The following is a 144,179-nucleotide window of genomic DNA, read 5'->3' as shown; positions in this document are numbered from 1 at the left end:
GGTATGCATTCATTAACATTCAGAGTGCATATTCAAACACTGCAAGGGGTGTGCTATATAGTGCAAAATGCAGCAGTTGTGAGTGAGCAGAGACGAAAGGAACTGAGCCGATAGAAGGTGAGGAGATAATGACAGTTGGGAAATATGTACCTTAATGAGGGCAGGCCATACCAGCAGCAGCACCCTGTAAACAAAACAAAAATGTGTCAGCCTCCCTCTACGCGCCCCTGTAATTGGGGAGCGAAACAAAAATGTGGCCACTCTCCCTCCACGGGTGCCCCTGGTGATGGGGGACCAAAACAAAAATGTGGCTCCCTCCCTACACGTGCCCCTGGTGATGGGAGGGGGTTGCACCACATTTTTCAATAGGCCCTGGTGAGAAAGCGTCAGCGAGCTATTGTTATGAAATGTCTCCCGCAGGCTGCGCGCATTTAATTTCAAAAGGGTGCCTGCCGTGCCTCCTCCCACAACGCCAGCTCAGGTGAGACCTTGAAAGACCCTGGCCTTAATCCTTATTAAGTTCATGATTTCAATACTGCATTATGCTCAGCTGCGGGTTTTGGGGCTCTATAGCTGACATTCATGTAGCATATCACATGTATAGTTTGAAAGAATCCATACAACATGGTACTATTGATTTGCCTCGCCAGAGTTGAACCACTGTCGATCGCACTGAAAGAAATTAAGGTGGTACGGGAATTACAATAGCATCTAAGGGATGCGCTCATTGAGTTACTGTCTTGTTTAAATACTTCTTGATGGAGACACCTATACATGACATTTGTCTTCATGTAATCATCGGGTCCAAGCAGAAACAAGAGTAATATTGATTAACTGCAATTTATCTTCTCACAGGAGTTATTTTTTTTTCCTGTCTGAGAAGATTAATTGGAATTAATGGCACGTGTACTGCTAATTAAAGTCACTCTTTCTGGAGTGAATCAATTCCTTTAATCAGGGATGTGTCAATGCCCGGCTACTTGTCTGTCTGTATAGAGCTTGCTGCCTGACTACTAAATCCATCCAGATACCTATAGTTAGAACTATGCTAACAAATAGGCATTAGGTGATTACCTGTTACAGATCTGCGACACCATTACGTGAATTGAATCACCATGAGCACATGGAACACTGGGACATTTGTCCAGCAGGGATCTCAATTTCGTTTAACTTAAGGATGTGAAAGCCCCGAAGCAATTGGCGAGCATTGCAGAGCGGGCCCACATTTCAAAAGCAGTTTCCAATGCGAAAATACCATTGAAAACGGCTTTGTAAATAGGGCCCAGATTGTACAGTGCCCTCTATGTGTTTAGCATTACCAGAAGATTTACCTGAGGAAAATGGGCTGCCACGCAGTTGCACTATGAGGAAGGCAGCACATATACACTGTGCACCCCCAGGGTTCACTTTGCAACATGGATATGAGAGTTCCAGATATTCTCGGAGGGCCAATTTTTGGGGACTGTAGTTAAAGACTGCACCCTCATCAATTCCACACTAATTCTAATGCAAAATCTGCCAGCGTTGGAGGAGTCCCATCGTAGGGCCCGATTCATGGAATATTTGCCCAGTTCAAAGTGAATTTACACTGCTGAAAAGTGACTTTTTTGTCGTGCTAAGTCTGGGCAAAGTACGATGACTTTGCCCAGACTTTGAACTCCAAAAATACACTTTGCACGGTTCCATAAATCAGGGTTTGTGTCGGCAGTGCAAAGTAACTTTTCAGCAGTAAAAATTTATTTTTAAGTGAAAAATATTCCATGAATCGGGTCCTTAGTGTGAGCAGAGACATCTTTATTGAAGAGCAAAAGGGGCTTGTGCACAGGGCACCCACCCTGAGGCCCCCACACTTGTTTTCCTGTTTCAGAGGTCAGTGTCCATTGTTTACAAATCATGCCAGGATGTTTTATGATGCTCTGCTAATGCTCTTAAGATCCTGCCTCAATGTTGTTCACAACTACATTCTGTTCTGTTCAATTAATCCTGTAAAATATATTGCGTTCACTGTAGAACACACATGCCCTTTCAAATGCGCAAAATGAAAGACCTTCCTTTGCACCTGTCTGGACTAGGTGCAGGTGAAGGCCCAACACAAAAAAGTTTAATTTCTGAACCTTTTGTGTATTTTTCACCAAAGTCGGAGAGCACCAGTGTTAACAAGTGTCTCACTTGCGTTTGTATCGTTCAAACAAGGCTAGAAATGCGTTTTTTTACATACATTTCAGAATACATCTAGGGATAGGAATAAAAGAAAAGTATACAATTTGATGGAGGTGCAGTAAGTTACACCATAGTGACTGCCTGATTGGCATTCATTGCAGAAGATTTTTGAGAATGTGGTTCCGGAACTTCACAATACTAGCTTGAGGGTCATACACTCATTGAATTTTTGCTCAGGGCCTCAGTAGCCTGACGAGATAATTCCCTGAATACTGCCTCATGAGCAAAAATCCCAGCAGTTCCCATTAGTCACAACACCCGAGCAAGATACATTGAGGATTCATATGGGGGCAAACAACATCATACTAGGTAGTTGAACTGAGAATCGTTGGTTTTCATATCCCAGTAGCTCTATATTTGAACTAAATTCTATGCCTATTAGAACTCTTAAAACTCTGGTAATGGAAGGGCTTTGCAACTTTTGGCTCACCAGATGCCTTGCACTACAATTCCTATGAAGTCTAGCCAGCCTGCTCAAAGGTGAGGGGTTATAGGAGCGTAGTCCAAAATATTTGTAGAGCCAAAGATTCCAACCCCCGTAAGTCACGGTAATGAGTGGGTTCCCATTGCAAATCTCCCTTCATCTGCTATTCCCCATTCCACAGTCTACTGTTTAACCATGTGAGATAGAGAAAGAAAGACAGAAATAAAGGTACAGACAAGGACATATTGAGAGAACGAGCAAGAGAGAGAGAGAGGGGGGAAGAGAGAGAGTGTCAGAGTGGCAAAGCACGAACATGAAAATTTGAGCTTTCTTTGAGGGCAGTGATGAGATGTTGGGGTGGGTAAAATGCTCTCCTTTGCTATGCCTTGTGTTGGTATGCTTGTTGATGATTTCTCTTGTTTAATTAAGCCATGGTATGACATGTTACGCCATCATACATGTGGATTATTATTGTTTTCGGCCCTCTCCCATCTGTTCCCTATTCCACATACCACCTTATGCTAAACACATTGTCTAGACACTCTCCACCACACCCCTTCACATTATCACCAATGACCTCTCCCACCTGCCTGTCACTAACATACTACAAGAAACCCTCCACCCATCTTAACTTACATGGCAGACTCCATTAGTAGTCAACTGAGATGAAAGCCTAAACCTGGGGCTCAATCCTGAAACATTTACCAAACGTATTCAATGTTTCTGCTTTCTCATCCTTAATATATTCTAATATTCCTATACATCTTTCACGCCATTCCTCCTCTCATCATCATACCTGTTCATGGCAAGGTTCAAATCTAATGTATCCTTCTGTCTTCCTCCATCCTCCCTCCCCAATTTCCATTGGAATCTGGAATGGCAGATAAGTATGCAAAACATCTCACTCGACCCTTGATCTGTTCTGACAGCTTAACCTTCCATTTATCTGCCTTACAGAATCCTGGATCTATCCTGCATCTCTTTCCTCCTCTAATTCCAACGTCTTTCACACACCCCGTCCGTCCTACTGGTTGTGGTGGCAGTGTAAGCATGCTCTCTCATTGGTTCTGGTCTCATCATTCCCCTCTTCTGTCCCTCCGCTCATTTCCCTCTTTTTAATACCACTTCTATTCTTTTCTAAGACCTTTCCAATCTCTTTCCTGATCATTTACATCCCCATGGCACACCCACATCATTCCTATCTTCTATTTTGCCCTCCACCCCCCTCTCTTTGTACTTGGTGATTTTAACTTGCATGTTGATTACACTCCAACTTCCAATTGTCTCACTCTAATTGATTCTTATTATCGTTTCCCTCTAGACTGCCCCACCACATACCTTGGGACCCTCTTTAGATCTTATTTCCTTTCCAGTCTCCTGCAATGCCATTGTTTCGGCCTTTCCCATGTATTTGTCAGATAATGTTCTTCTCTTCTTTGCTTGCTTCATTACCCACCTCCATACATGACCCCACTTCAAATTCTTTTCTACCTTGTAATCTTCACACCTTCGATATTATCACTTTTGTATCCTCCCACTTCCCAGTTATTCTCCCGACTATCTGCCAATGCTGCAATCATCTCCCTTCAATAGTCTCTCACTTCTAGTTTGGACTCTCTCTTTAACTTTATCCCCTCTCGTAAACCACCTCAACCTATTCTCACCCCTTCTCTCATTGCCCTACAATTCTCTGTTTGGAAACTTGACCAATGCTGGAAAAAGCCTAATTATTTCCTTGATCTGGAACTGCTCTCCTCCATGCACTCTTCCTATGATTCTCTTATTCCTGCCACTAAAAATCTATACTTTCCGCAAACACACTATCCTTGACTCCTCACCCACGCAGTATTTTCCAACTTCTTAATAATATTCTCTCTCCACACCTGCTCCTCTATCTGCTGTTCACCTTGCAGATAATTTTACTACCAAGGTGTGTAATCGTCATCCTACTTTCATTTCTTCATTTCTGTTCCCCATCTCACGCTTTCGCTCCCCCTGCCTCCTTCCCTACTTTCTCTGTCTTTACCCCCTTACTGACTCTGATACCGCTCATTTTCTTTACCGTGACCATCCCACTGCTTCTCCAACTGACCCTATAACTGCTACAATTGTCCTTTTGGTCTATCCTCAGATCCTCCCCTACCTAACTACACTTGTTACCCTCTATCTTTTACTTGACCTCTCACACTGTGGATCACCCTACTTTAATCTCCAATCTTTTACCTTTGGGCATATCTGGCTCTCCTTTCACCTGGTTCTGTTCACTCGTACTCTGTGTCATGGGTTGGTCTTTTCTCTCCTTCTCTTCCCCTTCTACACAGTGTCCCCCAAGGCTCTGTTGTTGGCTCTTGTCGGTTTTCACAAAATAAACTATTCCTCTTTCCTCGCTTATCTTGTCTTTTAATCTTTCATGTCATTTTTACGCCGATGATTCACATACTTTTTATTCTTTATCTGTGTTTTCTGATATACTTCACTCTCAACTTTCTGCCTGTCTTTTTTGCATCCAATTCTGAATGCTCTACAACATCATTTGCCTTAACCCATTTAAATGGATAATCTGTACTTTCCCATTCTCTCAATCCTCTTCCCCGTCTTCCATTACTTTCCTTCCATCTTTCTCAGCACTCCTTTTCTTCTTCTGCCCAGACTCTAACTGTCCTCTTCGACTCCTCTTATTTCTTCTTCTTTCATATCTCTCTTACAGTGTGCAATTGTTGTTTTCTTCTCTTTAACCTCCATCATGCTCACCCTTTCCTCTCATTCCGTGCCTCTAAACTTCTCATCTCTGGCCTAACCTTCTTCTATATCGACTATTGTTTCTCCCATCTGATTGGACTCCTTGAGTTCTGTCTTACCCCCATTTGCTCCATTTATAACTTAGCAATTCATCTTCTCTTAGGTCTCTCTCCCCATGCCTCAATCTCCTCCTCAATTCTGTTTGCCTCAATCCTACCTTTTGAATGTCGTCTTTGTTCTACTTCCTCTCTATTGTCTTCAAATGTCTGCATGGTCTTGCCCTCGCCCCACTATCTTGCATTATTAGTCTCTTCCTACTCCCCCACTTGCGATCTTCACTCCAAGTCTGCCTATTGTCTTGTTGTTCCCAAGCCCCCTTGTGTTTCTTCTAGCTTTCCCTCTTTCTCTCTTCTTTTTCAGCTTTAATGGAATTCTGTCCTTCTTTCTATCCACTGTTCCTCTACTTTTCACATTTTCCACACCGCTTAAAGGCTCATCTTCTGTCTTCTCTGCCCAGATGATAAACTGTTGATTTGTGTTGCTAACTTTGCATTGTGTATTATGTACCATTCTCTTCTTTGCAAGGTGCTTTGGCATAAGTGATGTATATATTCAAATAAATTCAAACACAAATAAGGAACTAGACACTGTCCTTCTACCCCCTTCTGGCATCAAATCGTCCTCTTTTGAATATGCCACTATTCAACTCCGCCCTCCTACCCCTCTCACTGTTCTGTCTCTCTATCGACCACCTGGTCTTCTCGACTCCTTCTTCCCTGATCTAATCCTTCTCCTTGAGTCACTTCCTAACAACATCCCCATTGACATGCTGCTGGTGGACTTTAGCTTTTACCAAGTCTTCTGCAGCTACCTGTCTTTAACTAAAATCCATAGGACCCCTCCATCCATGAAAATCTCACCGCTCTGGTGGTAACTCTCTTGACCATGTCTTTCTTTATAATTCACTCTCATCTTCAGACCTCCCCATTGATCCCTCTCCCTTTGATCACTCCATTGTTCACTTTAACACCTCATCCTCTCCACCATCTACCCATCATATCGCCTCCTCAATGACTAAGAGGAAATTCAGGCAGGACTCGCTTGCCCCTTATTGTGATGATGTGAGGACCTCTCTCCTGCCTGCTTTCCCTATTCATGCCTCTTGCATTGACTGTGCTCTCTCTGATTTTCATTATGCACTTATGACTCCATTTGATCAAAACTATCCGGCTCACACATTCGTGCATTCCCATCCCTATCCTCAGCCTCGGATCACAACTGAAATTCAGACCCTCAAAACAAATATGCGCCATGGCCTAATATGCTGGCACAAATTATGGACACCTACTCTACTCCTAGTCTGCAAGCATTCCCTTGCTACACTAATGATTGCACTGGACTATGCCAAATCCTCCTACTTCACAAACCTAATTTCTTCTCTTTACAATCACCACTGCAAATGTTTATCTACTCTCTAACACTTGCTCACATGTCGCAAGGCATTATCCATTACCTCCTCCCTTTCTGCAAATTACTTTGCTCAGTAATTTTCCTAAAAATCTTTAAAATGTGTGACTCTCACAGCCTGCATCTCTTCCACTCCCCACACCTTTCTTCTGTCTATCAGCTCTCCTCACTACATCTTCAACGTCCCCCTATTAGCACCCATCCTTCACAGAGCCAATATTTCTTATAATCATCACATCTTTTGCTGCCCAAATGGTCAACAACTTAATCTCCATAACTTGCCTACATCTCTCTGAGCTCTTTAGCCTGCCTCTCTCTCTCTCTCTCTCTCTCTCTCTCTCTCTCTCTCTCTCTCTCTCTCTCTCTCTCTCTCTCTCTCTCTCTCTCTCTCTCCCTCTTACAAAACAAAGGGTTATATCACACAGTAGAAAAGCAGCGCTAAGCAGCCATCTTTGGCATTAATGTATGTTCTCTGTGGCAGTTTCATCATGTTTATAAGCAGAATGGGGAGGGTGTCAGATTCTGCAGGAATCTGACTGTTTCTTACACCTGCTAAAAGGAAGCAGATTCCAAAAGTATGTCATTGTAAATAACTCTTGAAAGCACCTAGATTCTTTCACTGATTTAAAGACACGGCACACTCCATACCAGGACTCTTTCCACTGGCCAGGGACGTGGTGCACAATAAAAATGCTTTCAAGTTTATTAATTTTAGGGTCTGCTTTGAGAAGGCAGCCAACCCGTGTCACCCCCGCCCCCTCTTGACGTTCACGCCGTGTCGCAATGGACCATGAACCAGGCCGGTGTGTAATTATGAAATATTTATTTATTTTTAATTCAAATGAAAATTAAACAGGTTCAAGATAGGGCGGAAATCACCAGAGTGGTGATAATTACACAGCAAAATGATAGGATAACCTTAATTTAACTTTCTAACATCAGACACATCAATGCAAAAATGAATGAAAGCAAGATTACTGTTTGGTAATACTTTTTTAAATGGCACAACTGTTATGCAAAAATTAGCAAAATGGCACTCGGAATTCACTCAACAGTTATTTTACATGTGCGGTTGAATGGATAAGACAGGAATTATGGTGGCTGGACTAAAGGAGCTAGGAAGCTTACAAGCTACAAGGCAAGGTACTAAACAACAAGCATACAAGTGGGAAAATCAATTTTGGGAAGGAAACAGTGCAGCAAAAATCACACATGGCAGAATTGCAATTTCTTAGTTTTCACAGGTTTAAAACATGCAAACAGCTTAGAAAATGAGCTAGACAGTCAACATCGGAAATCGTTTTTACTGAAGAGGTACAAAGACACATAACATGTATGAGACTGAAGTGAAAGGGTGACTCTTTATGGGTGACAGTATGGGATTCTTTATAGGAAAGGAATATTGATTTTAAAAGGGAAACAATTTCACAGGCAAACTCAGTTTTGTTAGCAAAATGATTTGTTCTACTGCAACTATATTTGAATGGCTAGATTATTTAAGAAAGGCGCGGTATGCAAGGAGGTTAATTTGCAAGGTTAACCTATTCACGCCGCGTTCATCTCTTTGGGAAATTAATTAATTTATTCAAAATAGTACTAAGGTCTTACACAAAGGGCTGACATGATTTGAGAAGAATTACACTAACACATGGTGACTAACACAGATTCTTCTAAGGACAAGATACACAGAGGATTCTGACAGTTTAAGAGTTTACTAGGGTACTTATAAGATTTTTATAGGGTTGGACAGAATGCAAGGTAACTGAACAGTGTATTTATTCTGCTGTTTTCAAACACATATTTTTTTCCTTTCTTTCACAGAAACCGTGTCTTTTTTAAAATATAATATACACTTAAACCACCAGTTCCACACATAAAATACTGTTTCTGTGTGAGTATCTGGGATGATTTCATATTTTAGCTTTCAAAGTGTCATTTCACTGCTTTTGCAAAAAAACGAATTTGCACGTGTTCATTTTATATGGGGATTTCACAAGATGCGTTTTCTTTGGCGTACATTTTCTGAAAGGTCTTGACAGATCAGATCAGTTTCAGAGCAAAGAAAGATACTGGAAATAGTTTTCTTTGTAATTGACGCATTGCCAGGGAGAAAGAGCTTTCTTTTGCAGTGCTCTGCATGGGTTAATTTGTTGCAAAAGTGAACGCTGGCCGTGGGAACTGAAATTAATTTCTCTGCTGTGCTCTTCACAGATTTTACTTGATAAACAATGCCGTTCTGGGCAGGAAAGCCTTATTTGATGATGTTAAATTGAAATATATGGACAAAGGCTGTGTTGAATTAGAACAAAACTGTGTGAGGTTTGCAATGTAAGTAGCACAAGTGCATTGTCATTTTAAATGCAGATCATTTCTGGGCGCCGGCTTGGGTTTTGAAATGACAGAAGTAGTGCAGAGCCATTCTGCATTTAATTTATTTTCTTTGGATTGGCATGAAGAAACCAAATACAGCCATTCTTGGAAGCTATGTTCAATCTCGCCCCATATGTGCACGGCATACACAGCACAGCCATTATTCTTGTAACTGCTGAAAATGCAGTTTTGTGATGCAGGGGAGCTCTGCTCAGCAGACACAGCACAGCCATTATTATTGTAACTGCTAAAATGCAGTTTTGTGATGCAGGGTATTTCTGCTGGGCTGGTAAATGTACCCCACAATTCAGAGTGAATCAGAATCATATTCTGGATGTACTTATCTTCAGAAACAAATGTTCCATGAAATAAATACAAATATTGCCACCCAAATATGTCACACTAATTTGTGAACCTTGACCAATAGAAAAGCACAATGTCCCCATTTTGCAAGTCCCTCCATGCAATAATAATTGTTCACTCTACAAAGTGCAAACAAGCATTTCTTGTGCAAGCCGTCATACATTTCTTTTGCCATGTATGTGCAGTGTTTGGCTTTCATGTTGATTCCCACCAAATCATCCTGCTTTGAGCAGGTTAAAAAAACAGGGGTTTCCTTAGGAAATTACTCAAATCTATGGTCGAATGTAAATTGGTTGACATTGTTTTTACCATCTCTTTTAGCACAAGCAGGTAGATGGTGGTCTGCGAGAGACTGCTCGCACACAAAGTGACCTTGCATTACTGCATATAGCGTGCCACTGTAGTAAACCAATGGCTTGTGTCCCATGGATGTCTTTTGGGTCAACACAGCTGTCATAAGAGTTCCTTTGCAGTGGGAAAACAGGTAAAATTCGCACTCATAGTCTGGGTTGGCGAGTACTGGAGCACTTGAAATTAACTGTTTCAGTGACGCAAAGGAGTCACTCATTTCTTTTGACCATTTTATTTCTCTGTTCTTCCGCTGGGCCTCTTTGAGTGCTTGTAGTAAGGGCCTGGTGTATTCTGCGTAATCTAGTATCTATGCTCTGCAATAGTTGCACAATCCTAGAAATGTTTGCATTTCTTTTACCGGTTTTGGCTCTCTTACTGCTGTGATCGCTTCTACTCTGTCAGGTATTATCTTTTTGCCATCCTTTGATATCAGCTGTCCCAGGTATAATACTTCTGGTTGACAGTATTGTAGTCTCCCTCTGTCCACTTTGTATCCTTTGTGGGCCAGCAGTGTTAGGAGGGTAACTGAGTCCTTCCTGCACTCTTCCTCATTCTGTGCGCAAATGAGCAGGTCATCTACGTACTGAATGATGGTGCTTTCAGCTGTCAGGTTTCCCAAGTCTTCTTGGAAGATGCGATTGAATATGCTGGGACTCTCACAGTATCCCTGTGGCAACCTGCAATGTTCATATCTTTTCCCCCCTAGTGTGAATGCTGTCAAGTATCTGCTTTCTTTTGCCAAAGGAATGGAGAAAAATGCATTTTTCAAATGAACTACTGTGAAATGTGATGCGTTCTTTGGGATACTGCAAAGTATAGATGCAGGGTTCGGGACTAGAGGAAACTCCTTTTGTATGACGTCATTTAGTGGGCGTAGATCCTGGATCATCCTCCATGCCCCTCCCTTTGCTTTCTTGATCGGGTAAATGCGAGTATTACATGGGGAATTTGAGGGTTTTATTATTCCCTGGGCCAATAAGGCACTTATCGTTTCCTTTATCCCTTCCTCAGCTTCACGGGACAATGGGTATTGTTTGACTCGGGCCAGGATTGCTCCTGGTTTAAGCTTTATTGTGACTGGGGTAACTCTGTGTAACAAACCTACATCATGGGGACCCGTAGTTCACCAGTTGCTTGGCACTAATTTCATGTCATCATCAAAAAAGGAAGGTGGTGCTCCTACAACTGCCATCAATTGTACGGGCACTTGTCTTATTTGTATCAAGATATCACATTGAATTGCTATTTCCATTACTATCTCTCCGTCACTTTCTGAGTCAGAAAAGAGATCCTCATCTGATAGATCACGTAAGGCAATGTCAGCATTGATGCACAACACAGTGCGCCATTCACATCCATCTATGTCCATACCAATTACTGCAATTCTTTTGGCTGATATCTGTACCGCATGCAAATCTAGAGATATCACTGAACCAGGTGCAATGTCTGGGCATACTATTGGGCGGAAGATGAATTCTGTTGGCACCCGCCATTCTAACTTTTTTAGCTCAGGTACTACTCGGGCTAGTGTTTTCAATCCTTCAATGAACACATTTGGGTCTACCGGCATGCCACGTGTCTCTGGTGCTGTTGCTTGCGCATGTACCACCAGCATTACACGCAACGGCATATTCCTGGGATGGAGCAAACTATTCCTCTTTCTGTGAATAATATAGTCATATTGAGCTTGCTGAGAAGGTCCCTTCCGAGCAAGTTTATCGGTGACTGTTCATAATAAAGTAGGGGTGTCCTCACTGTTTTACCCCCCACTGTCACATCCAAATCTTCTGTGTAAGGAACTTCAACGACAGCCCCAGAGAACCCCTGTGTCTACAACCTACAGTTAGATAGCGGAAACCGGCCTTCACATATGCATGATTTTTCGGCTCCCGAAAGCACCATAAATATGAATTGCTTGTCTCCTATCTGTGCCCCTACTAATAGTTCCTCTGCTGCATTGTAGGTGGTAGGTAGAACGCGACACGCAAGTGTTCCCTGTGGGCTGTGCTATGCTGGCTGACTCATGGCTCCCCCTTGACTAAAGACATTGCCTGACACTACTGCCACACCGCTGTAGGGGGCTGGGGCAGGTGCCCCATTCGCAACTGTTGCGAAAGGGTTTCCTGGTGTGCATTGCATAGGTTTGTTGTTCTGTGGGTGGCCCTGTGCTCTATTGTGTTGAGCTGGTCTTTGGTCTACAAACCCTTGCTCATGTTGCCTCTGCAGTCTTCCCATTGGAAGGCTGTATGGGCTCCCTGGGTGGGGGTTACCGTATTGCTCCATATCCTGAAATCCGTTGTTTGGTCTGTTCCTACATTCTCGTGAGAAGTGCCCCCACCTCCCGCAGTTCCAGCAGCTCCCTTGTGCACCTCTGGGACCTTGCCGCCAATATCCTCCATTACCACCGTACCCCTGCCCACCTCCTCTGCGACCCCTGTACCCACCTCGTCCCCCTTGAGGGGCACAATCTTGCCACTGCGGACCTCCGTATGGCACTTGTCTGTTCCACTGTTGTTGCCCTCTCCTGCCCAAATCACTGCCATCCTCCCCTGTATTGCTACCAGCCCCTCCTCCTGCTTTTCTCCCTTCCTGTTATGTGGGAGCACCGCTACTGCTGCAGCGACCTTCACCAGTTTTGTTTGTACTAACTTGGCCTCATCTGCCAATCTTTTTTGTGCTATATCTTTTTCACGCTCTTTTATTCTTTTGCAGTGGTGGACTATTATACTCTGTATTTCGGGCCACCCCTTCGCCTCAATTCCTGCAATTTTATCAAGTGCTTTTTGTACCTCTTTAGGCAGCCCTCTCTTTATTATGAAGTAAAATAATGATGTTGACTGATACCAGGGCGTGCCCGTTTCCGCTCTCCACATCTCCTGCACCTGAAAAATGTAATCCATAGCATCTTCCCCCTCATTTATCGTACATTGCATAACCGACTGTAAGTCTGGTGTGTCTGGAAATGTTTCTCTTAATGCGTCCCTCACTCGTGCTCGCACTGTGTTGAATGAGGCACCATCATGGCGGTCACAGGCTAGTGTTATCCTCGGGAAACCAGCTTTTACCCACACTCTATCTGCTTGGTCCCCAACTGCTGTTACTAGCAGACTTTTCACATCACCTACCGCCAAGGGGACTCCAGCTGTGTGCTTCTCGAATGCATATATCCACTTACTTGCCCCTCCTGACAGCGGTGGTAACAGCTTTAACAAATTGGCCTCATCCATCTGAGCCCAGGGTATGTAATTTGGTCTCCCTCCTCCCCTGTGTATCAATGGGAGTTGTAACTTCCCCTTTGTCACTTTGCTTGTACTCACCTTCGTTCCCTTCTTTCCTAGTGGAGCCATTCTCCCCAATCTATTCCTTAATCGTCCTGTCCATTCCTCATCCATTGTTCTCCCTAAAGATGCACCATCCATCTTCCCACTCTCTCCTCCCATTGCCGCAGTTAATCTCCCACCTTCTTCTTCATCGTCCTCCACATCACACCACAAGTCCCATCTTCCCCTGTGACCATTATTTCATCATCCGCATGTTCACTCGCCTCATCTAGTTCATTATTCGCGTGGGCTCTTCTTGTATTCTGAACAATATTTCCACCTTCTTCCACCCCTCCTCAATTGTCCTGTCATGGCTCTGTGCCCTTGGTGCTTGCTCTGACCGGGCAACTTTAGTCCCACTTTGCTCACAAATGTTTTTAATTCTTGATAATTCTTCTCTTGCTAATGAGAACCTGGAATCTAAATCCTCTGTTTGCTTTTCTATGTCTACTGTAGGTGTACTTATCTGTCCACGCTGTCTATGGCTTTCATACGGCGGGGGTGCAGTCGGGCCATGGGTTGTTGTAACTGGAGTTGGGGGCACATATGTGGGGTCACCATACCCCTCTGCGGGCACCGGTTTATTAAGTATAGGGTACAACCGTGTTATTTCACCTGGTTTTCCTTCCTCTGTCATCGCTTTATCATCTTTGGGTATCAGTAATGGGTTATCGGAGGTGGATGGCAAAATGGTTCTTGACTTCTTCTTTTTGAGAGGGGGCACTTCTTCAAACAATCTCCAGAGATCTAATATCTCCTTCCTATTGTGGTACTGCTTCCCCTTATATTTCATAAAAATGCAGGTAGCCACCATATCTAGAACATTTTTGTTGAACAATCCTCCTTCTGGCCATATTTGAGGCAGACCTTCTCCCTTTAACTCTGTGACCCACTGATCGTGGTATTTTCAGATGAGTTAAGCATACCCAGGTAAACTCTCACAAATATGGGCCAGGGGTGTTTCTGCCCCCATTGTATGCGCTTGGCTTATATATCACTATATATATATGTATGTTTTTTAAAACCTTGTGCGTTTTCAACACCTGGGCAATAAGGGAGTGGGTGTGTGTAGCTTATACTTTAAATAGCTTAGGGGGCACATACAAGAGCAAACCACCTTTTGCACACCACCAATATTTCCAGCACAAATATTCAAAAGAACCAGCTCAATTCATTGGGCTTACCACCTTAGAATGTCTCCTGGTCACACTTACCATGACCACACCATAATCATACACATTTTGGCAATTGCTAAAATCGCCATAGCATGACTACGTTTTAACACATTTAATGCATATAAAATGATAGTCAGCACTCTTATTAACAGTTACCCTTTTAATCTTTTTCCTCCCTCGTTGGCCCCTTCTTTCTTTGTTTGATATGAGGTCCCCCTTTTGCTCGAATCTCTTTTTTTTTGCTCAGTATTAACCTATTTTTATTCATATACCCAGAAAGAATGAAAGAATAGCGATTACTAATATATTCACTGTGTCTCCCTTTTCTACCAGACACCTTTATCTTATTCTCCACTTGTTCATATATTCCCAGTACTAGTCAAGATAGCACCATGCGGTGCCGCCTTCTACCCCCTTGCAGAGCTAGGTTCCCGTCTCTTTATCTCTTTTCACCTTTGATCCTAATGGCCATATGCAAAGAAAAAGTAAAGAAAATGTAGGATAGCTTTTAGTGGTCCCAAAAATGACCTCGTTTTTTTATCCTTCTCCCTTCCCCTACTCCCTTTATGATCACTTGCATTTAATACTCACGTGCCTGTCTTGAACTGAGAGTCTCCGAATTGGGTTCGTCCAGGCGGCGCTGCCACACGCTCAACGGCCAGCCCCAGCTCTGGCGAGCGGTACTCAAAGGGGATTTTTTTGAAACGGGATTCCGTATCCTTTTTCTATTGTAAACGCACTTCTAAGCGTACCAGTTGCCGTAGGCGGGTAGCTTTCCGGAGCAGGCGTACTGTCCGTCTCCCCTTTCGACCGGAGATTTTCGTGCCAGAGGGGATGGAAGGGATATATTGGGAGATGTAATCACGCAATCGGGGTCACCACTGAAGGCGAGCGTCCCCAAATAGCACAACCCTCCCCGCAATGAGAGGCAATAATGGACTCTCCCAAAACGGGAATAAGGCTAGGACCAAGTGCGGGTGAGCTTAATGGAAGTTTTATCTAAGTCAAATAGGGCATGCAAAGAACTCTGCAAACTCCGAGAGCGCTCTGCCTGACACTCGCAAAGACAGGCGTTTATATTTACAAAAAGTGTCATAAGAACCTACACACTATAGGGGGCACATGTTCATGGGGATTGGGTGGCGTCGACTAACTAAATGTGCAGCTGTGATGCGTCGCTTCGTGGTTGGTGGACACCGCCGGGTGCCAACGTGGGGTGGGCAGGTCAGCTAGGCTCATCCGGGAGGTGCTGTCAGGCCATGCGTGGTCAGTGTCATTGATGGACGTCTTTCTTGGCTTTCTGCCCTAATGGCCAGGCACACCCCATTCATTCGATGCTGCAATGTCAGTTGTCCTGTAAATCCTACAATACGTTATTCTACAGGTTAATACAACACAGGAGGAATGCACATTAGGTGGAATACTTTGATGATACATCAATACATGGTTACTGTTCTCCTATTGACTAGGTATCATGGGTCATGGGGTCGGGTCTCAGGGCACGGGGTGAGCTGTCCGAGTTTTAGGTCTCGTTAGAAGTAATGACAGATGCTTTTACTCAATGATGGTGCAATATTAGGTGTCTTATTTTACAAGCACCATTAATCTGGGGTGAACTGGTGGGTCGTGGGACCTATGAGGGGGCACCTCTGGCCTTTGGTTATGGCCGGGTTTTACTGCTGGGCTGTAAATAATTCAGGTGGCTGGTCATGGCCATGTGAGCTGCGGCGGAACATGAATGCTTGAAGCGGCTCCAGCCGAATTGGGGGAGGTGAGGCGATGTAGCTCGGGCCTTTGCTTTCTCTGGCAGGCTTCAATGGGAAGGGAGGAGAAGTGACCTTGGATATGCCCACGATGATACTCTTCTCGTATGCTGCAAATTATATTGAAAAAAAAGGGATTCGTATAATGTATAATGCTTATTGATTTTCTAAAGGGTTACACATCTATATTCTTTGCACCGTTACATAGTCATTTCAAACATGTTAACTATACCAACATTTCTATTAATCACTACAGGGTGAGTATTTGCAAAAATAGCAGCTCTTGCATTATATGGTAAACACGATACGTGAGGTAGCATTAGGGTTGGTGGAGCACCAGGAGCAACAGACCAATATGGTTGACAGCAGTAATAAACGTTAAACTCGTACATTCACATTTGATGGAATTCTATGTATCTCTATAAACAATTTACATGAGCTCACAATACTGTCGCGCTTGTGTTCCTTTGCACTCTAGCAGCATCAGGGTAGTCATGGCATAAGGACTTGGTATCACTCTCTTTACATTACCCCTAGAGAAGCACATAGTAGGAGGCCAGGGGCACTGAGTGTTTGCACATAACTGAGGAGGTTTGAGTATCGTGACCATTTTGTCACACAATAACACATTCTTCTATTCTATTCTTACAGTGTTTGTAGATTTTTGACAAGGGGGTCGTGCAGAAGGAATATCATTGTGGTACTATATATATATATATATATATAAACAGTTTCTTGGTATAGGATTGAGGCTTGTTTCATCAAGGACGATTTACAGTTATTTTCCAAGCCAGCCCCGCTACCTGGGTCACGCTGAGGATAATGATGCACTGCAGAAGGTGAATGATACAGTGTTTGCTCTAACACTACCTCACTAGGAATCATGTCCCAAGATGGAGTTCTGCTTTTCAAAATGGTTTCCAGGACCTAGTCTAAAACAGTACGTTTGGTCAATGTGTCGGCCTGTGGTCCACCCACCACCTGGGCCCTGGTGGCAGGGGGTCCCCTGACGAGTCATGGACGTCACAAGGAGGGGACTGCAGGTGAGGGGGGGTCTCTTGAACCTGTCCTCCCAGTGTATATACGTGTTTGTTGTTTGTGCGCCCTTTTATACTGCACATGGGCGCTTCTGCCTGCCTTCATGTGGAGGACGCGTTTAGGGCTGTGCGTGTCTTTTGGCCTGCGCATGTTTCCCCTATTTCATTCCATGATACGTGTAGTTCATTTGCGTGTGGGCGTTCCGTGTATTTTCCAGCAGTACTTCCCCAGTTACACCCTTATTTTCACGTGTTGTTCCCCATTCAGCAGTGTGTGCTAATGTTGTGCGCACAGTGTTCAGGATGTTGCAGTGACTTGTGCGCCTGTGTGCCCCATGCCGGGATGTGGCGCACATCCCGGGAGGAACAAGCGCAGGGCCTTGCATGAATCGCACATGTGCGATTCGCACGCATGCGCCAGCTTTTTCACGCTTGCGCCAGCTTGAGCCAGTAATTTTGGCGCACATTTATTGCATGAATTACCCCCATTAGTCACATTTTTATTATCATCATAGTTCGTTAGTGCTGTTAGTTTTCTTCGTAGGCTGATGGGAGTTTTGTCAAGAATGACTAAGTTGTCGGCATATAACAGCCATGAAATTGCATTTGAACGTATTTTGGGTGTGAAAGAACGAACTGAATTAAAAGCTATGTTTGTATCATTTATATCAAAGTTAAATAAAATCGATGCTAAAATACAACCTTGTTTTAAGCCTAAGGAAGTTAAGACATCTTTTGAAATTAGAGTAGATTATTAGATGTCAACTATGCTGATAGGTCACGTAGTAGTAGCCCGGTAAAGATGTTGCCCAGGACGTCAGTGAGAGCTATCGGTCTGCAATTGTTCGGGCTGTTTCAATCACCTTTTTTAAATATTGAGATAACTATGGCTTTTTGCCATGACGGGGGGAATTATCACTGACTGTATGATTTTTGGGAAGATAGTGTTTAGGACGTCTGGCCATTGTGTGGGATGGGCTTTGAGCATCATGTTAGACAAATTTTCTGGGCCTGGAGCTAGAGATGAGTTTAGGGTCTTAATTAATAGTATAATATCTAGTATATCAAACGTTATTTTTCTTATTTTGGGGTTATAAATGACTTTTGTTGGTTGCGAATTAGTTTGCTCATTTAGTAGGCGTTTGAAATGCCTTGTCCAGCTTTCCTTATAGATTGTATTTAGTTCTGTCTAGAGAGTTCAGCATTACATTTATGATAATTGATTATGTTCCATATCTGCAATGTGGCTTTTCGGTATCGCTCTTATCACTGTTTCCGCTTCAACCTGCTTCTTAGAGGCTAATATTTGTTAGATGCGATTTCTATATAAGGTTTTCAGTTTTGATCTTTTGGCAACATCGGCAACAGGAGAGAGTAGTCTAATAGACTGTTGCAATTTTTTATTTAGATTTATAATGATCATGTCAAACTTCTACTTATGTGTAAAGTGTGGCCGAGCTGACTCCTGATTTGTCTGAATGATGATCTGTATGTGATCATTATGGAAGAGTGATGTTTCTAGATCATTACTAATGTAAGATCTAGTCACTTTGGGGGTCATTACGAGGTTGGAGGTAATGGAAAAATGATGCCGGTAAAGGATTACCGGCACCGCATACCACTCCGGGCCATTCCGACTCAAGAACCCAGTCGTAGCGACGCAGCTAATACCGTTGTCGCTAATAGTGGTATGGGCAAGGTCACGTGGCCCTTTGGGCCAACAATACCGGGATGCCGCTAACAGGAGGAGATCATAAGTCAGGCGTATATGCAAATACCGGCATCATGAAGGCACTAATACGGGATACCGGCATGCCGGCAATACCGGCATCATAAACCACCCGTTAACAGCTATGTGCCGTGTTCCCAACTGCCACAGGTGCACACAATCAGCACAGGTGGAGGCAATGGAGCCTGGCCCAGCACAAAAGGAGCACACCCACACACCACACCCCTTTCCACACCAAAATGATTCCACTAGTAGTAGCAATACTTGGGCTGGAGGACATGCTTGCATTGCCACACCAGCAACAACAACAATAACAACAAAAGCAGGCACCACAGAGGAGACACAGGAGGAGAAGGAGGGTGAGACAGGCCCAGCAAGCCCCACCAGTGCAGCCAGTGGTACCAGGCAGGCCGCCCCCAATCCCTCGCATCAGAGCCAGTCCATTCAACCTAACCCCTGAGTAGAGCCACACCCTGTACCATCTGGACCGGGACACCATTGTGGACATGATACACAATAACATTGTCAGCCCTATTGAGATACGCACCACCATCCCCCCTCTACTGAAGGTAGTGTCGATGCTCCACTTCCTGGCCACAGGCACCTACCAGCACACACTGGGGCACATGCATGGCATATCCCAACCTTTATTTTCTCGAATGCAGAACCAAGTGCTGGATGCCCTCCTGAAGCACACAATGGACTACATATCCCTACCACAGACTCCCCAGGAGATATTTGACACAAAAGTTGGCTTCCATGCACTGGCAGTCATGCCAAATTGTATTGGTGCACTTGACTGCACCCATGTGGAATTGGAGGTACCGCATGCAACAGAGCCGGTGTACCGCAATCATAAGCAATATCCCTCAATCAATGTACAGATGGTATGTGACTCCAGCAAGATCATCACACATTGTTGTGCCTAATTTCCCGGATCAACTCATGACTCAATGGTCCTGCGCAACTCCACGCTACCACGCTACATGGAGCGACATGCAGGGCGATGTGCCTGGCTGCTTGGTAAGTTGCATGACTGACACATGGCAGTGAAATGGGGGGATAGATGCACACACCACCATGGTGTCATTGTTGTGGTGACAGCACAATGTGCACATCCCAAAAAAGTGTGCCCCAAAGCATCACAAACTAAACATGACAACCTATTTCCAGAGCAATGAAGTAAGCTGAACACCTATCACAACATGCCAAACTGAAAACCACCCCACATCCCACAACATGTGCACCACCCATCATCCTCACCCTCTGTAACACAATCCAGCAACATGCTGTGAGTATTCACTAGGTAAATGTCTGCAGCAAATCACCACACAGGTCAAGCATCCATGAGAGTGCACTGAAAAAAACCACCAATGGAATCCACTGCTTGTCACAGGGCCACCACCACAGACGTGCAGCATGTCACCATGGGAATAATCAGCGCTGAATGCCAAATAATGCAGAGACTACACAGCAGTATACATCCACAATGCATGAGTAACATCAAGGCAGTGTACAGAGTTTTTTTTTAAAACATTTTTTAAATTTTTTTATATGGTTTATTACAAACCTTTAAAAAAGAGAACTACAGATAATCCATAAAATTGTGTCAACGGTAAATCAATAACTCCTGAAATCAACACACGCTTATAAAAAAGACCGAACTGGCATCCTGTAAACGGCAAAGAGGATAACAACCAAATGGAACTTAAACGTAAACACTAACAATAATGCAAAAACATATGCTGGTCCTTCGTTGAACAGCTCACATCATTATAGTGTAAATCAACAAAAAACTAAAAGGATGAAAATAGCTTATAACAATTCCTCATTTACAGAACGAAATTGTCGCAATATATCTTCCAAAAAAAATTAATGTTAATCGTCATTGCCCTGTCTGTCTCATCAAACATTCATTGCCACCAGTCTAGAGCGGTTAGTATTGCACAGTTTCCAATGAATCTTCCCAGATGTTTTGTTCTTTCCTGCCTGAGTGAAGGGCTGAACAGCGTTAAATGTTTCAGGGTTTCCTCTGTAGCTTTGCAAAGCCTGCATTGATCACATTGATTATTTAAGCCTGCCCATAAATTTGTTTTTTCTCTTGTTTTGAACAGATTTAAACGAAATTGCATATACAACTTTCTTCGATGAGGATCCGGAAATAATTTTCAGAAGTTTTGAATTTCGTTAAATGCTCTTTTCTAATATGGAGCATTTTTCATTATTCAATGTTTTCTTTTTTGATCGCAATGTGAGCACCAATCACGTCTCCATAAAAAAATGTTTGCGTGTTCTGGATTTGTTTGTAAAGTCTCCAGCTTGATATCAAGATCTAACGTTATATCGCTGCATAGTTGCATCCATAAGGCAAAGACTGAGTTCTCATTATAGTGAATAGATGCTTGCAAAATCTTAAACTTAATTGGAGAATCTGTCAACGTGATTTTCCTGTATAAGGAGAGCATGTTCCAACAGACTCTAGTTTGTATAGATATCAGGCTGAGTTCGTGTCGGATGCAAGCGGTGGGAGTTCCCTTAGGCAGGCTCAAAACTCTGGACCAAAAGACGTTCTCCAGATAGCTCCAAAGTTCTTCTGGGCAGCCGAATGCACATTCTGCACCAAAGATTAATGCAGGGACTGCTTTTTGTTTATAGAAGTCCAAAGCTGGTAGCAAAGAGTATTTCCCATATTTTCGATTTAGGACAGTAGCTTGAACTGCAAAAATATGGCATTTCTTTTTTGTTGTTTCAACCCACGGGGAGTCATTGATGTTTGAATTGATTTGCATTACCAAATATCGCGCATTCATTGTGATGTTCAACACGATTTTTTCCATATGCCATTGAAAATTTGGGTGAAGTTTCTTCGTTTGGCAACTTAAATTCTCAAGAACAAATATTTCCGATTTTGACGCATTGATAGACAACCCATTGTTTCTTACATATTGGTTCAATGCATTCAATTTTCTTTGGAGGCCAATAGGTGTTAAGTCTAATAATATCAAGTCATCTGCCTAAAGGAGGTGACTTATAGGCACTCCATTTATTTTTGGTGAAAATGATCTAGGACTCTCAATGTCCTGATCAATATCAGAGATAAATAAATTGAAAATAATCGCAGCCAAAGGACATCCTTGCTTGACTCTGCATTAAGTTTGAATGGGCGCAGATAGCTTGCCTAAGCGATCCAAACAAATTCTTATCACTGTGTTCGTATGTAGGTCCTTTATTGCCAACAACAAGCTCGGAGTGCAATTCCAATTATACGTTTTTTACCATAGTTTCTCACAATCTATACTGTCAAATGCGTGAGATAGATCAATTATGGCTAGGTAGATCTTAGTGCTAGTTCTTATTGAATCCATCTTCAGTATGTTGATAATTAGGAGGTTCAAGCTACAGCCCACTCCTTTAACAAACCCTGTTTGCCTCTGGTCAATATGCTTACTAGCTATAGCCCAGGCTAGAAGTTTGCATTGTAGGAGTGTGGCATAAATCTTGCTTAGCACATCCAATAGGGCAATGGGGCAGTAGTCAGTTGGATTTGCTCGATTGCTCTTCTTAAACACAGGTATGATTAACGCACTTTTCCAGGATGTTGGGGTTGCGCACATACGTGTTATATCTTCAAATAAATGACAACAAAAATCTGCCCAGGCTTCCGGATTTTCTTTCATTGTGAAGTTGGTTAACACATCCGGGCCTGGCGCACGCAATGTACTTATTCTGTTGATAGTTTCAAGAATATCAGAACCTTCAAATTGCAGATCCCACCTAGCCAGATCTGGCAGTTCCAGGTCAACGGAATCTCCTTTCTTTTTATAGAGATGTTCATAGTGTCTTATCCAATCATTTTCCGTGACCATGCTTGATTGTAGTGCAGTCTACGAGCCCTCGTGCTCATTAATTAGGGCCCAAAACTGACAAGTGTTTTTTGTTTGTATTTTTGCAAGCATCAGTTCTGCATCTTGCTGGAGCTTGATGCCTCGATGTGATTTAAACCAATTTTTATAAGACTGTTTAGCCTTTTTGATGTTAACCAAGATCTCAGCGGTATACAGTTTCTCGTATGCTCTAATTTTGCTTCTTAATTGCCTTTTTTGTTTCATGATTTCAAGATCAAAGGCATGTTTATTTATGAATGTTTGTTTCTTCACACCTTGTGTTTCAGTGAAGATAGATAGAAGATGTCGATAGTCCACACAGCCGTCTTCTTCTTGATAGGCATGGTTAATCATTCTCACGTTCTGTTCTTTAATTCTAAGTGTGGAGCGGCTTGGCTCTACTGCTATTTCATGTTCCCATAATGATGACTGCTTTGCTGTAAACAATGGAAGCTGAAAAGAACTAAGTTGTGATCGCTTTCAGTCTTGGGCACCACACAAAGTTCTTTGACGTGAATTTGTGAAGCTTCTGAGGCAAAATAATAGTCCATTATTGATTCTTGTTACTGTCTCTTCCAGGTTGGTTTTGGTGGAATGTCACCTGGTGTGTTGCCATTCAGAAGATGTAGGTTTCTCATATCCATTTCAGCACACCATTGTGCTGCTTAAGGTGAACTTTCAGCATTTCTAGATCGTTTTTTATAGGAGAGATCTAAGCAGTTGATGTTCAAGTCTCCACAGATTAGAATTTTCGGTGCCTCTTCCTGCTCGTAAATTTCATCTACAGAGTGTGTAATTTGGTCTATGAAGATGGCTGAGTCACTGGAGCTGTGTTGCCAGTAGACGTTATATAGGTGTAAGTAATTTTGATCATTCTCAGCGTATCCTTCTAAAATCACCACTACTTTCTGAATGTAGAGTGATCTGTTAAGCACTTCCAGAATGTTATGACCAGACTTCCTTTGCACAAATGTCAATAATCCAGACGATGGACGACCCAATTTCTTTTTGATAGCTGGATTTAGAACCACTTCATAACCGTCTACAGTAGGGCACTCAGCCAACCATGTTTCCTGCAGACATGCTATATTCAAATTTCCCAGCCAATTGGTTTGGAACAGGTGAGCAAAGCCACAAGTGTTCCAGCATCCAATGGTGAACTCCCTGGAAGATCCCAAGGCCTGGCATTAGCTGCGATTTTGATAAGCCAAGGCTGACGCGATCCAACTCCAATCCGTAACTTCACTACAAGGTTGAATTGTGCAGGGCGTGCTGTTTTCTCCTCCGGATAGTGAAGCTTTATGCACAAAGGTTATTTTGATGGGTTCTCTCATTTCTGCTACTTGCGAGATTCCTTCTTGGCACTGTGGCGTCTTCTTTACAGTCAATGTTTGGTAATTGTGTAGATTAATTCCAGACTCTTTCTGTCTTATATCATTCAGTATATAACCTTGATTTACCATTCTGTCACTTTTAAGGTCAGCATCAGATGTTGATTGTTTACCTTCCGGATTCAGCTTTATTTGCGGTTCTGTAATATCAAAGCCCATTGATTTTAAAATGGGCGCGGCATCCAAAATGATATTACAAATTATGCGGGAATCGATATGAAGTTTTACTGCATCTTTTTGATTTTCTTAGAAAAATGTGACTATTTTTATGTCATTTCAATTGATCATACGCAGGCTCGGTACGTAGTGCAACAACTGTAGGACATTGTTACGGTTCAAGGACAAGTCATCTTCAATGTCCTCTATGCGTTCCAATCACAGACAGTACTTTGCACTTAAATGGTTCTTTGCGATTTGCCTCTCATAATTTCTTTCCCCAGCTGTTGTCTTATGGCCATTGGGGCTTCCGTTCAGAGGAGGTCTTCTCATCTGTGAATTGACTTTCTGATTAACATTTCTCACTCTTTCCTCAACATTTCTTTTAACGATAAGCCCTTTATCCTCCCCAATGCCTAGATTGGGACCTTTGTTTATTGTTATGGACTCTTGAGACACATTACGCTGAGGGCCGGTGAGTTTGTCCTATTTTTGAAAGAGCGTCACAAAAGGCGGGCTATGTGGTTTTTCGGGCTCTGATGACGTTAGCGGATCTGCGCAGATGGGTGGCACTATCGTGCATACTCTTGCCGTTTTATCCTTTCTGGGATGTGGCTTCACAGGAGGTTCACTCAATTCATGAACAACACCCTCGGCCTCTTTGAGCTCTTGAACTTGTTCGACATCATCCAAATCAACATCCTCATAAACAGATAAATCCAGGAGGTCAGATGGAATATCACCATTATCTGCATCACTATTATTTGTTTCATCTTGAACCACGTGACTTAACTTCACGTTTTGAGGAGCTATAGGAGTTGCCTGTGTGCACATGGCATTTGAGTTGATGGTAAAGCTTACAGCTTTTATATTTCTAAGGAATTTTCTCAAGTTGTTACCTCTCCGAGCTCTAGTCCCTTTTTGATGTTTAGGTTTTTTACTTGGAGGTGGTTTTAGTTGTGCAGCTTTGGTAACTTCTTTTTGCGGCCCTTTAAAGATCGAAAACAAATCTTCAGTGGTGTTTATGGTTGAATGAGGATGCAACACAGGGCTCACAAGATCTATGGTGCGGCCATTAAGATCAGCCGATGTCGAAGGCATCTGGGAGTCACCATTTGCATTGTTTCCTGTGCTTTGAGCACTTTCCACTGGTATGGCAAAGGATGCAATTTCAACACACGGCTCTGTTGCTCTTTCGAGCAGAGTTTACCCCAAATGATCATTCTCACCATTCTGGGGGGTAGGTGTAAGTAACTTTGCTTCACGGGAAGCTTCTCCAAGTTCAGCGTTTTTTATTAGTTGCTCTTCTAATACAACTGATGTGTCCGTTGTTGTTTGACTTGCTCTCGACTTCAGGCCTGTTAGTTTGAATGCAGTTAGGGTCTCTGTAGGCGTTACAGTTGGTACTTCATTAATCACTGCCTCTTTGTTTGAATCCTTGAGTACTATGCGTACTGCAGAGGATTCACCATCATGGTCCGCTCTAGGTTGAGGACTGGGCCCCTCATGAGCATGATGTCTTTGTTGCCTTAATAAGCTAAGAGCTTCTTTGGCCACTCCAGCTAGAAGCTTCTTGTCATCACTGTTTGTTTGCTTTTGGTCTACTAGGGTCACCAAGGAACTGTCAATTTAATCTGTTGATTCGTAGTACATTTGCTGGAATAAGTTGTTATCATATTCCAAGTTAACCACTTTGGACTTCATCAAGGCGACTAACGTAGTTAGATCATTCAGGCTGTTCTTCACTTGCTCACACAACTTAATGAACGGACTCAAAGACAATGTCAGTGTGGATATTAGAATTGGCTGCAAGTCTCGGATGATTTTTGTGAGCAGTTCTTCTTGGTTTACGAGCACTTATGTTGTGTGCATCTTGGGACGACAATGTACTCTACGAATGTTTGGATACTCTCGTTCTATGAACAAAGAGTCGGTAGAGGAATCATCAGAACTGGACTCTTTTTCACTAGTTGAACTGCTCATCTTTATGTTTAAAGTTGCAGGTTTCTGAACCAACTCTTCACTATTTTGAGTAGGTGCTTTTGTATTTTGCATCTTCTGTACTCTTATTTGTGAGCATATAATGCCGGAGGAATCGTTATCTTCGATCCTTCTGCGCTTTGACGGAACAGAGCGTGCCATTATGTCTTTTGCACTTATTATTTTGTGTTGATCAGAGCCAAATTCTAGCACAACTTTATTACTACATTCTTTTGTTGGCTCGTGTAATTTTGATGCAGTACGCGCCAGATTTATTTTCGTTAGATCCTGTAAAAGCTTGTTGACTACCTCAAGTGAGTTTATGCTAGATGTCACATTAGCAGCATTGTTAGGAAGTTTGTTAGGATCTGCTGAGGAGGTAGTATTCATGTCATGCCACACTTCAGGCATTATTTGCACCGAACTTGTCTTATCAATAGATAGATCCAACCCCAAAGTTATTCCGCTAACCGCATGCACCTCCAGATTCTTGCCGCAATATGCATCGTGCATACTGTTTGCAACTGGAGCCACTTGTTCAAGCTCCCTTATTTTAGCCTCTACTTGCTCTCTATACAAGGGGTTAGCATTAGGCTCAAGAATTTTAGGTCCATAAAGTTCCCATTCTTTTGGCATTGCAGTGTGCAATAAATGTGAATACGTTCCATTATTCTGACCAGAATGAGGGGTTAATGAAGCAACATCCAGAAATTTAAAATGTATTTCAGAAGTAAACACCCTAATTTCAGTGGCGTTAGAAAGTACTTCTGAATTGAATGCTTTGCGCTCTTCCGAAAAGTCTGTGGGCATTTCAGATGCAGAGAAGTATGGAGTCGCATATGTATTGTGCTGCACTTCTCTGCCCATTATCGCTCGTTTAGAGCAACACAGCCGTCGCTGTCATGCAGACCATGCATGCACGGCCAAGGCAGCCAGGGCAGACACGGCCCGCTCCACAGTCACCATCCGGAGCCCAGTCCACGGATCCCCCCCAGGAGAAACCCCCCCGGTGGCCACACCCAAGACCCCGCCGAGGACAGCCCCCAAGGGCGCCGCAGTGCGCACCTCCACGGGCACCCCCCGCGCCACTCCAGGCGCCGTGTCTGTCCCAAAGCTGACCTCTGCCTGAAGGGACAGGACCGCAGGGCCCCAGTGCACATGGAGCCAAGACACAGCAAGGACGCAGGGCCGCTCGGCACCACGCACTCGCACGGTAAGCTGTAGAGCGGGGGGTGAATGGATCCTCTGGCCATGGAGATAATGGTATTCTGGGGGGATGTTGACTCAGCGGTGAATGCCGAAACGGTTTTATTGATGGGGCAAACAAAACAGAGTCATTAAGTGCAACACTGGGCGGCAACTGCATGTTTCCAGAATATATATGTTTTTGGGAGTGTAATGGCACGAAAAGAGGATCGTACTGTTCAGCCATATGTGCCACTTTTAATGCTTTAACCTCACTATATGGAGAGATATGTCTGTTCAAGGCAGTGGTAGATGGCAACCGACTTTTAGGTGTACTCCCCCCCTTGCAACTGGTAGGCAAGTAGGTAATATCATTTCATGTTCTTACTTGATTGTCCTTCACTGCTTCCAGTTTAAGTAGAGCTCCAGTACCCCGGCGTAGCTGCAATTGCGTCAAAGGGTGTTGATTCCCACGACCTCGTCCCTTTGGACCCAGCAAGGGCTAAGCATCCCCCATTGGGCCTCGCCACACCACCACACCTCCAAAGACCTCCAAACACTCTCAAGACTCAGCTGACTCTGCGTCCGCTCCGGGGAGAGTCTTGGGTCTTATGGCCCAGATAACAATAGGCTCCGTCTCCAGACAACAGCAATAGAAGAGTTCCTCGGTCTGCAGAGCAACAGGGAAATCAGGCAAGACTCTCAAGACTCAGCTGACTCCGGGTACACTGTATCATCTTGAAGATGCAATCCACACCATAAGTCCATGGCACAGAACACATTGATGGAAGGAAAAATGTGTGCATACAACCAGGAACATGTGCATGTGACCAACAAATATCTTCAGGCATGTGTGACAAGTACAGCTGTCCATCATGAATTGACTAACACACACCTTTTTTTCCTCACACGCCGGTGATAGCGGCTATCCCTTGAAGCCGTGGCTCCTCACCCCTGTCTGAAACCCGCAGAACAGGCAGGAGGAGGACTACAATCGTTCCCATACCCATACCCGTGTGGTCATCGAGCAGACCTTTGGCCTGTTGAAGGCACGGTTTTGCTGCCTTAGCCGGTTGGGTGGGGCACTCCAATACAGGCATGAGAAGGTGGCCAAGATCATCATGGCATATGCGATGCTGCACAACATGTGTATCCGACGGAATGTGCGCCTGCCCCCTGATATTGAACTGCAACCACCAGGTGATGATGAAGGGGATGAAGAAGATGTGGGCGCACATCATCGTGGTGCAGATGCACAGGAGGGGCGTGTTGTGCGTCAGTCAGTGACTGCACAATATTTTTAACACACATGGGTGCAGAGGGCGACATGAAAGTGGGACAGAGGGCACTGGGTGTGGGAGGACATGTACACTATGCACTGTATATCAATAAATTACACATATGCAATAAGTAATGTCCACTCAAGTATTTGTTCTGCTACACAACGGGTGTATTTAACTGTTCAATACTACAGAGTACTCAAACCCTTCACCTCACACACCCCCTCCCCCCACAACTCTGCCACACACCCTCTCCCCCCTCCCACCACAACTCCCCAACACACCCTCTCCCCCTCCCCCTCCTCCCACAACTCCCACGCACATGGTGTCCAAGGAAATGCAAAAGGTGTCTGCGTCTTTTGTCTTAATCAGGCTGCCCCATCTACATCCGTCCACTTCCTGCACCTGATGGCAGCATGTCAGATCTCTGCAAGGTGCGCGCTGACCTGCGAAGGGGGCTGGTTTGAGTGGAGTTGGATGATGATGGGGTGCCAGCTTGCTCCAGTCTGGGGGCTGGACGCTCAGCTGCCAAGGAATCTGCTATGCGGGAGAGGACCTGCCTCAGAGCAGACACATCCTCGCATATCCTCGTAGTGTTGGCCTCAATGGCCTGCCTCAGGGATGCAGTGTTGTCGCACCCCTCCTGCCTTGCCTGGGCACTGTCTGACACAAACTGCCTAACTAGGGAAGTCAGCTTTTCCTAGCGCTGCACTGTATGTTCAATCTGCTGCACCCGTGCCCGAACACCAGTGGAGGTGGATGGTGCATGTGTCACATCCCCAGATCCATGTGGCTCCTCTGTGGGGCTCATGCTCCCTTGAACTGTCTCCCCTCCAGACTGCTGCGGTGTGGTGTCATGGTAGGAGTACATAGGTGTGACCTGGGGTGATGGTGTGGGACTGGGTGTGGCAGGTAAGTCTGAGGAGTCATCCTCCACGGGGATACACAGCTCACCCTAGCTCTGCACGTCCTTGTCTGGGGTGCCGTAGCTGCCACCTCCCCAACAGAGCTGGTTGCAGCTGAAAGGGCCCCATCGGCCACTGTCTCCTGTGCAGGGGACACAGGTGTTGTGGGGACAGTAGCAGAAGCCCTTAGCGGCACCAGTGCCGTGGCTTCCGGTGGTGTTTGCCCCTTCTGTGACGGTCATGGCTTGGCTGGCCCTTTCGAAGTTGAAGGCATGTTGCCTTCTTCCCTGGCCCTCTTCCGGGGAGTTGTTGCCTGTGGAACTGAGTCCCGGGCCTCGCTGTCAGGGTCTGAGCCTGTGGGGGACTGAGAGAGGGACGGCATCAGTGATGGTTCGAATGCATCATGCATACATTGGCATTATTGCTGTTCTACACATTAAAGGGGATTAGGTACTAGAGTTTTGACAATCATGTTGCTTGCGATATGGGTGGAGCATGCAGGCATTCCTCAGGGTCACTCATGTAGGAGCTGGTGTATGCTGTGTGACATGCGTTTCTTTTGTGGACTGCATGCAGTGTGACTTATGCCATTTTCAAATTTGTGTGGTGTGTGTCAGGTATGGCATTGCCATGCTGCATGCATGTGGATGTGTCTGTGCTGCGGACGGGATCTAGGCAGCGATGTGTCAATGTGTATGTAATGGGCCATGTTTTCTTAGGACACTCACCTCCATCCGCCGATGATGTGGCGCCAAGTTCCATCTCGCCCCCACACCTTCTATTGCCACAATGCCAATAGTGCTGGTGCAGATTTCCTCCCACCGGCTTAGCTTGAAGGGTGAGCTAGGACCACTGCCAGTAGCCATGGCCTGGCTCCGGTTTGCCGACATTATGTTCCTGACTCTCAGGCGCAGGTTGTTCCATCGCTTGCGCACCTCCTTGATTGTGCGTTGGGTGTTCCCTACTGCACTAACTTTTTGGGCAACAAGTTGCCAGATCTCCTTCTTCTTAATCTGTGACTCTCTCTTGAGGTTGTTAGCAAAGACAACCTCTGCATTATCTGCCAGTGTCTCTGCCAGCATAGTGAGCTCGTCCTCACTAAAGTGCTCTTTGCGCTGCTGGGATGTGCCTTTTTTGACAGCCTTAGGCATGATGCTGGTGGTGAAGGTTGATTTCTGCAGTCAGAAATAGGCTCCAGGTCCTGTGTGGTGAGGATGGCAATGGATTGTGTTTTTCAAGATGGCCACCGTGCTCTTTCCCATTCCTGTGCGATGATGCTACTTCCGGGTCTGCTTATTAGCTAGCTAATGCTGCATCCATTGATGCCGGTCATGTTATTTGGAGGAGAGCGGCGATGGTAGTGCTATCTGTGCTTTCCATGATGCCGCTAAGGGGCATTTTTGGGACTTTAGCAGCATGCCGGTACTGTCGTTACTGGCATGCCGCTAAGCTTGTGCACACAAACTCGTAATAGCCCACTGTTAGCGGGCTCTTTCCTACACGGACACAGTATTTGCTCCATGCCGGAAAGGACTGTTTCTTACCTCCAACCTCGTAATGACCCCCTGTGTGTGTTAATAGTGCCAGGGGATTAAGGTTCCACTGATGCCGGTTACATCCAGCATTTATTCTTAGTGGGTGAGTATAATGCTGAGCAGTTTGCATAATATGAGGAGCCGATTTAGTCTCTAGTAGGTTATGATAACTTGCTTTGGTTGTAATTATCTTGAAGGACACAATTTTCTTGTTAGCCTGGCAGATATGAAAATGTAATCTAATATAGTGGCAGCTGGTCCTCTGGTCCAGGTTGTGGCTGGTGGTATATCATCAGGATTTGAGCCATTCAGCATGATAAACTCTCTACCTTCTGTAAGTGCAGGCCAAGTGATTGCTCTCGGTTTGAGCCTGTCTAATTTTGTTGGAAACCAGTTTAGATTAAAATATCCAGCTACAATGTTGTCTTGATCATGGGATCTAGAAGAATTAAGTCTAATAATTGCTCTATCTTGTCGATAAAGAGCTGTTCGTTGGATGCTAGAGGGTTCCAGTATATATTAATTAGGGAAGTTATCGGATAAAAGATAAAAGGGGTGGTAGGGATTAGTAGATGAGAGTTTGACTGCTTGGATTCCTGGGTCTGGGTTTTCCCATTGCTCTATATATATTTGAGCACTGAGTTTGGTGGCTATAAGAAGGCCAGCAGCTGGTCGTCCTCTAGAGGCTTTAGTTGCCGGCACCCAGACTATTTGATGATTAGGCCACATGGGTTTAGAGATTATCCAGGTTTCCTGTAACAGGACCACATCGTACCAGTTTAGAAAGTCACTGTTGGACGACAAGAGATGTGTGATTCCCCTAGTATTCCAGGTTGCCAATTTGCATGAATGCAAGGGGCGCACTTCTTTATGCTAGATTGTAGTCGGTTTATTCTTGTCCAGTATAGTTTTAGTGACCCTGTCCATCTGGATACTGGCTGTATAGGGTGGAGGGTGCATTTTGACATTTGCAACAGGTAGACTCTAGTGGTCATGCAAGCTCTGATGCACAATCTCAATTACAGGCAAAGATGACTTAGAGTAGAGAAGTTCAACATTTCATTGTTATTAATATAATTTTCAAGTTGTTTCTGATTAGGGTTGAGTATACAATCTGCAGTATTCTCAATAGAAGCATGTTCATCATATGCAGCAATCTCACCTTGAGACGATGCCGAGAGTCTTGAAGGGTAGACATCAGCAGCTGGTGGTGCTGTTGGTTGGTCGTTAGAAGATTCATTTGTTTGGCATGATTAGAGTCTTCTGGGGTAACCGGATTACCCTTATTTGTCAAATTTTGAAAGAATTTTTGGGTTTTGGATTTGGAGAAATTATGTTTCTTCGATTAAGCCACTTTTTTTGATTTGTTTGTGTGCATTGTCCTCTAACATAGAGCTGCCTTTTTTGTTTTCTTTTTGTTATTTCTTTTGTTCCTTTTATGTTGTCTAGATCTGAACATATCATATACTTGGGAATTATTTTGGTTGTTATCTGCCACAATAGAATCTTCTGAATGTATATAAGGTAGAGCCATTTGGGGAGACTTTTCTCTACTTATGTCGTTCTCCATAGCGCCTTCCGACATCATCTCAGGCCAGGGTATAGGACTCCATCCAGGTGTGGTCATGCCTACATTCACACTTTATCCATATGCGGCGCAGGCTAGAGTTTAGAGATCCTTCCAGGTTTGGGCATGCTGGTGTTCACAACTCTAAGTGTTGCACATGCAGGCATTCACGTTTTTCTAGGTGCGGGCATGTTATCCTTCAGTCAATCCTATCCAGATGTGACGCAGGACAACGTCTATCTAGGTGCGTCTGCCGGTCTGGATATGTTCGTCCGGTACGTACGAGTACCCAAAACGTTTTCAAGACGCAGATGAAAACAAGATGGTTTTCTTCAGGCAAGGTAATAGAAGGACAGGCAGTCGCAGTCAGCCACTCTCCAGGCACTCTTTGCATGGTTATACAATATGAATCTGAGAGCATTCACTCAATACCCAGCCCAAGTGCCAAAGCACTACACTTGACTGTGACCTATGCTTAAAATACCGAAAAATAGATCCCACATGGCACAGCGTTATCGAACACTACTTCTCACAATTAATAATTACTTATCATGCTCTGACTTCAGGACAGTCATCCGATCCTCGGTATGGTCACACCTGGATGGATGAACGCACCCCTCTCGGACACCTTAGCCACAGTGCGTTTAGTCACAGTACACCTCCAACATTATGCTGCCGACTCCACCAATGATCGTTATGTATATTCTCCTGGTGTTGTACAGCACCCTGTTCCTTGCTAGCTTGCTTTGATATTTATAAACACCATCATGGCATATATACCTACACTGCAGTATAGTAGATACTATGGAATGTTGAGGATGGCTGAAACGTTGTGTTTGGGCAGTGCAGTATGTGCCTAGCATGGATCCATGGAGAGAGTGGACTGTTGCACCTAGTCTACTGTAGGTGTGATGGCACAAATAAATGAATGCGTGGTAAGTGGGTCACTGAGAATAAGGTTATTGTATCATGGAAATGACAAATGCCAATGACAGGCCCTCTTTTAGACTATTCTTTTCTAAAGCCATCATTGAAATCATCACATGCATCTGGGAGAACACATTCAATGCATTCTGTATTACCTTCTGTAAGAGATCTATTTTAAAAGAATGACATCATATTTTTCTTCTCACAAAAAGTCAAAATTGATGGTTACTTTATGCAATAACTCATTTGTGTCGCTGTTACAGAAGAGAATTAGACATTGTATTTCCAAAATGGCCCAGAATAAAACATACAAACGATTAATAATTTAATTCAAAAAATGTCCATTTGTGCATGCCATAATCATGTTGTTAGTGGTTGTGGTGAGTCCTGACGTCACATGTGACATAGCAGCATCCATATTTATTTTTATATGTTTACATGATTTGAATTATTTATACTTAGGAATATGCATATTTGTAATCGATGAAATTCTAGGTGATAGAAAAATGTATTAGGACTGATGCCTTTTTTTAATATCACTTCCCTATTGTTAACAACATAAATGCCACTGGTTGTAAACAAATGTCTGGAATTTGGCCATTTTCTTTAAGAAAGTTGACTTTGTCACTTCTCCACCAGAGTTGTTCTGCATGAAACACAAACTGCCAACTTCCCTGTACACTCTCTTAAGATTAGTTGAGCATTCACTTATAAAAATACACAGTTCCCTTTCCTTTCTTCACCATCTTATTTTTACCTAACTTAACCTCCCCCTAGCAAAAGCCAGAAAAGCCTTTGTGTTCTGCTTGGAAGCGACCTTAACCTTCACACTTCATTACTTCATCCTTGACTGCAGTCACGGCGAACCTGCGGAGTATCAGGAAAATCACCACTTTCCTCACATATAACTCTACCGAATCCCCCAAGACCTCCGTACTCAGCCTGGAGTGCTGTGCCAGAATTCTTCTTGCAATCTTCACTTGACAAAGTACTCAGTTTTGCCACACAGAACCATTACAATCTTTCCCTATTTTCTTCCACATTGAAACAATGTTTCCATGCCGTCTGTATTGCCATGAACCAGCTTGTGAAGCGCCTAGCGCTTTAACTCCCTCCCTCTTCATGTCATGCACACCCCTGCTATCCACTCATCTAATATTCACTAAAGATACACCTTCTTAACCTAGGGGAGCGCCATCCACGTAATAACACAGTTCTCCCCCTCACTGACTACTTTGAAAATAAATCCGCTGTACATTGTACCATGTATCAATCGAGGACATTTGGACTAATATCACCAGCCTGTCATGTCCTGCATCCGGTTTATGTTCCAAGTATTCTCACACCATCATCCGGTCAGTTGATCAGTACCTCTGTCATTTATGCATGCCACCAGAGTCAGCTTTGTCCCTTCAACTGTTTTCTGTTTTGTAATTGTGTCAGAACGATTTTGAGGCCGGCGGCTGTGAGGACGCCTTGTACTGAATGTTTGGGGAGGGCTAGAAATGGTGAGATGATTAATGAAGACGTAACCCTCAGCAGAAACTCTGTCTTTTGGAATCAGAAAGTCTGTTGTATTTGAATTACACAGTGATGGCATGAAAAGCATAATCAAAAAGGTTTTATTGACCCCAGTTGGCAACTCAAAACAGAGAATTGATGTGATTTCTTAGGCGTAGTTTGAAGATTTAATTTCTAAATTAAATCAAGTTCCCTGTCCTGAAGAAGGCCTGTGAAAACACTTGAGGTAGAAAACTAATAGATGGGCACTGGAAAAAGTGCCAAAACACGGGGCCTCATTACACGGAACGTGGTAAAATACTGCCCTTACCGGCATGGCGCTATTAACGTGTCCGCCTTGGCAAGAGGCCGCTAATTGCATGCCATTACGAGTACACGGACACAAGCACAGCGCCATGCCGGTAATGACCCTACCGCCATGCCACTAAAGACCCCAAAAAGACCGTTAGTGGCACCGACGATAGCGCTGATAGCACTTCCGACCTCCAGCAACACGCAAATAGCGGTCACCGCTATTAGCGGTCACCGTAAAATTGCAGAAACGGAAATAGCGTCATCGCACAGGAACGCGAAAGAGGACGGTGGCCATCTTTAAAAACACAATCCATTGCCATCCTCTGCCCCCAGGACCTGTTTCCACACCAGTGCCATACCAAAGCATCACGGATCCCCTCACAATGCCCAAGGCAATCAAGAAAACCGCAGATCGACAGCACAAGGAGAAATTCACAAATGAGGAGCTGATCATGCTGACCGAGACCTTTGTTGCAAACGCGGATGTTGTCTTCGCGATTGACATGCGGCGTGAGTCCCTGATTAAAAAAAAGGCCATCTGGGCAGAGGTGGCTCAGAATGTCAGTGCGGCGGGCACCACCACCCGCACCGTTAAAGACTGCAGGAAGCGGTGGGGCGATCTCCGCCTCCGGGTCTGCAGCATACTGTCTGTAAATCATAAGCTGGCCATGGCCACAGGAGGTGGCGCTGATTCCCACATCAAACTCAGGGAGTGGGAGGAGACCTGCACCAGCACGATTGGCGTAGAATCCATAGAAGGAGTCGGGGACATGGAGCATGGTGCACCCAAAACATCAGATGGAGGTGAGTGTACACATGAAACAATGCACTGTGAAAGGTGAGGCACCTCCCAAATGTGAGCCCAGAATCACCTCATGGATGCGGCCACAAACATACATGCACACAACCCTGCCCATTTGAGTGTCACACCCCAACACACACACATGCACACATCACCACAGACATGTGCCACACAGACCCATGCATGGATGCCCACTAATAAAGTCCCAATGCACAGAACAGCATGATGAACAAAATCTGTATGAAGCACGTTGAACCATCACCAATTCCAATCCCCTCTTTGTCCCCCACAAGGCTCACAGACTGACAGCGATGAGCAGGACACTGCAACACAGGCTCCCCCTGCCAAAGAACAAGCCAGGGCACAGGAGACCGGGAACACCGCCACCACATCAAGGGGCACAGGGAGGAGTGAGCACCTGCAAAGGGGCAAACACAGCAAGAGAGCCACTGCACCAAGACCTGAAGCTACGGCTGCAACAATTGCTGCACCCACTGCTGTGATCCCCCCAACACAGGAAACACCCACGGAGGGCCCACTCTCTGCTGCCACCAGTTCGACTGGTGAGGCAGCAGCCACTGCGCCGCTGTCTGATGTGGAGGATACCAGTGACTTGCCCATGCAAATGCAGACCCCCAGCCCCCCAGGATCCAGAGAAGCAAGCCCACGGCCAACACCATGATCCAGTAGCCATGGCCAGTCTGGCGACGAGACCATGGCTGGGTGCTGGAGCCCACAGGTGCCCTCACTTGATGGCCGAGACATACACCAAGGTGCAGCAGCCACCCCACGAGCTGGACACAGTGGCCATGACCTGGCCACCATCAGGCAGCGCCAGGAGGATATTAGAGCACTGGTTGGCCAGCATGTAGATGAGGCAGCCCGTCTGAGGGAGGAGTTCAGGGAGAATGCTAGGCAGTCGAGGGAGGGCATGGAAGCCTGCACCAACAGGCTCTGCGAGGAGATGGCACAACTGAGGCAGGTCCTCACCCGCATAGCGGACGCGATGGACCGACAGTACCCACCACCACCACATGAACAACCAGGCACCTCCTCCTCTGCAAGCTCAAGGCAGACAAGCCCCCGCTGCCGCTGATTGCGTACCATGAGGCACACACCCTCCCAACCTCCTAATGGTGGTGGTGGGCATGGGAAGTAGGGCCAGCAGGATCTAGCTGGCACATGTGCAGCAGGACACCAACATTGTGCAAGCCACACATGGGGGTGTTGTCGGGGGAGGGGGAAAGGGTGTTTTGGGAGTGTTGTGGGGGAGGGGGGAGAGGGTGTTTTGGGAGTGTTGTAGGGGGAGGGGGGAAAGGGTGTTTTGGGAGTGTTGTGGGGGAGGGGAGAAAGGGTGTTTTGGGAGTGTTGTGGGGGGAGGGGCAAAGGGTGTTTTGGGAGTGTTGTGGGGGGAGGGGGTAAAGGGTGTTTTGGGAGTGTTGTGGGCGGAGGGGGGAAAGGGTGGTGCATATTCGGGGCCATGCACTTTTTCTTCTCAAAATATGTTTACTACACTGGTGACAAGTTAAGACACAGGCTTGGACTTCATCATTGTGTATGTGAACTTTGTTGGGGGACAGGGCCCATTGTGCGCTTCACCACAAACACCAGTGCATTAATACCCACATCCATCCAACAGAGTTGAACCATGTGATTCAGAATATTTGGTTGATCAGATGCTGACGCACATCGCGTCCCTCCTGGGCATCGCCTCTTGCATGACCTGCAGCCCCGTCCCCTCCCTCCTCATCCCCATCAGCATCCTCATCAGGTGGTTGCATTTCGACGTCAGGGGGCAGTGGCACATTCCGTCTGATACACATATTGTGCAGCATGACACATGCCATGGTGATCTTGGCCACCTTCTCATGGCCGTACAGGAGAGCCCCACCCGACCTGCTTAGGCACCAGAACGGTGTCTTCAAAAGGCCAAATGTCTGCTCAATCACGATGCAGGTACGGGTATATGCACAATTGTATTCCTCTTAGGGCCTGTTCTGTGGGTTCCGTACAGGGGTAAGGAGCCACCTCTTCAGGGGATAGCCAGCATCACCTGCATGGGTGGAACAATGGGGACTTGTTACTGTTCACCTCAAGTGCAACCTGTACATATCACACTAATCCAGTTTGCATTGTGATTGGCATCCACAAATCCCAGCATGAATGGAGACGATCTGTGTAACTGCAATGTGAGAAGGTGAGATAGTCCCTGCAAGTGGACATGCACCATGCATGCCTCCGCCAGTAATTGCCATGTCCTGGGTGTGGATAGGTCTTAGGTGTTCCTGGGCGCAGGCAAAATTGGTACCACACTGCTAGTGTATTGCCATTCTGAAATCGATGTTGTCATGCTGTGAAGCGTCACTTCAGTAGTGGTGTGGGGTGTGGTTCAGTACAATGGCTAGAGGTGATCCGTTCGCATGCACTCAAGGGCGCATAGCTGTAGTGATGTTGTGCAGCGTAAATTTTCTAATCGCATATTGGTGCCATGTTGGTGATTTGTGTCATATGGGGTGTGGTATGATGTGCAATGTGCATGTGGATGGATGTGTCATGTTTGGCATCTTGGATTGTTTTCAATGTTGTGCTGCTTCAAATTCCATGTTGTTTTGTTTCTGTCAATTGTGGCCTGCCTTGGTGGACATTGGCCTACATCTGTATGTCCATTTGTTCTACAGACCACAGTCCACACCCAGTTGGAGTATGCATCTCTCCCCCCACCAATCACACCCAGTTGGAGTATGCATCCCCCCCCAATCACACCCAGTTGGAGTATGCATCCCCCCCCAATCACACCCAGTTGGAGTATGCATCTCTTCCCCCCCAATCACAACCCACATCACACTGCCATGTGCTTGCCCTGCTACTCACCAAGTAGGCACAAACGTTGTCTGGCTTGTCGCTCCATGTAGCGTGGTATCGTTGAGTTACACAGGACCATTTAATCATGGGGTGATCCGGGATATCGGGCACAACAATATGTGATTATCTTGTTTGAGTCACATACCATTTGGACATTGATCGAGTGGAATTGCTTTCTGTTTCGGTAGACTGCTTCATTGTAATGTGGGACCACCAATTCCACATGGGTGCAGTCGATGGCCCCGATGCAACTTGGGATGCCTGCCAGTGAATAGAAGCCAACTTTGGTGTGGGAGATCTCCTGGGCAGTCCGTGGCAGGGATATGTGTTCACTTGTGTGCTTGAGGAGGGTATCGAGCACCTGAGTCAGTGTGTGTGAGAATACTGGTTGTGAGATGCCATGCATCTGCCCTACTGTATGCTGGTAGGTGCCTGTGGCCAGGAAGTGAAGCACAGTTACCACCTTCAGTAGAGGGGGGATGGCAGTTTGGATGTCTATGAGGCTCACAATGTCGTCATGTATCATGTCCACGATGCTGGTGATGGTATCCCGGTCCAGACGGTACAGGGTGTGTATCAGCTCAGGGGTTAGGTTGAATGGACTGGCTCAGATCCTGGGGATTGCTGGCTGCCTCTGTGGTATTACTAGGTGCACTGGCGGGGCTTGCTGCGCCTGTCTCGCCCTCCTCCTCCTCCTCCAGCGTCTCCTCTGTGCTGCCTGTTGTTGTTGGTGCTGCAATGCAATCATGTCCTCCAGCCCATCTAATGCTGCTAGTATTGGAACCATCTTTGTGTGGGCAGGGGTGTGGTGTGCTCCTTTTTTGCTGCCACAGTCTCCATTGCCTCCACCTGTGCTGATTATGTCCACCTGTGGCAGTTCGGAACACTGCTCATTTCTCTTAGAGGGTGGTTCGCAATGCCGGTATTTAGGCCATGCCGGTACGGGATGAGGGGTCGCGTGGCCGCGTACTAGCCGCTATTAGTGGCACCGTTCTTAGCGGTGCCGCTAATTGCTGTTGGGCGGGGGGTAATTGGGAATGTTTTTTAACAATACCGGTATTCCCTTACCGGTATCGTTATTCCCTTACCGCAATCCGTGTAATGAGGCCCACAGTGTCCACAAGCTTTCCTAAGAAATACATCCAACTGATGTGGGTTACCTATTTTCAAGACCCACGGGGAGAACTGTGCCAGTCACTCCTGGTTAATGTTAGGATTTGTTCTTTGATCCACTATGTGATAAACAGCCACCTTGAGAATTTGAACATGTTTCTCGTGGACACGCGAAATAGATAGGTTCGGCGTGAAGGACTCCCCCCCAAGTAAAAAGAAAGGAAAAAGGACAGCTACATTTGGACTGTACTGTATTGCATATTTTACACTTGGATACGGACCCCACAGCACTTTTCGTTTGCATGTTTGCACGTGTTCAGCATCATTTGGCCATTTGTTATTCTCTGATGTAATGAACGTTTTTAGTTGGTGTTTGAAAAATGTTACAACAAAAATATTAACATGTGTTTTTAGCAGGGACAGTGTAGTGAAGAAAGTGCAGTGATGATAAGGCTACGAAATGCTCATAAAGAAGAGGGAGAGGTAGCCTACCGCCCATGTGGGTTTTAGTCTGTCAATATAAAAATACTGAATACATGCACATACATTGCCCTGACCTGCCCTGCATTGGAAGCAAATGCTATGGATTCTTTGTTTTATATTTTCCTCTTTGCTACACAGGCCTCAAACATTTCCTATCATCAAGGGATCAGCTTCATTTCCAGGGGCTTTCACATTATCATACTCCTGTCGCTGCCCCCTCTGTGTGGGTCTTCACATACACAACCCTAGGGTTATGGCTGTCCTTTTGTCTTCATCTTTGTTAGTTCTAACTGTTCTGTAAATTTAGATTCACCACATGTGCCATATCATGTTAAGCATGCCCGTCACAGTCACACCATGTAGAACAATGAGGATCCCTTGTTGAGAGGTATGTTTGAGACTAGTTTCAGTTAGTTGAACGTAGTTATGTTATTATGTCACCAGTATATTGCAATGATCAGCTAACAATGTGACTCTATAGTTCTGTGGGATGTCTGGGAATGTTGGGGGGCATGACTTTGGATTTCTGGTGGACTGCATTATGTGTGTTGCATAAAAGGTAACTTTGCATACATTACTTCGATCCTGAAAAGGCATCCACATAATATATTATAGAGTTACTGATTAACATTGGTCAAGATGTATCTGTCACCAGTAGAAAACGTCGTAGAAATGCCAAAAATTAATGCATTTAAGGTTGCAAAGTGGTGGGCTATGCCGTTTACTAATCCTGGCTTAGTGAGTGGGTACATTTTAGCACACCCCTGAACGAGGCATCATGGTGCTGTGCAATGACAGTGAATATGTGGGTCACAGCAGAGGGTGGGGTGTGTGGACATACCTGATGGCCAGATGTTCAATGCAGTTGACTTCCCGCTGACAATTTTGCATTCCTTTTCTGCGCACGTTTAACATTCGACCAAAAGTGAAGCACACATTGATCTTTGCCCTCTGTCCTCTGTAAAGTCTGTCATGTATTACATAGTCTTAGAACAATGAATCAGCTGGTCCTGGGGTTCAGAGGGGATTCAAAGTCTGTCTGATCAGGGGGTTGCTGGGCAGCATGCAGGTCTGTCTGGAGTGGGAGGTGAGTCTGTTGCTGTCATTATGCAATTCTTGGCTCTCTGTCATGTTTTCCACCCTGCCAGACCCATACCACATCATCCCCTACGTTCAACCACCACCAATCCATCCACACAGCCTTACCACTCCACAACACGATCTGTTGACAACCATAACTACCAGTATGTTAGGCAATATTTGACACCATGTGTAGGGCTGTAGAAGGGCTGCAATAATCTGTTCACTGGGCACTAGTGCAGGACGACTACTACTCACTATCCATTACCTTTCATGGCAGGGCACAAACTAGTGAGTCGTTTTGGTAACCAGATTTCGTTCGAGTTGGGGATCTCTGGTGATACAGCCTCTCAGCACGTGTATTTTCCCCCAATATCTTGCTGTATGCTGTTACATAACCTTCTCTCTGCTATCTTGTTTGCTAACTGGTGTGTGTGGGGCATTGTTGGGTTCTGACTGCTTTACCTAGACACAACACATTATTCTTCTAATGTGAAAGGGCCATGGCTAGGTATTGTCTCTGTGGGGTTAGTAATTTGGGCTTCAAATAACCTTGAAGTAACAGAAAGGCTTGCAAACCTTGGAACAAGCAGTGCACTTATGATGAGTCTTTGGGAAAATGCCACTCTAAGATCTGTCACCTCATCTGAAAATGTGCTAAGTACAGAGGTTTGGCATAAAGCCCTTAGGTCAAGAGCTCTGCTGTTGGGGGCCCATCAGGCTGGATGTGGATGAGGACCCGGCCTGTATTTTTAAACTATTACATACTAATGTTTGCAGCTGATGGCAGCACGAGCTATTCTGTCCCCAAAAAGGATTCCGAATGAATCGTATGGTACTGCATCCCAAGCAAGCATTTTTTTTGTTAAGCTTGTTAAGTGAACTTGGTGCGATGACTATATATTGCACTGAATCTGGATTGGTCTATCAACCATTTATATAAGTGACTACTGTTTTATAATTGACTTATAATGATGGAATCATTGACTATTGGAATATTAGCAGAATCCGCTCAACATCTGGGAAACTAAACCGACGTAACCAGCTGCTTAAAGGGGGAATATCGGACTATGGTCACCCCTTAAACTATTTATTTTTTTCTCCTTCTTTTCTTCTTTATTTTTAGATTGTTGTGGGTCTGACATACTTTGCATGTTTTAACAGTGAATGTTATCTAGTATGGGGGTAAGATACCGATGAGTTCTAATTGCATATTATATGATGCAAATGAGGTTGTATGTATTTAAACTCTCTATAATAAGGATATAACATTATTAGCAACTAAAGTCTGATCCTTTCAAATGGATGACAATGTTACTAATATCAGGGGAAAAGATAGGGAGGATTCTCAGGCTAAATTTGAGGTACGCCAACATGATAACCAGGAGGGATGGCATACCTACACAATCCCAGTAGTTATACATGTGTTATGGCATAACAACGATAAAGCAATTCAGGAAAATGATGAGGCCCTCAAGAGAACACATCTGGGGACTCACGATTAGCGTATTATTAGCTGTTCAACCATCTCAACCTCAAATAGATTTCAGCTTATTAGTAATGTGGATCTAGGCAAATCCAGTTGTAAAACTAGCTGTCCCATCCTCACTTGATAAGGGAGAGTTGATTGACCTGGCAGATAATTATACTATTATACCTATGACCAAGATCACTGCCCTTTCTGATGTACCGGTCCTATGTACAGATACCACATTAACACCTACTATCAAGTACTATCAAACAACCTTATTACACTACAAGACCTAGATATCTTAGCCATAACTGAAACCTGGCTACATATAGCCTCTGGCCCAGCGATTAACTTAGCCATTGCACCAGGTTACTCGATCCCGACACAGGGCAGACCAGCCAAATCGGGTGGTTGGGTCGCACTTATCTTTAAAGACACTCTAGCCATCAGACAGACTCCTACATCCTCTCAGCTAAACTAGCACTCTCCCCTAGAGATACAATCAACATTCATGTCATCTATAGGCCTCCAGGCCCAATCAACAATTTCACAGCCGCGATCAATCACCTCCTTGGAAATAACTTTAAAAAAAACTACCAAAACCTTGCTCCTAGGAGATTTAAATCTAGGATTCAATGATAAACTTGAGAAATGAGCAGCCATCCTTGCTAGAAATCTCACAGACCTAGGATTCACACAGATAGTGACAGCTCCAACACAAAATAAAGGCTGTATCCTAGACTGGGTAGCAGACCACAACTGTGGCTCCATCCTTAACGCCAACACAGCCCTCCCATGGTCAGACCACAATTGCCCACAATTTTGCATCCCGATCACCTCTTACTCTAAACCGCTAGCACCTGCACCGGCAAAGTTAGTCAGAAGTGCCAAAAAACGCACAGCAGACAATATATACCCCTTTCTCAACACTCCTTGCCTAGCACATCATTTCACAACTGACCCTAATACTCTAGCAGAAATCTTCAATGACACCCTTACCCACGCCATCAATATTGTTGCTCCTCTTGAAAACAAAAGAGAGAAAAAATCACTTCACTCCAACTCCGGGTTCTCAGATGACCTATTAAATCTACGTCAAAGCAAGCAACAAGCTCTTAAAGCATGGCAGGCCAATGCCTGTGACGTCACCAAAGCAAACTTTCTGAGTATCTCTAAGAGGTACAAAAGCGCTATATTCAAGGCTAAATCAGAAACTTACAAGCGTATCTCAGAATCTAACTCCCACTCATAAGAGCTATTCACCATATTCAAAGAGCACACCATACCTCCAATCTGCACTGACGAGTTTGTCAAGGATGAAGCCTGGTGCAATAGCATCCAAACAGCTATGCTAAATAAAATAGATTTACTTCAATCTAAAATAACAGAACACTTCAAGGCCCTTCCCCCCAGCAAGCCGTTCACGCCAGTGCCTCTGAAGACAAGCATTCCCCCAAGTTTCATTTCTCGCAAGTCACTGAATCTGAGGTTCTTCGCATCCTCAAACAGCTCAAATGGCCTCAATGCAAATGCGATATATGTCCCCCAGCATCATCAAAGAGTGTGCAGCACCTCTTACGCCAATCATTACAGCATTTATTAACGCCTCATTCAAGACGGGCAAAGTCCCAAGCAGCCTCAAGGAGGCATGGTTGCGGCCGCTACTCAAGAAACCCTCCCTTGACCCAGCCCAACCGAACAACTACTGTCCCATTACAACGGTTCCATTTCTCCTTAAAATCCTAGACAAAGCTGCACACATGCAGATACAGTCTTACCTGGAAAATAACTCTGTCCTAGGAAAAAGGCAGTCGGGATTCCGCAAAGTTCATGGTAGCGAAACGGCCTTACTTGATTTAAAAAAACAAATTACCCACATTTTGGACAAAGGCAAGCCAGCCCTCCTGCTCCTCCTTGACCTCTCTGCTGCATTTTATTTGGTCGATCATGCCATCCTCACTAACCACCTCACTGAGGCAGCACATTTCTCCAAACAGACCACAAACTGTATCACATCCTTCCTCGAAGGAAGAGTGGTGGAAGTGTTTTCCAACACTGCAAACGCAGTGCCCACCACCATTAAGCATGGGGTGCCACAGGGCTCATGCACAGCTCCCACCCTCTACAATCTCTTTACCAAACCTCTCTTTGATAAACTAGATGCACTTGGGATCACGTACACCAACTATGCGGACGATACCCAAGTGCTCCTGCCGCTCACAGGAATATACCATCAGGACGCTGCCACCCTACAAAACATATATGCCACCATCCAAGCATGGATGGCCACGAATGGTCTATGTCTTAAGGGAGATAAGACTGAAATTCTCATCCTTGGTCAAAAATCCACACTCACTAACCTTGATTCACTACACACCAAGTTCTGCATTGACAATTGTTTTATCCCAGTTCTACCCTCTGTCAAAACACTGGGAGTCCACATAGACGCCTCCCTCTCCATGGACAAGCAAGTCAAGGCTATCGTATCTGCCTCAGCCCTGAGTACAAAGCATATCAATGCCATCAAACCATTCCTAACCAAAGATAACTGCCTCTCGATCACCAGAGCTACCTTTGGAGCTAAACTAGATTATTGTAATGTGTTGCTGGCCGGCACATCCAACGCCAATCTGACCAAACTTCAAACTACCCAGAACAACGCACTAACAGCAGCACTCAACATACCTAAGAGAGACCACATCTCTCAAGCCAGAAGGGCAGCACATTGGTTACCCGTCAAAGAGTGTATTACATTCAAAATTCTTACCACCACCCATAAATGCATCAATCTTTCAGCCCCCTCATATATGTCTGACACTATAACAAGATCTCTGTTCAACAGACCCACTAGACAGTGTCACACCAACCAACTGAGGGCCCCGTGCCTCAAAAAAGCTAGAGCTGGAGGAATAAGCTTCCCCTTCATTGCCTCGAAGTTATGGAATGCTCTACCCAGCACACTCAGAGCAGAAACCTCACTTTCGGTTTTCCGAAAAAAAACTCAAAACTACCCTGTTTAACTAACTCTCTCCTTCTCCTCTCTCTCTCTTCTCTATATCTGCATGTTCTACTATCGTAACTAAGTAATGACCTCCCTGCATGTTGTAATAAGTCATTTTCAAATTCTGTAACAAGCGCCACGATGCCCATAGGGCTGCCTGTGCGCTTAATCAAATGTGAATAAATAAATGAATAAATAAATAAATAAATAAATAAATAAATACATAAATAAAGTGATATTCAGCGGGGTCGATACACCCGCCCCTCATACTTGCTTCAAAGCTTCATTAATAGAAGTGACTAAACTGTCCAACTTGGAAATCTCACTCCAAAAGGAAATAATGTGGTATTAAGCCCCCGTTCCAAGGGCTGGAATGGTGGTAGTGGCCCGGCAACTTTGTCATTAGCCCCATTCCAGCACTTGAAACAGAGGCTTAAGGCCATTAGCACCCCAGGTTATCAAAGCGGGAAACCAGGTTGCTTATAAAAAAGGATTTTCCTTCGTTCAACGGGACACACGCAGTGTCCCATTCTGTGAATGAAAATCCTTTACAAAGATGGCCACCATGGAAAGGAAGGCGGGGCTCCATGCGAAGCCCCTCTTCCATTTCCATGGCAGCCTGCAGAAGGCAAGGGGAGGGTGCCACTGCCGAAAAATAAGGTAAGTAGCGTTTGGGAGGGTGTAAAACAAAATAAGTGGATGGAGGGTGGGGGGAGATGGCGGTAGGAGGAGCTGGCCATCAGGCGGCATGGAATGTGGGCTTGCATCAGCGGTTCAAGCGAGCGTTCCTAGCCATCAGATTGGTAGGCACTCTGCCAGGGTGCTAATGTTCTATACTTCACAAAACCCCTATTTAACCTTATGGACAAACAAGGCACTACTTATACCAACTATGCAGATGACACGCCGATCCTCCTCTCTATTCCTGGCAACTACAGTACCAATGCCAGCGCCAATACCAACGCCCTCAACAAAATATAGCAGATCATCCAAGCATCCAAGCTTGGATGGCTAAATATGATCTTTGCCTTAATGATGAAAAAACAGTGCGGCTTCTAGTAGGGTCACAAACCCGAATAAACAAACTGGACGACAGCTACAAATCCTTCACAGTTGACGGGAACTCCATCCTTGTCCTGAAGGCAATAAAAACCTTAGGGGTTTGTCTAGTCTCAGCCTTGTCTCTAACCAGACAAGTAAAGGAACAGCCTCGACGGCAGCCTACACTACCATACTCATCAACGTTTCCAGACCCTTCCTTAACCCTGAAAGTTGTGACATGCTGGTAAGAGCTCTTATCTTATCCAGACTAGACGATTGCAACGCCCTCTTTGCAGTCTTGGCAACTGGCAGTATCAAAACATTACAAATCATCCAAAATAATTCACTAAGAGTGGCACTAAACATCCCTATAAGCGCACATCTCTATGGCCAGACAAAAGGTCAACTTGCTATCAGTGCGGCATCGTATCACGTTTAAAAATCCTCCATCACCCACAAGTGTTTAACCAACACCACCACCAAATTTCTGGCTAACAAATTCACCAAACATCTGTCCAACCGACCCACCTGGTCAACCCATTTGTAGCCCCTCACCATTTCCAAATTCAAACTGGAAAAGGCAGGAGGTCAAAGCCTACCGGTTGTAGCTGCCAAACAATGTAATGCACTTCCTCTATCCCTTAAACAGACACATCATACCTATCCTTTCAAAAGAAAATTGAAAATCTGGCATCGCTTGCAAGACCTATAAACCACCTAGCCCTCTACCTAGGCATAACACCCAAACCATGTTCTCCGTTACTGTGTCTACAAATTATCGACTGTGCTGTACTCCACTTAGGCATGACGTGCTGCCATTACTGTAATTATTGTAATTATTGCTTCATGCCGGTACTACAACTAATGGCCAGATACCCTCAGGTTCGGCGTGCTTTTCAAATGTCAAATAAATTTAAAAAAAAAATATATATATATATATATATATTAACAACAATAACATTTTGGTCAACTCCAACCTCCCTTCTCCTGCTGCCACTCAATCACTCAATCCACCTCTCTGCTGCACTCTATACTGTTGAACCCAGAACTATTATCATGCTTCTCATTTCGCACCAAGTGGATGGAGTTTACAAAGTCTACACTAACCATATTTGCCTACTGTCAAAGCACTGTACTTTACTGTGACCTATGCTTAAAATACCGACAAAGAGATCCCACATGGCACAGCGTTATCAAACACTACTGTTCACAATTAATCATTACTTATCATGCTCTGACTTCAGGACAGTCATCCGATCCTCGGTATGGTCACATCTGGATGGATGAACGCACCCCTCTCGGACACCTTAGCCACAGTGCCTTTAGTCACAGTACACCTCCAACATTATGCTGCCGACTCTGCAAATGATCAACGGTATGTATATTCTCCTGGTGTTGTACAGCACCCTGTTCCTTGCTTGCTTGCTTTTATATGTATAAACACCATCATTGCATATATACCTACACTGCAGTATAGTAGATACTATGTTATGTTGAGGATGGCTGAAACGTTGTGCACCAGCTAGCCATCAGATTGGCAGGTTCCCTATCCAGGGTGCTAATGTTAGTTAAAGAGAAATTACCATCCCACAAAGACACAATTTTACTCCCAGGGTTGCAGGGGGGCCCCATCTAGGTAAACATTGGACAGACAACCACCAATAGTGACAGTTGGTAGAGCCGAACCTGTCAAAAAGAGTCAACCAGTGGTCACTTCCATAATTTTCAAAGTTAGCAAAGTGATTAATGCCCATACTAGCAGTTACTCCTCCAGCCACCCCCATGTCCCCAAACAAGACTAAATAAGCCTGATTTATGACCATATAAAAAGACTGCTGCAAATAATTATAGACCCACATATATGGTCAACCCTGATAATAGAATACACTAAGAAATTAGACACAGGATGAAACATCCTCCAAGGTGAGCATACCACAGAATGGATCCAGAAAATGCATCATAATGAATCAAATTGTCAGGAAATGGAAGGACATGTAGTATATATGTTTCATGTACCTAGGCTTGCACGGGGTACCTTTGATCATGAAAACTATTTGATTATTACGTCAATTGATTGGATAAGACAGAGGAGAGGCGTTTCTCGGGACCTAATTAAAGCAAGTAGACATAAACACCCATTGACTGAATCAATTGCTGAAAGAGTGATCTTAATCAAATCTAGATGTTACCCTCGAGAGGGTTGTAAAATTGAACTATGAGCGAGGCCGTTCTCGAGATGTAATTCTATTGATTTGACATCCATCCAATTTGCAGGGACCCTAACACTCAAGATAGCCTCATCTCCATTCTGCCTGATGCACCATAAATGAAGTCAATTTCTACATGCTCTATTCTAGCTACTACTGTGAACAATGACTTGCAGACTGCAGATTGATGCCTAACTGCTACTGGGAAGCTACTAATGTGGTTCTACCTATTTCTATTGCTATCACTAATCAGCCTCTTTTACACATCATAGCATGGAATATTGCTGGTTTGCATTGGCACTTAGCTGATGACTCAGTGCAATTTAATAAAGTCTCACAATAGTATATGTTTCCAAGAAATTGTTAGTTTTAAACAGATCGGATACAAGGCTTTGCATCATTCAGTTTGCCAGCGATAAAAGGACGGATGAGGAGACCGGGCAGTGAGTTGGATGGTTGGGTTGATGCTGACCATAAATCATTGTTTAGTATTCTTGATAATAATAATCATGATCTCCAGAAATGACTTGTAATACTTGATGGTGGTTCAAAATGTCTTATGTTTACGTGCAAGCACAGTTAGAGGCAGTACTACGGAAACAGAAGAATCAGTATCCTGCTGATTGGAGTTGGACGGTTCCCCTGTCTGCTTGTGTTTGACGGTGTGCACATTTGGGAGTTACACCGGCTCATTAAAGATCCCTGCTCCTGTGTGGTGCAGCGTGGAGTGCACAGAGGGCAAGAACAGTTAGAGGTAGTTGGAGGTTAAGTGGGCCTTCTACTCTCAGCTGTCCCCGGCTGGTCAACGAATGGAAAGACCTGCATGATCACATTACTTGGTTAGGGTCGAAGACAGCACAGTCTTTGGGAGTCGGTGGTGGTGTGGCTGCTGCCCTGCCTGACATATGGTCGGCAGTTTTGACAAAACCAGACCCCTGCTGGGGGATTCGCTAAGACATGCCCGATTTGTCTGATTTATCTTTTTCAACATGTATGTTTTACAGAGCACACATGGGGGAGTGCTGGAGTGGCTTGATGCACTCCCTCTTATGTCTGTGCAATCACAGGAGGACATGCGTGCCCCTGAGACTGAGGATAGGGCTTCGCTAATAGACCTGCATACTTATACGGAGCCTAGAATGGAGGAACCGTGTGGTGATTATACACTGACAGCTACATATATAAAAACAAATCACAGACTTTTTCCATGCAAAGAGTGCACGCTTAGAAGATCTGCCCTCTGCTCTCGAGTTGGGAAATGAGTCCCCTCCCTTTCGCAAATCATCTTCTAAGCAGTCAAAACATGAGTGGGTGTGATGAGCCAGTAGATTTAAGACAGCTGTCTTATTTGAGTGATTGTGCGACTGAGATGATTAATTCTCACAGTGACTCGCCCATGATATCGTATATTCAGGCCTCATTCCACACACCCCCTATAATAGGTCAAGGTGATAAGGGTATCATAAAAACTTCAAGTGACTCTTTAAACACTTCTCTGAGCCGATCCCCTGCCAGGTTGAGACCAGTGCAGAGTGACCCTCTCAAAGAATTTGGTCTTTGCGGATAATATCCTCCAAAGACATAGGGGGTCATTACGAGTGCGGCGGTAAGGGGTTAGCAGCACTGGTAATGCATTGAGCCCTATGGGGTCTCGAATGGGAATGGTGATGGGTATTTTGAATGGGGACTTACCGGGTCCTCCAATGTTGGAATTACCCGGTAAGTCCCCATTCAAGGAAACCGGAACCGGACACCAGTTTGGGGGCAGCCATGGCGCTAATAGCACCATGGCTACCTCCAAGCTCGTAATGACCCCCATAGAGTTGGAAGTTTTCTGGCCAAAGTTTGCATTGGTAGTAACAGTGTCGCTTAACATCACCTGACACTGTGCTTTACGTGTTAGTTGCCAAACGCTGGTAATGATATGGAATTCTTAATAGAATTTTGACTTGTTCGACACTGCGTGTCACTAAATAGTCAATTCAGAGACCACGGACAGATTCATGAATTAGGTGACTTATTAGTACACCACAAAAAATACATTTGTCAAAAGACATGTACAGACTTTCTTTACATTCCTATTACTTCTCAGCTGTTCGACACTAATCCCTTCCAGAGAGATTAAATTCAAAACTCATGAACATTTTTTTTATTTTGAATTCAGTTTAATCTTACTCTATTCATGTTTCTTTTTTTCTCTTCTGAACATCATCATGGTCATATATATCGAGACAGTGTACAAAAGGCGATAATCATTGATCAACCGTCTTTAAAATTAATTACTACAAAAATACGAGAACACACCACACTGTAAGCACACATACTTATTCACCCACATCAATCACATCCATCCTCACTCAAAACAACCCAATCATACTGTGCAAAAAACGCTATTGTAAATCTTTGTTTCCAAACACATAAGGACTGTCTATTAGACCTTTAATGCAAATTCATATTTGTCATCTAACAATGCATCATGGTTTTATATCATATTGGCATGTACAATTCACCATTCACCATATACATTTATGTAGACCAGAAATACAGTTCAATTCCTAAAAAGGAGCTAGAGTTATATTCATGTCGATTCCTGTTTCGGGGCTGGTTGATAGTGAAGTATTCCAACCAACACCCTCATCAGGACAGAAAAACAGTGTTCATTTTTGATCACATAAGTGTATGTTCAATTTGCTTGAGCCAAAGGATTGTCTATGCTTTAGACACATCTGTGTTCAATTGGAAATTGTTCATCAACCGGGGCGGGATATGGATTACCACAGTTTCTCTATGCTGTGATGTTCATGTTACTGCTCTGCATGCTTACTTGCTCACATGTATATCTCTTTTCATTAGAGATCTAGGCCGAAGGCCATGAGGCAGCGCCATGTTCAAACATTGTAGCGGTGAATGCCCACATAATTCTTGGCTCCTAGTCTATTGGCAATTTGGCCAAGGAAGGATTTTTTTCCCAATTAAATCTTTATATGGGGAAGTCATTCATTGATGCGGCTCACTCGCGAGCAGCATACCGTTTTTGCATGCATTGCAGTGCGAATCTGAACATTCAGTAAAATGGCACAAGCTTATAAGTGCACATCACGTAAACGTGGTATTGTTTTTGGTTGATGGTGAATTATAGATGGTGCAAATTGTCCACTGTAACACACAATGGGCCCAGTAATTCCTCCTTGCAGGAACCATTCCCCATTCCCACTTGACCCCCATAGGGCTCAATGGGAATGGTGAGGGAGGTAATGACGGGCACATTACAAGTGGGCCGTTATTACCTCCCTTTCCCCCTCGCGGGACCCTTAAAAGATGTCTGGTTTTACCAGACGTCTGATCCGGGTCCCGCAAAGGGAACCTCGTGATCGGCGCTCCCGTAATGAAGGGGGTCGGTCGGGTTACAATGAGGCCCATAGACTTTGATGTAAATGGAAATGAGGGGAGACAAATGCAATCATTATGTAAAGAAGGGGAAGGAATGAGAGTGGAAAAAGAGCACACGTGGACACCGACCAAGGCCCTTGGCAAACTATATGGATGCAGGCTCTGAGCAAACAATTGAACAAATAGCACTGCACACCATGGTATATTTTCACCATCTTACACTGCCTTCAAACACGAGGAAAGTAATACTACTTGCATTGGAAAATTAGTAGTGCCTAAAACATCAAAGCACAAATACAGTGTTTTATCTGGAGGGGTGTTAATTCAGACAAATATTATAGTTCTGCTGCAAGTGCAGTTTTTGTGATCCAGCACAGGACCCCTTTAAATCTTTCTACATAACCCCATTCAATGAGAGCTGCAAACAGCAATGTTAAGACTTTCAGATGAGTAAGTATAGATGAGTTTAATTGATCTCATGAAGAAATGTCATCATGCTGGTTTCAAGATAAAAGAATGTGACAGCGGCATGATGGATTGACAGTGGCATACATCAATGATTCACTTTGCCAATCTTCTTCAGACAGTGATGACATGTGACAAGTGTATTGACTTGTCTTGTGACAAAGATCTTTTTAAAGGCAGAAGTGGGGAAACAGCAGGGTAAATTAATCATCAGTGATATTTATGTTATTTTGCTTCATGGATATGCCGCAGTGGACAAATATGATGTTATCATCCCCTGAAAAGTCGTCTCCTGGAAATATGTAAAAGAATGGATTTGGGGAAACATATGTTCCCTTCTTACAAAGCATGTGTGCCTTGAGTAAATTGTGTTTTCATATTGTTTGTTTGAAATGATAGGAAGAGTGGGTTACATCATTACTGGCAGAAATATTGCAGCTTATTCCATACTTCCACTCTAGCACTTCATACATCATGGTCACATCCCTAACACAGCTGGCCGTTCCACTTACATGCACTTGTTCAATCTCTCACCTCCACAACTTGGTCAGAATGTCACTCAAACTCACCCCATAATAAGCAGCTCACAGCTTTCAATCAAATCTGATTTCGTATCTATAGTACGTTCTTTTGTAATCAAAAGAGCATTGGTCCTCCCTTAATGTAAAAGAAATAAGTAAATACATATATATATATATATATAACATTTCTTTTAACATGCAGTTAAAAAAAAATAAAAAAATTATAAAAAAAAACAAAGAAATGTTTACCATTGCTTTTTGTTAGCAGAGATGTGCATTCATATATCTCTTACGCAGCTGGTTGCATGTTTGACTTGGTAGAAGTAAGCTATTACGACAAAGTAAAATGCCAGTGTTGCCTATGAACTTTGAAGCACATGACTTTCTGCCATATAATCCAGGCACAGAAACATTGCGGGAGCTGAAAATTATAAAGTTTTATGTTCTGGAATGTCAGGAACATCCCCCGCGGTGCCATTCTATGACAAGACTGGAGGCGAGCATTATGCTTCATCTTCATTTATTTCTACTCTTCAGCAGTTCAACAAAACACATATAAACCATGAAAAATGTAAAACAAACTTTTCTTTTTTTTTTTTTTTTATAAAAAACTACAACATCCCTGAGTCTCTGTAGTCCATGCTTGGACTCCTCCTCTTCTTTTACTGCTCTTCAAGCAGATAAGTACAATTTCTTCCCTCTCCGCATGTCAGTGAATGTATTGACTGGGTTTGAGTGGGAGACTAATATTAAGGATAGTCAAGGCACAGTATGTGTGTGAAAGAGAGGAGGCGCTTATACAGCGTGTGAAAAAAAAATGTTTATATACATAGTAATTGTAGTAGTTTTCATAATGTTATGCGCGTAGTTTTATTTGGACAGGCGACGCGTTAGCATAGAAGTTTAGGCGCTCGTAACGGCGCAAGGATTACGCGGGAGAATCCCCGAAGTGTCTCTCAGGCAGGAGTTTGTTCGCGAGGCGGGCGGCCCCGTGTCATAATATCGGCATGCCTGGGGTTCAGCCAGCCTCGCGAACCACACAGCACAGGCCGTGCCGGCATCTGAGAGCAGGCCCCACCCTCGCGTAGGCGGAGCCGGCTCCCGCGAGGCACGTAGTGTGGCCAGAGTTCTCCCCAGGCAGCAGCCCCCACCCGCGGGTGGGCGGAGCTACCGCGAGCCGAGTGGAGAACACAACGCTCTTAAGCGTTAGCCCCCACCCGCGGGTGGGAGGAGTTAGACGCGTATGACACGCGTTTCAAGACGCCGTATTGATGCGCCGTTATCTGCAGAGCACACCGGCAACAGTACGCTCGTGCGAGCAGGACGTTATTATTGATCTCAAATAAGAGACCTTTTCATAATACAGCGGTCATAACGATCGCGAGCGCCGTGTTTCCGAGGGAGTCTGCAGGGCTCTTGCACTGCTAGTTAGCAGAGGATTGGCGCGGCAGAGAAGCGGGCTTCACAGGAGCCACAAAGTGATTACTTTTAAGGTGCAGCCACTGAACAAAAAAAAATAAATAAATAAAAAACAGAGAGTGCAAAGAAGTAAAACGACTTTACTGACTCTGAACCATCAAGAAGGGGCAGTGGGCGTGCTAAGACACCTGGCTCAGGTATTTTAGGCACAAGCACACCAGAAATGTCAGAATTTGAGTGGAGCGAGGAGGAGCAGTCTCAGGACCTCGCTGCCAGCTTTAAGAAAGTGCTGGGAAGCTCCGTTATTGATGCAGTGGCAGAGGGCGTCAGACCCCTACAGGAGAGGCTGGATACGCTGGAGGCTATGCTTTCACAGCCTAGTAGCAGCACCAAAGACTGGAAGCGCACGCCCACAGATCCCTTGAAAGAGGGACACAAGGGGAGTATACTAGCCCTCAAGAGGAAATCCTCTGACGACCCCCGGGGCTCTTTGGAAGGGGCAGCAGATAAGGCCCCAGAGGTGCCTGACGCGTTTGCGAAGCTGAAAGAAGCGTATCTGCAACAGCAGGTGGTGCCACACCTCATGACCCCCGCTCCAGGGGACGAAAATATAGGAGAAGACCCTGACTCGGAAGATGAGAAGGTTGACGATCAGGCCTCGCAAGAAGACGAGGAGGTCGAGGAAGAAGACTGGGCGAAACCCAGTGGGGGCAAGAGAGCTCGAAAGGAGAAGCACCTCCTGGAGCCGCAGGAGGATATGTTTGACCCAGATAGTATACGGAATACGAGGTCCACCGAGTGGCAACCGTCCCCCCGAGTAGCACAATATATGGCAGCAAGATTACGCAAGCCTCTAGACAAGGAGGTGAGACAACGACTGCGGGCAGAGTGCCCGCGCCCAGATCTTCCGGGAAAAGTAGCGGAAGCCCCCGAGCTCGATCCGAAGATGCTGACATTCGTGTCAAAAACAAGTAAAGGTCCACGCAAGGGTATTGATAGGTCCTGGAAAAGCTGCCAGGAAAAAGTATTTGACTTAGCAGGCCCTCTCGCAAAAATCATGGACCTGGCGGAGAGAGCAAGGGACACGGGGGAAGAAGTTTACCCCGAAGCTCTCGCGGGATGGGCGCAGAGAGCAGTCTGTCTTATTGCTTCGGAGAGAAGGAAGGGCCTCTTACTCAAAATAGATTCAAAGCTCAGCGATCTCTCATCGTATGAAGCGGGAGAAGGAGCCCAGGGTCTCCTGTTTGGGGAAACTTTTGGGAAGGAGATGGGCCGATTCTCTCGAGAAGGCCCAAGCATCGATCCGCAAAATATTCCCGAGTAGAGTTTTTGGAGGGACCGGCCGCTCCAGAGGCCGCGCAGCCGGTCGCAATCAAGGAGGGAGAAGGCCTCAGAACCCCAGAGCACAATACTGGGAGAACAAGAGCCAGGATACATTCTTCCCGTCCAGAGGGATATTCCTGAAAGGCCGCAGGTCCAGAGGATCAGGACGAGGTCAAGGGTTTACACCAGGTGAGAGCGGTTCAGTATCCTCCTGTGTGGGGGAGGACGCGCATGTTTTTATAGAGTTGGTGCAAGCTTTCAGGCGATTCCTGGATATTGCAGACCGTCAGAGGTCTGCGACTAGATTTCATAGAGACTCCAGTTCAGCGGAACAGGCCACAGAGTCAGAGACTAGCGCAAGCAGAACAAGCACTCCTAGACAGCGAGATAGCGCAATTAGTTCACAAGCAGGCGATAGAGAGATGCGAGACGACACCCAAGTTTGTGAGCAATATGTTCCTGGTGCACAGGAAAGAGAAGGTACGCCCGGTTATAAATCTCAAAGAGCTGAACGGATGGATCATATATCGCCACTTCAAGATGGAGGGCATACATCAGCTCAGGGACTCCCTAAGAAAAGCAGAATGGCTGACGCGCCTAGATCTAAAGGACGCATATCTCACAGTCCCTGTACTCAATGAGTACAGACCATACCTAGCTTTCCGCTGGCACGGACAGTTCTGGCAATTCAAGACAATGCCATTCGGACTTGCTTCGGCTCCCTGGGCATTTACGAAGCTGATGAAACCAGTAGCGGCAGCGATCAGAGAGAAGGGCGTCAGACTGATCATCTATCTGGACGACCTTTTACTCCTAGCAGAAGATTGAGAGGTGCTGGTATACCAAACGAGATGGGTACAAGACCTCCTAGTCTCTCTAGGATTTCTGGTGAACACAGAGAAATCGGATACCATACCAGCTCAGAGGTTAGACATTCTGGGGTTTGTACTAGACACAAAGAAAGCGACCCTGGAGCTGCCAGCTCGAAATATGAAAGACATGAAGAGGGAGATCAGATTATGCCTAGAGAAACAACTGATATCTCTCAGGAAATTGGCAAGGATAGTTGGGCTATTAGCAGCATCTATTCAGGCCATATTCCCAGGGCCCCTGCATTACCGGGCACTACAGAGGTTGAAGATAAAACATCTACAACAGGGTCTGAAGTATCACCAACAGGTACCTCTAGATCAAGACTCCATTACAGAACTAGAGTGGTGGTTAAAGAATATGGACGCCTGGAATGGGCGAGCCATATTCGGAGACAAGCCGGATCTGATAATAGAATCAGACGCCAGCCAGAAGGGCTGGGGGGCCAGATGTGGGACCCTACAGACCGAGGGCAAATGGAGCGAAGAGGAGCTCCGTCTTCACATAAACTGCCTGGAACTACTGGCAGGATCTTTTGTGATCAAGGCCTTCACAAGAGGAAGAGTGAAATCTTGTGTGCTGCTGAAGATGGACAACATTTCAGCAGTAAGGTACATAAACCACCTAGGCGGCACGAGGACCAAGATGCTAGCTGAGCTAGCGAAGGACTTCTGCCATTTTTGCCTACAGTCAGAGACGTCAGTGACGGCAGAGTACCTGCCAGGCTCACTGAATGTAGTAGCAGACTGGAACTCTCGTTACCTGACAGACTCCGGCGATTGGAGACTGGACCCAGCAGTGTTTCAGAGGCTGGACAGGAGATGGGGACCACTACGTATGGACCTTTTCGCCTCCCGGCTCAACGCTCAGACGAGCCTCTAATACAGCTGGAGGCTGGATCCGGAAGCTCAAGGAACAGACGCGTTCCTGCAGGAGTGGGCAGGAGGTCCGCATTACGTTTTTCCCCCCTTCGCGATGTTGAGCAGAGTTCTAGCGAAGTGTCGGAGGGAGAGAGCGGAACTGGTGTTGGTGGCACCATTGTGGAAGTCACAAGTGTGGTTTCCAACGCTAATGGAGCTAGTAGCGGACGTACCCAGAGTCCTCCCCAAAGGAGAGCGATTGATCACGGACCCAGCTGGGTTGTGTCATCCTCTGAGAGTGAGAGGGACACTCCGGCTAGTCGCGTGCAGGATATCAGGAGACGCTGGGCCCTGCCAGGAATTTCGCGCAGGCAGCTCAGCTTATCGCAGAATCCTGGGCTCCTTCCACTAGGAGGAGCTACGACGCAGCTTGGGCAAAATGGACAAGCTGGTGCAAGAACAGAGGTGTTCATCCCGTTTCAGCATCTGTAGTGGAAATTCTAAATTTCCTAGCAAACTTACTGCAGAGCGGAAGAGCTTTCCGTACGATAGGAGTATACAGATCAGCTATATCGGCGGGACATATGCCAATAGAAGGAGTACCAGCAGGAGAGCATCCCGCGGTAGTGAGGCTCGTCAGAGGAGCGAAATTCAGAGTGCCACCAGTGCCCAGATATAATTCAACATGGGACGTGGCGACAGTATTATGATTATTATCAGATTGGCCAACAGATAAATACCTTTCTCTTAAACAACTATCTGGTAAACTAGCTATGCTATTATGTCTAATTTCATGCAAACGAGTGTCAGACGTTAAAGCTCTAGAGATTAACAGGCGATCTTTCGGACCGGAAGGAGTCACATTCTCCATAGTCAGGAGAACTAAGACAGGCACCTCCACAGTGCATTATCCTTATTTTCCGAACAATTCGAAATGGTGCGTAGCACGATGTATTAAAGAATACGAGAACAGAACAGCAGAGAATAGAGCAGCTAATACTACCCAGTTGTTAATAGCGCGCAGGAAACCCTATCACGCAGTGGCATCAGCTACCATAGCTAGATGGGTAAAAGAGGTCATGCATGCAGCTGGTGTGAATGTGGACACGTATGGAGCTCATTCAGTGAGAGGTGCAATGGCATCGTCAGCTGCGAGAGCAGGAGTGCCCTTGAGTGAAATAATGCTAGCAGCAGACTGGTCAAGCGATCGTACATTTAAAGAGTTTTACTTTAAGCCAACAGAGAGTCTGGCTAGTACAGTGTTGGGGAAGCTTTGAACAAGCATAATGCTCGCCTCCAGTCTTGTCATAGAATGTAGATTACCCCTGCTATCTGCGCAGGGAGTATTAATTCTATTAAAGACTAAGGAGGCGAGCATTAAATTCCCACCCGAGTAATGTACTATATAAAATGTTGATGCATTATATGAGTGAGTACACTACATACGCACCACCCTAAGATTTCCTATTTTGTTTTCATAGGGGAAGATCAGAAGAATAGCTGAAGACAGTGTCGTAGCTGAGAGTATCAGGAGACCGGGAGTGCACCGGCAGTTGAGTTTAAGGTTCAGAAGAGCCTTCGCACCATTGGCGAGGATCAGTTAATGGACTTGAGCTACTATCAGAGCGAGTAAAAGCAGAGGAGGAGTCCAAGCATGGACTACAGAGACTCAGGGTTGTTGTAGTTTTTTAAAAAAAAAAAAAAAAGAAAAGTTTGTTTTACACTTTTCATGTTTTATATGTGTTTTGTTGAACTGCTGAAGAGTAGAAATAAATGAAGATGAAGCATAATGCTTGCCTCCTTAGTCTTTAATAGAATTAATACTCCCTGCGCAGATAGCAGGGGTAATCTGCATTGCCCTGGCAATCACATCCCATTGATTAACTCTTTTTTTGTAAACAGTGCTTGGCCCCCGCTCAAAAGCCTGCCATTTGTTTTGTGCCCACACAATTCTGCTGGTCCCTTCTCCTGCTTGGATCATCTTGGAAAGCAGATTTCTTTGAAGTGTTTAAAGTTTATTCAAAGTCCTGCAATAAGGTACAAAATCGAAATGGTGACATACAAATAGGACAACATTCATATCAGTTGAAATGCACATCACAAATATAAGACATTATAAAAGAGATCTGTGGTAAAAATGATTGCATAATTAAACAGTTAAAGATACACATTTTTCCTTAAGAGGGCATGAACTTTAATTAGCACCCTGATGAGGGGAACTAGCCAATCAGGAGGCTAGGAACGCAGGCTGAAAATGCTGATCTAGTCTATGTTCCAAGCCACTTGATCACTGGTTCCCCATCTGCCATCCTCCTCCCACCGTCCGTACCCTTTTTTTTGGAACCCCTCTGCTCCGTGTGTCCGTCATGGAAATGGAAGAGGGGCTCTGAATGTAGCTCTGCCTTTGCAATCCATGGCGCATCATGGTAAAGTATTTTCTTTTTGTGAACGGGATGTCAGGAGGCAACCCGTTCACGAAAAGAAAATACTTTAAATTAGCACCACTCCAACCCGTGGAATGGGTGCTAATAGCATTAAGCACCCATTCCAAGCGCTGGAATGGGTGATAACATCCAAAGGCCCCCATTAAACGCCCTCATTTCTCTCTGGCCTTCAACTCGGGCCCTGTGCTATTAACACCCATTCCAGCCCTTGGAACAGGTGCTTACTGCTTAATTAAATAATGAACCAAAGAAATGGCAAGCAAGTTCAAATTCCCACTCATCAAGCGTACCCAGAAACTCTGAATCAATAAATCCTTGTGGCTATTCACAAACTTCTCAAATAAGTGCAGGCAAGAGAAGAGATGGCAGGACACTTGTTAGGACAGTTTTTCTGAAGTCCAACAAAGGGCTTGGAAAAACCATTCAACTGAGGCAGTACAAGACTCTACTCTTAGTATAAGACTGTACCACATGAGTACATGGTAGCGTAGGCAGAGCAGCCAGGCTTATCTTAGGAGGGAGAGAGGGCAGTTGATACAGTACAAGTGAAATTGTAATACAAAGGATCCAAAGAAACACTGAAACACTATTACGAGGTGGGTGGTAAGGGATTACCAGTACCGGTAAGGGAACCGGTACCGGTAATCCCTTACCGCCCTATTACGAGTTCCCTTTGTGGGTCCTGTTAAGGACGGGACCCGCAAAGTGACTTTGGTGCTAAAAACGGTACCGCAATTTGCGGTACCGTTATTAGCGCCTTCCCCATTCCATTGAGCCCTATGGGGGCTCAAATGGGAATGGGGAAGGGCCTGGTGAATGAGGAATTACCTCCCACGCTAACCTTGGAATGGGGCGGTAATAGCTCCATTCACCAGGGCAGAGTCAGTAAGGATTTGGAGGCAGCCATGGCGCTAATAGGGCCATGGTTAACTCCAAACTCCTAATGAGGCCCAATGTGCCTCATTACGACCCTGGCGCTGACGGAATGAGGGGGCCGGTACGGGACCGGCCCCCTTCATTCCGTCAGGGCCGATTACGAGGTTCCCTTTGCGGGACCCGGATCAGACGTCTGGTAAAACTAGATGGGCCTCATTACATGGTAGGCGGTAAGGGTTTACCAGTACCGGTAAGGGCACCGGTACCGGTAAACCCTTACTGCCTTACTACAAGTTCCCTTTGCGGGACCTTGGTGCTGATTACGGTACCGCAATTTGCGGTACCGTAATTAGCGCCTTCCCCATTCCCATTATGCCCTATGGGGGCAAAAATGGGAATGGGGAAGTGCCTTGGTGAATGGGGAATTACCGCCCCCGCTCACCTTGGAGTAGGGTGGTAATTCCGCCATCCACCAAGGCGGACACGGTAAAATACCAGTGGCAACCATGGCGCTAATACGCCATGGTTACCGCCTACCGTGTAATGAGGCCTGGTGTCTTTTCCGGGTCCCGCGGGGTGAAGAGGGAGGTAACAATGGGACAATGTGCCCATTGTTACCTACATCCCCATTCCCATTGAGCCCTATGGGGGCTCAAATGAGAATGGGGAATTGTTCCTGCAAGGAGGAATTATCGGGTCCTCCTATGTTGGAATGACCCAGTTATTCCTCATTGCAGGAACCCGGTAATGGAGCCCGGTTTGGAGGCAGCCATGGAGCTAACAGCTCCATGGCTGCCTCCAAACTTCTAATGAGGCACTATGTATTGTAAAAATAAAGGATTTATTTAAATACAGGTAGGCCCAGATAAATCTAGGGGTTAAGTAAGTACTAACACATTATATAAAATCACAACATAAAACACAATACTATACTTGAAATCCACAGACCGAAGTATAGACCTCATTTGGAGCACCTAACAGTAGTTCTAGGGAAGTCAAAACCTTGTTATACACATTTAGTATAGGTCAAGCCTATTCTTTGGGAGTAAAAGAACAATGGTTACTTTCAGATTACATTCAGTAATACAAGGGCAGTAGGCCTTTCCAGTTGTACAGTGACTCTTGGAATAACTCACATAAACAGTCAACTGGACAATATACTTTTGGTGAATAGTGAAACACTTATCCTAGGTGCAGTAAAAACCTATAACTACTTTTGTCATAACGCACAGTTATACCAGATGAGTAAAACTTAAGGAAGTAATATACAACTACAGATGCTTTTGAAATCAGGGAACCCCAGATTGAGGTAAGCAATAACTCTGGTAACTCATTTTGGATGGCACACAGCTAACACAAGATAAGTAAATCCCACATACTTTAACTTCACAATGAGGGGGAAAGTAAAACCCAATGTCACACTTTACAGAATAGTTATTGTAGGTAGCCAACAACTTAATGTAGACTTATTAAGGACAGGCTAGCAGCAAGTCATGGGAAGCAAGACCCAGTTGGGGGACACTCATACAATTATCCTAACAGGACTAACCTGGTGATACCAAACGTTGGAGGACACTCATACAATTACCCTACAGGAATAATCTGGTGAAACCAACACATTACTTTTGTAAAGAGGCACAACCTAATCACAGGAGAGTAAAATACCTTAACATCTACTTTCTATTAAACTGGCAAAACAGTGGCTAAGGAAGAAAATATGTTAACCATACTTTTAAGAATAGTGCATCACACATTCAAGATCAGTAAGAACTTTTGTAACTTTTCACTCTTAGAATAACAGTTACCAACCAACTCTTTACAAGCTAGTAAAACACTTGATTTATTTTCTAGACAGAAGTCCTAATCCCTTCACAGGCTTTCCCTTATTCTTGGAGCATGAGTGTCCTCTGAGTCCTCTGAAGTGGCAGAAGGGTGGTCACTAGGACTAGTGACCAACAGGCAGTGTTAGAATAAGTTCTTTAGTAGCAAAAGTCAGAGTTTCCTTAGGAAAATTGGAAAACAGGTGAGTACTTTACTTTAGAGTTAGCAAACGGTCCAGGGGCTTCACAGAAGACACGCCAGCAGGATTCTATCAGTGGGACTGGGTGCACTGGATGAGGGACCTTCCAATCACAGACAACACCCCAGGACTACACAGGAATCCCAAAAAGGCTTAAGGTAAGTATATACCCAATCCAGCACAGTACCTCAGCAATGAAGAATAAATTGCAGCATGAGAACTTCAGGGACTGCAGCCGAATACCCGGTCAATGGATTTCTTGTCCTGGAGACTGAACAGAAGACCTCAGAAGGGACTTTGCAGCACAGATTGATGAAGAAGGGTCTAGGCGAGATTTCTCTCATGGCTGAATGCGGTTCTGTGGTTTTTGCGCCTTTTCAAGGACCACAGAAGAAGACAGAAAATTGCTGTTGAATTCTCATTGTTCTAAAGGTCCAGCACTATTGTGAGGGGAATTTTCAGACTCAATTTGTGTCTCTGGAGATACACCAAGAGGCCCACAAAGTTTCAGCAAGATTTAGAATTCGCAAGACCATGCACTGCACAGTGGCTGGAGGTCCCAGGGTATTGGGGTATTGCAAGAACTCAAGGTCGCAGCAACCTGTGGGATGGATAAAAATGCAGGTCTTCTTGATTCTAGTGGGTTTCACTAGGCTCTGCATTTGGGTCATTGTTTTTAGAGTCCCCAGGTCGATTGGAATGAAGGGCTACAGCAGGCTCGGGTTACACAGCAGGCTCTCCGGTTGCTGGAAATCGTCTCTGCTGCTTTTCCTTCATCATCCTCTTTGGTTTAAGTTCCAGTTGTTGACATGACTTCAGCTTCCAGGTTTCCAGTTTTTTTCAGGAACTACAGCACAACCTCCACATTCTCTCCCTGCATTTTACAAGAAAGGGGTGTCTGGTTGTCCAATCAGGACAGCCAGCCCCCCACTGGGATTTGTCCCAGTTGAAGCAAGGTGTAAGACAAAGGAAGGGGAAGTTTTGGACTCCTCCCCCACTTCCTGTGCGTACAGACTGACTGGAGCCTGGGCGGGGTGTCTAGGGGACTCCCGTCGAAGACAAAACTCACACAAAGGAATTTCCCACCCTGGATGTCAGGGGAAGGAACACGAAACAAAACAAAAAAAAAACACTAAAATGGCAGAAAAAGAAGACAGGGGCCATTTTGGTAAAATGAGCACCCATAGGTGCCTTTACTGCAGCTGTGATCACAGCCTGCGGTAAAGGTGCACTAAATTAGTAAAAGGTATCACTGCCACCAGCCATTAAAGGTAAGCTTGTCACAGTAACATAATTGTTACAGTTTTAATGTGAAAGGTGATACATTGTATCTCCCCAGCACTCCACATAAGGTGGGGTGTGCTGGTTTCACCAAACAAAATGTAAAAGGGATCCAAAGGTCCTTTCTACCCTTGGGAACCGTAGTTCACTCAAGGTTATCACAAGAAACATAAATGGGGTCCCCTAGGGCAACCCAGCAACAACAGGCACTTATTGCCAATAAGTGGTTAAACATCATAACTTTAAAAGGACACTGTGGAGAGTCTTAAAAATGACACCCATAAAAAGAGTTAAAGATTAGGTGAGTGTGGAAAAAGCTTTCCACTCACTGAGGTATTTATGAAAAAATATCCCACTAGAAAAGCAAAAAGTTCTGGAGTTGAACCAGGAAAGGAAGATTTACCAGCTCTGTGGAAATCTTACCTAACACTCGTCCCCCCCAGACTAAGGAACAGGAGAAGCTAATCCTCACCCGGATGGATCTCTTGTTTCAAGTTGGTTAAACTGTTTGCTGAGTCAACTAGCAATCTTTTTGTAACCCTTGCTGTGATACTTTTTCTTATATTAGTTATCATTTGCAAACTATATGACCTACAAGTAGTGTAGTACTCTTGTCTAAGGTATAGAGGATCTGATTAAACAGTCCCTCAGAAGTTGTGACAACCTCTGAACCAGCAATAGGCTTTTTAAAAAGGCTTTTTAAAAGTGTTCTTATAAAGAAATCCCTTAGACCTAGAGGGGTCTCCATGATTCCTCACAACCTCTCTCACATGAGCAGGTTGGGTCTCAGGTATCCTGGTTGGAGGGGTTGTGGCAAAGAATTTTACATCCTTCCACTTCCGCTTAAATCTGTTTTTACCTAGGTTAGGGTTTTCTCTTCTAACACTAGGATTTACAAGGGGGTCTTCAGCAGAAGAGCCCACAATGTCAAGGGGTTTAGCCTTAGACATATATTTTCTGGATTTCCACCAGCTTTGAGGTTTACCAGTCCTCAAAGGCCTAGTTAGATTTCCAACGTGTCTATCCACCCCTTCCTCAGAAGCACTGTGGGTCAAAGACTTTCGAATTTGAACTGAAATGGTAGGGCATGGTTTGGGGTCCCATTTCCCTAATGTTCTAGATTTTGATTTGCCTTTGTTAGAGGTTTCCCTTCAAACATTGGTATTTTCAGTAGGATTCTCTATAGAGGATCCCACAGGTTTAGAGTTTTCTCTTGAAACAGAGACCCTAGCCTTTTCAGAACACCTATCCATCTATCTGTAGGTTTAGTTGGAGTCACAGGCTTTTTATTAGAAGGCCTAGTAAGAAAGCTATTCTTAGGTTTCATATAACTCTTTTTGGTTTTCAGTTTTTCAGGCCTGGGAGTTACATTCTGGGCACTCTGAATTAAAGGAGAAAACTCAATTCCTACCTTGGGATTAAGGAAACTCTGTGTCCTCTTAGGGTTGTTAAAAACACCTAAGCTTTGTACATCCATCTGGATCACCTCCACTGTAAGTGGGTTTTCAGGTGTATCCATGTTTAGAGTTTTAGGAACCACTTCCACTGTAAGTGGGTTTTCAAATGGTTCAGCCACTACAGGTTTAACTGAAGGGGCCTTTATTCTAAAAGACATGCACTACACAGGGTGTGTGACATGAACACGAAGGTTCTTGTCAGTTTCAACAAAGTCTTTACACATTGTTATAGATTGGACAGGAATATATAAGTTGCTATCTGCGGGGTGAACCACTTCTACTACAGGTGGGTTTTCAAGAGGTTCTTTCACCTCAGTGTTAACTAAAGGTGGGTTCACAACAGTGACCTGGTTAATGGTATTACACCATATTGGTACTAGGACAGAAGTTTTTAAGTTCTGGGAACTAGTTGAACCACTTCCACTACATGTGGTTTTTCAAGAGGCTCTATCGCCTTAGCAGCAGCTAAAGGTGGGGTCACAGGAGTGACTTCTAGCATTGTGGGCCTAAGGGCTTTGTCCCTATTTGAAGTTGTGGGTGCTACATCCAAGTGCCCTTCAGAGTGGCAGTTAATGCCTTTTATCTATAAGGAGGGGTCTCCTATGGGGACCTCTATTACTTCAAGTTTAAGAGCCTCAGCCTTTTTACAAGGGGGCTCAGCTGAGTCTAAGACCACAGCTTTTCTAATATACTTAGTATTGACAGATTTCTTAAGGGGTGAGGAGATGGCACTTTTTGACCTACCTCTATTGTCAGAGTCCCTTAAGGAGTTTAGATATGTAGATGCTTTCTTCTTCTATCTATCTATGAGAGCTGCTTTTACCCTATCCCAGTTACCTCTTTCTACTTCATTTAAATCCAAGAGCACTTGGTAGTCTCTCTTGGGAAGTCTAAAAAGAACCCAGGGTATTCTATCACTCTCACATAGACCAAATCTTTTACAAGTGAGGTCCAACGTTTTCAGCCATACAACAATGTCATACTTCATATCATACTGACTCACCAATTCCGGGAACCTGGAAGCTGTAGACACAGAAGACCTGAAAAAGAAGAGGGGTCCAGAAAACTTTCTTCTACAGACATGTTATACTCTTTCCCATGTTCTCACATTTCCAAATTGTTTTTCCACAGGTATTTTTGTATATCCAGTTCCTTAGATATCTCAGAGCACATGGTAGGCAGTAAGGTAGAGGCAAGAGAAGATGATTGGGGGTGAACACACATCATCTTCAACAGAACCCTCATATCCCTCTTTTGAAGAGTTTGGATAGCTGTCTGAACCCTCATCATCCTCACTCCCAGCAACATTGTTAGAAGTGGACACAGGTTCACTGAAACCATGCATATGGTCCCATAACCTTTGTAGTAAGTCAAGCTTACTTCCTTCACAATTGAGGCCCTTCTCTATGCACATTGTGACCACATTTTTCATTGAAGCATAAGAGTAGTCCTCAGGCCTAAAGCAGGCCATGTTGTTGGTTCTTGTGTTAGATGCAATAAGTATACTTTACCTTGGCTAAACCAAACCTACTGGATGCTTTCCTTTGGACACACAGTATATCAATAATCAATGTAATGCAATCCACCTTTATCCCACCGCTGCCACCAGTGTTAGGACAATTTTTCTGAAGTCCAACAACGGGCTTGGAAAAACCATTCAATTGAGGCAGTACAAGATTCCACTCTTAGTATAAGACTGTACCACCTGAGTACATGGTAGCTTAGGCAGAGCAGCCAGGCTTATCTTAGGAGGGAGAGAGGGCAGTAGATACAGTACAAGTGAAATTGTAATACAAAGGATCCAAAGAAACACTGAAACACTATGTATTGTAAACATAAAGGATTTATGCAAATACAGGTAGGCCCAGATAAATCGAGGGGTTAAGTAAGTACTATTACATTATATAAGATCACAATATAAAACACAATGCTATACTTGAAATCCACATACCCAAGTATATACCTTATTTGGAGCCCCTAACAGTAGTTCTAGGGAAGTCAAAACCTTGTTATACACATTTAGTATAGGTCAAGTCTATTCTTTGGGAATAAAAGACCAATGGATACTTTCAGATTACATTCAGTAATACAAGGGCAGTAGGCCCTTCCAGTTGTACAGTGACTCTTGGAACAACTCACATAAACAGTCAACTGGACAATATAATTTTGGTGAATAGTGAAACACTTATCCTAGGTGCAGTATGAACCTATAACTACTTTTGTCATAACACACAGTTATACCAGGTGAGTAAAACCTAAGGAAGTAATACACAATTACAGATCCTTTTGAAATCAAGGAAACCCAGATTGAGGTAAGCATTAACTCTGGTCACTTATTTTGGATGGCACACAGCTAACACAAGGTAAGTAAAACCCACATACTTTAACTTTGCAATGAAGGGGAAAGTAAAACACAATGTCACACTTTACTGAATAGTTATTCTAGGTAGGCAACAACCTAATGTAGACTTATTAAGGACAGGCTAGCAGCAAGTCAGGGGAAGCAATACCCCGTTGGAGGACACTCATACAATTACCCTACGGGAATAATCTGGTGAAACCAACACATTACTTTTGTAAAGAGGCACAACCTAATCATAGGAGAGTAAAATATCTTCACATCTACTTTCTATTAGACTGGCAAAACAGTGGCTAAGGAAGAAAAGATGTTAACCATACTTTTAGGAATAGTGCATCACACATTCAAGATCAGTAAGAACTTTTGTAACTATTCACTCTTAGAATTACAGTTACCAACCAACTCTTTACAAGTAAGTAAACCACTTGATTTATTTTCTAGGCAGAATTCCCAATCCCTTCACAGTCTTTCCCTTATTCTTGGAGCATGAGTGTCCTCAGTGGCAGAAGGGGGGTCACTAGGACTAGTGACCAACAGGCAGTGTTAGAATAAGTTCTTTGGTAGCAAAAGTCAGAGTTTCCTTAGGTGAGTACTTTACTTTAGAGTTGGAAGAGGGTCCAGGGGCTTCACAGAAGACACCCCAGCAGGATTCTATCAGTGGGACTGGGTGCACTGGATGAGGGACGCCCCAATCACAGAAAACACCCCAGGACTACAAAGAAATCACAAAAGGCTTAAGGTAAGTATATACCCAAGCCAACACAGTACCTCAGCAATGAAGAAGAGATTGCAGCAGGAGAACTTCAGGGACTTCAGCCAAAACCCAGTCAATGGATTCCTTGTCCTAGAAACTGAACACAAGACCTCTGAAGGGATTTTGCAGCATGATTGATGAAGAAGGCTCTAGGCAAGATTTCTCTTGCGGCTGAATGTGGTTCTGTGGATTTGGCACCATTTTTCAAGGAGCACAGAAGAAGACAGAAGATAATGGTTGTATTCTTGTTGTTTTAAAGGTCCAGCACTGTTGTGAGGGGACTTGTTGGACTCAATTTGTCTCTCTGGAGATACACCAAGATGCCCACGAGGTTTCTGTGAGATTTGAAAGTCGGAAGACCGTGCACCGCACAGTGGCTGGAGGTCCCAGGGTATTGGGTTATTGCAAGAACGCAAGGTTGCAGCAACCCGTGAGATAGCTCAAAGTGCAGGTATTCTTGAGTCTAGTGGGTCTCACTAGGCTCTGTGTTCAGGTCGCTATTTTTTGAGTCCCCAGGTCAATTGGAAGGAAGGGCTGCAGCAGGCTCGGGTTACACAGCAGGCTCTCTGGTCACTGGAAATCATCTCCACCGCTTTTCCTTCATCATCCTCTTTGGTTTAAGTTCCAGTGGTTGACATGACTTCAGCTTTCAGGTTTCCAGTATTTATCAGGAACTACAGCACAACCTCTGCATTCTCTCCCTGCATTTCACAAGATAGGGGCATCTGGTTGTTCAATCAGGACAGCCAGCCCCCACTGGGATTTATCCCAGTTGAAGCAAGGCGTTAGACAAAGGATGGGGAAGTTTTGGACTCCTCCCCCACTTCCTGTGCTTACAGACTGACTGAAGCCTGGGTGGGGTATCTGGGGGACTCCCGCGGAAGACCAAACTTACACAAAGGAAGTTTCCACCCTGGATGTCAGGGGAAGGAACAAGGAACGACAAGAAACACTAAAATGGCAGAAAAAGAAGACAGGGCCATTTTGGTAAAATGAGCATCCATAGGTGCCTTTACTGCAGCTGTGATCACAGCTCGCGGTAAAGGTGCACCAAAATAGTAAAAGGTATCACTGCCACAGCCATTAAAGGTAAGCTTGTCACTGTAACAGAATTGTTACCGTTTTAAAGTGAAAGGGGATACATTGTGTCTCCCCAGCACTCCACATAAGGTGGGGTGTGCTGGTTTCACCCAACAAAATGTAAAAGGGATCCAAAGATCCTTTCTACCCTTGGGAACCGTAGTTCACTCAAGGTTAGCACAAGAAAGTTAAATGCGGAGCCTCTTGGGCAACCAAGCAACAACAGGCACTTATTGCCAATAAGTTGTTAAACATGATAACTTTAAAAAGACACTATGGAGAGTCTTAAAAATCACACCCATATAAAGAGTTAAAAATTACATGAGTATGGAAAAAGGTTCCCACTCACTGAGGTATTCATGAAAAAATATCCCACTATAAAAGCAAAAGGTTCTGGAGTTGAACCAGGAAAGGAAGATTTACCAGCTCTGTGGAAATCTTACCTAACAACACTTAGGGCCTCATTACGAGGTATGCCGGTAGCCATGCCGCTATCTGCGGCATGGCTGCCGGCAAAACCGCATCCGTGTCCTCAGAATGAGGACTTACCGGACCATTCCGAGTTCGGATGGCCCGGTAATTCCTCACTCGAGGACACGGACACGGTTTATCCCCATTCCCATTTCAGCCCCCATAGGGCTGAATGGTAATGGGACAGGGAGTAAACAACGGGCCATTACGAGATGGCCCGTTGTTTGCTCCCTCTTCCCCTCGCGGGACCCGGTATGCACGCCTGGTTTTCCCAGGCATGCTTAACGTGTCCCGCGAGGGAACCTTGTAATGTGGCGGAACGGGTTGAACGGCGCTGCAGCCTTTCACAGCGCCGTTTAACCCGTTCCGCCAGGGTCGTAATGAGGCCCTTAATCACTAAGTGCTTTAGAAACCAGCATAAAATGCATGTTAACCTAGCTCTGCACCATAGAAATCACAGAAGACTGCGGATCCACACCTGCTCACAACTTCACTCCAGAGCTTTTAGAGAGTATTCTCTCAACCTTGTGTGCAGGGATTGAGATAACCTTTTGAAACCTATGCAGGAAGGTCCATTAAGCTTTCCTCGGGTGACAGTGGTAGCATCTCTTGAGCAGCCGATGACAACTCTCCAGAGTGGAGTGAGGTTAACAGGAATAAATTGCAATAGTGCAATACTTGCAATGAAGCAATATCCACACAGAGGTAGTTTCGACATATACATTATGCGGGTAATTCATGGAATAATTGTGCGCCGGAATTTGTTGAGCAAGCTGGCGCAAGCGCGAAAAATGCTAGCGCACTGTTTTGCAGGGGGTGGTGTGATACGCACCTTGCGTGTGTTTCTTTTGTTCACACAGGATTGGTTATGTTTAAGTAGTTAGGGATGCACACAATGTAGCACTTCCATGGAAACATTCTCAGTGTGGTAAGGTTGTGACAGTTGGCTGTCTCTTTGTCATCATCGATTGTCACCTGGTACGTGCCAGGCCTTTGTGCACTCCGCAAGGTTGGGAGTTTAGGTGAAAAATGTGGCCACAAGCTCGGTCTGGGCTGCCTCGCCACATGCCCTTTCCCCTCCCATGAGCAGCGCCTGTGCCTGCGGTTGGGGATGTGGGGTCACCACCATGTCCACCGGTACGCCCCGCCGTGTTGCAACATTGTGCAGGACAAATGCTGCCACAATGATCCTGCACACTACTGGGGGTGCATATAGTAGCTGCCCACCAGAGCCGTCAAGGGAGCGGAAGCATGACTTGAGCACTCCAAATGTGCGCTCCACTATACCCCTGGTTGCAATATTGGCAGCATTGTATCTTTAGGTGAGGATGGTTGTCATTAGTTGGGTTTGTGTATTTGTCTGTGTGTGACATGCATGCATGTGCACAGACATTTGTACTCACCAATGAGCCATGTGTCACCATGCTTCAAAGCTTCCAGGTCCCCACTCAGGGCACACATTCTGTATATGAAACTGTCATTGGAAGACCCAGGATACTTTGCATAGACAGAGGTGATGATTCCATGGGCATTCCATACAAACTGTACGTTGATGGAATGCCAGTGCTTGCGGTTGCGGTAGATGTTCTCATTGGCCATAGGTGGACGAAGGCCCACATGGGTGCAATATATGGCACCAAGCACTTTGGGGAAGTGTGCCACCCTGTAAAGGTCCTGGATCATGGCCTGCCTTTGTGTGAGTGTTCTGGGCATGTATATGTGCCTGTGGACTGAGAGGCGCTCAGTCATGATTGCCAACACCTGGTCTAGGCAGCGTGACTGCGTGGGCTGTGAGACACCCCCAACTATGGCAGTTGTCTGCTGAAATGACCCAGTGGGCAACAACTGCAGGATATTGAGTACCTTTTCCAAGGGGCTCAATGCTTGGGAGCACAAGGTGGGTGATGTGAGCTCATCCTCCCACTCAGTGACCAGCCCTAGGTTGATACAAGATGGAAACCTATACCTGCCATAGACCCGGTCATCAAGCATCCCAAAAAGGCTGGTCCTGGGCAAAAAAATGCAGGGCCTGGCTATTCTCCTCCTCCTGCGGTGTCCCACGATCAGTGCTGCGAGAAATGGGACATTCATCATAGCTGCATATACGTGTTTGTTGTTTGCGTGAACTTTTATACTGCACGGGGACGCCTCCACCTGCCTTCGTGTGGAGGACGTGTTCACGCCTGTGTGTGTCTTTTGGCATACACGGGTTTCCCCAATTCGATTCCATTAATTCGTGTTGTTCGCTCGCGTGTGGGCGTTCCGAATATTTCCCAGCAGTACTTCCACAGTTACGCCCTCATTTTCACATGTTGTTCCCCATTCCGTGTGTTCCGCCCCCTTTTTGGTGGGCGCTAAATGTTGTGCGCTTTCACTGTGCGCGTTGCGCACAGCGTTTGGGATGTCACAGTGACGTGTGCACCCGTGTGCACCACACGTGGATTTGGCGCACATCCCAGGGAAAACACTGGTATGTCACCCAAACCCTCCCCATCCACATCACCCTTGTCGGCCACACCATGACATGGCATGCAACAGCAAAAGAGCAAAGCAAAAGCACAACACATGACCAATTATATACAAAGTGACACGTGATAAATGGAAAGAGGCCTGAGACAATCACACCTGACATGTAATCAGATGAAATGACTGACCAACAACCTCCCACACATACAAAGTTATACACAAATGCATGCCACCAGCAGTACCTTCAACAAAAGGCAGAATGCCTATTGGCATGCACATCGGCCAATCCATATATGCAAATCCCATACCCGTGTGCTGTGTGTTTCTCCTGCAACACACCGCTCAGCACACAGCACAGTGAGCAGCCATTGTGTTGGGAATACACCTTGAGCATCATATAAAAAGGACAAGCAACAGAAATAACCCAGTGATGCATGTACATGATCCCCAACTGGTAAGTGATCATGCACTGCAGGGACACAACATGCCAGAGAAGGCAATCTGTGTGCACGTGTGGGCAAGGAAGGGTGGTTGTATGTGTGGTGGAGCATTGTGTAAGTGTGTGTGTCAGTAGGGACATGAACTCAATACATGCATGTGAAATGAAGTGACCCTCAGTGTCCTGTAGACATCATATGTGAACATTGCCTATGTGGACACCCTAATCCTCTAATAAACAAAAGAAATATTGAATAGGTTTAGAAAAAAGTAACCTTTGCACTCGCCTTCCGCCTTTCTGGTCGAGTAAACAATTGAATACAGACACTCAATTCTTTAGTCCCATTGTTGGGGCATTTTTTTTAATTTTTATAAAGTACAATACAATGTACTGGTAGGTAAAACAGATTATTCACCTACAAAATGTTTTTACAATGACACATACAGAAAATAATCATAAGAATATAAAACGCTGTGGAGATCTAATGCTTGTGTATGAAGACCTGAGGTCAATGTCTTGCTGTCATAGACAACTGGACAGCATTGTAGTGAATGAGACTGAACATTTCATACAATGAAAGAACAAAACACAAAAAACAAACACAGTATAATTCCAGAACACAGTGATACTACACTCTAGGTAATAAAGGTGCGTCTACACCGGGGTGTTTCTGCCGTCTGTGCGGGCTAAATGAGCCATGTGTCTACTACAGCATTCATCAGGACAAAGTCTGTATGTGTGAGAGATCATGGAGTGCTGTGGAAGAGGAAAAAGGAAGGCTATTTAGAAGAGTGCTCTGGTTGAGAGTATTTACAAGCAAATCGTTAGCTGCAACATGTATCAAATATCATGGAAGAAAAAACAGCTTACCTGTGTGGAGTGAGTTCCACCAGGCACTGTTTTTTTGGGGGAGCCGTCTCGGGTCAATTATCCCTTTGGTGTTCCAAACCATTCGTACGGCCGAGTTAGTTCTTCAAACCCACTGCAATATGGCCGTCCGTATATAAGGACACACGCCTAAGCAACGGCGTTAGTTACGCCAAACATTCGGTTTCCGCGCCTGGGAGTGACTCAGCACTCTGCGCTTTTCGCTCTGCAGGATTGTGTTAGCTTGCAGCAACCCGCTTTGTTCACGAGCGAGACCCTTAAGTAGGTATGACTCTAATTTCACGACCATTCCTACATAAGCATTGAAGGTACACCATTGAATGATGCACTTACAGTTTGTCCTCTTACAGGAAGAAAAAATTGCGGACGTATCACAGATTGTAGATCCCGGTATACTGCCTGCGTAGAAGAGGTAAGCCATCCGCTACCTTTATCAGCACCTTTGTGCACTTTAGCTAGCACCCTTGCTTTATTTCTAAATGATCCCCATAGGAGTATTCATTTATTTCCTCCCATTTTCCTAATATAGAACGCTGCCGGGATAATTGACCCGAGACGGCTCCCCCAAAAAAACAGTGCATGGTGGAACTCACTCTACAAAGGTAAGCAGTTTTTTCTTCCATGATATTTGATACATGTTGCAGCTAACAATTTGCTTGTAAATACTCTCAACCAGAGCACTCTTCTAAATAGCCTTCCTTTTTCCTCTTCCACAGCACTCCATGATCTCTCACACATACAGACTTCATCCTGATGAATGCCGTAGTAGACACGTGGCTCATTTAGCCCGCACAGATGGCAGAAACACCCCGGTGTAGATGCACCTTTATTACCTACAGTGTAGTATCACTGTGTTCTGGAATTATACTGTGTTTGTTTTTTGTGTTTTGTTCTTCCATTGTATAAAATGTTCAGTCTCATTCACTACAATGCTGTCCAGTTGTCTATGACAGCAAGCCATTGACCTCCTGTCTTGATACACAAGCATTAGATCTCCACAGCGTTTTATATTCTTGTGATTATACTCTGTATGTGTCATTGTAAAACATTTTTGTAGGTGAATAACCTGTTTTACCTACCAGTACATTGTATTGTACTTTATAAAAATTTAAAAAATGCCCCAACAATGGGACTAAAGAATTGAGTGTCTGTATTCAATTGTTTTCTCGACCATAAAGGGGGAAGGCGAGTGCAAAGGTTACTTTTTTCTAAACCTATTCAATTGTTTTTTAGTTTATTAGTAGCCCTCCTGGGCAGAATAGGTTCCTTGCCACGAGCCCCATTTCGCAAATCACCCTAATCCCCTGACACCTGAAAAGTAAACCCAACACAGGAACAGCCATTGACCAGCAGAACACATCATGTACATAGTACCTCACAATTACAATGTAAGAGTGTCCATAATAACTGTAGCCAAGCGTACTGTCCAACAACAAAAGGCCGTCCCTCATTTACTCATCACCATGACCTTCAGAAGAACTGTGTCTGGGGTCTGTCGGCTTCTTCATTCTAGTCTACCTGGCTTCAGGATCCCCCTTCCCCTTGGTTTCCTTGTTCTTCCTTTCATGTAAATAGGGACCAGCCCCCTCAGAGGCCACCTTGACTGGTAAAAATACCAAATCGCAGAGAACTCCAAGGAGCCAAACCCCCAAACCAGGGAAAAAGCCTCTAGGAACCAAAAAATCCTGGAAGTCTCCAGTAGATGACTTGAACTCGCAGAATATGGCCAAGCACATGTCCAAGCAAGAATGATAGAATAACTACCAAGATAGCACAGTTGAACAATGGTTCAACAGGATGGGTAGCAATTTGAGTACACAATAATCAATGAGGATTCCACACAGATGGGTAGTGTCACAGCTCCGGTCTCCAGGCGCAGGAGTGGCACGAACCAACCACCCCCTCCATGGTCTGGGCACCTGCAAGCTAAAACTTACACAGGCCTCCGAGACCCCGGCGGGGAAAGAGGGTTAGGGATCTGTTGATTGGATCGGTATCAGTATTTAGGATAACTGGAAAGAGGGTCAGGAGATGGGAGGTGGATGGGCAAGCGAACGTAGGGAAAATACAACAATTGACAATTACACATACTCAATTAGAGAAACCATGTTCCTCATGCACATTGTACAAACTGGCTCAAGGGCGAGCCAAAGAGAGACTTATCTCTGGGGTGAGTGCTGGCCTCCTGCCTGCACACTCTCAGGTCCGCTAACAGGAGCAGGACAATACTGCAAAGAGAGCGTGAGTTACTATTCTGTGGGTGTTGCCTCACACACACATAACACAATTGATGCCTCGAACTTTAGTGACTCCTCCCCAAACTAGCACCCTTGTCTGCTGCTTCGTTGGTACTGTTTTGCTCACCCCCGTCATGGTTTATACACTGTTTGTGCGATAAGGTAGCCGCACGTGGCTCCGCGGTAAACGGAAGACAATGTGTTAAGAATCACACATGATAGTATGGGCCTTGGATGTGCTGCTAGCCGCGTGTGGCGAGGTGCGACTTCAACGTGGGCAGGGTTTTGTAGTTCTTGGCCCGGTGTCTGCTGGGAAAGGTAGTCTGGAGGCTCCTTTTCCTGCAGAAAGGGCATTAAAGCCTTTTATAAGGCTAGAATATTTTCTGTGTGTGTTTCTTTATGCTGCTTGTTACTGGGCCATGTCTGAGACCTACATCTGACTTCCTCCCACACAACCTTATGGTCTGTACCCTGAAAGATAGAGCTGGAACTTGAATAGAAAATAACCAAGGAGGCTGGCACAACTGGATGGTTGAGCTGAAACCCAATCAATCCTTGATAGCATGAACAAAGAAAGGCAGAGACAGCACAAGTCTGGAAAGGCACAGTGAATGGGAGATAGCCGGAAAAAGCTGACAGCAAGTTAAGAGCCACAACAGTTGAATAGCATTGGTTAAAGCCAAAAGTCAACATAAAGGTATGGATGTTATAGATGAAAGACAGGTGGAGCGACAGAGAGATGCTGTGGAACAGAAGTGTACTGAGGCAAACCAAGGCAGTGTAAGAGTACGTGGAAATAACTGCCTGAGAGACGGACTGACAGATCTGCAACAAGGACAGTAGCAGGAAGAAAAACAGGGACTAAAGGTACGAGAGTGTGAAAAAAAGTAAAAGAGCTGCAGCCAGTAGGAAAACTGCGCCGTCAGGCAGCAGCGAAGTCCAAGAGGGAAGACAGATACAACGTGCCATCCAAACTGAATGGAGCGGAGTAGTAGTATAGGCGGACATCTCAGGTGTGGACTGGACCGTGAGTTGTGCCTCTTGGGTCATATACCTAATGCGTCCTCCTTTGCACAATCCCCAGGGGCTGAACTCAATACGTAACAACTTGGCATTGTCACCACCCGGCCCTCTCCCACCATCAGTGTGACTTTCACAGCTAAAGGGTGCATGCTACTGTCTACAGCATGAAGAGCATCAAGCATGTATACAGGCAAGAAATGAAAATACCTCACAATCCACATCAATAAATGGACAGTTCAAAAATGTACTCACCAAAATTGATTGCAGACATGCCATGGAGAAAACACCCATAAAGACAAGTAGTACAGCAGCAGACAGGCCACAGATATGACAAATGTCCAATGCCCTTGTGTAAATTGTTGTCACACTGAACCATCCTTGCAAGCCCATGGAAAGGGGAAGCAGGAGTGGCATATGTGTCAGGACCCCAAGCCACAAACACATACATGAGACAAGCTTGAATAGGCCCAGCTGGAACAGACAGTGGATGCTTTCAAAAGCCACAAAGCACCACACAGTCACATGAATGCACGATAGACAAACAATATTAAACTAATTAAGCTAATAAAATAAAAAATGGCCACATATGACCCGGGGTTGGGAAGGAACCCAGGAGGGGGGAGGTACAGCATGCACCTCAACACCCACATGCGATGATGTTGAGATATAAAAAAACTCCATGGGCTCAATGCCTGCACGGCTCGACCTGTGTGGGAGATAAGTCATCGTCCTGATCACCCTCTGGATGGAAAGCAGAAGGTGAATGTGGCACAGGACCCTGACCACACCTATGCGCAGCTTGCCCCTCGATGGCAGCAAGTCTGCGGGACTGGTAAGCCTGGTTCTGTGCGGCGATGACCCGTAGGTCACCATGCAGCACCACACGTGATACGCGTGCTTCCTCTTGAAAGGTAGCACGTGCAACACAGAGTTCTACATGCATGGCCTCACATGACACCTGGAGCACCTTCCGGCATGCACGTAGCTCAGCCGAGATGGTATTCTCAAGCTGCTCCAACCTCTCCTCTGACTGCTTCCTCTGGGACATGTTAAGCACACCCAGAGTAGATCTGAGGGACTGATGGTCATCCCTCAGGGCCTTCTTGTGTGCCTCTGAGTGAGCAGCCAGTGCTTGACACAGAGACAGCATTTCAGACCGGCGTGCCCTGTCTGAGGCCGCCATGCCCGGCCTGAGTGTGCGGGCCGTGGACTGTGCTGCCCGCTGCTGGAGATCCACCTGCCTAGCAGTGGAAGCATTTTTTGGGCCACATCTTCCATGCTCTGAGCGATCTTATCAATAGTTGTCCCCTGTTGTTCTGAATTGGCATACATGGATTGCTCCCACTCAGTATACCCCAGTGGTGCACGGCCACCGTGTTGCAGGACTTGACACCCGCGGGGCCCAAAGAGCTGTGGTCCTCGCTGGATTGGAACCACCCGCGGCTGCAGGACTACATCCCTCTGTTGATGTGATGCCCCAGGCACATCAGCAACTGGTGTGTAGTGTGACCGTGCATCCCGATCCACCACAGGCGGAGGTTCCAACACCGTCTGGCCCCTGGTGTCGTGGACAGAAGATTGTCCACATCAGAATCACTCACTATCGACGAATGGACATGACGCGCATCCAACTCAACATTGTAGTCAGAGTGATCATCATAGCTAGACTGATTGCCAGCCCTGGACATGATGGTCTGGAGCACATGTGGGTTCTCGTGGCCTACCACCCCATGGCCCCCACTTGTGCCGGGTTGCTGATGTAATAGCAACCCTGTGTCAGGAATGACATCACCATCCTCTGGCTCCATTGCGTCATCATCTGTAATGTGGAAAAAACAAACATGAGTACACATTTCGGAAGCACATAACCCACACACACATAGACATCACATCGACAGCCTACACATGAAGCAGACATGTCACACACAAATGAAATTCCAGCATGCATCCAGTGGCATTGATATGCAAACACATCCCAAAAGCAGAAATGGATGTGTGTAAATAACAAAGCCTACACGTGTACTGAATGTAGTATATCACCTCCATCAGACACCACCTCTGTCAGGCACATGTCACAGGCAGAAATGACAGATGGCAACAAAGAGATGGAACATACCATAAGCGTGTCTGAACTGCCAAATGGCCACAGCTGCAAGTAAATCCAAACACCCCATGACACACATAATATGCATGTACACATGCATCACTAAATCATCATCACCAATATAGCTACATCCATCTGCAGCTCGGCCCGTACTGAGCGTCATGGGCCATGTAGACATAGTGAATGTCCCGAGCAAAGCGAGGGCCTACAACCAGGCATGAGTGGCATAATGCCCAGTTTCGTCCGAGCTGCCGGACACAAAGCCTCCAGAACACCCCTCAGGGCCTGATTGAGCAAATTGTGCATTGATCGTGCTCTAAACCATTATTCAGTGTGTCAAATCATCAGGCCAGGCCCCACCAGATTAGCTAAGTGGGCCTGAGCGTACACATATTGAATGACAGCGCACATTCAAGATTGTGCCAGTTGAACATAATGGGTGCAATGCTGAAATCTCAGCAGCATTAACGTTAATCAATTACATATTAGTCATTGTTAGGGAGAATTCTCATAAATGGCTGATTTCCCTTACCTAAAGTGTCCTCCAGCAGCTTTGCTGGATTTCTTGGATTTATTTTTTTCACCTGGTAAGAGTGTGAGCCTTTTTCCCACTCTTACATGTGTTTTGATGTGTGTAATTTTACTGTTTGTGTGATCCTCGGCACTGGAGCCTCACCTACTCCATGTGCACCACTTTTTGTGTGTGTTACAAAGCACCTTCAGTGCAGTGACAGGGTTGTCTTTGAGACTTCCCACTGACTCAATTTTTCTGGGGCTGACTCCTGTCCCCCAGAAACATGTAAAGTTGTCATTAACTTTATATAGTCACTTTAAACCACAGACCCAGTCCACCCCATCTTACATGGAGTATTGGAAATGGTTAACTCTTATCCCTTTTTGTCTGTGCCTCTTGGAGCCTTGTTTCGCTCCCTTAACATTAAGACTTGGCTGGTGGCAGTGGTAACTACCCTAACTTTCCTATCGCGCGATTACATTATATAAACGTGGTATTGTTTTAGGCTATTATAGTAGCATCGAACATAAACCCGCTTGATCAAATCCATTTAATTTTGGCTCCAGCTGGGTTTTTTCACCATTTCTTTTTGTTAAAGTATTTCTCGTATTTTACTCTGCTCTGATTCCTTTGTTCGCTGTCTTTTCGCGGGCTTCTGCACAGAAGCCCTCCTTAAGGCGCCTGATAGTCTAGAAGTGCAGGATGTGAGGGAGGGATCTTCAGACCCCTGCCATGGGTTGCCTTAGCAACCCAAGTTGCACTCTTGTCTGATTGGCTAAGGGGACTGGCCTTGCCAGGCCTGCCACCCTGCTGTGTGCTTCACAGCCAGGCTGTATGAATGGGGGAAAACTGCATAAAAAAGCAGGTCTCTGGGACTTAAAGAGCAGAGTCACCACTGGAACGAAAGAACCAATGAGGAAGTGGAAGAAGAGGACCCCTACCATGACTGAACAACCAGGTGAAGCCCTGCTGCAGGTCCGAAACTCCAAATCCGACGACAGAGAAGATCCTCCAGGAAATGTCTTCCCTTGAGCTGGTGGGACCAACCAGTTTGCCCAAACTGCAAGCCAGGACCCCACCTCTGGTCGAATTTGCTGTACAGAGCTACAGTGGGCCAGATAACCAGGAAGGTCGGACCCTGCTTGGGTTTTAAGGGGTGCACCTTTTATTCATTGTTTTGCTCTGCTGCTGGTTTCTTCCCTGGGTGGCGCAGGACCCTCCAGTCTTCCTACTTGTCAGTCGGACAGTCGCTTCAGGAACAATGAGCCTGCAGGAACCACCAGGAATGTCCGCCTCAGCTACAGCTCCCTCTCCGCTTTAAGGTGCTGTGCAAATCCGGTTGTCCGTTTCGGTCAGCTGAAGTGAAAGTGTTTGAAATCTTTCTCCAATCTGAGGGTTTGTCCTTCTCTTCTCTTTGAACTAACTTTTCTACCAACCAACCTCGTCCGGAATCTGTGCCACAAACTTTACCGCGAACTACCCTGAACTGTGTGATCTTGAGCAAAAGACTTTTGTCCTATTGACTTTGGCCCTAAGCCTTTTCTATCTGATCTCCTCACTGTAGTCTCTCTTGTTCCATTGCCCTGATTACGTACCTGTTGGTTTTGCCTAATTTCTAATAACTTTGTCTTTCCCTCCCTTTTTAAATTGCTGGAGTGCCATTTTGCTCCCACTTCATTTGTGAGTTTAACTTGTCTGGAATTTAAGGGAAGTGGTGTGGTGTATTTATGATTGTGATTTTTGACTTGCTTAGAAAGGTGAACTATTATACAACTGATAAGTAAATAAATATATATTCTTTTACTCAGAAACCTTGAGTCAGTGTTTGCCCGAATAATAGTAATTGCTGTCCTTTGTGTAACTATTTGTACTGCTCACTTACTCTTGAGATAAGTCTGGCTGCTAAGCTACTGCTACCACTATAACAGTGTAGTATAGGCTTGTTCCAAACGTGAAATTGTACTGTCACTTGTAGTCTTAATTGTGTGTAGTGTTCCCAAAGGTTACTGCATATAATTCTGCCTAATTCAAAAAAAATGCTGCAGAGGACACGTGTAAATGAACACTATCACACACACATAAGTGAGTAGCCACAATGTTGCACTACACAACGTTGAAGCTGCTTGCATATGTACATGTGAAAGTGTTAAAAAACACTCATGTCCATATACACCCGTATGGTGATTATGAACAGCATCCTATACAGCAAAGCAAGCAGCTACAACACTGCTTGCTTTGATGTATGTGAAAGTGTACACATACACACATGCAGGCAGCTCCACAGTAATTACAACCCGATTGGCAGGCTATTTTCAATCTGTGGCCTATTCCAGTTAGTATAGGCCGCAGATTGACCAATCAACTTTGCTAAACACCCGCTAGGGTGTTCCAATACTGAGTACATGTGTCACAGGATGCACCTGTGCCGGTGCTTTTCATGACAGTGAAGGGGTGACAATCTGACCCTACATGCCAGGTCACCTTGACATTGAGGCAGTGAGTAGGCATGTAGAATGGTGTAACATGGCTCAGAAGTGGGTTGGTGCAGTGCAGAACATGTGTAAGTTACCTACTATCTACAACAACAAGTACATTATGATGTCAATCAATAAACATGAAGGCAGTGTAAGGGCAAGGTAAGGCATCACGTGCCATGTGCTTGCAATGGGTTGCATGGCTACAGGCAACCCCCGCCCCCTTAGTGAAAATGCAGGGAGGCATTGCATGGCAATGAAAGGTTGACCAGAGAACTGTGTATTGGCAGACAGTTTTCAGTAGCGTCAATTGCATCATCAGAGTACACTGACAACACACAGCAGATGAGAATGGGACAGTAAGCAGGACACATGATGGACCCTCTGTAGTAAACCCATTTGTGCAGAATTCACTACACCAGTGGAACAGAGTCAGGCGGCCTGAAACTGGGGGAGGCCTATGCCCCACACAGGCCATGACACCCTAAACATGTGCGTGATGCAGTACTGAGCCAGAGTGGGCATGGAATGGATGATCAAAAGCCATTAAATGTATGTCATCCTGGACACGTACTACTATGATCATCCTGCCAAGGACACATAGGGGCATGCATGTAATGCACATGGAGCATGAATGGGCACTCATGTCCCTGCAGAGCATCTGCCATCTGCACAGTCCAAGTGAGACACTCTGCATCATGGACAAAGGATGTACCCCACAGTATGTGTCTGGCAGGTTGGCAGGGGGAAGTGTGCATGTAGACAGGAGCATTGAACAGGCCATTGCAGTAGTCCAACATGTTACCCACCAGTGCCATGGTGAAATTGGGGTGCAGGGGCGTGGAGGGTAAGCGAGCATGACTAAGTGGAGTACCCACATGAAGGCAGAACACACATGCACGTCAGTCATGCGATGACATAGTCCGAGTGCTGAGTGGAAAAACACCCCAGGCTACATGCAGAAGGGCCAGTGAGCTGAACCATGGACCGGAGGGGCAGCAGGGTGACTAGCATGTGAGTAGGGTGCAAGTGTGGTGATGAGGACAGTCCCTGTCTGCACTACATGTCCAGCATGCTGCACAGCAGGCACACATTAGTGAAGCATTGCATGACTCGCACATGAGAACCATGTACACATAGCATGTATTGGCAGTCAAGCACAACACATCGCACAAGCAAACCACACATGGCCTGGACAGACACGCAACAACACTCATTGGACGGGGCATCAAAATCCAGAATCTCTCCCACTCCTTCGACCAATTCGGCAGGGATTAACCCTGCAGCGATCACCTCGTGCAGAGTGATTTCTTCCTCCTCAGGTGGTGGCCCACTGCCAGTCACCCGAGTCATGGCATAATTGGAGGCACGGTTTAGCTTAGCACAGCGTCGGAGGTCATCCCAATGCTTTTTGCACTCCTGGCTGTGTGCACCTCATGTCTGAATGCAAAAACACCCTCCGCAACATGCTTCCAGTGGTCCCAACGCTGAGCAGCCGTAGTGTAACAATTTGGGCCCACTAGCATATCACGGTCATGATCCGACACGTAGCCCACAAGGAAGTACAGTTCCTGCTTGCCAAAAAGGCTTCTTCCTCAATGTGCCGGAGGCCGGAGCCGTGTCTGGGGTCCCAGCCTCTTGTGCAGGAGCCACCTTCCTCCTCTTGGGCAGTGGTCTGGACCTTGACTGACTGGCAAATGCCACCCTGATCAGTAGGGGCAGTGGCACTGGTGGACTGGACCAAGGGAGTGGTAGGTGGAACTAGGACGTAAGCCCTGACTTGCGTCAGTGGCTTCTGGGTGCTCTTGACTGGACCATGAGCAGCAAACGCCGCTATGGCAAGGTCATTGACCGAGACTGTCCTGGCTAGCAAACTCACAGCCAGGGTGGTGTCGGCTGCATCTGCCCATGCAGTTGCCAACACCCGGCTGCTCGGGGCAGCAGATGACAACACTGCCCCAGGGACATGTGCCTCGGTCAGGGCAGCCCTGTGTGCACTTACCACATGCCTCCTGACCACCTGGAAATCATCCTGGGACTCTTCAACATGTGCTGGCCGACCCTGAGCCTGGGTGATGGTGGCCACAGCTCCACCTACAGCTACCACTACCCTTGTGCCCATGGCAGTAGATGAAACTGACTGCCAGGTCACATGGGCGCCAGTGTCAGATGCAAGAGCTGCATCTCCCGGAACCACAGGGGGTGGTGGCATGACTACACCAACATGTGGCAGAACATCCTGCCGAAGTGGCGCACCCCTACCTCTTCCCCCTCTGCAGCCACCCAGGCCACCCTGGAGTCGCCTTACTCCCTGGTCACCCCGGTCATGTCCCTGACCACGCCCACCACGTGGAGGACACCCAGCTGAGGCACCCTTCACCTTTTGTGGCCTCCCAACTATGGCACAGATGTAGTAGTGCCAATGGTAGGTGTACACGACAACTGTCCTGGGCAATTGGGGTGAAGCGGGTGTGGTGCTAGATGTAAACAGCACCCCTGTGACCCTGCAAGGCTGTATGTGACCCCGGTGAGAAAATGACAGGTCACGCAATGCACAGGCATCCCAAAACTGCAGTAAAACCATGTACGCAACCCCCGGTAGGCCATGTGTGTGGAATTAACCTCCCGCAGTATGCGGTGGCACCCAGGGACACGAAAAACACATATGCGTGGGACACACAGGCTAATATGACCCTGAAAATGGGTAAGCGATACATAGGGGGACATGCAGTGGGAAAAATAGCGTGCACAACTCCTCGTCTGACTAGCGTGGTAATGAAAAACACGTGTAGCCAATACCCCCGCCAAAAGAAGAGATACGTCCTTGATCCGCTGTGAAGTAGTGATGGCGCGTGAAACAACAAGAAGTAGCAACACACAAGTCGGTCTCCACGAAAAGCACGTACAGCGAACTGCTGACCCAGCTCACCTTTAATCTGTGCCAAGGGAAATGCACGCACGCGTCATGTCACTTACGCGCTTAGGCTTTTTCCTCGAAATACATGCTATAACACGCGGACGTGCTGTTTTTGCATGTGTGGATTCACTATTCACCCGTGCAGAGGGAAACGCCCGCGCATTTCACATCACTTATGCGCTAAGGGCCTTTCCTCGAATTACACGCTGACGTGATGTTTTTTCACGTGCCAAATCACTCCGTATCAAGCTGGCCACGTGACAACACACCTAAGAATACGCTCCAGCCCAGAAGGCCATTTTCCTGCCCCCCAGACTCCTGAGCCGCCTCCCAGAAGCCATCTGTTGCTGCCTGCCTGCCTACTGGCCACGTGTCCTGCTATTTGGTGCCTGCATGTCAGCCATCTGCAGGGGTCCAGTTGCTGTGACCACCCCTGCTGGAACAGAAGAATTCTGCCTGCAGTTCCATGGCACCGCAGCCCAGCACGAGGACCCAGTTGCCCACCCACACCTGCCTCGGGGGTTGCCATGTCAGGGGAAACACCATCTGAGACCACTGGCAACCCCCAGCCAGAGAGGCAGAGGGCTGCCAGCTTCACAGCAAGAGAAGTTGGCATCCTGGTGGAGTAAGTCCTGGTGCATTATGATGCCCTCTTTGGAAGAACACGCACCAACAAGGATGGATGGAGGAGGACCTGGATGGACATCGTGGTTCCCATCAATGCGGAGGGGGTGGCAACCCGCAACCTACCTCACGTCCATAAGCATTGGGAGGACTTCAGGTCCAAGACCCTCAGGAAGGCCCGGCGTCTCTTGGACGCTGCGGATGCAGTGGGGTGCCGGGTCCACCTTACCAATGACCAGATGAGGGTCATGGAAGGCATGCGCCCAGCGCTTCACCTCCAGGTCCTTGAGATATGATATGATATGATATGATATGGTATTTGTAACGCGCCTATACACAAGTGTTTCAAGGCGCGACAAGGCAGGGAGGGAGGGAAACAAGGGGAAGACAGACAAACGATCCTACTAGGCCAGGTGTCATTCAGATCGCGCAAGTGCAGAGGTAAGGGGAAAAGGAGAAAGTGCAGGGGGAGGAGGTGGGGGGGAAGTGCAGTACAAGGTAAGTAGCGTAATAAAATAATAAATAATAAATAAAAAGGGCCAGCTGGTGGCAAGTGCGAGGTAAGTGCAGAGCAAGTGCTGAGAAGTGCTGGGAAGGGGGGCTGTAGGGATACAGTGACAGTCCCACAGTGCAGGGGGAGCCAGGGAGGCAGTGCAATTGGAGAGTGGCTGGGCCCTGGACCGAGGTCGCTGAGAGTGGCCCAGATGCAGGTTTAGTGCAGAATTCAGTGGGGAGTTAAGCAGGTTTAGCAGGGGAGAGGGAGAGAGAAGGCAGAAGCGAAGAGGAAGGTTTTGAGGTACTTCCGGAACCGGAGATGGTTCTCCTCAAGTTTCAGGGAGGCAGGAAGGCTGTTCCAGAGGGAGGCCCCTGCTGCGGAGAGAGATCTACCCCTAGCTCGTTGCTTCGAGAAGCGGCTGACCATGAGGGAGTTGGAGACGGATGAGCGAAAGGCTCGTGAAGGAAGATATTTAGGAAGAGAGAGTTGAAGGTATTTAGGCCCCAGGCCCCAGAAGGCCTTGTGGACAATGCAGAGGGTTTTGAACTTAATCCTCGCAGCCACTGGGAGCCAGTGAAGAGATTTCAGTCCTGGAGAGATACGGTCCCTGGGCTTGAGGCCAAGGACAAGTCTCGCAGTTCTGTTCTGGATAAGTTGCAGAGGGCGGAGAGTGGAGGCAGGCAGATTAAGATAGAGGCTGTTACAGTAGTCCAGCCTTGAGAGAACCAGGGCTCGGGAGACAGTGAGCTTCTGGGGGAAGGAGAGGAAGGGAAGAATACCTCTGAGGAGGTGCAGCTGGTAGTGTGACTTCTTAGAGACGCCAGATATATGAGGAGAGAAGGAGAGTGTGGAGTCGAAGATGACTCCGAGGTTTTTAGCCTTGCAGGTAGGGGCGGGAAGGGGGCCAAGGGAGGCCGGCCAGAGAGCTGCAGGGAAGGAGGGAGTGGGTGTGCCGATGAGTAGAATCTCAGTCTTACTGGCATTAAGGCAGAGGTCATTGGAAGCACACCATTCCTGGATAGCAGACAGACAGTCGGAGATGAGGGAAGGAGAGGAGGAGGCCGAGGGTAGCCTGAAAATGAGCTGGGTATCGTCCGCATAACACTGGAAGTGGGGGCAGAGAGCGGCGATGCGGTGGGCAAGGAGTGCCAGATACTGGTTGAAAAGCCAGGGAGAGAGGTTGGATCCCTGGGGGACACCACAGGTGGAGAAAAAGATGTCAGAGAGGAAGGAGCCCATTTGGACCTGGGAGGGTCGACCGGAAAGGAAAGAGGTCAGCCATGCCAGAGCCTGACCAGTGATACCCAGGTTATCACGGAGACGGTTGAGCAGGATGGCATGGTTGACAGTGTCAAAGGCAGAGGAGAGATCGAGCAGAATGAGAACACAGGGAGTGTTGGAATCGAGGTTAAGGAGCAGGTCCTCACGGATGTTCAGGAGAGCAGTTTCCGTGTTTCTGGCCGCTCTGAAGCCGGATTGATGGTCATGAAGATTACCAACAGATTCAGCATGGAGGTTAAGCTGGGAGATGGCCAGTTTCTCCAGGAGTTTGCCCAGGAAGGGAGTAATGGAGATTGGGCGATAGTTGGCCGGGCAGGAGGGGTCGGAAGAGGGTTTCTTGAGGAGGGGGTGCACAAGGGAGTGCTTGAGGGGGGATGGGAAGACTCCAGAGGCGAATGAGTGGTTGCAAAAGTCAGCCAGGGCAGGAGCCAGGGAGTCGATGTGGTCCTTGATGGTTTTGGAGGAACAGGGGTGAACCTGTTTAGACGAGGCTTTCATAGATCGGACTTGTCTGGAAACCTCATCAGCAGAAAAAGGTGGAAAAGCAGAGAAGGAGGGCGGAGGGGCTGCTGCAAGAGAGCAAGAGGAAGAGCCGGGAAGAGAGGGAGGGAGGAGAGCGGAGGAGAGCGAGGACAGGATGTCCTGAGTTTTTGAGATGAAGTGCGAGGCCAGTGCAGTGCAGAGGGCCTGGGAGGGGACAGGAGAGGTAGAGACTGCAGCAGGGTTGGCCAGCTCCTTGCAGATTTTAAAGAGTTCGGCCGAGTTGTTAGATGCCTCAGAGATGCGGGCTTGGATAAGGGCTCTCTTCTTGGTGAGAACGGAGAGCCGGTATTGCCTTTGGAGCAGGCGGCAGGCCAGTTTGTCAGAGGATGAACATGAAGCACGCCATTTCCTCTCTGCCACCCTGCACTTGCGTTTTAGGGTGACGAGATCCGAGTCATACCAGGAGTTACATTTGGCTTTGGGCTTCAGGCGGATTCTCATGACGGGGGCAAGGATTTCGAGAGTATCAGATATAGAGGAATAGAGCATGGAGAGGGCTGTGTCAGGGTGGGAGTCAACCGGGGGGGAGGAGGGGGCGAGAAGGTAGCAGCGAAAGCCTCAACTGACACGCGCTTCATGGGCCGGATGACCGAGAAGGTGGGTGGCAGTGAAGAGGGTGGCTTTGCCTGTGGGGTAGGGAGGGAGAGGTGGGAGGATAGGAGAAAGTGATCGCTCCAGGAGAGAGGAGTGGAGAGAGGGAGGGAGAGGGGAAGGTCAGAAGAGATCAGAGCATCAAGAGTGTGCCCTGCAGAGTGAGTAGGCCCAGACGGGAGAATAGAGAGTGAGAGAGAGTTGCAGAGTTCGCGAAAGAGACCAGTGGGGGGACAGGAGGCATCGAGGTGGATGTTGAAGTCACCGAGAAAGAGGAGTTGGGTGGTTGAGGACAGGAGTGAGGAGGAGAGGTCAGCCCACTCAGAGAGGAAGGAGGAAATTTGACCAGGTGGCCGATAGATAGTAGCCACGGTAAGGGAATGGCTAGGAGAGAGAGAGAGTCGGCAGACAAGACATTCAAAAGAGGAGTAGGTCTGCGTAGGAGTGACAGTGGCAGGAATCCACTCAGGGAAGATAAGGGCAACACCACCCCCTGAACGGTTGGGCCTGGGCACGGAGAGGATCTTGTAGCCATCAGGTAGGAGTGTGTCGAAGCTGGTGGCAGAGCTGGCAGTGAACCAAGTCTCAGTGAGACCGAGGACGTCGAGGTCCAGTTCCTCAAGAAGGCGATAGATATCAGAGGAGTGCTTGATGGCAGAGCGAGAATTTAGAGTGGCAATGTGGAGAAGGTTGCCACCCTTGAAAAACTTCCGGGGAGGGGTACAGATCAGAGGTACGCCTTGCGGAGGTGTTAGAGAAGGAGTTGAAGAGGGAGCAAGAGAAGGGGCAGGGAGGGAGGGGAGAGGCAAGGTAGCCGAGGACGGAGGAGGGGGGACAGCGGGAGCGGAGAGGAAGTTGATGAGGCATGGGAAGCGTCTATCAAAGAGGTGAAGGTTGGCCTGAGGGCCTTGGACCAAGACGGTCCCGTTAGCATAGACATTAATGATGGCTTTAGAGGAGTGGAAAGGGGCCAAGAGGACATCCCAACGGGTGCCACCATTAATGGGAGAGGTGGAGAAACGGGAGAGCACAGCGACCATGTGAGGGGTCCATAGGTCAGGTGAAGGCACGAAAAAGAGAATGTCAGTGAGAGTTTCCTTGGAGCAGGCGCTCGTGTAGGTGTCAGCGATAGGGAGGCCTGGGTTGGAGACCAGGATGTCCTTTTTAAACTTTTTCCTACCGGATTTAGTGAGGAGAGCAGGATAGTCAATGGAGAAGCAGTTAGAGTAGATAGGCGAGATAGAGAGCACCATGGAGTAGGAGGGGAAGCGGACGCCACGAGTATGCAGACAGGAAGTGAGTGGAGGGCACTAGTTTACCACAATGCAGAGCAAACAGTAATGCGTAGTAGGTCAGGGCCACCTAAGTTTGAGAATCCTGCGAGGGGAGAAAAACACCCTAGTTTAACACAGGCAGACCCGTCCAGAGTCGAGCAGTAAGTTTCATGCGTACTGATTGGATGCAGTGCATGTTGAGGTGTGCCAGGAGTGTGCAGCTTGAACATATGTCTGGAAAGGCCCATGTATGGATCTGTATGTGCAGGGTCATGACCCTGCTGCATGTGAGTCCAGTCATGTGTGATGCACATCACTGGTGTGTGTGTTCCAAAGCATGATGCACAACTGCGTGTGGAGACGCACACATGTTAGCATTTCTGTGTATGCACTATGCCATGGTTGGGGTGTGACACATGGATGCTGGTTCCACCTTCATGTACGTGCACAGTGTACATGTGCGTCTGTGTGTGTTTGACATGTGTGCAACTGTGATACGCCATGGATGCATGTGACACAGACATGTCGGAACCCGATTGGCAGATGTGACATAGTTGCCGATGATTGCACTGTGACAGGTGGTAGAGATATACAGATGCATGTCTGTCTGGTGGCGAGTGTCCATGTGTTCGACACTCCCCATGTTGCTTGTGATGTCATGCCAACCTTCGGATGTTCATGCTGTTGTGTGTGTATGGATGCTGCTGTCTGCTGCACCATTCCTGTTAATTTGTGCATGTGTGTGGGTTCAAATGATATGAGTGTTGTGGACTATGATGCCATCTGTGAAGTTTGACACTACCTGTGTTCTGTCTCTCTCTGTCTGAGGCATCAACTGATGAAGAGGGCAGAGATGGTGGTGTGGAGCACAGCGGCAGGGATCCCACCGCCAGCTGGAGACGCATTTCCCAGATCCCCTAGTGATCTCTTCTGGGAGTGAGGAGCCTGGTGCCGCATCCATGGCCGCAGCTGACGAGGGAAGGTCCAAGAGGGGGAGTTTGGAGGTGGACTCCTTGGCAGCAGTAGGGGCAGCTGAGCCCACACAGGGGCCTATGGGGGAAGATGGCACGGTGTCATCCAGGTTGGTGGGGGGTTTGGTTGAAGAGGAGGCCGTGGAAGCCCCACGCATGGGGCCTGGAAGGGGGGATTCACTGGTGCTAGTGGTCCAGTCCAGGGGCAGAGACAGGAGGCAGCATAGGCTGCTGCGAAGGTGCCTGTGTGTAATCTGGTCCCGATCCTGTGACTGCATCATCCGGCACCAGCAGGGATGCCTCCACCCAGTCCCGTTTTCTGGGAGGGGATGCGCATACAACTGGCCTTCCTCTCCCTGCCGACGATGCAATCCATGACCGGATTGAGCCTGTCCTGGCTGGGGTGGCATTGCGCCAACGTGGTATTTGGGATGACTTTCAGGGTTCTCTTCTGGACAATGCACGTCATTTTGAATACCTCTTTGGCCGCATCGACCTACTAGAACAGGTCGTCGGTGCTGGGTTCATCCGTGTTCTGGATCTTCTTGCGACCCCCTCCTCAACTGAACCCCCTATGCTCCAGTCGTCCTCCGTGCCATCTTCCCACCCAAGTATCACCTGGGCTCCCTGTGGAGCTGCCCCTGAGCCAGCAGCCAGTCTGGTAAAAGACACATCCCTGCCACAGTCGGGAGTCGGAGGTCCAGCAAGGATGGCCACCCCACCAACTGGACACCAGCAAGAGGAGGATGTGCAGGCATCAACAGGCAGGGCACATGCACGGCAGCAGCAGGCTCAGGGTGGGAGCAATCATGGCTTGGCGCCATCAACATCCCTGGGGCAGGCATCGGCCGTTGGGCAGGAGGACACAGGATTGGGAGTGTCTTCCGTGTGGCAGCGGTTGTGCCAGAAAATAGATGCAGAGCGGCGGTGGGCGGAGAGGGCATGGCTCAAATGGTCAGGGCGGAGAACTCCATGCGCCGGGCATTGAGGCAGGCTGCATGCCTCGAGGCAACTCGCAGGGAGTTGGAGGAGGCCATGGCTGCATCCCTGCGAGACCTCGAGACCAGGGAAGAGGCCCGCCTCTGGGACATTGAAGTGGAATTCGATGATGCCCTGGCCCGGTAAATCAATGAGTGAGCCATCGGACTAGCCCGCTGCCTTTGTAAATAGTTATGTAGGTGTAAGTTTCCTTTTTTTTTCTTTTTCTTTTTCTTTGGGGCGCATGGACTATGCCCCGCCTTTTTGTAAATAGTTATTTATTAGGTAGGATTTTGGTTAGGTTTCCTTTGGATTTTTGGGCTCATGGACCCTTGGATATTAATTTGTATATAGTTATGGACCTGGATCTACTTTATTTTTAAACCCATGGAGGAATACTTTGCTTTTTTTGGAACTTTGGGTTTTGTTTAATGGACTGACACTTTGGAGCCATTTTACTTTGGATTTGATTGAATACAACCTTCCATTTTTTTAATCATTTTTGGACATCCGGATTTGGATTTTTTTTTCTTCTTGTGTGCTTTTGTTTTATTCATTCAGTTTATGATTTAATACATTTTTTTTCTCTAGTTTACTTGTGTGGTCTTCTCTCATTCGTTTTGTGCATGTCACAATGTGGGTTTTCTCAGTCATCTGTCGCCATTGTGTGGGTTTGAGGGACATGTAATAATGGGCATGCTGGTTATTTGGTTTCTATCATGACATGGGGAATTCAATTTGGAGTGGATGGAATGCTTGGTTGGGTGTTTGGACTGGGGTGGGCTGTGGTGGGATTTGGGTGGCCATAAGGACCATGAGTCTGGATTGTGATGGCGTGTTGGGTGGGGGGACATGAGTTGGGGCCTGCTGGCAGGTTGCTGTCAATGGGGGTGGGGTGGGGGACACGAGTCGGGGCCTGATGGCAGGTTCCCATCACTGGGGGTGGGGTGGGGGACATGAGCCGGGGCCTGCTGACAGGTGCCCATCATTGGGATTAGGACGGGGGACATGAGTCGAGGCCTGCTGGCAGGTACCCATCACTGGGGGTGGAGTGGGGGACATGAGTCAGGGGATGCTGGCAGGTGCCCATCACTGGTGGTGGGGTGGGGGACATGAGTCAGGGCCTGCTGGTAGGTTGCCGTCAATGGGGGTGGGGGACATGAGTCGGGGCCTGCTGGCAGGTTGCCGTCAATGGGGGTGGGGTGGGGGACATGAGTCGGGCCCTGCTGGCAGGTTTTTGTCAATGGGGATGGGGTGGGGAACCTGAGTCAGGGCCTACTGGCAGGTGCCCATCACTGGGGGTGGGGTGGGGGACATGAGTCAGGGCCTGCTCGCAGGTTGCCGTCAACGCCCCACCCCATTATTATTATTTTTTTTTCTTCTTTTTCTGCACTTATCAGACTACCCAGTCTGCTGCCTTAAACACAGCACTTGCCACTTGCCGGCTGCACTACCACTGTTTATTGCTTCAATGTTCTATTTATTATTTATTCTGCTCTCCTCTGCTCCGCACCTTCCACTCTCCCCCTCCCATGCACTTTTTCCATTTTACCCTTTTCCATCCACTTGCGCGTTCTCAATGTCACTGGGCGTATTAAGATCGCTGTTGTGTTAAGTTCTCCCCTGTTCCCCATCCCTTGCATAGTCGCGCTCTGAAACACTTGTGTACGAGTGCGATACAAATAAAATATCATATCATATCATGTCATATCAATGGGGGTGGGGTGGGGGACATGAGTCGGGGCCTGCTGGCAGATTGCTGTCAATGGGGGTGGGGAACATGAGTCAGGCCTGCTGGCAGGTGCCCATAACTGGGGGTGGGGGACATGAGTCAGGGCCTGCTGGCAGGTTGCCGTCAATGGGGGTGGGGTGGGGAACATGAGTCGGGGCCTGCTGGCAGGTTGCCGTCAATGGGGGTGGGGTGGGGGACATGAGTCGGGGACTGCTTGCAGGTTGCTGTCAATGGGGGTGTGGTGGGGGACATGAGTCGGGGCCTGCTGGCAGGTTGCTGTCAATGGGAGTGGGGTGGAGGACATGAGTCGGGGCCTGCTGGCAGGTGCCCATCACTGGGGGTAGGGTGGGGGATATACGAGTCGGACCTGCTTGCAGGTTGCCGTCAATGGGGAGGTGAGGGGGCATGAGTCGGGGCCTGCTCGCAGGTTGCATTCAATGGGGGTGGGGTGGGGGACATGAGTCGGAGCCTGCTGGCAGGTTGCCGTCAATGGGGGTGGGATGGGGGACATGAGTCGAGGCCTGCTGGCAGGTTGCTGTCAATGGAGTTGGGGTGGAGACATGAGGTGGGGCCTGCTGGCAGGTTGCCGTCAATGGGGGTGGGGTGGGGGACATGAGTCGGGGTCTTCTGGCAGGTTGCCATCAATAGGGGTGGGGTGTGGGACATGAGTCAGGGCTCCCAAGTACATGGTGACATGTGGCCTGCCTGCTGGGCATGGTCTGAGGTGATGGGCCGCCTGCGGGGCATGCCCAGGGGTGATGGGCTGCCTGTGGGGCATGGACTGGGGTGACGGGCTGCCTGCGGGGCAAAGCCAGGGGTGATGGGCTGCCTGAGGCACATGGCCAGTGGTGATTGGCTCACTGCAGGGCATCGCTAGGGGTGTAGGGTGCTTCCCTGTGGTGTGGGCTGCCTGCGGGGTATGGGGAGGTGGGGAGGGCCACACCTGGGAGGGCCCACACTGCCAAATTGCGTGTAAAACTAATGGGGTTGGGGTGGGAGACATGAGGTGGGGCCTGCTGGCAGGTTGCCGTCAATAGGGGTGGGGTGGGGGACATGAGTCGGGGTCTTCTGGCAGGTTGCCATCAATGGGGGTGGGGTGTGGGACATGAGTCAGGGCTCCCAAGTGCATGGTGACATGTGGCCTGCCTGCGGGGCATGGTCTGAGGTGATGGGCTGCCTGCGGGGCATGCCCAGGGGTGATGGGATGCCTGTGGGGCATGGACTGGGGTGATGGGCTGCCTGCGGGGCATGCCCAGGGGTGATGGGCTGCCTGCGGCGCATGGCCAGGGGTGATGGGCTACCTGCAGGGCATCCCTAGGGGTGTAGGGTGCTTCCCTGTGGTGTGGGCTGCCTGCAGGGTATGGGGAGGTGGGGAGGGCCACACCTGGAAGGGCCCACACTGCCAAATTGCATGTAAAACTCCCTGCGCACCGCTCATAATACGCGTAGCCTGCTCACACCAGCGAAATCTCATGTAAAACTCCCCACGCACCCCTTAGAATACATGTACCCCGCTCGCACCAGAGAAATCGCATGTAAAACTCCCCGCGCACCCCTTGGAATATGCTTACCCGCTCGTGCCAGAAAAATTGTGTGTAAAACACCCCGCACACCCCTCGGAATACATATACCCCGCTTGCGCCAGTGAAATAGCATGTAAAACTCCCCGCGCACCTCTCGGAATACGCGTACCCCGCTCGAGCCAGCGAAATCACGTGTAAAAATCCTTGCACACACCTCAGAATAGCGTACCCCGCTCACGCCAGCGAATTCGCATGTAAAACTCCCTGCGCACCCCTCGGAATATGCGTATTTCGCTCGCGCCAGGCCGATCATGTGTAAAACTCCATGCGCACCCCTCGGAATACGCGTACCCCACTCACACCAGGGAAATTGCATGTAAAACTCCCTGTGCACCCCTCCAAATACACGTACCCCACTTGCACCAGGCCGATCACGTGTAAAACTCCCTGCGCACCCCCAGAATACGTGCATCCTGCTTGCGACAGGCCGATCGCATGTAAAACTCCCTGCACACCCCCGGAATGGGGGGACATTTTTCCACGCAATTTACCTGGCGCGAGCGGGGTACGCGTATTCCGAGTGGTGCGCGGGGAGTTTCACACACGATTTTGCTGGCGCGAGCGGGTTACACGCATTCCGAGGGGTGTGCGGGGAGTTTTACATGCGATTTCGCTGACGGGAGAGGGGTACGCGTATTCCGAGTGGTGCACGGAGAGTTTTACACACTATTTCGCTGGCGCGATCGGGGTACGCGTATTCCGAGGGGCATGCAGGGAGTTTTACACACGATTTCGCTGGCGCATGATGGCTTTGTGGCGTTTTTAGCACGTTTTCGTGGTTGGGGGGCGGTATGCTGGTCCACTGGCCGTTGAGCCATGTAGGGGATTTGTGCAATGTTTTTGGCGCAGAGGGCGGGGTTGGGGCGTAACTGGCCCTGCTGCAGGGTCGCTGCGCCCATCTGCGCCACGGCTGGTTATGGATGTAAGAATCCATGAATACGATGTGCGTGAAAATGGGTTTTGGCGCATGCAGCTAGCGCACGCTGGTGCATGCTCCCTCTCTGCGCTGCCCGCGTGCGCTGCTTCTGCGCTAAAATCTATGAATTACCCCCCACATCTTGGTTAAAGTCAAAGAGGCTATTGTAGGTTATAACTAGTTCATGTAAATTAAGAAAATGAATGGGAGTGTTAGTTGCTCACTACTTATTGAGTTAGTTTTCTCCATGGGGTCGGCACAATTATTTCCTGTTAAACCAAAAGACGTCACACATCGATGGGGTCAACAAGGCGTGTGTATCAAACATCATACGTGGTCTAGTTTTCAGAGTCAGTATGTGCACACTCATGGTGACCATGCCGGTTCTATCCTTGGAGGTCCTTCCTAAAAGAAGGCGGAAGACTCTGACAGTCACAGGAAGTGTTCACCCATGTGCTCGCATATATGCTCTTGGGGTCTGTGCAGTGGCAAGGGTGCACAAGGCTGCCAGAAGGCACGATGTTCTAATAACTCCCTTTTGCTATTGCTTATTACTCTGCCCTCAATTGGAATAACAGGTATAAGGTGAATAATGTAGATTGGACATTCTCTCTATTTCTGATGCTTTCACTACTTCATGTGGGGTTTCCACGGGACTGGGCAGCATAGCTTTCCTGGGAGCAGAGGATATTTAATAGCTTGCAATTCTCTGGTCTTGCGAGAACAAGAGAAATGAGCACCATACAACCGTCTGGCTGTGGAAAGAAAATCTATTTCCCCATAAACCAGTTTACCTCATCATCCGAACTGTTCTTTGAAGAGTGCACGGTCAAATATGGCTTCCTCGTGATTGCTACTTTGTTTGGTATCTTCTTCTTTGCTCATGCCCTTGTCCATTAAACAAAGGATGCAGGCACAAAGGACAAACATGAGATTAAGGACTGGCAGGAAACTCAGATTCCAGTCAATGAGTTGCTTTCACTTGAAGGTTTAGCAGCCATCCAATCACTGTTGGGTTTCCACATAATCCTTTTCCTGGATTCTGTCAGAGCCTTCTCTCAGAGGTGAGTTCAGACTTAGGATCACAGACTGAATTAAAAGCAGGTGATATAGGACTATGCCAGCATGATGGCAGTAGCGATGACCATATATGGCAAAATTCACAGGTCACCAAATCACTGGTGCCTGTTACATTCAATTCTACCAGACATCTTCTCAGATCTAGATTCACTCCCTGAATCCCAGATGCTACTTGTAATCAATTTTGTATGATTCTTGCAACTCTAGCCCTTATATCAAAGTAATACTTGCTTCCCCCACCACGCTCTCTTTACAGGAGACACCATTTGACCTTTGGCCTGGACCTTGTGATCAATAGAAACGTATATGAATGATTATTTGGTATACATACTGTATTGTATTGTTGTAAATAGTGTAGTGTGTTTTGCATCAGTTTTGCGCATATAAAACCGCATTCTATGATTCCACATTGTGGCATTACAATGTTTTACTGGCTTATACCATGGTATGCCAGTGTTTCTTTTTGATGACGGAAACAATACATATAAACTGCGGCTGTGGCTATGTGGTCGGTTGAGTGGTTTTAACATGGTTGTTTGTTCAGTGATTCCCCTCGCCTTGCTTTAAGGTTCAAGCAAATAATATCATGCTTTGTTTTCAGAAAATCACAAGCTGTTACAACTGCACCACAAATGGTTGCATAAATCATTTTCTGCCTAAAAGTGGAAGCTAAGCAGGGCAGAGGCCTGGCAACCACCTGCATGGAAGGCCGTCATGAAAGGATGCACTCCTTGCATACTTACAAATCACAACCAGACATATATACACACTGCACAATAGCGTGCAAAACATTAAGCATTCTCAGCAGTGGGTTTCTCTCAAACACTGATGAGTTGCTGCTCTGTGAGATGTCAACACTTTCTTACCTTCTGGATTGAACATTTTCTCTCATAGGTAGTATAGTCAGCAGATTGCAATACAGATGTTTCTTATTAACAATATCTCATTTAAATAACCGCATGGAATGCCTTGAGTCCCTTGGATAGAGCATGGGCTTCCTTCCTTGGAACAGTGATGTTCCTGATCCTACAGGACTCCTTGATCAAGGAAAGAGTTGTGCTCTGGGCTATGCTATGAATAGCAGTTCCACCTAAAAGAGATACTACGGTCAGGACAAATAAGTTCAGATATAGATACTCTTACTCCTTCCTACCTGCATCAAGCCCAACGTTCGGCCCCATCACAATGGATAATAATTGATGAACTTTGCTATGCATGATGTCAGTTTCTTTTGTATGCTGTTTAAATATTCATCCATTTTAAATCTGTAAATCTCTATTGTATATGTCCTTTTGTATCTGTTTCATAGATTGTTCTTCTCATTCCAAAATAAACACATGCAGTATATACCGCAGTAGTGTTTTATATCATATGCATGGGGTAAGTGGGCAAGATCACATCACTCTTCACATTACCAACAATTTTCAGCTGACTGAACGTATTAATCAATTAATCAATAGGGCCAGATTCATGGAAAAGTGCGCATAGATCACGCAAAGCCTGCGCACCGAGAACTACTCTGAACAAGCCTGTGTGCATACCTTTTCCTGCGTGCTCGACAAATTCATGTAATTGTTCCCACAAAGTAAGCCTCTTCGTAAGTTGTGGCCTGAATGCCCCTGACACGACCCCCACCAAAGCAGAAACAGCCACCAACACCTACCTGTGTGCAGTCCTCGGGTGCAAACTCATGCACCCCTGTACTCCTGCATGGGATCCACTGCAACCAAGTCAGTACCCCAGCGACATTGCGTAGGGTCCCTCTTAACTATCCCCGAACCCCACATCATGCATACCATGTATCATAAGAGTTGTCATTTATCTGGCAATCTCTGTGAAAACCCCTATAAACCGTTCCTGCACCCTGCTACACTGCTTACGCACACCCCTACGTTAGATCGGAACCCTATCTGCATTCATGCAGCCCTATATCCAACATGCAATCTCACCTCTGCGCAATGATTCCTATGCACAAGTGTCTGTACGCCTGCACAGTCAGATCCATGAATACGCTTGGTTGGGCACATTTGTAGTCGTGTGATGGACTGCCTGGGGCCTTCCCTCGGAATGCCCAGAGTTTATCCTTGTTCTTCCCCATTTGGTGTGTTCCGCCCCCTACTGCGGTCTATGTGCAGGCCATGCCCACGCTCTGCAAGGTGTCTCGCATAAGGCACTCGGCCGTTCGCAGAGATGTGCAGAGCTTGCGCGATGTCCCAGCAAAGTACAAAAAAGTCCTGTACAGTCGACTCCATGAATCGACAAATGGGATTTTGCACGTGGTTTTGTCGTGCAAAATCCCTATTTACTTCGCAATATATTCCATGAATTGGGCCCATACTGTTTACAGCTTGAGTTCTCTGTTGGAGAGCTACAAGCTTCAACTATCAGTGATTTTTCTATGTGTCATTGCGATTTGTGGTCCTAATTGTACAGACATTATATATTGTTGGAAAGTAGAACACTGAATACGCTGTTAGGATTGCCTAAGAGACTGCCTGTGGAGTATCTATGAGCACAGCTTCACCTGATGTCACTGAGGCTAAGGGCACAGCAAGGGATGTGCGACAGGCTCCAGAGGAACTGCGTTTGCACTGCATCACATTCCTGTGGTCTTACAGTCACGTGGCATAGTATAAGGACCATGAGTAAATATCCTAAAATGTGTGGTAATCTAATAACATTCGAGGATGTGACATTTATGGAAGGCGACCTTCATCATGTCAAAGCTGAGATAGGAATAAAGTTACTTGACTTTACACCACAAACACGTGTTGCATGACATAGCTACAAAATGTAATGCCTGAGACTGTGTGCCGTTAGTGCCCCTTTTTGACGTTGCAGGACCCTGTACCAAAAAACCCCGAAAAAAAACACAGGACATGCTAAGAAACGTAACTGAGGTAGAGACAATTAAGCATATTTTATTAGACTGCGAGAGTCTGTCTATCTTGCGATTCATATATTTATGGCTAAGTATAGGGATGTTAATGTATTACATGAGGTATGGAAGACAATGATGGTGGGTGAAAATGATTGCTTGGAATGGGCTGCAATCAAGAAATGTGGTAGGCGATGGTAAAACTGATTGAATAATTATAATGGATGATAAAGTATCAAGAATCTTTATGTTAGTGGTATTTTAATTATTGTATTAATAGTAAGTGTAAATACGATTAATTAAAGGTCTGGTAAACTACTGCATACTTGCTTATGTTTCCACAAGTGGGTGGCTCTATGTTTTTGCAGATGGTGGTGTCGCCATGCAGATCATGTGACAAGATTCCAGGACACCTCTCATTCACATAGGAACACTTTTTATTTGCAAGGAATTCTTGTTTGAACAAGACTTTGACTGCCAGTATGTGGGAAGGGCCAGCTATTTAATAACATTGGGGGCCAGATTTGATGTGTTGTTCTTTTGACGGCTGCTTTTGAAAGATGCAGATCAGTTTTGGCATAACATTTGGACTTATTAAACGATGTAAAAAACACATGTTAACGAACTGGCCAGCAGAAGGATGGTAATTTAGATTAGTACCCGGCGAGGGCGCAATCAGAATGAAAGAGCCATTCTGATTGGCCCTCGCCGAGTTGTTACCAGGCCGGGAATCCCTCCGTCGGGATTCCACAGCCTTTGTCCCCGGCGGGGGGCGTGGTAGCCCCTCAGCCAATGAGGAGGCTTGAAGCGGGGCCATCCCCGCTCCGAGCCTCCCCAAGGCTGAGAGGCTACCTTCGCCCCCCGCCGGGGACAGAGGTAAGGCTTTTTTTTTCCCTCCCTCCTCCCACCTCCCCACCCCCACTTACCTTCTATGCCTTGGTCCCCAGCGGCGGACGATGAAAGCCTCCAGCCGTGTGAATACTCGCCATCCCCGGTCCAAGCCTCCACATGGCTGGAGACTTCCATCGTCCCCCGCCGGGGACCCAGGTAGGTTTTTTTTTTTCTTTTTTTTTTTCCTTTCCCCTCCCTTCCGCTCTCCCAACCCCATGGCAGCCATTTTCTTTGACATCTTTTTTTTTCCCGAAATGCCACAGCGTTTCAGGAAAAAAATAAAGCTTTTAGTGCCCCGGTCACGCAGTTTGTACAGGCCGGGGTACTAATAGCTATATGCCCCTCGCGGCGGGGGCATTACCAACTCTGTTAATACCCCAGGGCCTTCGTTAAGGGCCTAGCTTCGCTCAAGGCCTATAACTATGGTCCCCGGGGCATTACCTGAGTCGGTAATGCCCCCGCCGCTCGGGGAATATTGCTTAATTAGTCCATTGGTGCAAATGTAAATGGCATGCTGCCTGAAACCAGTGGAGCATTGACTGGCAACAGAGCAATTGCTGTACAAGCATGCTCATGAAGGCAACTATCCCATCCTTTGCCTAGAAGCAGATTGTCCCATCCTATTTTGAAGGCATCTGTAACTGTGGAAATCAATACGTTGCAGGCCGGAAAAGGACCACACTCCAATTGAATAACTCACCTCAGTCGATAATTAATTGTTTAATGTTCTCATTGTTAACAAGGCACACTAAACTACCTGTGTGCTAAGATATGCTGGTGCAATGGACATGAAACTTAAGAAATATATGCAGACATCAAAATGAATGAACGCCTGCATAGTGCATTTTCCATCAAATACACAAAGGACGCTTTAAATGTACATGTTCAAACGGCTTCATCTGACTGGTGAAACTTTATGACTGATTGAGTGGTTAATGTACACATTTTTCCTATGCATGCATACATGTTGGTCCTTATTAAGAATTTAGTGGAAGTAGCTGTGTTAATTGCAGCAAACGCGCTTACTGCTACCACAGGTGAATACCCCAGAATTTCATTTTTTTGTTATTTGAGCATTGGTGGAATTGCCACCGACGGTAATTCTTTCATTTTTCTGGAAGAAACATCTCAAGAAATTTGCTGGAGATATTCCTTTTACTTCCCACCAGGATTACAATTTGAGGGAATGGTAAAAGTAGTGGTGATTCCAATAGCATTTGTTTTCTACTTTTATGTGACACTGCAAGTGCTACCAATACAGCTACAACCATTGCCATGGGATGTGCAAACATTGGGAGGATGGGTTACGAGGTGGGCTACACTGTCTGTGGCATTGTTTGGGTATGCCTTCGCCCCATGCCGCGGATGGTCTCGCTAAAGCCTATGAGCATTCACTCTTATTCCTTGGCCCTCCCTGCCTAAACCACAATCATGGGGGACTCCTTACCATTTCACCATTACAATCTCTATCTGTCATTCCAAACCCCCAGTTTCCAGTGACGCAGTTGCTGAGCTTATCGGGTCTTTGAGAGCAAGTGCTTCATGCATGCGTACCAGGAGAAGCCTGCTGCTGATCTTTCTTTACGGGCAACTTGTAGTCATTTTAGTTCTGTACTTCCAACCCGCACCCATTCATTAATCCCATTGCTTTTAAAACTGATATCAGACGTTTCTTGTTGTACATTTTGCCATGAGGGGAAACAAGGTTAGAGACTCGAAATGCTTAAAACATCTATTATCTTCTTGTGACAAAGCGAGGAGTAGATAACGTGTAAGAAGCTCTAAATAAAGAAGAACACCAAATAAGTGAATGTCTGGGAAAAATGTCACCATAATGCCAGGGGGAGTGGAAGTGACATCACACAACCCTTGACCTCTGGGGACATCACAGGAAGTGACATCATTTGACCACACCCCAAATCGACATCACAGGAAGCTATGAAACACCACCTTTCACCCCTGACAAAACAGGAAGTTGCATCAGATGGCATTGTTTCTAAGTACAATACGAAAAATATGCTTACGATATCACTAATGTAATATGCATTTCATTCAAGAATTGAGCACCATATGTATCATTAATGTCAGTGTGTACAGGCCCGTATTACCAAATTACTGTGAATGCAGACAGACATCCAAGGCCAAATGGTAATGATGTGTTGTTACATATCATTTATGCATAAGCGCTTTAGATAGAACAAATATACATACAATATCACCCAACTTGTGTCATTTATTGACCTCAGGGATGAAAGGCTGTGTGACCTTGTCGGGATTCAAACCTGCAACCTGCAGATCACACATATACATCGCAACAGCTAGTGCTCAACCTACTAAGCTATCTTACCAGCTATAATGAATAGAGCAATTACATGTCTGAATGTTCCCAAAGTCAGAAAGCAAATTACACTCTGTAGTGGCTACTATTAAACTGGTAACTGAGATTTAACAGCAGGCCAGTTCATCTGCAGGTCTGGTGCAAAGTTGGCCGCATGTCAAGCATGCGTGGATCTCCTTTTCATGCTTCAGAGGTTGGCAAAATAGGGAAAGCGGCGCACTAACACACGACATCCAATTCTATGAGCACTTATTACCTGATATATGCAAACAAACATCCTGAACAGCATGCCAGGGAGATAGGAAAGATAGACACATTACAACAAAACAAGAATTGTGGTACAATGAAATCAATAGCCACTTGATGTGCTATGTTCACATTTTTCTACACTGTAAACATGCTTTTAGGCACAAGGATTTTGGCAAGTGACCGAGGACCCCGAGATGGAATGTCTTGCGATGATCGTATCAGAGACAACAACAGAAAAACATGCTATAATTGCAACTTGCGAAAAGGAAAATACGTAGTCCCAAATGAATGCTTATTCTACTCTAAATGCTTTTTGTAAGTTTTTGTCAATCAGGCGGTTAGGAATTCGGCCTTGAGCCGCCGGTAGAAGCCTGCATTCCAAGCCATCTGACAGCCCACTCGCCCACGCCGCCATCTCCTCCCCACCCTCCGTCCCATTTTGTTTTCTTATATGAATGGCCTGCGAGGAGGGGGCTGCACTTATGAATCTTACATTTCTTGCGGCATATTGGCCAGCTGATCAGTCTTATACAACAGTTTCAGCCCATGGTTGCAGTTAACGGGACACAATCTTAAAACATATGAACGCTACAATTCAATTTAAAACCAATAAGGCTGACAGGTGTCGTTACATAGCAGCAGGTTTACAGCTGAAAGCTAGAATTAAGTCAGGTGTGTAAATGAATACTTATTTTAGGGCAAATTCAAGCTATTGCGTTAACAACACAATGTAAATGACCGCATCTCAGAGTGGAGAGAAAGTGCTGTCACTGAAAAAAAAACAATCCTTCTCTTGCTGCTTTTCTCTGTCACTAGACAAGAGTTCGGCAAATTCAATACATCGGTGGTACATCTGCGGTACTCCAGCACCAATACACCACCTTCCAAAAGAAAACGGTTCTGATCACACAAGTAAAGCAGCGCTTGCAAGCACTTTAGATGTGCAATTTGAAGCGCTCTCAAGTGTCCTGTGACAATGCTTGAGAAGGCCATACAGCCATGTTTTTCCGTTTGGATTCTGGTTCTCGTAGTTGTTTTCTTTCCCATTGGAAATTTACCAAAACTGCATGTCCCAGAATTCTCAACAATAATAGGACTGGATGGCCTTTGCACACACAGCAACGGGAATCTCGAGAGCTCTGAATGTGCATATGAGCAAAAGGCACCTGATTCATAAAATAAAATGGTATTGTGATGTACTCGCATATACAGCAACCTGTGTTAATGAGCACTATGGTGCCCAATTGGTCAGGGTTCGAAAAACAGAGTATTGTGCGTTTCTAATTGTGAGATTTAAGTGCATGTAAACTGTATAAAATACAAATGTAAAGAGGTCATACTTGTTATTTCGTTCTAAAATTCGGCTGGCTTATTTCAGAAAATCTAGTCTATGCTAAAAAGAATCTAGTGCGTGGAGCCACCTTTATAACTGCTGGAGAGGGTGAAGCCCACAATGATTTCTTATGGGAATTCAGGACGAACATACTTGCGATTGTAGGCAAAAAGGGGGGGGTGCGAGCGACAATATCAGTGCACATAGAGGATATCTGGTGCTGGCACGATCCGAATGTACTGTGCTGGAAGATCGTCTGTCTGCTCTGCCCCGTCTTCACCCTTAATTGCACTTGGTAAAACTGCAGGGTCACCGCCAGGTCTATTTGCTGTTTCTCAACTGTAATTGCATTATATGCACTTACTCTGCCTGTGCAGACTATTAACGTCTCCGAATTCCAAGGGCTATGATTTGATTGTTGTCTTTCCCCATGTCCCATCCTCCGTGAGTGATTTGAAACACTTGCCTTGTGTATAGGTGCTTTATAAATAAACATCACAATTACCACATAGCATATGAGTGCAAACCCCTGGAATCAGCTGGAGCTTGAGGATATACTATCAGGTCCAAGAAAGATTATCGTCGATGCTGGTCATTAATTTCCTCTGTGGGCCTTATTTGCAGTCTTCACTTCCATTTGCTTGTGACCCTCATCTTGCCAGGATGTTTGTGTGTGTTCCTCTTAGTTCATAAAACACATAATATATGTGTAACCTTGTTTTGCACTGGCAAATCTGAGAACAAAGTAGGTGTTTTTGTTTAGTGTGTTGCCTATTGAGATCATGGTTCGCTTTTTTGGGTTTTATTATGAATTTTGTTTGCAAACTAGATGACAGCAGCAATGCTATTATCCATATGGGATAAGCACAATAAACGGTTCATTTTAAATATTTATTTTAATTCACCCAAAAAGGCATCACTAGTCCTAGATGGAAAATCATTCCATAGAATGCTTCATAACAATCAAGTGTGGTCATTTTCTAACTCCTCCAGACTTTAAAAGTAAGGCGTTAAACCGATGTGTAAGACTCTTACACCTCCTAACTTTTTGCGCTGCAGGAGATTTTCATTCTATTTGGAGGCAGTGGGAGGGTACAGAATGGAATTTACGTTTTCAGAAAGCATTCCCCACCTTCAAATATTTTATGCTTTTATGATGTGTGGTGACGTATTGCCATTTGGCAAGGGTGTAGGAGCCCTGGCTTTTTTTTATCTTTCATTAAATGAATAACATTATGTGGATAATTCCATCTCTGAAAGGAAACTCTACTGATCAGATTTCCCTTTGGGAAGATACCATGTTGATCGAGGAGCAGTGATAACTACCTCAGAGAAAAAGAAAAAAAAAAACTCTATGGAGGACTATTCACTTTTTTAAATGTTTTATTATTTATTTACAGCAACCATAACCCGTAAGTATTTAGGTGCTCGTTTCATTATGGAAAGGTAGGTTTTTATTAGTATAAAGCCAGCCTGCTTTAGTGGACCAATATCTGCTCCTGGTTGAGTGGACCTTGACCTGTGATGTCACACCATATGTGCTTTGCTCCAGAGGAAGTGGAGGAGACATGAAAGGAAAAGGTAGACAATGAGAAACAAGATGGTGGAAGGCTTCCGCTAGTGTCCAGAGCACTCCTGTCTATCCTACCTCTGTCCCCCTCCCTCCTACTGACAACAAAGGACTTTATTCATGCAGAAACCTGGTGTGAGGCTACTCCTCCTGAATTGGTGTGCTCTTTTGATAACTAGGCCCAGGACAGATGCCTGATGTGCAGCTGTCCCTGGGGGAGGGGGTTACCAGCCCTCACAAAGAGAATCAAAAAGAGGCTGGGTCCTCTAGGTTTCTGTTGTGTGACAGAATTGGCCCGTCCGACCCCAATACACATTCCCTCCACATCTGAGCTGACTCACAGGAGCTGCCACATGTGTGATATCCATTGGGATATGGTGGCCATGATCAAAAGTACTGCCATGCGCTATGCCTAACCTCAGGCATAGCTTATTCCTAGAGATTACCCTGCAACCAGCATGGGTTACTCATGATCATGTAATTTAGGAACAGGGCACACTGACAGTCATGTACAGCTAAGCAATTTTAAAATAAAATATAATATTCAACTCCACAATTACATCCTGAACATGTTTTAACACACAGAAACAGTTTGGAACACCCTCAACTACAAACATATTTGATATCAGAAATAATCTCAAGGACCACTAGCACTGTCCCTACTTAGAAGCACACCCTGTCCCTACTAGGGAGTGCAGTCCCTAGATCTGCGATGGTGTGCCGCCTATATAAAAGAAAAGAGAGAGGAGACTATCACTTTAATAAAAAAACAATGTCATTGATGTAGATGGTTAAAAAACATATGATAGCCCATACCAAGGGGGAGATTATTGGCATTGTCTAGTTTTGTCACATTCTGACCATCCAAGAGGGGAATTTCATATGGATGTAGAATCCTTGTATTAACCCACAAAGTAGTGTGTTCAATGGTGTCTAAAATCTCTTGTCCACCGCAAGAAAAGAGCAGTATGTGTAGTGCTCGATATACGGGCCACTGGGCAGGTTAGATTTTTAAAAGGCGTATCCCTGTTGCTTCGAGGATATTGAGGCAGAAAGGGGTCGACCAGTTTCGATTGTCTTAAGTGGTTGAGGTCATCATCTTCTGGACCATCGAGTTGAGTGAAGGTATCATTCGCTGTGATCCATAGCTCAGGATCGGGCAGCCATTCCTTGACCTTAGAGCCTGTTAGTAATGCGTTGGAGGCTCCAAAGGAACAGTATTCAGGCTTGCCGGGCTGCAGGCTGCTAATTTGTAAGGAGCTTGTCTCGCTTTCTCGAGCTGCACGGGTTGATCGGTATTGATCCCTGCTGTGTCCGTCTGTTGGGGCGCAGTGTTTGAGAAGGTTGGGAAGAGGGCACATATCTTAAATGTTGCCTCCGTGCTGCAGTCACTCTGTGCTGCAGTCACTCGCATTATTTTATGTATTAATAAAAGCGAAAAAAGCCAGGGTTTTGCACCCTTTCCAGGTGGCAGTTTCCTCACAGGGGACCTTGCTTTTATAGAGTTTTCGCATATCTAACTCGCATTGTATTTCAGTGCAATATTGTGTTTTATTAATGAATGATCCTTTGCATAAGTTACATTACAGATAGTTTGAACTTCACAAACTCGCTTTACCATATTCACGGAATTATTGACACATGGAAGGGGAGTATAGACACAAGATTTATCTCAAAAGTAACACATAATTGAACCGTGTCTTTAAGGTACCTTTGAAAGCTGCACTTCTGTGGAATGTGAAGGCATTTACAGTTGTTCATCTTTGGCGGAAGTGGATCCCTCAGGAACAGTTGGCCCGGAATATATTATGAAGCTCACACAAAAATGCGTGTGTTCTGATGTTGATATCCTTTAAAGTGAATCGCTCCTGTTCAGTACGCTTCGAACATGAATGAAAAGCTTTCTCCCCAGCTTACACGCCTGCTCTCGCAAATGAGTTGTCTTTGTGTGATTTGCATGCCAGGAAACCAATATTTCATACAGTTCCGGGAGCATTACTTCTACTGCTCTTTAATCACCCTCTCATCAAAAGCTCTGACAGCAAAATGAAGATGGAAACATGTTTAATGCGTGTTTTCATGCGTGCGGCGTGCTTAATGAAAAAACGAATTATAATGTAGGACCTGGCCACGCACTCGGTGCCACTGTGCTCAAGGGACTTTCAAAATCCAATTGTCAGCGTGTGTCTTTGTTACACCTTTGAAAGCTATACAATCGTTTTTCAGAAAGGGCTCAACTGCCATGGCTTTCCAAGCATATAATTATGCTGTACTCTTAAATACCAGGCATTGTGTGAAATATGCAAATGAAGACGATATAATAGAGCGTGCAGTGGACGCCATGCAGAGATGCGCACATTGACAGATCTGTGTGTGTATGCAAGTGGCAAGCTGGCAGTTTGCACGGAATATATTTTTGGCATATCGACTTGTGAATTTTTGGAAGCCCGGCCGCTTCTGTATGTTACTCATAGAACTCAGTGCTATCGTCCTCACTTTTGCGGCCCTGGCCACAAACATCTTTGGGGCCCCCTTCATCAAAGGAATGGAGTAATCAAGAATACCTGGTCGCAACTCCCAACCCCTCATCCGGATCACAACCTATAGGTTGATATGCTGCCTTGCAGCATTCAAAATAAGCATGTTTACTCCCTTAAAGTCCCCTTACCCTCTGCATTCTTGTTCTAATCAGAATAATAAACAAGTAGCATTTGAAGGCCAACATTAGCAGTCTACGAAGAGGTTACTTCTGTTCTAGTCTAGATACAGGATAATTGTTTATCAATAGCACTTTGGAAGGTATGCACACTGTAGATTAATGCAGGACTGTTTGTAAAAGGTACATGTAACCCAGAATAGACTGAGAACCCACATTAGCTACCTCACAGAACGCAAAAGTGCTGAAGCATGGATAGAGCAGACCAATTGGAAGGAAGGAGAAATCTTCTTATACCATGGCATGGATAGTGGATGCAGATTAGAAGCTACCAGGAAGGTGTCTGTATCCAGACACACTGAGATAAGAAGTGGGATATGGTTTTCACATAGTGTTGCCATTAGAGATCAAAGGAACAAGTGCTGTGGGGCGCAACATATCAATGTTCACTGTTATAGTAGAAGCAACACTACAGCCAGTGAAACCATGAGTGAGGCTCTTATGAATATCATACCCAGCGAAGGAAATCACTCTGAATGGTTGACAATTTTGAAAGGTTTAGGGACTGGCAATGTTGATACGTTAGGCAATACAAGATTAAAAGAGATGCCCAGGATCCCACATTGGTTAAGGAGTGGATTTGTGTCAACTCTGCACTTTCTGCATTTGAACACTTTCTTTTCAAGTTCTTATCATGAAGTAAAACAATCTAATTTTATAAAACTGACTTGGAAAGTACACAAATCACATTACCAAACATGACCATTTATAAAAAAAATTTAAAAAAATTATAGAAGGGTGTTGCGCAAAATGGGAATGATTCTAGCTCCATTCTCTCCATCATCAAGGGAAGTATATAAGTACCAGCATACCAATCGATGTGATTTAACACTTTTAATCTGGATTTTTCTTTCATTTTTAAAGCTTTAAATATTTCCAAAACAATGGTCTGTGACATTGTCATTTATAAACATCCGCACACACCTTTGACTTTTACAAAAAAACAAACTGTTTTTTGTGTCAAACAAGCAGACCTTAAACTATGCTTGCCTGAGGCCTGCAACATTTGGTACATTTGGTATGCTCTCTTCTGTTTACCAACCCTTCCAATCAAATAGCCTACATGAGAAGAAAGATCAAGTAATGGGCTAAACAATGCCACTGCATGCAAGAAGGCAATCCTCACATAAGACAGCACAGTAATGTAAACAATATTAGGTGATTTGACCAGGATAAATGTATTGTCTGCTGACAAATCCAGGATACAAGAATGAATGCTTTGTTCCACAGTCTTGAATTTGGATACTAATTCACCTCTTGAACTAACAGTTTATGCACATTGTTGGAGGTGCTTGCCTAGGTTTTACAACACGCCATCTGAACAACCCAATTTCTAGACCATCACCATACAGATGATATGTCAGTTTTTATAGCAACCCCTATCCGGTGCAGGTACATTGCTGATAATAGCACCCGGTGTGCTATAGAACCAAGTACATATGCAGGTAGGTTTATAAACTTCAAAATTAGGAAAGGCTGTGACAGCTTTGCCGGGATGTGCTAGTCTAATCTTGCATATGAACACATATCTCTGAAATGAGTACTTGACACACTGAGCTAACTTCTAAACGATTGTGGTATTCAATTTATCAATATGCATTTCAACATTAGCTATTTCACATGATAAACATAATTCCCACAGGAAGTAAAGAATGCCACAGAGTTGTACGGAAAACAAGTGTATGGACTGTACTTATTTTTCAGGGTCTTCTTCACCTGAAGCTTTCTGGATCCAAGAGATGGTGAATCAGTATGACATGCAGAGTAATATTGTTGTATGACTGAAAACCTTTGACCTCACTTGTAAAAAGTTTAGTCGGGGAAGTACTTACTTGCTAAAGGTGTTAGTGTTGTAACTGTGTCTCAGACATGGAGTAAGTTACAAAGTTCTTACTTACAGTGAATTGCTGATTGCCATTCTGAAAAGTAAATGTAAAGTGTAACATTGGGTTTTGCTTACTCTGAACTGCTCAGTGCCTTTCTAAAATTTTCCTACAGAGTTCTCACTTATCCTAGAGTTTCTTAAGGCCCCTATGAAAAGGAACTAAAGTGCTTACTTACCTTAGAATTGTTTTCTACTCTTCTGCAAAGAAACATTGATATAACTAACCATTCCGTTAATAAGACAAGTGTAGGGGTTTAAACCAATAGGGCTTTACTCATCTGGAATAGCTGATTGCTATTCTAAATGTGTCGCCTCAGTTCTTCCTTATGCATGAGTGGCTGACTGCCCCTCTGAAAAGTATGTACGTTAATTACTTCCCTTTGTTATGAAATGTAACATAGGCATATCTGTATCCATTCTGAAAGAAGAATAAGTTATGTATGTTGCAAGGTGTATACTTGTAACAGTGTTGATATAACTATAGTATTCCTGAAACAGAATACCACTGTAGGTTATTACCACTGGGGTTCTGCTTATCTTGGATTGCCTTGAGTCATTCTAAAAGTCAACTAATGTGGTTGTATTCCCCATGAACAGCTTTCTACCACTCTAAATGTAAATCATTAGATTTTACTCATCTTGAACTACACATTTCTTGTCTAAATAAGGTTTATAATTTGGTTTGCATACCATAAGTACTGTGTTAATTTTTATAATTATGTTTATGAATGATAATAGTACTTCACTTTCTAAAGTAGTCTCTTTCCCTGTGTGTATATACAATAATAATGTGTGTACAATACATCAGTATATCAGTGTTTCTTTGTACCATATGTATGCTACACATTCTTTATACCTTTATACAGCCCCCTCTCCCTCCTAAAATAGGCCTGACTGCTCTGTCCGCGCTACCAAATTATGCAGTATAGGATTATAGTATGAGTTGTAATTTACTCTATTGCCTAAGGTATTGTAGAGGGGAGCCAAATGTCCCTATTAGGAGCTCCGCCCCCATGTTGCCTATATGTTGGGAACCAGAAATTGAAACACGTGCACTACCAGTGAGGATGCCTGTACCGCAAAGAATTCTTGAAACAAGGTATCCCCTGAGAAAACTCTATATGCATTCACTAAGAAATAATGTTCTTCTGGATGGAGTCCCTGAAGAAGTGTGAAAATGGGTGAGAAAGAAGGCTGGTAACGTCATGTGAAGCAAAACTGACGCATCCTGAAAAGTGACACAATATGAAAGAACGTAGACATTCTATACGATCTGAAAAGGAGGTTTCGGGCTCGAGATGAGGATACTCATGCAAAGAAACGCTGAAGAAAATGCAAAGTCATTTTACACTTGTACAGATGCAGTAATGCAAGTAGACAAAGTGATATTGAGGCTGGCTACGTAGTGAATAGATTGCAACGATGTGCCAATGTATATACATAGGAATGTATAGACTCTGGATGTTCCACAATGCACTTTAGGAAGGCTTGAAACCCCGTGTATGAAAAGGATTTTAGTGTGGCGCAGTCGGAAAACAGCTAATGTCAAAGGAGAATTCAAGAAAGGCTTGGCTGGCCCAGCACCAAGAGTCAAGGCCACCGTGAGCCTGGTTGTCCATCAAGTAGTTAGATGAATGTGACAAAGTACCAAACTTCTGTTTGAGTTGAAATGGAAAAACACTGAAGGTGCCAAGAGTTCATCATTTAATAGTATTATATGAAGCGAAGAACTCTGAAACATGTTCTCCAGTCACATGGTCAAAAGTAAATAGACTTTGGGTGGAGCTACACTGAAACTAGAAGATAACACCATGCCAAACTGCCTTTTATCATCAGGCACAGAGAGCATCTGCAAGGCCAAGTTCAAAGCCTTCATTGAATGGCAAACTGTTAGAGTGATGATAGATGTTGGGATAATTTGGTGGGGAGGCATGACCAGGCAGACCCTCCCAGCACCTGGGGTAGTAGCCTGCGTGCTGCTAGCATATGGAATATTTCAAAAGGGTACAAGCTTACCAACCAATTGTAGAGGGCCATGTATCAGAGAGCCATATAGTTTGTATAACCAATGAATTGTTGTGTATTTTATGATGATGAAGATGACTTGCACTAGAGGAGGGCTAAGTTGTTCATCTGATGTTAGAGACCCAATCACTACCCCCGTTAGTATGGGACGTATACTTAGATGTTCCAAGTAAGCCTATAACATCCCCATGTAGGTTTTTGTAGTTTGCCACATAGTGTGACATCAGTGATGACAAATATTGACTATAAAAGTCGTGTTTTTTATTAAATGCATTGAGAGCATGAGCGAACGTCGGATGATGTTCGCTGTAACCTCCCCGTTTTAGATAATTGAAAATAAAAAGGAACAGAGTTTTGCCAACTTCCTGAGTCAGTTTGATTATTGATGTATGAGTAATTTCTGCGTCTCCATCCATCTCTAAGAATTGCTACCTCGTCTTAAAGGGCCCAGGTATTTGGGTTCAGTATAGTTTTTTAAAGCCCCTGCGTGGACTTTATCAAAACTGTCCTAACACAGAGGTAGCATAAGTACAATCACACAGCAGACATTATCTCAGGAGTTGGTCACATGACCGTTGAGCCCGATGAATTCCCTACAAATGACACCACAGATGTAACTAAATGGCTTAAATAAGCTGTAAATGAGCAGCATAATAAATAATCACTAAAGAAGACAAAAAGCTACATTTTACATGCTTCGCTTTTTATTTTTAATTTCATGTACTGGACCACTGTTTCATATCTGGCATATGCACCACTAAACTGATGTATTGCCTTCACTTCCGTTTTGTTGGACCTTGGGGAACACTTGAATTTGTACAGGACGTAGTGACATTATGTTGCATATGTATTTTATTCCAAAAAACAATGTAGCTGTAGAAAGGTCTAACCTTTACATAGAATATTATGAAGGAGATACAACAGAGCAGCATATGGCAGTACATAGACCTCTTGCACTGTCATATGATTTTGGGTGATTTCCCAGGCATGCCATTTCCTTGTCCCATACTGCTGAGTCTCAGTAAAATCCCATGGGTAGATAAAAACATAGCACACATTCGATGAAATCATAGCAAGTTATGCAGCAAGGTGTATGGCCCTCATGACAATACGGGGAGGGCTTTCAACATGACCACAGAGATTGTGTGAGCAACACTGAAGAAGTTAAAAAAACAAAAGTATACAAAAGCCAACATGCTTAATATTAAATAAAAAGCAAAGCATTGAGAAAGCTGATAAAAAAGTCATTTGTTAAGTGTATTGTGATGTCTTGATTTTATTTTCTGTGGGGAGAGAAAACATATGGGGAGCAGGAACACATTGTTGCAAGAGGTAGGCAATCAGCAGTAGGTTGATTGGCTGTGTCACGTAATGCACCACCTTTTTGAACTCACTGAGAATTAGGCAAGAAGAATATGTTTTGGCCCAACCCGTCTGTAAGGGTATACACAAAAGAAGCAGTTCACTTGTTTTGTATGAAATGCACCTTTACAGGGTGCTGAACAAATGGTTGCATGTTGTGGACAATTACTGACAGGTTAATTGTTTGTGTGTTGCAATACATCACCTGTTTGAAAACTATGAGCAGTAGAACCAAAAGAGAAATTTGCATTGGACCAGCTTATTAGAATGGGGACATTCAAACACAAAACCAGCAATTCATTTTTTATGGGAAGAGAACATGTTGGTGTGCCGAAAAACGGATGGAGGGATTGGCAACTAGTGCCGGGTTGATTGGCTATTTGAGACAACACACACCTGCTTGAGCACACTGTGAATAGTGGGCCAGAGCAAGAATGTGTGCTGGTACAATGTGATTAACGGGACACACTCACCCACAAAACAAGAAATTGAGTGTTTTGCAGGATGAGAAAATGTAGGGTGCGCCAGAAAAATTGTTGGAGGTGGTAGATATTAGAGGAGTGTTGATTGGCTGTGTGACACAACAAACAACCTGCTTGAGTACACTGAGTATGTTTCTGGTCAAGGAATTGCAGAATTTGCAGGGGGCCAGCAAGTTGGAACAGGTGTACTCACACAAAAACAAGTAGCTGATTGTTATGGGTTGAAGAAAACGTTTTTGCATTGCTGTAATAGTTGTTGTATGTGATGTGCATTTAGTGACAGATTCATTAGTTGTGTGTTGCAACACATCATCTGCTTGAGAACTCTGAGTTTTAGAATGGAGGAGTAATTTGTGCTGGAACAGCTTGTTTGAACAGGCTCAATCATACACAAAACAAGCAGGTGAATTGTTTATTGGAAAGAGAATATTTTAGAGGTACCGGAAACATTCTTTGAGGTGGTTGTAATTTATTGAGAGGTTGCTTGGCTGTGTGATGCAACACTTCTGTTGCTTGAGCACACTGTTAATTGCAAGGCAGAGGGAGTTACAAGTAAAGTGCAGGGGAAGCAGAGGAGTTGGAATGGTAGGGAATTTGGGGAGGGGATTGCTGCAGAGAGGGGATTGTTCCAGAGAGTGAAAAGTAGAGTTGAGGAGAGCATTCAACAAATTCAGAGATGTTCTTTGAACAGCAGGATCTTCAGGTCCTTCCTGAAGTGTAGGATGGAGGGAGTGAGTCTGATCTGCATCAGTAACTTCCTCCAGACACAAATTATAACAAGAAATGTCATGTTTCATTTTGTTTTGCTCCTGCATGTGTTGGATCCAGTCTGACAATGCTGTGGCATCTGATTGTGCACTGTTCCCTGGAAACCGTGTGTTCCACTGACAGGTACAGTGCATTTATTTTTAATATGTGTATATGGTTCAATGAACCTTTCCAAAAAACACAATTTAAAATGCATGCTATACTTCAAGTTTAATCCATCAACATCTTTCAATTTAGATGATAATTGACATACGATTCTTCATAACAGTTAACATATAACTGACTTATAAAATGGGTTATAAAATATGGTATATAATGTATTATAAACATTATAAAAATGTAATTACAATTACAATTCTCTAACTCACAACGAGGCAGTGCCAGACTAAGCTATAAATCACATACCAAATTGTATGGCAAAGTGCATTTTGTCTCTAGGCTATAGGCCAAGACTGGTTCTGTCAATAACTCGTTAACCACCTTATAGTATCACTCGTGCATCTTACACCGTAATTAGCACAATTCCTCTGCCCACATAATGAAGTAAAACCACAAATTCTTAACCTCTTACAACAAATACATTATTAAAGTAAGTAAGAAGCCTTGTTGTTAGCAGACCAATTTCATACCTATCTTCCCATATTAACTTCCACCAAGACCTTCTCCACCATATCCCAAACACGGCAAACACCGAAACAGTGCAATACTAACTCTTTCTGATTCAGAGTTCTTGCAATAATTCCAAAAGTCCTGTTGTTTTATTGATTCATAACATGAACCAACCCACCCAATATTGTCACGTAAACGGTACCTAGCTTTTTTACACTGAGTAAGGACATGTCTAGGAGTTTCTAATTCACCAGTTAAATTATATATACTACATGTCCTTTCAACATCAGGAATCCTAGTTCTAGCTCCAAAAAAGATTAGTAATGGCAGTTGGTTTGTTCGCAGTTTCAGACGGAATGCTTCCATTGCCGGGCATGGACATTGCCTCAAATAGTGCTGTGTCTGCAAAAAGGAGTGTACAATATTGGCTACATATTTAAAATTCTCAAGGGTCTCTAGGTGTGCATAATTATTCACCCTTTCCCATTTCCTTACTTTGTGTTTATACAATTGGTTCAGGACAGAAAGCTTAGTCTCTCTCTTAAAATCAGGTCTCCAGCCTACAAGCCCGTAGATTCTGGTTATTAAGTGACCATAATCTGTTTTATTTTGGTAGATATACGGCTCCCCCTTCTCACGCAACTTGGTGAGCAACTGACATTGCGGGTTGGTGTTGACTTTTATGTGCAAGTGACCCTGGCGTATCATCAGTTAGGCCTTCAGAGAAACCAATCCCAGTTTCAGTCGTAAGTATTCTATGGGAGTTGAGGTGCTCGCCTTTGACATACGCTTACAAAAGTAGCTCTCTAAACGATCCAGCCTCCTATAATCATCCATACATAGGCTCTCCAGTCCATAGAGGACTGTTGGGCAAAAGCATTGTTTGTATAAAGTTATAAAGTTATAATCCCAACCAGAGTGAAACCAGTGGTTCTGACAGCAAGGTTTCCCACTAAGGCCGTGAAACGATGGACTTCAATACTCATTGCCTTTTTGATTCCACAATAAGTCTTATTAGCGCTAACGTTGAGACCCAAATATGGGTAATTATCCACATTATCAATAACCCCTAAAATGGTGGCAAAGCAAACATGTTTTATACCTTTAGCGAAAATGGTCATCACCTTTGTTTTCCCCAGGTTGACTGTCAAATAATTTTCATTTGCGTACCTGCCCAATGTTTCAAACCTAGCACGTGCCCCCAACAGTGTATGTTTGAACATGACCAGGTCATCCGAGTATAGCATACATGGAATATGGCAATCCCCTATCCTGGGGAAGCAGCTTAGGCCAGTTCTGAAGTGCAATGGCAAATCGGGCAGATAAAAGTTGTATAAAAATGTGGCCAGCGGGCATCCCCGCTTTACACCCTTGTATATTTGCACCAGATTAGTCATAGTGCCCTGATCATCGAGGCACACTCTGGCTTTGGTATTCGAGTGAAGACCCCTAAGGATATTCTGCAACCACTCAGCGCCCCGATTTATCCTTCTTTACCCAAAGTTTCTTGCAATTGACTCCGTCAAAAGCTGTGCTGAAATCTACAAAAAATGCATACAGTGTAGCCTCCCCCCCCCTTTACCATTGCTTCACAAGCTAGTACATCAAAAATCCTCAAGTTATGGATGGTACTGCGGCATGGTCTGAACCCGGTTTGAGACAAATGCAGAATCTGTATACTAACCTCCCAGTTGTGCAGAGCCTCCAGGATAAACGTTTGCAAAAGAAATTCCTGAGCGAGAGAGAGATTAATCTGTAGTTATCTGGGAGCATCCTGTCTCACTTCTTAAACATGGGAATCAATATCAATATCAATATCGATTTCTGCCAAGAATTAGGTATTATTTACTCCCTACAAACTTTATCAACAACATCTTGAGTATTACAGCCTAAGCCACCGGGGTCTCCTTTAAAACCACATTGGCCAGTCCATTTGGCCCAGGCACTCTAGAGTCCTTGAGCCTCAGAATACTCTTTACAATGTCCATTGTACCAATATTCAAGTGCCATCCTTACAGCAGGTAGCAAGGGAATCTTGTTTACAGGTCCCCCACTGCCTTTTATGTACTTAGTCCATCCGCTTTCTTGTATTGGATTTAATACTGTGGAACTAGAAGCCTCCCTGGCCTTTGTCAATTCAGACAAAATGTTCCTAGGGTTACCCCCGACCCCGCAGGATACCAATCATATGTTGCCATTGTGCATTCAACACAGAGCGGTTCCAACTTCCAAGCCAAATTTTATATTTCCTTTTTATCATTGCCACCTTAGTCGTCACCCCCCCTATTCGGAGTGATTTGTCTTCCTAAGTTTACGCCTCATGGTGCATTTTGAATCCCTTATGGCGATATAAAACTTCTTAATTGCCTTGTTACAGTAAGTTATAAACGATCTTGGGCAACCACCCCTTTTATCTGTCACAAACCTCATCCAGTCCCCCAAATCATTGGGGCCTAACTCAACCAAATACTGCAGTGTCTCATGCGAAAAGGCACCAATGTCATTGCTAGCTATGGTAATTTGTCTGAGGGCCCAACAAATATGGTTACCACAATAATTAGTGGATATCCCAGCCCCTCCCTGCTTCACAATACGGGGGGTGCAAACACTGTAAGCCTAACATGAACATGTTATGATTGCTACTATTGTTGGGTACTACCTAAAGTTTTTCCACCCGCCCAAGGCACTGGTAGTTCCCAAAGGAGTAGTCCAATGTCGATGGGTTCTTGTTCTGTGTATAAGTCACCGGGAATATCACCTTTGGTACATCTGTTTAGCATTACTAAATTCCAGGTCTGCAGGAACTTTATCTATTTCCTACCTTCATCATTACCTTTACCCTGTCGCACAATACAAACCTGTGCGATATTCCCACATGAGGCACAGGATTGCTCGTCCACACATTTGGCATTAAAGTCACCACCCACCAGTACCGGGTAACCAAGGGTAGTATCGTAGTTATTAAGAAAGATCTCTTCGATCTGACCGAACACATTACCCATAATTCCTGGTCCTGGAGGAGAGTAGATGTTCATAAGGAGCATCTTATTACCGCTGCCTGGCAGATCCATCTGTAATTCAACTGCCAACACATTATCACCTAACGACATGGGTGACCTACTGAATGACTTGATTTAACACCAATCACTAATCACGTCTGCCACTAATGCACACAAAGCTAGGTTTCCTGGATCATGAATATGTTGTAATTGAATAGTTTACCCATGGACCCCTTGCTAGTGAAAAGGTGCCTGAATCCTCTCGTATTCCAGCTGAAGATCTTCGAGGGTCAATTTGATTTTAAATACCTTTCTTCTCTTCCAACGGGATGCTGTGGTATACTCTCCCATTGGACTGCTTCATACCCAGGGTGCACCGACTTAATACAGCTGTAGCTATGCCCTGTCTCACTGCCTATCCTGTAATCATTCTGGAAGACTTTTCCCCTAGACTACATTACTTATCGAATATCTTGTCTGGGTCAGTAGGTCATTAACTACAGTCAGTTATAACCCATGAGAGAACAATACATTTGCATTAGCACAAAGAAGAGATACCACAGATCTTGAAACAAAACAAATCAGTACCCAGTTCATGCTACTCACCCATTTAGGCAACTCTAATTGGACCATGTTAGCAGAGGAGATCATAGAGAGCCACTCTGTGTCTTCCCATAATCGGAGCAGCGTAGATCTATTCCTCCGTGGGCTCCATCTCTTGCAATTTTACTGATTTTCCTGTTCTGATAGGGTGCATGACCCTATCACCAGAGTTTACACTGAATGGGCGACATACCTTAGCAGTTCTCTTCTAGAGATGCCCTTGTATTTTTGCTATGTTAGTATCCCACGGATCACCCATTTGTTTAGATATGACTCCCCCCCAACAAATCATTATAATGTGGGGGGGTGTCGTTCCTTCCATCCTTTAGGGAACCCACTGACGGCCGACTGGGGTAATCTGGGTAATCTGGCGCCAAGCTTTCTTTCCGGACCACCTGTGCATGATTTACCGCAGTCTTCCCCTGTGGCTAGTCCAAAGGTCTAGGGGGCCCTTAAGTGTAACTGTCCGACTCATATCATCTCCCTGGAATCTAGTTACTTTGCCTGGATTCAAACAGCTAGCCCTTCACGGGGTGTTATCCGTCAGCACATGATGACCCTTGCAAGGTATTTGTATATGGATCCTGGTCAATTTCATCCAACAAATTTCCTTGTTCTTTGGTTTACCAAGCAGCTTCATAGTAAACAATGGGGAAGGGCTATTAGAGGCAAGAGGGGAGTTCTCCATCATTGATATTTCTGTGCACAGTGTATCCAATGTGTCCTCCTCGTTCCCCGCTGCAATATTAACAGAATCCTGGGATGTCCAGGTTGCTTCATATCTCGGGAGAATCAGACGTTAGGATCGTCTGCCCTTCATGATCAGTACCCTGCTCGGTACTGGACTCCAAAACAGCAGCGGCAGGCATAGAGCCGTGTGTGCCCACTGAGTTATATGTCTTATTTTGTCTGATAGCCACCACACCGGTAGTCATAAGTTTCTTTAAATCACCTTGGCTAGCTGAAATTACTGAGAAAAGTGTCGACAAAGCCTCCAATGTAGAGGCAAACCCCTCCATATGTAAGTTGTATTTACTGTCCTTCCATGCTGTACATCCATCAGGTGTCCGACACATGCTCTGAACTGCACGTTGGGGGGTCTCCCCCATCCCCAGATCTAGTACTAACGCAGCCATAGTCAACTTATAGAGCGATAGGTCCCATTACTGACTCTATCCAGCAGGGTAGCACTGTAGGTGTTCCTGTGCAGGGATTTACATGGATTTAGTAGTGACCCATTATTGTCCATGGATTGCATTGAGCTCGACAACAATACTAATGCGTCCCCTCCCAAGCCTCAACACCCAATGCCATCCCAATTAATTTATTATATTGCGCCTGCTGGATAGCACCACTACATGTTCACAGCCCTGCAAGATCCCAGGATCCTCTGTTCTTCTGCGTTGAGGGGTTACTCACTCCTGAAAAAGCCCAAACATGTTAGGGTGGTTGGGTTCAAGGCAGTTTCCACTCTGTGCCTTTTCCTTCTTCCCCTTTTTCGGTTTAGGAGCATCTCCTCAATGGGCTGTGTCCACGTTTCCCTTTCATAAGCGGGTTACTCCTCAGACCCAGCCTCTTATTCAATGTTGGCTTCATGGTTTGCGGGCGGAAGAGGGCAGCAGACATGTGCCAAATGTCCAAATGAGCCCGCTACGTCATCGGGTGTCTATAATAGTGTTGGAAATCTCAATAATGTTCATACAAATTGCCCTGGGGCCCACCAGGCACTTCCAGGGCAACTGGGAGAGGCCGGAATGGTATGTACTTGACAACAACACATTTCGCAATCAGCTTTGAAGTTTCCTACCAGCATTTAACACTGCCTCTTTAAATAGAACCCGTGCCCGTTCGGAAGTGTTTTAACACTGCCTCTTTAAATAGATCCCGTGCCCGTTCGGAAGTGTTTAATAATACGCCCAAGGAGAGTTCCCCTTTCAGCACCCACAGCGGGTTCAAGAAGACAACTATAACCATAGTCTTACTCACTAAGGCACGGCCTTTCCTCCGTCGTGGTCCAGCGTCATGTAAGTGCTGCTCACTATACTAATAAGCCGTATACAGGCTAGCACGCAGCCTGCCACCAGACACAAGACACTCTGGCAAACTCTGCCATCAGCTCCGCCTGGGACGCGGATTATGTACATAGCCTCAAAGTGCAATAAACAGTGAAACAGTAAAACAGTGACATTTTGTTTCCTAAGTTTTTCTGGTTATACAGATTGTCTTAAACATGCTGAATGCTTACAGGGGATGCAGGTGCAGCTCTTTCAGGATTGGTGATTTAGATATAAAAGCAGTGAAAAAAAAAGCACAAAACAGACAATTGCACAATTTGAAAAGTAGATTTTGAATCGGCTGGAAAATACATATGAGGAATATATATGAGGAACACGCAATGTATCCATTTCACTGTCACAATGTAATGGATGACTACATAGAACTACAACAAATGCAACACACTTTAGAGGTTCTGTTAAGCACTTTGTAGAGAAGGAGCTAAGTACCCCCACCTCAATTACTTTGCCCATATTGCCTATCTGCTGGACACCAGAATGCAACACACGTACAAAGCCCTTTGAACTACAGATACCAAGGAGAATGTTGGAAACAAGCTTCGCATTGAGACAACCATACCCACACATGAGACAGTATGATGGCTGTCCAAGTCATAGTACGGAAGAAAGCAGGACAAATTGAAGAAACAAAGAGAAATAATGATATCATACAAATGCAAAACTGACATATATAGAGAAGAGATGCAGAAACCAGAGGATGTAGACAATTCTATAAGGCATCAAGAAAGTATAGAGATGAATGACATCTTGGGATCAAGATGAAGACACGTATGCTACAAAAATAATGAAGATACTAAGCAATATTACACAGCAGTGCAGAGAACGCCAGTATGGAGCACTTCCTTAAAAAAAAAAAAAACATGTTTGATGCAGCATAAAGTCTGTTCAATTTCCAGTTTTATTAGGCATCAGCCGAAGATTAAAGGAACACGGTACAGCGCGTTTCGCTGCTCACACGCAGCTTGTTCACGTACAAATGAGAACAAAAACATCCGTGTATATATATGCAAACATTCGGCTAGTCTCTATGGTCCATTATGCTAATTGTCCTTTTTCGCTCTCTAGTATTTGCCATGTTAGTTGCTTAGGTAGACATTGAGTATAACACGGTGGCCATTTTGTAAATGGCATAGGTTCCCTTATTACAGTATTAATAATAGCCAATAACACTGCAAAGTTCATGCCACCTACAATAAAACACAAGCGGTTTGACAAATAATTTGAATGCTTAAATTGCACCTAATTTCTAGATATATAATGCATATATTTGAGTAGATACGGGTATGTATTTGGTAAACCGCCGAATGTATTGAAATAGGGATGGCACACTCTGCTGGGCTACAGATACAAATTGTAGAAATATTGCTCTACGGTGGCAAATACAAACCCTGAGTCAATCCAACTAAGGAGTACTATTAAGTAAATTGTACCAGTTATGTAGAAGGCAGACCTTAGTTACAGACTGCTCGTTACTGCGGAATTGGCGAATAAGCCATATTCCAAAATGCATGTTGAAAGCTGACAGAGTATAAGCAGGGTAATAAAGTGCATAGTGCTCCAAGGTGCTTAATGCTAAAGTGCATATACAGCTATATATAGCAACGAGATAAAAGTGCATAGTGCTTTAAAGTGCATGTATATATTTAAAAAAATATCTTCTATCGAATCTGCAATTTCACAAAATTCTAAAATATATTTCTTAGTTTAAAAGCAACGTTATGTGTGCACATCCATATTCTAAAATGGGGCATAATTGACTAACAATTTTTCTCTAAAGAAGAAACAAAGAAAAGCAAAGAAAGGGAACCGGCAATACCGTAAAAGCAACTCCACAACCCAACATTTGTAATGGACGACCATAGATCAGTGACTGGCCAATGAGACTCACCCTAGCGAATTAAAATATGACAGATATATAAAGAATAATTACAATTTTAAATTTAAAATTTGGCAACAAGACTTCATGTGGAAACATTGCATATAGCATTGTACAAAGTATGTGACCGTTCAGCTGACTATATAAGGCCTTATTTAAGTAAGCATTTGGACAAAAGAACTCCTACCAATTGATGAAATTCTATAAAAGGCAACACCTCTTGGGTTGCCAGTTTCAGTTTTAGACGAAGAGGTGTGGTGGAACAGATTAATGTTGGGAGAAAAGACAAATTGGACTATTGCGACAACAAAACTTCTGACAATCACTTTTGACAAAATGAAAGCACATGATTCATGAATCATAGAGACGTAAAAGCTGGATAGAACAGAAATTACTCTGATCAATTTATTTCTCCATGAAGACAGTCTTCAGTCTTCAGAAATCTTCTGAAATTTCTCAGAAATTCATAGAAATCAAAGCAGCTTTGTAAAAATCAAAATTGGATTATATACAATAAATAAATAAATAAAAGACAATAGTCAAAAGAGCAGCTGACCAGAGGCCACAGGAGAACAATATGTAATCATTTGTCCCATAGCTTAAGTTCCTAGATATGTATATAACTCCTCGTTGAGATTATGTCCCTTAGGCTTTTTTGATTCAAAATCCAGAATGTATTTGGTCTCTTTTTGGCGCAGATCAAGTTCTCTATTCCCCCCCCCTCCCGTGGGTTGGCTCTAATATAATGTAAGCCTAAAAATCTCAGACAGTCCAGTTTGCCCTGATGAACATCCTTAAAGTGAACAGCCATTGGATAGGAAGGGTCAGAGTTTTTTATGGCTCGCATATGTTGTAAAATTCTCAATTTAAGTTTGCCAATGGTACTCCCAATGTACCAAAGATTGCAAGAGCATAGGAGTCCATGGACCACAAATTCTGTATTGCATGTAATAGGACTCTGCAATTCAATCAATTGTCCTGTAACTGGATGTGTGTAGTTAGTCCTATTCAGGGCAAACTTACAATCTTTGCATTTAGTGCATTTGTAAAAGCCATTCGGGTTAGTGTTAAGCCAAGAACTGTTTGAGATTTTGCACAGGGGGGACAAGAAGCTATTGACCAATGAATCTTTGATGGAGAGAGAACTTCTGAAGTGAAATTAATTCGGTCATTGAGGACAGTTGATAACACTTCATCAGATTGCAAAACATGCCAATGTCGATGGAGTATTTTGCAAATAACGTTGGCATGTGTTTCATATGTAAGAATAAGTCTTCTTTCGTCATCTTGCTTGTCTTTCTCTGGTGTTCTGTTTGAAGAGAGCAAAGTGGTTCAATTAAGATTTCGGGCTTTCGAATACGCTCTCTCAAGAACAGCTTTGGGGTATCTTTGTTTGGCAAAATTAGCAGCATTAAATCTACATTCCTGATCGAAATTTTCCATTGTGCTGCAATTACGTTGTATTCTGACGAATTCCCCATAAGGAATACTCCATTTTAATGACGTGGGATGGTTACTGGTGGCGAAAAGTGGCATGTTGGAACTTGTGGGTTTATGATGCAATTCAGTGATGTCTCGCTTTGGTTTGTCTTGACTAGTACATCCAGAAAGACCAGCTGATTTCGACTGTGAGTCTCTGTGAATTTCAAGTTGAGATTGTTCACATTTAAAATTTTTACAAAGTCAAGCCAATCATTTTTATCACCCTTACAAAGAATGAAGAGGTTATCAATAAACCTAAGCCATAGGATTACTTGATTTGTGTACTTGGTATTTTGTTCTGTCCACACTATGAATTTATGACACCACCCCATGGTTAAATTCGCGTTAGGTGGTGCGAAGCTTGTACCAGTTCCTCTGACTTGATTGTACAATTCATCGTTGAACAGAAAGGCGTTGTTTTTAAGACACATCTCTATCATTTCAATTATCATTTCACCCTGTGAAATATAATTGAGAGATCTAGTATTCAAAAATATTTACAGGCCTTCTTGCCATCTTTATGCTGTATAGAGGGGTAAAGTGAAATAACGTCTAATGTGGCAAACATGTAATTTTCTTCCCATATTATTCCTTCGATTTTGCTGAGGAAATCTTTCGTATCTCGCAAGTACGATGGTAGGGTAAATACGAGCGGTAAGAGAGGTTGATCCACATACTTCGAGATGTTTTCTAAAGAAGCTCTGTTTAAAGTTACAATGGGATGACCAGGGGGATGGGTAGAATGTTTATGGATCTTGGGAAGAAAATAGATGGTCGCTATGCTGGGAAATTTGTTGAAAAGGAATCTGGAGTAATCTTCGTCCAAAAGGCCCAAATCAGACCATTTCTTTAGGAATGTTAAGTGACTTCAATTCAGCACTCCAACTAAGTCAATGCCTGGTCTGGGATGCCCAAGGGAAGCCCTTATTTATATATTTTTATGACAAGTTATAATCTGGATGATAAACCCTTATATAACGCCCCTCTCTTTGAATCCCCCTGAGCACACTGAGCCAAGAAGTAGGTTTGTTTTGCAATTTACAAATTTATTGGAAAATGAAACAAGATATATATCACACTTTTATAAATAAATTAATATTTGATCACACAGTTATGAATATGACAGTGATCAACAATGGATAATATTACACTAGCACACTTTTGTAATCACTTAGGAGTTGGTATAGAAAGGATAAGGTAGCTGAGAATGCTTTTATGGTTTCAAGGGAAAAACAATGATGGAAAGAATGCAGCACAGAAATAAACTGATATGGTTTCAACAAGAGAGAATCTAATCATTTTTTTTCTTGTGGCAATTCACTCCCCTCCTATGCAGTATAAAGAGATGGAAGGTGAGCACACAATTTTCAGGAATACCATCAAATGCAATACCAATTCAGTTCCCCCCTAGCAAGCTTAGAGCACAGGGATGATTTTAAAACACAGCCAAAAATACTTTAAATGTGATTTGCAAAGAAGTGAAAATATGCTAAAAATGATTTTAATTCCCTATTGGAGATTCAGGGTAGGTGATAGCTACTTAAGATTGGTTCAGGTCAACACTATCAGTGATTCATGAGGGATTATCAGGTTGAAACGGAGTTCATCAGTTGCAAGCAAAAGACAGCGTTTTTTTTACAAGTGGTGAAATGAGCTAGTTGCAATTTGCAGCACTTTTTCTGAGTGTGTCGAGCGTGATACGGAAAAACTATAAGGAGTAGAAAGTCGTTCGTTGGAAAGCTCAGGATCTTAAATCTCGTTCCTAGCACATGCGGTACCAAAGATACGGACAATTTTGTGAAGGTAGATTTTCAGAAATTAAATGGCACTTGACACTTTCACAGGTTTGAAATCACAGTATGGACACACGATTTCTATGCAGTTCTAGGCAGGTTGAATTGGATGGGATAAGCTTATTTTAAACTAATAGATGACTATGCACAGTTCTGGCTGGGTACTCACACTATAAATTTGAAATAGGCTGTCAAGATCTGGTCAGGTTGGCTGCGGTTCTCTCGCCACGGGACGGTCTCTGGCACTGGTTCTGCTCACAGCGATCTGGTCTAGGTCTGGTCTGGTCTTCTGGAACTGGATCAAGTGGTTCTGGATACAGTACTGCTTTCTGTGTTCTGGCACAGGGTTCTAGCCAGAATCAAACAGCACAGCCCGGCTGTTGAAGAGAGGAGTTAGGTTGCAAAAGATTTTGAGGCCTGCTGAAAAAGGATTCAGCTGGTGGTTCAGGCCCCTCTGCTACAAGTTCTGGAGTCTGGATTCTAAGTTCTGGTTCTGGAGTCTTCTGAATATTGTCTGGTCCGGCAAAATGCTTCGCAAGAAATCAGTTTGAAGTGGAAAGTGAATGTCTCTACCTGGGTCCCAGTGGCTCCTTTTATGTCTTTAGAAAGTGGGTGGGGAGGCTGACTTTCTAAGCCCCACCCACTGAGGATCCTGATAGGCTAGAGAATCTACCGTCCTCTGATTGGGGAATCACATGGAGTGTCATCGTGATGAGGTAGGTTTATGGGTCAGAGGATCCTCCCCTTGTCAATTTGCATACAAATTTATTTTTGATCCAAATACATATTTATCTATGTACAATTTTTCTAATATTATATGTCCAGTTAACATATTTTCTGTAGCACCAAACCATCCAATCCCTGTCTTTGTAAGATGTCGTGTCCCGTTCTGACAGAATTCTGCCCTTTTCATCCAGAACACAACCTCTAAGCTTTTCCAGAATTTACACAAAAATGCGCAAGGAGTATGGGCATCAGATGATAAAGTGTCAGATTTTTAACATAGAGAACATACCACCAAGTCCTAACACCTCTTAAAATGTGCACAGAAAAATCACACGAATAAATGATATTATTATATAATATTGACAATTTCGTACTATGAATAATCCATCTTTTTAAAATTATGCTCTGGCCCAGATGGGTGTGGTTTAGGTTCCAAAGCACATGGGGGGATTTCTGTCTGTCCCCGCCTCCAGCTCAGGTGGCTCCCAGAAGCACTGCTCCTCCCAGTTTCTTCCAAGAGGAAGCCATTTACGACCCCCCTAATTTAACATTTGCCTGAGCCAAGGAAGGTTCATTGTTCTGTTTCCTTTGCAGTCCCAGGTGCCCCTCCTCTGATTCAATCAGAGAGGTGTGATCTCCTTTTGGTGGGAACAGCAAAAGGCAGCCAAGCCTGTGAATGCAGTTGCTGGGCAAATTTCAGGTCCTGTCGGGAGTAGTTGCCGGGCAGAATTTAATCTCTTCAAGCCAGGCTTCAGCTAAATGTCACCTTTGTTCCAGTTTTCTTCATTCAAATCAAACTTACAATTTTTACACATGCAGCTAGAATGCTGATTCTTAGTTCAAAACTATGACATTTAAACAGTTGCAACCTACGTGACACTCAAAAGTAGGTCACTCATGTATTTTAAACATTTCGATTTTAGTGGTTTTAAATCCAATTTCACTTAAGCTGCTGACATCCACAGCTCAGCCAGTTTTGTTATAAACATTGCTTTAGGCTCTTCATCTTTCCAGATTTTGTATGCACAGAAGACTACATTCTGCCAAATGTCTGCTGGTGTTCAGTGAGATGTTTCAATATCTTGCAATGTTTAAAATAGGCATTTTTAGCTTGCATTTCAGAGAAACAAATGTGATTTCAAAGCACTTTTTTAGCTAACGGCACTGCTGTTTTTCCTTTGGCACCACGTTTTACTCATGGTGCTTCTGGCCCATCACGCTCGCACTGGTGGGTGGCAGGTCAGGCGACCATTTTGGTGTGCGCAAAACTGCGCGGTTTTCCTGGATTCTGGCACAAATGTGGGCTTTTCGGCCATCTTGAATTTCCTAAGCCTACAGCACCAAATGTCGTAGCATAATAGTTCAAACGTGGGTCAAGACACCCGACAAGCTCCCCAGCTCGACTGCACTTTGAGTTCGAGTCGAGGGGGAGTCGGGTGCAAAGGATGGTTTGATCCACGCGCTGGGATGTCCGCATCATCTTCTTCTGATTCCGCAGATGGCACAGTTCAGCATCTTTTCCTTCATCAGGGTGGATCGATCGCTTCTCCTCGCCGGTCCTGATGGGAGTTTCGCGCTGTACCCCGGGCCCCTCGGATCTTTGCTCTCGGTCCCCGGGTTGTCCTCCTTTGTCCATCTCCATGGTTTCATCTCTCCTAGGATGACAAAGCAAAGCGGCAGAAACATAGTCGTAGACATTTCCCCCCACTATTAATGGTGGGGCGAACATATACATTTTATACATCAGGAGACATTTGCATTCAAGAATCATGGAATTTTATAGGCTATATGTGGAATATTTTAGGGTTGGACTATTACTCTGGATCGGCCACCTCTGGGATTGCAGAGGACTACTCCGGTTGCTGCAGAGTGTGCCAGGGATGGCAACACTTTAGCTGATTAATATGGACCCACTTATCTTCCCCCTCTGCCAAACTGCCTTTGGGGATGCGGATCTTGTAGGCGACTGGGGAGATCTTGTCTACAATTTCAAAAGGTCCCTTCCATGTAGGCAAACATTTCCGCTGTTTGGCCTGGTTCCTTTGGAAATAATATAGATAAACCCAGTCTCCCACATTGTATTCTTTCCTAGTAGTCTTCAGGTCATAGTGAGTTTTCATACTCTCGGCTGATCTTTCTAGATTCCGCTGAGCATACGCAAAAGCATGTTGGGGGTGTTTCCTTAAATTCTAAACGTATTCGTGAGTTGTGGAGGCATTTATTAATGTCTGTTCTTGGGTCCTGTAGAGCAAATGCTGGGGAAGCACCATCTTGCGTCCAGTCATCAGCTCAAACAGTGACATTTTAGTTGCAGATGAAGGGGTAGATCTGATGGCAATTAGGCCCAGAGTTAATTGGATATCCCAACTTGGCCCAGAATCTACCACAAACTTTTTTAAGATGCTCACAATGGTTCTGTTGTATCTCTCTACTGCACCAGAAGAGGCTGGCCGGTAAGCAATGTGTAGCTTCCTTTTAACCCCCAGTATCTCTCACATCTTAGTCATTACTTCGCTGGTAAAATGGCTACCTCTGTCTGACTCAAACCTTTGGGGTAGACCAAAACGCGAAAAGATGTCGTTGATCATCAGGGCAGCTGCTGTTTCTGTCTTGCAGTTTGGGGCCGGAAGACATTCCACCCATTTGGTAAATAAGCATGTCACCGTCAACATGGACTTATTCCCCCTAGAGGAGCGAATCACGGGGCCTATGAAGTCGACTTGCAAATCTGACCATGGCAGTGTCATCCCCCTCTTTTGGAGAGGCGCACGGTGTGTGAGGGATGTTGGCTGAAGTTGTGCACACACAAGACATCCCTTCAAGTATTGGTCGAGGTCCTGCCCCATGTGTGGCCAGTATGCAACCTCTCTTAAGATCTCAAGTGTTGTATGAAACCACCTATGACCGGTGGTGGCCGCATCATGGGCGTGACTTAACATCAGGCTTCGGAATGAGGTAGGGACCACCGACTGATCATGGCCAGCTTGGGATTTCCTTACCAACAAACCGTCTTGGATTCCGTACATTTTTGGACATTTCATCAACACTCTAAGGTCCTCTTTCCTAATGTAATCGGTATCCTTCAGGGGAAAGTTCTCAAGGTCCTCAATGTGTTGGTAAAACTTACCAATTATTGGATCCCCTTTCTGAGCCGTAGTCAAATCAGCATCTGGGGTCTCCTTACTCCATTGTGCAGTTGAAAGATCATTGTGAGCATTTAACTGGGACCTAGTGACAGCAGTAACCTGGATTTCCCCCAACAGGGACTCAATCTCTATTAGATCACATTGGATGGCCCCGGTTTTGGCCAGCTGATCAGTAAGTCATTTCCAGTTTTGTCTGGTCCCTCTACTTTGGAATGACCCTTGATCTTTTTCGAGTAGATGGTCATCCCATTCGAGGTGACCAGATCATCGATATTTTGGATTAACTTCCCATGTTTCAAGGGTTTGTTATTAGCACATAACATGCCTCTGCTTTTCCAATTAACCAGGTGCTCCACGAACCCGTTCCGTACATAATCCGAGTCTGTGATTATGACCAGTTTGTGGAGTTGATGTTGGACAGCAGTGAGGATGGCTTGATGCACAGCCATCAACTCTGCCACCTGACTACTTCGGGGACCAATTTGGTACCCAGCAGAGGATTCTGGGGACTCATTCACCCATGCATTCCCTACGCCGGCCACAAGTTCATTTTCCCCGTTGTTGTCAACATGGTAAGAGCATCGATCCACATAGACAGTGGGCATTCCCTCACACTTGTCTTCTTCAAAGACTTTGTGTGGGGAATTAAAGTATGCCTCCATGTTGTCCTTGATTTTTAGACTTTCGTCCCCGAGACAGTTTCCTCTGGTACAATCATGCAAGTCAGCCAGACCTTGCGCGAGGGGACTCTTCTTGTTTTGGCCATATCTGACCTCCACAGGAAAGCCTTGCATTGACTGAATCCAGGAAGTAATTCAAGAATTACTCACATTTCCGGCCCGGATTCTGTCACTTTGGAGATATTGCAGAGGCTGGTGTGGAGTCTCCACTATGATGTGTTCCCGCTGGATAAAAGGGCGGTAATTCTTCAATGCCCACACCATTGCCAGGAGTGCCTTCTCACAGTCGTTGAATTTTTCCTCCACAGAGGATAAAGTTTTGCTTGCATAGGAGATTACTTTATTGACCTTGTCATGCTTTTGATATAATACTGCAGTAAAACATGTATTAGAGAACCCTGTCTCCAAGAAAAACTCCTTGTTTCTGACAGGGTAAGCTAGGAAAGGTGCTTGTGAAAGGATTCTTTTGAGCTGTCTCACTGCCTTGGATTGTTCTGGACCCCATTCCCACTTGACCCCCCTTCAGGAGATAAATCAGGGGTCTGATGATCTCTGCGTAGCCCTCAATGAACTTTCTGCTGTAATTAGTCAGTCCAAGGAGGATCCTTAGTTCCCGCCGAGTTGTGGGGTCTTTCAGTTTCTGAAGTGCTTCCACTTTCTTTTCCTGGGGACAGAGACCCTGAGGAGTAATCTCATGCCCCAAGAAATTAACACGGGTTCTACACCACTCACTTTCTGAAAGGAAAGTTTTGCTCCGGCGGCCCTCAACTGTGTCAGAACATGATGGATCTCCGCTATGTGTTCCTCCACAGATGGACTTTTAATGAGGACATCATCTACATAAGCCAGGTTACCCCTGGCACTAAGGTCAGGCACGGCCTTATGTAGGAAAATGTTGAATTAATTGCCAGAGTTGAGGTATCCGAGGGGAGTCTGGATCCATGTGTACTGCTGGCCCCCAAATGTAAAAGCCAGCTTGTATTGGTCCTCCCTACTGATAGGCACAGTCCAGTATCCATTGGTCAGGTCTATTACGGTGAAGACCTGTGACCCCTGGATCTGGGCCAGCCCTTGGTCAATGTAGGGAAGAGGCCATCGGGAAGTATGGACCTGTACGTTGAGGTCCCTAAGGTCGGCGCAGAGTCTCCACTGGCCGTTTGGCTTCAATATTCCCAGCACCGGATTATTGAAGGTGCTGTGTACTGGACGGATTATTCCCCGGGACTCAAGGTTCTTAATTATTTCAGTAAGGGACTCCATGGATGCGAGAGGCAAGCGATATTGCTTCACAAACACTGGAGTCATGCCAGGGTCCGTGGGAATTGTTGTTGTGTGGATGTCGGTGCAACCACAGTCATATGAGTCAACCGCAAAGAGATCTTGGAAATCCAAGAAAACTTGTTTCAACTTTTGCTTCTGTTCCAGAGTCACACAGGCATCAGCTAGTTTGACTCTCTCTTCCACCATCTGCCTGAAGCCTGGAAAGACTTCTGGTTTTGCTATCTCAGCGGCCTCCTCCAGCTGGGTGGAGAAGTCCCTGGTCAGGGTGCTGATTTGGACTGGAGGCTTCAGGTGGGAAAGGCAGCCCTCATGGACCTGGAAAATCACCTCATCCCTTCTGAAGTCACAAGTCACATCTTCCTTACCATAAGGGCAGGAAGTGTACACCAGGAAGTTCCCCCCATACCAGGTAAAGATCCTGTCTGGTGTTGGGTTGTCATCACTGTCACTGTCAAAACAGTCCTTGGGGATTGGTCCTAACAGTTCATTTCCTAAATCAATGGAAAAATGTCGGTCATCAACCGCCATTCCAATAATGGTGCCTGCGACTAGAGTAATACTCTTTAAGTCGCTGTTATCCACCTCTATTGGAATGTTGTCATGTTCTATGTTGACTAATGGTGTTGGGTTTACCCCAACCCTTGCTGTTGGAGAGAAGCATTTAGATGAATATAAGCATCAGGGTTTTTCTATTTTTGTCCTCTTTAAACTTTCACTTCCAGGGAGAATTTTCTGGTCTTTTCTGGGATGGTGACTTCCTCTTTAATCTGAATTTCAACTGCATAAGGTAGCAATTGAGCTGACCTAAATGCTTTTTCTGGATCATCAAAGCCCATGGGATTATCTGCTAATCGGGACCAAGCTTTGAAGTTTATTAGGTCCAAACTAATGTCAAAGCAATTGAGAATGTCACTGCCTAAGTAAAAGGCGGCAGTGACGTCTCGCATGACCCAACAATTATGGACTATGCTCTTGTTGCCAATGGAGATTTTGAGCATGCACCTGCTTGGCAGGAGATGTTTGGAATTGGGTGTCTCCAGATCCATTTCCCATTTGTCTATCAGTTTGAATGTGGGAATGGCTGGATCTTTTGGGAGTTGGCGGAACATGGCTTTGCTGATGAAGCTATTACCATTGTTCACACACACTCGGGCGAGAACAGAGTCCTTCTCATCATTTAACTGAGCAGGGATGAACAACTGCTATCCAATTTGCTGAATATCAGCCAGGCTCTGAGCTGATTTCACATCTTTCTGGACTATTGGAGTGATAATGTCTGATTGTGGATTAGTAAAGAATTTCAGAGTGTTTCCTTCCAGTGTGGAATACCACCTTAAACTGGAAGGAAGGTTGATTTTCAGAAATAGAGAGGACCCCCCATCACCACTCTGTTGTCCTACTGCTATTACTGTCACGTTTGGAATTTGGTTGTTCTGGAAGTGAAATTCTACTTGTTCAGATTTTTGTTCAACCATGTGGCAGGTGCCATTTAAACTAACATGGTTGACGCTCTGTTTTAATCTTATTGGTCGGCTAGTCTGGGTCCAGAGGACCTTGTTTACGCAATCTATTAGGGGTGACAACCTTCTCAGGAGGTCATTCCCTAGTAAACAAGGGCTGCCCTCTGGAGTCACTACTATGAACGGGTGTTTCACCTTCTGTCGCCCAATTTTGATTTCCAAATATGCAGTCCCCTTGACGGGAATTTCCTTCCCGTCAAAGTTCTGAAGTTGTCCAGGAAGAGAGGTGAGAGGAATTCGGTAATTCTCCCCCCCTTCCTGCATTTAGTTCATCAAAGGCCCATTTGGTCAGAAGGGTAGCTTGGGATCCAGTGTCCACCAGTGCCACAATTGTACCCTGCCCCTGTACTTGTACCGGGGCATAGTATCTTCCCTCCTTCTCATCAAGGGGGCACATATAATGCACATTTTTGGATAACTGGTGGGCTAATTTTCTGGTTTTGGACATAGAGAGAGAAGAGATTTGGGCAGAGTTCGGCAGGGAGTTTTGGGAATCTGAAAGAAAAAGTTGGCAATTGGATATTGATGCGGTTTTGGGTTCCCCTGGTTCCGGTTCTGGGCTGCCCCCCCCTTTTTGGAGGCAGTCACCAGGATGGGTTTGAACCAAGGGTTTTCGGTATTGTTGGTTCTGGGATAGAATGATGGGCGGCGACAGCTCAATCCCCACATCTACCCAGTCTATGGATGTGGTTTTGGGTTCCCCTGGTTCCGGTTCTGGGCCGCCCCCCCCTTTTTGGAGGCAGTCACCAGGATGGGTTTGAACCAAGGGTTTTCAGTATTGTTGGTTCTGGGATAGAATGATGGGTGGCGACAGCTCAATCCCCACATGTACCCAGTCTGGGTTGGAATCCCTTGGGACCCATTTTTCCTTGGGAGGAGTTCCCCATCTCTGAAGAAGAAGATCCTTTTCCCAGGATCCTCTGAGGATCCCTCTCCCTCAAATTGGAAGACCTGTACATCCTCCACAAAATGGGTCTGTTTGGGTCCTTTGTTTCTCCTACCTCCTCTCTGCTCCTTGGGTGGCAGACTTTCAGGGGTAGGAGATTTTGTTTCCGGTACCTGGGTTTCCAGGGGCTGTTTACAAGTGGGGAAGGAAGCTTCCTCCCAGGCTTTACACCCCCCTTCCCCTTGTGCCTCCTCCCTGGGAACCGGTGGGTTATCGGGGTGCTGCCCCTTCATTGTTCTGGAGCACCAGGCCCAGAGTTTGGGGCATTCTGCGCCGGCATGCTCATTTGAGGGTTCTGTTGAGCCCTTAGCATGTGACCCAGATCCCGTGCCATATTTTGGACCTGGCGCTCTAACTGTGAAACCCGCTCGGGCTGATACAGGGTTCTATTTTCTCCCCTGGGCTGATCCCGGGAAGGGTAGCTATCCCTTCTCTGGTAGTACCCCGGGTTGGGAAGATTTGGGTACCCCTCCACCATTGGCCTCCCCTCTCCCGGATTAGGTTGTCTGGGCTCAGGGAATTGGGGAAAGAAGGATGGATGATTTTGGGGCTGGAAATTGGGTGGATTCCTGGGAAATAAGTTCTGCCCAGGGTTTGGTGAATTTCTGCCCTCCTGTGGGAAGTTAGGAGGGAAGTTCCCTGGGTTGGGTGCCTGGTTGGATCCCCCCCCTTGGACTGGAGCAGTCCACACATACCCCATGATGGGTTGGTTTCCCTTGTAGCGGGGACTTACATAGTCAGGGGAGCGAGGGACCCCATTTGTGGGACTACCTCCTTGACTCCCTGTCTGTGACTGGCCCGAGGGCCTTCTGAGCTGAGAATTATTCGGTGCAGGCAGGTTTTTAGGCCCCCCCATCTCCAAATCTAAAATGGGGGCAACCTTTACCTCTGCCACCTTGGCAGCAGCAGGGGTGCTGGTCTGTTTGGGACTTTTCTGGGCATTGTTTTTATTTTCTATGGGCTTCTGCACCTCATAGATCAGGGTGGCCTGTTCAATGACTCAGTCTAGTGACCTTTTCTCGTGAAAATCTCTCACTAGCTGGGTCATGATGTATTTGGGCAAGGCATGGAAAAACATATTTACAAACCCTTTACTGTCTGTCCACACCCTTCTGGTAGTTTGCGCAAAGGCACGCTTCTATTCCTGCACACATTCTTCTGGGGCCTGATCCTCCCCACATTGCAAATTGTAGGCTGCCTTGCAAGCCTCTTGGGGATTTCTGTGAACAGAAAAATGTTTCAAGATGGCCGCCCTATATGTGGACCATCTTGAATGGTTTTGGTCCTCCAGCCCCGCAAAGAAACTGGAGTATTCTGGGGAGAATGTCCATTTAACATACTGAATGCAGCTACTGCTGTCCTTCAAATGGAAGGTCTTCATCATTAACTCAAAAAAGTCCAAGTGTTCCGAAACAGAATACTTGGCATTCTTGTGATAAGGGGTGATGACACTCCTTATTGCCTTAATCTGTTTTAAGGGGTCCTTAAGCAAGGCCCTTTTTGTCTTATTGGCCTTTTTGGTTTGGGTAACCCTGGTCCATTCATCCTCTGACTCAGAAGCACTGCTCCTAGAGGTGCCCGTCTGATCTTCCAGGTTTTCCCGGATTCTGCGAGCCTGGGAATGGCTGGCAGAATGTGGGGACCTGGTCTCCTGTGACGCTCAGATCCCTCCTTGCTGCCAGGATTTGATGGGTACCCCCCCACTGACCTAACTGGCCAGAGGCTTTCAGGATGCCCTTAGTGGGCTTACTCTCCTGGGGTTCCCCACTAAATTGCGCTGTACTTAGATGCCCATACCTGGATGCCCGCCCATCCATTCCTGGGTGGTACTGGCCTATGAGCCCCATACTTTTGTCTGGGTGGTCATCTGCCATCCCTGCGGCCCTGTGCTCATGTGCGCCAGGGGACATGGGGGTGGCAGAGTCCAGGGACTGGGAGAGGTGAAGGCCTCTGGTACTAGGGCTCTTGAGGTTATGCTCAGGTGTTTCCCTTTCCCAGCGAACCTCATCTCTATCGGCCCTTGCTCCCTGTTGCCGTGCAAGAGCCTGTGCTTTCAGTTCCTCAGTTAAGGCCTTACTAGACTCTATCAGTCTCTCCTGCATGGCTACCTGTTGCTGTAGACTATCATTGTGCTGGCAGAGAGCCTCATTCTCTCTCTGTGCCTCCTGGTTGGTCCTGGAATACTCTGCCAGTCTTTGCTGCAGGAGGGTTACCTCCTGAGTCCCATCCCTACTGGCCTGTTCCTTTCTTTCCAGAGCATGTTCCACCCTCCTGGTGTGCTCTAACAAGTTCTGATGCTCTTTTTGGAGGTCACCCAGTCCCTGGAGGGCCAGGTGATTTTCTTCAATTTTTTCTTTTAATTGGCAGACTTCCTGGCCTAAGGTGTGCCTTTCCTGACTAAGAGCCTGCATCTGTGCCACCAGTTCGTCCCTCTGCCTTTTAAGGGCCCCAGCTTTCTGGCGCTCTTCTTCGAATTCTGTCTGGGTATCCAGGTCTTTCAGAATCAGTTTGTTGCTCTCTGCCTATCTAGATGGCCTTGCAGGGTGACTACCTGCTCTGTGCATGCCCTATTGAAGTCCAGTTGTTGCTCCAGAATTTTATGGCTCTGCAGTAGGGTGTCCAAACCTTCTTGCTACTCCTTCTGCAAGGCCAGAAATCTGGTATCCTGGTCCGACTTTTCCTGTTGCAGAATACCCATGTCCTCTTTTATTTTAATGATATACTGCCTACTATCATTTTCTGACTCCTGGCTCCTCTGCAGCCTCTACTCGGAAGACCCCCAACGCTATATACTGTATCCAGTGTCCATGTGGCCTTAAGTATGTTGGCCAGACTTCGAGACCAACCCACACACGTATAGTAGAACACAGATCACGTATCAGGTGTAAGAACATTAACGCACCACTAGTATCTCACTATATGGAATATGGTCACTCCCCTGAGGACCTATATTGGTGGATTTTGGAAGCTCTCCCCAGACAAAACATCTCACCACGCAGCCTTAATTTGGCTGAGGCCAGGTGGATACACCGACTAGATACAATTGAACGGGGTCTAAATGAGAGCAATCCTGCATAATGGTGATTGTTATCATCCTGGTCACGGTTCCGTTGTGGGCCCTCGTCCGTTAACTAGGGTAATCCCGCCTCTGCATATTATGTTCGAGCCATCTGGCTCAACTCTTTGCTGTTTTTCACTTTAAATATGTTTATTTACTCTCTTTATTATTATCTTTTACTTTTTAATTTTAGGTTCGCTTTGGCATTTCTTTTACCCATTTAGTGGTATGAGATTTAGGGCATTCTTTATAGCCTGACTTATGACCCCTTATTATAAATCTCACGGCGTGACGTTGGGTTTAATTAGCATCTTAGTGTGGGGCTTAGTAAAAGTTCCATCGGCCCTTCTGCAACTTATCCCTGGCCGCCGGTTTCAGTTTCTAGTCCCATTTCTTTGTCTATGTATGGGCTTTGCATATAGACACCAGTACTTTTGACTACCAGGTGTCCTTTCTTTGTTTCTATGGACCTACAGTCGGCGCGCGCACACCGCTTTTCCCGTGCTGGGTTATGCGGATGACATAACACCGCGGACACGGCCTGTTAAGTGGAAGGCTTTCTACAAGTCACGTTCAGCACCTTTTCTCGCGGAGTTGAGTAGCGTTTCACAGGTAGGCGCCGCATTCTAAAGTTACGAGTCACCATTTTTGTATGGCCGATATAGGGGGCATGTTGCTAAGGGTATGTACCACGCGCTTTATGTAGACACCCATGCATACGGCTCTACACGTATTTCCAAGCTGTGAAATGTTCACTAACTATGAGCGATTAGCACGTGTAGATCCTTTATTCATGATTGCCTAGCCAAGTCAATCTGGCTTTTTTTGTTCCTTTGTCTTCAGCCTAGGAACGATTACGGGAGGACGCCCGACTATATAGTTCCCACGGACCGCTGAATTTGGCTACATGGACGCTTGATCCACATGACAGTCAAAAGAGGCATACCCATTGAGAGCATACCCAGTCTTCCCATCAAGGTGAGCATGGGTGGGGCTCCTTGCAGGGCTCAGGGTTTGATTTGTAGTCCATTTTGGGTCGCTATCTCCCCTTTCGACTAGGGCGTCATTGTTCTATGTTTTTCTTATCCCTATGTCTGCAGACCAGGAGGTTCTTTTCCTTTTGCGCCGCCTCTGCGGCAGCAACTCTACTCCTGGAGAACCGTTTCTTTTCTCTAAGTAAGTTGAGGGCGCATTCAGCCCCTTCCTCCTCTCTTTTTCTATATATACACTGTCTTGGGGCACTACGGGGTCTTTAGCCTTGGGTTCGGTCTTTTGGGGCACTCGGCACCCCGGTCTTTGGGCACAGGACCACCACACACAACCTTGTTGGGGATCTTATTTCATTGGTTGTTTTAATTTTTCTCTTGCCCTTCACCGTTTTTAGGTGGAGGATGCGCTCAATGTAGATATCACCACACTGGGTAGGTGTTGGTTTTTTTCTTTGTACACAGTAGTTTGGTGTTGCGTTGGTGGAGGCTTTTTCTTTTAGCCTCACGTTTCGATAATATCATTTCCTCAGTAGCTGTTTTTTTAGGCACTGATCTTACAACATGTTTTTATTAATTTGATAATAAAGCTAAATCTTTATCACATCTACAGAGCTCCATCTCCTTTGGGGTCCTGACGAAGGCAGTATAACTGATGTCCTGCCGAAACGTCCTTTGCATCACTCTGTACCAACGAGTTATGCTACGTGGTTCAACATCGCCACTATGGACGTCGACCTGGGATGTGTATTTTTAGTCAAGTACAATTCTTGTCATGCATAATCAATTTTAGAATATGTATTAGGTGAAACTATGTTTTGGAGGATTTCTGTGATTTATTAGCCAGATAGGGCCAGGAAGACAGTGGTTTGTGCCCGCTTTCCTCCATACTATGGAATTGTTTTTGTGTCACCTTTCGTTTCATGATTAAATCACTAAAATGCCATCAGATGTATATATACATCTCCCATATTGATATATGTATTCATATGGCGATTTTTAAAAAATATTTTTGTGTAAACGTAGGACCAATGGCCTATGTAATAAATTATTACTTTTTTGTACAAAATGATAAACACTGTGTATTACATCTTACATTCTGTGTGGTGATTAAAACAGCATATGGAATGGGACCCAGTATGAGCTAAAACTGGGCTATCAAATTAGTTGCTGAATGGTTCATTCGGGGGACTCCCCTACGTGTGTTCATCTACTCGGAAGAGACCAGGTCAGATTGGGCTTTCTCTAATGCCATCAGTTGCCTATTTGCCAGATCTTGGCCTTCAGCACATTTGTCCTATATGGCTCCCATATATAAATATAAATATGCCGCTACCCTGGCAATCTTGTTGTGCTCATCCTTGGCCTTAGGGGCCATATATAGTTCACTCAGGGCCACATGTAAGGGACCCTGATCTCTCCATATATATGACCCAGTAACAGTGACCTGTTGCGCGATTGCCTGCAACCACACATTCTGGTCCTGTTCCGTACATTCGCCTCTCACAAATAGCTTATGTAAGGGGTGCTCTCTGGCTATTTTGATATCTACCAAGGTCGTCATTCTGGAAATTGATTTCCTTCCTGACTTACAGAAGTTAGTATTTTATTTTGCAAAACAGACCGATTCCTTAGGGCGTTCCTTTGAGGAGTGTTTTTAGAGTGTAATACAGCATGGTGACCGAACAGGATTTATGTATCCTATCAGTTAGCACACAGTATCAAGCTGCACAAGTGGTAGGTCTAATCCAGATGTCCTGGCTCGAGCCCCCACTCTGTTAAGTGACTTCAATTCAGCACTCCAACCAAGTCAATGCCTGGTCTGGGATGCCCAAGGGAAGCCCTTATTTATATATTTTTATGACAAGTTATAATCTGGATGAGAAACCCTTATATAACACCCCTCTCTTTGAATCCCCCTGACCTCACTGAGCCAAGAAGTAGGTTTGTTTTGCAATTTACAAATTTATTGGAAAATGAAACAAGATATATATCACACTTTTATAAATAGATTAATATTTGATCGCACAGTTATGAATATGACAGTGATCAACAATGGATAATATTACACTAGCACACTTTTGCAATCACTTAGGAGTTGTTATAGAAAGGATAAGGTAGCTGAGAATGCTTTTATGGTTTCAAGGGAAAAACAATGATGGAAAGAATGCAGCACAGAAATAAACTGATATGGTTTCAACAAGAGAGAATCTAATCATTTTTTTCTTGTGGCAATTCACTCCCCTCCTATGCAGTATAAAGAGATGGAAGGTGAGCACACAATTTTCAGGAATACCATCAAATGCAATACCAATTCAGTTCCCCCCTAGCAAGCTTAGAGCACAGGGATGATTTTAAAACACAGGCAAAAATACTTTAATTGTGATTTGCAAAGAAGTGAAAATATGCTAAAAATTATTTTAATTCCCTATAGGAGATTCAGGGTAGGTGATAGCTACTTAAGATTGGTTCAGGTCAACACTATCAGTGATTCATGAGGGATTATCAGGTTGAAAACGGAGTTCATCAGTTGCAAGCAAAAGACAGCGTTTTTTTTACAAGTGGTGAAATGAGCTAGTTGCAATTTGCAGCACTTTTTCTGAGTGTGTCGAGCGTGATACGGAAAAACTATAAGGAGTAGAAAGTCGTTCGTTGGAAAGCTCAGGATCTTAAATCTCGTTCCTAGCACATGCGGTACCAAAGATACGGACAATTTTGTGAAGGTAGATTTTCAGAAATTAAATGGCACTTGACACTTTCACAGGTTTGAAATCACAGTATGGACACACGATTTCTATGCAGTTCTAGGCAGGTTGAATTGGATGGGATAAGCTTATTTTAAACTAATAGATGACTATGCACAGTTCTGGCTGGGTACTCACACTATAAATTTGAAATAGGCTGTCAAGATCTGGTCAGGTTGGCTGCGGTTCTCTCGCCACGGGACGGTCTCTGGCACTGGTTCTGCTCACAGCGATCTGGTCTGGTCTTCTGGAACTGGATCAAGTGGTTCTGGATACAGCACTGCTTTCTGGGTTCTGGCACAGGGTTCTAGCCAGAATCAAACAGCACAGCCCGGCTGTTGAAGAGTGGAGTTAGGTTGCAAAAGATTTTGAGGCCTGCTGAAAAAGGATTCAGCTGGTGGTTCAGGCCCCTCTGCTACAAGTTCTGGAGTCTGGATTCTAAGTTCTGGTTCTGGAGTCTTCTGAATATTGTCTGGTCCGGCAAAATGCTTCGCAAGAAATCAGTTTGAAGTGGAAAGTGAATGTCTCTACCTGGGTCCCAGTGGCTCCTTTTATATCTTTAGAAAGTGGGTGGGGAGGCTGACTTTCTATGCCCCACCCACTGAGGATCCTGATAGGCTAGAGAATCTACCATCCTCTGATTGGGGAATAACATGGAGTGTCATCGTGATGAGGTAGGTTTATGGGTCAGAGGATCCTCCCCTTGTCAATTTGCACACAAATCTATTTTTGATCCAAATACATATGTATGTATGTACATTTTATCTAATATTATATATCCAGTTAACATATTT

Source organism: Ambystoma mexicanum, chromosome 6q (assembly GCF_040938575.1).
Source record: "Ambystoma mexicanum isolate Mex_15411 chromosome 6q, UKY_AmexF1_1, whole genome shotgun sequence".
Classification (NCBI taxonomy): Eukaryota; Metazoa; Chordata; class Amphibia; order Caudata; family Ambystomatidae; genus Ambystoma; species Ambystoma mexicanum.
Note: the sequence above shows the minus strand (reverse complement) of the source record.